Source organism: Acomys russatus, chromosome 8 (genome assembly GCF_903995435.1).
Source record: "Acomys russatus chromosome 8, mAcoRus1.1, whole genome shotgun sequence".
Taxonomy (NCBI): Eukaryota; Metazoa; Chordata; class Mammalia; order Rodentia; family Muridae; genus Acomys; species Acomys russatus.
In genome coordinates this window covers 55,321,691-55,465,869 of record NC_067144.1, presented here as the reverse complement: position 1 = coordinate 55,465,869, position 144,179 = coordinate 55,321,691, and the positions used below count along the sequence as shown (strand labels likewise).

The following is a 144,179-nucleotide window of genomic DNA, read 5'->3' as shown; positions in this document are numbered from 1 at the left end:
GTGACTAGTCAGGTAGCAAACTGTCTCTATCATCTTCTCATTTGGAAAGCTACTAACCCACACTCCTGGTATACTCAAGTGTCTGATGAGGTTGAAGACCAGATAGTTTAGTTTTACAATGAAGCTTAGTTGTTTAAGGGGTTGAGATGTTTTTAGGTCTAGATAGATGTTTTAAGTTGATAATGACAATATGTGATGGAGATTGATTTACATTCAGAAATTTAGATGCACCAAGATAGGAAAGATTCCTTCTTCAAGGCTGCCCAATACAAATAGCCAAAATACTAAGAATGTAACATTTATATAATTCCTGATTGTGTCATGGTTCTTTTTGCTATACTTACTATATATTACACATATATGGTATATATGTGTAATAATATAAATGTACATGTAAAAATAAATAAATATTTAATAAAAAGAAAACAATTTAAAAAAGAGTAATCAGGGCATCCCCTGATGTACAGATGGGGGCTCTACCATGCAGATTTTTTGGTTTTTTGTTTTGTTGTTTTTTCTTTTTTTAAATTTTTTATTATTAATTTATTCTTGTTACATCTCAATGGTTATCTCATCCCTTGTGTCCTCCCATTCTTCCCTCCCTCCCCTTTTCCCCTTGTTCCCCTCCCCTATGACTGTTCCTGAGGGGGATTACCTCCCCCTGTATAGGCTCATAGGGTATCAAGTCTCTTCTTGGTAACCTGCTGTCCTTCCTCTGAGTGCCACCAGGTCTCCTCCTCCAGGGGACATGGTCAAATGTGAGGCACTAGAGTACGTGAGAAAGTCATATCCCACTCTCCACTCAACTGTGGAGAATGTTCTGACCATTGGCTAGATCTGGGAAGGGGTTTAAAGTTTACCGCCTGTATTGACCTTGGCCGGTGCCTTAGTTTGAGCGGGACCCCTGGGCCCAAATCTGCCTATCATAATGTTCTACTTGTAGGTTTGTAGGACCCTCTGGATCCTTTTACTTTGCCATTCTTCCATGCTTCTCTCATCTAGAGTCTCAATAGGATGTCCTCCCCTCTGTCCCAGTTTCCTGGTAAGTGAAGGCTTTCGTGGGACATGCCCCTTGGGCTAGTATGCAGATATAAGTGAGTATATGCCATTTAAGTCTTTCTGCTTCTGGGTTAACTCACTCATTATGATCATTTCTAGCTTAATCCATTTATCCACAAATTTCGGGAATTCCTTGTTTTTAATAGCTGAGTAGTATTTCATAGTGTATATGTACCACAGTTTCTTTATTCATTCTTCCACTGAGGGACACTTAGGCTGTTTCCATGATCTGGCTATTATGAATAAGGCTGCTATGAACATGGTTGAGCAAATTTTCTTGTTGTGTGCTGGAGCATCTTCTGGGTATATTCCAAGGAGTGGAATAGCTGGGTCTTGAGGAAGCCCTATTCCCAGTTTTCTGAGATAATACCAGATAGATTTCCAAAGTGGGTGTACTAGTTTGCATTCCCACCAGCAATGAAAAGTGTTCCTCTTTCCCCACATCCTCGCCAGCATGTGGTGTCACTTGAATTTTTGATCTTAGCCATTCTGATGGGTGTAAGATGGAATCTCAGAGTTGTTTTGATTTGCATTTCCCTGATGACTAAGGAGGTTGAGCATTTCTTTAAGTGTTTCTCAGCCATTTGATACTCCTCTGTTGAGAATTCTCTGTTTAGTTCTAAGCCCCATTTCTCAATTGGGTTCTTTGGTTTGGTGGTGTTTAGCTTCTTGAGTTCTTTATATATTTTGGATATTAGACCTTTGTCAGATGTAGGGTTGGTGAAGATCTTTTCCCAGTCTGGTAGGCTGTCACTTTGTTCTCTTAACAGTGTCTCCAGCCTTACAGAAGCTTCTCAGCCTCATGAGGTCCCATTTATTAATTGTTGACATTAAGGCCTGGCGGTTGGTGTTCTGTTCAGGAAGTTGTTTCCTGTGCCAATATGTTCCAGGCTCTTCCCCACTTTTCTTCTAAGTGTGGCTTAGTGTCTCTGGTTTTATGTTGAGGTCTTTAATCCACTTGGATTTGAGTTTTGTGCAAAGTGACAAATATGGGTCCAGTCGCATTTCTTTACACATAGACCTCCAGTTAGACCAACACCATTTGTTGAAGATGCTATCCTTTTTCCTTTGAATGGATTTGGCTTCTTTGTCGAAAATCAAGTGACCATATGTGTGTGGATTCATATCTGGATCTTCAATTTGATTCCACTGATCAACCAGCCTGTTTCAGTGCCAGTACCATGCTGTTTTAATTACTATTGCTTTATAGTACAGTTTGAGATCAGGTATGGAGATTCCTCCGGAGCACCTTTTATTGTACAAGATTGTTTTAGCTATTCTGGATTTTTGGTTTTCCCATATGAAGTTCAGAATTGAACTTTCAATGTCTTTAAAAAATTGTGTAGGTATTTTGATAGGGATTGCATTGAATGATAGGATGGCCATTTTTACTATGTTAATTCTCCCAATTCATGAGCAAGGAAGGTCCTTCTATCTTCTCAGGTCATCTTCAATCTCTTTCTTCAGAGTTTTGAAATTTTTTTCAAACAAGTCCTTCACTTCCTTAGTTAGAGTGACTCCTAGATATTTTATATTGCTTGTGGCTAATGTGAAGGGTGTGGCTTTCCTAATTTCTTCCTCTGCAAGCTTGTCGTTTGTGTATAGGAAGGCTACAGACTTTTTTGAGTTAATTTTGTATCCAGCTAATTTGCTGAAGGTGTTTATCAGCTGTAGGAGTTCTCTGGTGGAATTGTGAGGGTCACTTATGTACACTATCATATCATCTGCAAATAGGGATAATTTGACTTCCTCCTTTCCCATTTGGATACCCTTGATCTCCTTTTGTTGTCTTATTGCTCTGGCTAGAACTTCGAGTACTATATTGAAGAGATATGGAGAGAGTGGGCAGCCTTGCCTTGTTCCCGATTTTAGAGGTATTTCCTTGAGTAGCTCACCATTTACTTTGATTTTGGCTATTGGCTTGCTGTATATAGCCTTTATTATGTTGAGGTTTGTGCCTTGTATCCCCAATCTCTCTAAAACTTTAAACATGAATGGGTGTTGGATTTTATCAAATGCTTTCTCTGCATCTAAAGAGATGGTCATGTGGTTTTTTTATTTTCAGTTTGTTTATATGGTGGATTACATTGATGGATTTCCGTATATTAAACCATCCCTGCATGCCTGGAATGAAGCCTACTTGGTCATGTTGAATGATATCTTTGATGTGTTCTTGTATTCGCTTTGCAAGTATTTTATTTAGTATTTTTGCATGGATGTTCATAAGAGAAATGGGTCTGAAATTCTCTTTCTTTGTTGAGTCTTTGTGACGTTTAGGTATCAATGTGACTATGGCCTCACAGAATGAATCTGGTAATATTCCATCCATTTCGATCTTTTGGAGTAGCTTGAAGAGTATTGATATTAGCTCACCCTTGAAGGTCTGGTAGAATTCTGCACTGAAACCATCTGGCCCTGGGCTTTTTTTCGTTGGGAGACTATCAATGATTGCTTCTATTTCTGTAGGGGAAATGGGACTGTTTAGCTTGTTTATCTGTTCTTTACTCAACTTTGGCAAATGAAATTGATCAAGAAAATCGTCCATTTCCCTTAGATTTTCAAATTTTGTGGCATGTATGCCTTCAAAGTAGGATCTTATGATTCTTTGTATTTCTTCAGTGTCTGTTGTTATGTCTCCCTTTTCGTTTCTGATTTTGTTGATTTCAATACTGTCTCTCTGCCTTTTAGTTAGTTTGGCTAATGGTCTGTCTATCTTGTTGATTTTCTCAAAGAACCAGCTCTTGGTTTTGTTGATTCTTTGGACTGTTTTCTTAGTTTCTAATTTGTTAATTTCAGCCCTGAGTTTGATTATTTCCAGACGTCTACTCCTGTTGGGTGTTTCTGCTTCTTTTTTTCCTAGGTCTTCCAGTTGTGTCGTTAAGATGCTTATGTGTGATGTGTCCAATTTCTTTTTAAAGGCACTTAGTGCTATGAATTTTCCTCTTAGCACTGCTTTCAATGTATCCCACAAATTTGGGTATGTTGTTCCTTCATTTTCATTGAATTTCAGGAAGTCCTTGATTTCTTTCTTTATTTCTTCCCTGACCCAGGTGTCATTTAGCAGAGAGTTGTTTAGTTTCCACGTCCGTGTAGGCTTTTTGTTATTTCTGTTGTTGTTGAATTGCAGCCTAAGAGCATGGTGATCTGATAGGATACAAGGTACTATTTCAATCCTCTTGTATCTATTGAGGCTTGCTTTGTGCCCTATGATGTGATCAATTTTGGAGAAGGTTCCATGGAGTGAAGAGAAGAAGGTATATTCTTTGTTGTTTGGGTGAAAGGTTCTATAGATGTTTGTTAGATCCATTTGACCCATGGCATTGGTTAATGATGTTATTTCTCGGCTTAGTTTCTGTTTCAATGACTTATCCTTCAGTGAGAGTGGGGTGTTGAAATTCCCCACTATTATTGTGTGGGGATCGATGTGTGGTTTAAGAGCTTTTTTAGCAGATCTTTTACAAATGTGGGTGTCCTTGTATTAGGAGCATAGATGTTCAGAATTGTGATGTCATCTTGGTTGACTTTATGTTTGATGAGTCTGAAGTGTCCTTCCTCATCCCTTTTGATTAATTTTGGTTGAAAGTCTATTTTGTTTGATACTAAAATGGCTACGCCTACTTGCTTCTTGTAACCATTTGCTTGGAATATTTTTTTCCAACCTTTTACCCTGAGGTAATGCTATCATTATGAGTGAGATGTGTTTCTTGAATGCAGAAGAATGTTGGATCTTGTTTATGCACCCATTCAGTTAGTCTGTGTCTTTTTATTGGAGAATTGAGACCATTGATGTTGAGAGATATTAATGACCAGTGACTATTCAGAGTCTTCATTTTGATGTTGGTTCCAGTTGAGCGTTTGTATAGTTGTGTTTTTGCCATGGGATAGTTATCTATTTCCTGAGTAGTTTTGGTTGTAGCTAGACCCTTTGGGATGGAGTTTTTCTTCTAGTACCTTATGTAAAGCTGGATTTGTGGATAGGTACTGTTTGAATTTGTTTTTGTCATGGAATATTTTGTTTTCTCCATCAATGGTTATTGATAATTTTGCTGGGTAAAGTAGTCTGGCTTGGCATCTGTGATCTCTTAGGATTTGCAGGATCTCTGTCCAGGCCCTTCTGGCTTTTATGGTCTCTGTTGAGAAGTCGGGTGTAATTCTGATAGGTTTGCCATTAAATGTTATTTGGCCCTTTTCCCTTGCAGTTTTTAATATTTTTCTTTGTTCTGTATGTTTTGTGTTTTGATTATTATGTGGCAGGCAGTTTTTCTTTTCTGTTCAATTCTATTTGGTGTTCTGTAGGCCTCTTGTATGTTTATAGGCATCTCTTTCTTTAGATTGGGGAAATTTTCTTCTATGATTTTATTGAGAATAGTTTCTGGGTCTTGGAGACTGATATCTTCTCTTTCTTCAATGCCTATTATCCTCAGATTTCTTCTTTTTATGGTGTCCTTAATTTCTTGAATGTTTTGTGTCAGGAGTTTTACAGATTTTGCATTTTCCTTAATGGCTGCTTCAAGATCTGTGATTGTATCTTTTAGACCTGAGATTCGTTCTTCCATCTCCTGGATTCTGTTAGAAAAGCTCACCTCTGTGTTGCTCGCCTTCTTCTCTGGGGTCTCATATTCTTGTTTTTCTTCTGTCTGTGTGTTTATCATTGAATCCATTTTCGTCTTCAGATCTTGAACTGATTTTTTGATTTCTTTCATCTGGTTGTTTGCATTTTCCTGAAAATTTTCCAGTTCCACTCTATGTGCTTCTTTTATGTCTCTCACCTGTTTGGCTGCGTCCTCCTGCATTTGATTACAAATTTTATTTGTTTCCTCCATTAATATCCTTATTACTAAGGATTTGAGGTCATTTTCTTGTATTTCCATTGTATTTGAGTTCTCTGGGTTGTTTTCTTTGGGATAGCTGGAAACTGGAGATGCCATGTTGTTTTGGGCATTTTTGCGTATGCTTTTACGCTGTCCTTTAGACATCTCGCTGTCTTTGTTTTTGTTGGGTAGCTTCCACAGTTGGATGGAGGGAGTCTGATGATAGATTCACTTGTTTTCTTACGATTTCCATAGTCTGGAAGCTCTGATACTTCACTGGTGTGGATGGCAGGAGGTTAGCCCTGTTGTTTTGGTCTCTCACAGTCAGTGATCCTCAGCTCCCCTGTGCTGTGGGTCCTGTAATCGTTCTGGGTCTCTGAATGAGCGTTGGGTCAGGCCAAGGTATCCACAGTCTTCTGAGTTCCCTGCCAAGTCCAGCCAGGGACACTGGGCCCAAACCACGCGCCAAGCTCAGCTAGATTCTCAGTGCCTGAACTGTCTGCCGAGCTCAGCTAGGGATTCTGGGCACAAAATGCACACAGGGTCCAGCCAGAATTTTGTGGGGCTGGGACTGCACACCAAGCTCAGCTAGGGGCTTTTGGCCCAAAGTGTGTGCTGTGGTCAGTTATTGACTCAGGGCCTGAACTATCTGCCTAGCTCAGCCAGGAATTCTGGATTCAAACTGCACACTGTGTCCAACCAGAGCCTTAGAGCTGGGACTGTGCCTAAAGGTCCGCTAGAGTCTCTGGGCCCAATCTGTCTGCTCAGGCCCCAAACTGCACTCCGGGCTCCACCCGAGTCTCCAGGACAGAATTGTGCACTGAGCTCAGCTAGGAACTCTGGACTGACACTGCACGCTGAATTTAGGCTGGGACTCCGGGTCTATACTGAGTGGGTAGTCCATCCAGAGTCTTGGAGCCGCCAAGCCTGTGCACACAGCTCAACTAGAGTCTCTGGGCCCTATCTGCCCGGCAAGTCCAGCTAGGGCCTCTGGGCTGAATTTGTGTGCTGATTTCAGCCTGTGTTAGTGCCCTAGAACTGCCCGCTGAGCTGTGCGAGTGTCTTGGGCAGAACTGCTCATTGATGTGAGCTAGTGCCTCTGGTGGAGCTGAGTGCTCTGCCCAGCCTGTGTCACAGCAGGAGAACTGCATCTGCGCTGAGCTGGTGGCTAGGGTGGAATTGAGCGCTCCGCCCAGCCTGTGTCACAGCAGGAGAACTGCGGCTACGCTGAGCTGGTGCCTAGGGTGGAATTGAACACTCCACCCAGCCTGCGTCACAGCAGGAGAAATGCGGCTGTGCTGAGCTGGCGCCTAGGGTGGAACTGAGCGCTCCGCCCAGCCTGTGTCACAGCAGGGGAGCTGTGGCTGAGTTGAGCTAGTGCCTAGGACAGAATTGCTTGCTGCGCTGAGACAGCATCTCCACGGCACTACACACTGAGCTGAACCCGGGACTCTGAGGCTGAACTGTCTGCCGAGTCCAGTTTGGGTCACAAGGCACCACGTGACCCAAATCCTGTCCAGAGTCCCCTCTCCCGCAGCAACTCCCACTGGCCGCCACACTAATCACCTCCACCGGAAGGCTCAGAGCTGCAAACCTCAGCCACTGCCACTGCTGATGCTGGTGCTGCTGGTGCCGCTGCTGTTGCCCCTGCCTCTGCCGCTGCTGCTCTGACCTGGGAAAATCCGCACTCCTCCCGTGTGCAGGGGCACGCAGGTCCTCCGCACCCTGGTCCCTCCGAACCGTGGAGCACTTCCGCCCATGCAGATTTTTTGAGGCACAACTCATCTCCCCATTTGCTGGAGTAGATGGTGAAAGAGAACCTTTAGTTACCAAGACTCTCCTAGAATTATTTCACCCTCAGAGAAGATAGCTTTTGGGTTGGTGGTGGCCTGCATTAAATGATTGTTAAAGCAAATTAAGGTATAAAGATTAACCAGTTTCAGTCTAAAGCAGGATAAATGCTTATGATGGGCAGTAGCCTCCACCAGATTCAAACCCTCAGCCCCATAACAGCACTATTACTGCACGTACCACCTTTTGTGCATATTGACCCTAAGGACACTTTCTACTGAATAGTACACATTGAGAACACAACATGTGATATGTCCAATAAAAATGCAGCAAGGACATCACTTAGCCTGGATAGTCCTGTCAAGAATCCCAGTGATCATATACGACAATTGTCCCTGTCCTTGCTTCTGTTGTATGGTATTGCTGATGCCACTTTGAGGAACAGTGAGGTCAGTATGTGTTTGGGGCTATGCACTTTTCTGTGATATTGGATTCTGTTTGGTTTACTTTTCTTCTGTTTTAGCACATGCAGTGCCTATTTTGCCTGTTGTGAACTTGTTAATTTTTGAAGTGTGTGTGGACACATGTGACTAGTCTAAATTTTTCTGTAATAGTCAATTTTTTCCTACCACTTAAAATAAATATTGGTCCAGCACCCAAATCTGTGTGCTATGAAAATTTAAGTGCCTAATCAAGATGTTTGGGAATGGTTAACACACTTGAGTCTACAGTCATTTATTTTTAAATTTTCCTTCCATTAAATTAGCAATAAATCAGCATTATCACAAAGGCTTTTATTTAATCAATGAAATAAAATTTCCTTAGTTTCTACACACACACACACACACACACACGCACACACACATGCATACACATATACTCACACACATACCTACACACACACGCACACACACACACAGGCACAAACACACACACATGCGTGCACACACACACGTACACACACCACTCACAGCAATGTTTTTACTGACACAGCTGTCTTCAAGGTTTTTCTGGACAGATGATGGTGACATTGCAGTAAAATATGTATGAAATAAAAAGTTAGACACAGTTCTGTACTGCCTTCTGCAAACAGAACTTCAGTATTGAGCTAAGCTCGTTAGTTGTTTTCTCCCTCACTTGTTCGTCTTCTCTTTCTTCAGTTTTTCCTTGTTCTCTTCTGTACTGTTCCATTCATGTCTATGAAGTTCTGTAGTCTCTAACTTTCCTACTGTCGCTGCTAATTACTGCCCCCTAGTGGCTCTAGGGAAACTTCATCACACAGCTTTAGAAAACATCAGATGTTAGCTTTTAATTCTTTCTCTTCCTACTTCCCTCCTTTTCTCCTTTCCCCTCCCTCCCTCCCTCCTTTCTTCTTTCCCCTTCCTCCTTTTTTTCAGTCTCTTTATCTCTCTTTCATTTCCCCCAATTTCTTTATTTTTCCTCTTAAAATATATCTCGTTAAAAACAAAAACAAAAATGACAACCCACCACCATGAAACAGTTTTTTGAGCACAGCTTTCAGGCAATTCTAATGTGACTTACTTAAATCCTCATGGAAAGTGTTAAATGTTTTTCTTACATCATTTGCCAAAACATGGATTTCTTTTTAAGAGTAAATGATCCCTCAATAGACAATCTTGACTAAAGCTATGTTCCAATAGATGGTTCAACATCAGAATTCCTTAATATTTATGGTTTTTAATGAGAGATATAGTTAAAATGAGAACGTTTAAAGAACTGTGATTTTTGTCATTTTGTTTAATAGTGTTAACAGTTAACTGAAATTTTATGATTAACCTATAAAACCCTGCAATCCAAAATCACCCATTTTTTAAAAAAAACTAATGACCAGATGTTTACCAAATATGCTTCCACATGAGAGTGTATGATTCAGACTGTTTTCTTAGGAGCTTCCCAGTGACATCCTGGATTACCTCTTAGGATTATTGCCTGCCTGAGTGGGAAGCTATAAAGTCTTCTCTAGGTTTTGAAACTAGGTGTAAACTTCTTCCTCTCGATTCTTGAAAAGAAACAACAGGAAACACATGCAGGTGATAAGGCACACTAAAGGGAGTGAGTTCCTGGCAGGTTCACAGACGATGACTGAGATGCTTTGGACCAAGAACACGGTAAGACAAGAGTAAATGTTACACATGTTCATCAATCTTCACATATATGTGGTGTCTTGAAAATGAGCTTTATATCAGACACAAAATATAGCACATGTAACTAAGATTAGCAGGGTGAAAATCTGATTTTTTTAAATACATGGTTAACTGGGCCTTCCACTTCACTGGATCTGATAATTCCATCAGGAGTGAATGAACAAACAAACAACAAGTATCTACACAAGAATTGGCTGGACAGATAGACAAAGGGTGTTTTTAAGGGAACCTTTTCCTAGAGAGCAATTGATATCTGGGACTCAGGATAGGGAGTCTATTCCCTGGAAGTGTTCAGTTTTGCTGTAGTGCTTTGGGGATGAATGGATTCCTGAGGTTTTGTTTGGCATTTGCTGGGCATTAATAGCTCTGTGTGATGAGCCTATAGTCATCATTAGCATTTGTTTTAACCGTGTAGAGTTAAGATGCTACAACTCTCAGGTGGATAGAAAGAGGCTTTCACTTTCCTTTCCCACTACTAAGACTAATGAAGAGATTCAAAATATTTTATGGTAGTCACAGTAGCAAAAAGGCTGATTAGTCAAAATATTAACCTTGCCTTTGTAGAGGGAAAAACTGAAAGGGTGAAGTTGGGTGTTCTGTTAGATGCTTGGGTGATGTTGTGTCTCCTCTGTTGTGTGCTCTAGGATATAAAAATATTGGTTTGTGTTTTGCTAAGGTGAGTCTTCAATCACCATTATTATTGTGAACACTGAAACAATTTATCCATCCCAGGCTTAATATAGTAGTTAGATAATGGATGAGTAATTATGGGGAATGGGGTACTTTTCTCTTCTAAGTGGATTTTCTATGCAGTGAAAAACATCAATTCATCCTTGTTCTGGTGACTCGAATTGGAGAACTTGATTCATTATCAGGTTCAGTGGAGAGACAAAGGCACAGAGTTATTGAGAGTTGAGCACAGTTACAGTGCATCCAAGTACTATTTTTTAACGCTGTTGACTGTGCTGGCATTTGCCTTTTCACTCTTCAGGAACAGATCTTTGCTCTTTAGTGTTTACACTGAGAGATTATTAGTCTTTTTCTATGTATCCACTAAGGACTGCAAACAGCCCTTGAAATAAATGTGACATTTTAAAATTCTTTTGTGGCCCAGAGGGAAAGTCATATTTACTAAGCATTTACCAGGTGTACAGGATAGTTTTAATTGCTTTTTTATTTTTTATTTGAGTATTTTAATTTTTGCATTAGGTTTGTACTAGTATTACAAAATGACTTAGTTATCTTTTTCTTTTAAAAATTTTTTTATTAATTCATTCTTGTTACATCTCAATGGTTATCCCATCCCTTGTATCCTCCCATTCTTCCCTCTCTCCCATTTTCCCCTTACTCCCCTCCCCTATGACTGTGCCTGAGGGGGACTTCCTCCCCCTTTATATGCTCATAGGGTATCAAGTCTCTTCTTGGTAGCCTGCTATCCTTTTCTGACTGCCACCAGGGCTCCCCCTCCAGGGGACATGGTCAAATATGAGGCACCAGAGTATGTGTTAATTTATTCATATTATATCTGAATTGTTATCCCATCCCTTGTATCCTTCCATTCCTTCCTCTCTCCCAATTTCCCCTTACTCCCTTTCTCTATGACTGTGCCTGAGGAGGACTTCCTCCCCCTTTATATGCTCATATAGTATCAAGTCTCTTCCAGGTAGCCTGCTATACTTCCTCTGAGTGCTGTCAGAACTCCCCATCCAGGGGGCATGGTCAAATAAGGGACACCAGAGTTTTTGTGAAAGTCAGTCCCCACTCTCCACTCAACTGTGGATAATATCCTGTCCATTGGCTAGATCTGGGTAAGGGTTTGAAGTTTACTGCATGTATTGTCCTTGGCTGGTGCCAAAGTTTGAGCAGGACCCCTGGGCCCAGATCTGCGCATCATAATGTTCTTCTTGTAGGTTTCTAGGACCTCTGGATCCTTGTATTTCCCCATTCTTCATTGCTTCTCTCACCTAGAGTCCCAATAGGAAGTCGTCCCCTCTGTCTCACTTTCCTTCTTTACAGACCTTGAAAGAGCAACTCTCAGTTTCATCTGGAAAAGCAAGCAAACAAACAAAGCCCAAATAGCTAAGACAATCCTGAACAATAAAAGATCTTCTGGAGGAATCTCCATTCCTGATCTCCAGTTGCACTATGGAGCAACAGTAATAAAAACTACATGGTAGTGGCATAGAAAGAGACTGGTGGATTAGGGAACACAAGTCGAAGACCCAGAAATGAACCCACAGACTTGATTTCTGACAAAGAAGCCAAAACCATCCAATAGAAAAAAAGAATCTTCAACAAATTGTGCTTTAACAAAAGTTCAAGTGGATAAAGGACCTTAACATAAAACAAGAAACATTAAATCTATTAGAAGAGTAAGTGGGGAATAGCCTTGAACTCATTGGCATAGTAGATGACACAGAACACCTTTGCTACTTCTTAATGCTAAGACTTTTATCAGAACAAGCCTGATGTATACTTCCCACATACATGTTAGTCATGTGAACATCTGGACTTTTCATTCACATTTCTCTCCATTGAATTAGAGATCACTAATATATCATTTCACTTTCCATAGTTGTAACCCATACCTGGCATCATTGATTTATACAGATAAGATGCTTATTTTATTCCATAGATTTTTCTGTTTCACTACTTGCTTCCATGCCTATGGTTATATAACATAGGGTCTCAAGGAATTTTCTGGATTAGAGGCTTGGATGGTTAGTTGTCAGTGACTGGAAGATGAATCCTCACTAAGCATATCTTTTAATATTTCCACTATTTCTCAGTATTCTAAAAGGGGAAACCAAGTTGTTAATACATATTTTTTAATACATGAGGAGAAAGTCTAGCATTGAAGTTCTTATCATAAAAATGAGATAATAGCAAGAGGCATGTGTAGAGAAAACAGTGGCATTAGCTTACCGTTCCTGATTTAAAATGCCAAATGAGTGTTAGATTCAGGCATGGGGCCAGGACAACTATAATCATAGAACAGAGTTGGGGGTTCTCAAGATTCATCTGTGTTGTCTGGACTGAATGTTAAAAGCCCAGGTGGTAAGAGAGAAAGAGTGCATCTTACCTTGGTAGGAACCAACTGAGGGGAAGCTTCTAGATTATGAAGAAGCCTGTGAAATCAGCAAGAGCTCTTGACAATGTTTCGATTCAAGAAAAGGCAGATCTGCATGCAGTGTGCATATTCATGGTCTACTCTTCATTATGTAATTTGGTTAATACAGATATTTGGATGTGTTCTCCTAGAGTGATTATCACTGTGGCAATTCAGAGAAGCAAAGATTCTAGAAATTAGTTAGGAAATGTAAGAGAGAGCATATTCATTATTGTCTTCAGGACACAGGTTATTTCTTTTTTTTATTAATACTTTTATTTTATTGCACATGTATAAAACAAACTACAAACAGCAGGGAGAACCATGTGACAATCATGAGAATAATGAGTTCTATACATGTTACATTCATAGTGAATTGGCCATCTACATTTGTCCCATTTGAAGTAAATGTCTTTCCTGTCTTGCTGGGTATACATAGAGGGCCACAGCAAGTCTCAGGATAGGATAAGAGTGATATGTAATAAAAGGCAGATGGATAGATGCAAGGGTGGTTTTACAAATCCCATAGATTAAGAAATGGAGTCAACTAGAAGGAAAGATGAAACATATTTTAGGTAAAATCAATAAGAAGAAATTCACTTCTTTAGTATTCTGCAATGAGTATACTCTGCAATTTACAATAGGATTTAAAAATTAGAATGATAAAAGAACCCCCAAAATATAAAAAATGAGTAACTAAATTGTCTGAGAGAACAAAAGGATATTTATACTGGATTCAGAAAATTTCTCTCCACTTATTCACCAGTAGTTTGTCTTTATGCCTCAAGTGACTCACTGGTGAACATGATTCACTATGCATTATGCATAGAAAAGACTTGAGTTATGTAACTGACTACTAAATATTGGTTTCTTATTTTAAAATTATAGCAATACTAAATAACAGCTTTTTTGTATTCCCTGTGTCTCATCTCAACTCAACTTTGAGAAAGTTAAAAACTTTAAATAATTTTTTTTCAGAATGTTAAAGGAGCTCACCTTTTAAAATCCATTAACCCTTTGAAAAGGCACACTATTATATCATCCAAACTTGTAGGAATTTGCACAAGATTTCTAACACAACATTACTGTAACTTTAGGACCTGCTTAAATTCTTAATAAAATTAGGAAGTAATATTATGAAATACATCTTTATCCTGCATTTTCTCAAAATTTAAACATGAAAGAATGAAATAAATATCATAGACAGAAGGCATTGCATGCAATATACTGCAATGACAGAAGGAATAAGAAGAATCTAGAAGGGCTGATATTGAACAAAGAGGCAACTACCTTCCTTTTGCTTGAGAGCCACAAAGATGATGAAAGCCATAAAAGCCACCATTTAAGAAGGATACAAGACAGCTATAGTCTGATGGAGAGTTTGGTTTCATTTAGAAAGAGGAGTCAAAGAAACCAGCTAAAGATGCCAGGGATATGATGTTTGGATGCTCTTTTATCTTTTCCTTTCCTTTTAAATTTCATTGTTTTATTTCAGTATTATTGGCACATAATGCTTTAAAATGACCTAAATACATCACAGTTCTGGATTGTCTACAAATATATTAGAAAAGTGCTTTGCTGCCCAGAGAGTCACTGTGGAACTGTGGTATTCAGCAATCAGGAAATGTCTACAGTGGAATTTTTATGTTTCAAAAGTTAGAAAATGAATTCAAAGTAAAATTGACACTTAAAGCATTTTTGAAGATTGTTATTAAGAAAATGATTGATAAGTGGCTATTGAATTTAAATACTTCATTACCAATAAAATACATTTTAATCTTAGTAAAATGTAAGTTTGGTTTATGAAGCTGCAAAAACGCAGTTTTATGAAATTGTCTATTATATTATAAGTAGAATAATTAAAATATTTTAGTATTTTTATAAATCCAGATGTTCAATGCTTGAGAATAAAAAGTACAGAAAACACAAGTAAGCATTTACTGTGTAGTAAATGGGTTACTTTAACTAACAGAGAATAAAACAATATGGATCCTTTAACTTGTATGTCATAACAACAATAATTGTTAGTATTTTACATATTCTATTATAAAGACAAAACACAAGAAGAACAGCTGAAACGTTATTTAATTAATAATGGAAATGTTGTTGGGGAATGTCCCACAAGGCTGCCATCAATACTGGTCAAAATGTCAGTGGACACAAGCTGCAAGTCTCCAGCTCAAAGAGACAGACAGTTGGAAAGTAAATTCCAGGAAAAGCATATCTGCAACAAGAGTAAGTGACAGTGGGTACTGCTTGTTACAAGTAAAAGACTCCTAAACAATTATCTGCAAAGGTCAACTGCGGGTGCATAAACACACAAGGGAGGCATTTATAGGTCATTACTTTCATGAAAAATCATCCTAGGTCTGTGCTTGGCCTGTTACCACCTCCAGCTTCTACCCACAGAATAGCCAGCCTAGACACAGGCTTCTTCCCCCTCTCAGACCACATCAAAGGAGAACTTGGAGCTTAGAAAATCACTTTGATCCATTGTTCTCCGGAACTAAATGGGGCTCATGAAAGAATTCATCAGGAAGCCTGAATGCACAGTTCTAAGGAACACTGCTGATAAATTCCCTGAACTTTTTCAAAGGAAAACAAAACTTTACTTTAAAAGTTTCACTTTTAATGATGTGTGTGTCGTGTGTATCTATATACATTTATGTGCAGGTGCTCATGGAAGCCTGAAGATGGTGTCAGATGCACTGGCAATTGAAATTGTAAGTGGTGGTGAATTGTCACATGAGTGCTGGGGAAGGGATCCTGGTCAGCTGCAAGAACAGCAAGTGTTCTTAACTATACTCCTGTTTTTACTGTGTGTGTGTTTGTGTGTGTGTGTGTGTATGTGTGTGTGTATGTGTGTGTGTATGTGTGTGTGTGTGTGTGACTGAGTTTAACTAGGGTTCTTTGCATGAGTTTTAATAGGGGGCTACTTATTAGATCATAAGCAACTTAGCCATGTACATTCAGCAAAATGATACCTTCCCCCCAGCAAACCACAGCAATTGTCAGTAGTTGCTCAGGGAGATGGGTGGCATCATCATCCTTTCATGTATTGTGAAATGATGTCAGGCCCAACATTGTGTTTATCTTTCACAGGCAATCACAGCTTCTCTAAATTCATGAGTGAAATGGCTGTGCATTTGTAAGAACTCATTCCATCCACTTTTGTAAGATGAGTCCTTCCAGAATCACCATCTACCTGTGCCACAACATGACACAAGATGAAGTCATTACTATGCTGTAGATGGCCTAAAGGACAGATTCTATTGGAGAACATTGAAGGGAGAGTACCTTCACTTACCAGGAGATTGGAATAGATGTGGGGATCTCCTATTGTGACTCTATGTGAGAGAAGTATGGGAGAATGGGGACATAGAATGATCCAGAAGAACATCATGATGAGTGGTTCTGCACCGAGGGGTGCCTGTTCAAGCTACTGCACCAACCAAAGACAACACATGCAGTAAATATTGAGCCCCTACTCATAACTAGCTAAGGGACAGAACATTATCCACAGTCATTTGGAGAGCAAGGACTGACTCTGACATGAACTCTGGTGCCCCATATTTGATCACTTCCTCTTGGTGGGGAGGCCTGGTAGCACTCAGAGAAAGAATAGGAAGGCCACCAAGATGAGACTTGATAGACTGTGACCATATGATGGGGTAGGAGGTCCCCTTCTGTTACAGACCTAGGGGAGGGGAATAAGGCAAAAGGAAGAAGGAGGGAGGAACGGGAGGAGACAAGCAAGGAGATACAAATTTAGATGTAATATGAAAAAAATTAATAATAATAAACAAAAAAGGAAAAAAAAAAAAAAACAACAACACTTATACCCCTCAGAGAAGCTTGTTAACATACCGCGCCAGGTAGCTCATGTGTGATTGCTCAAGGTATGCTGACTTTAAAGTTAAGTGTTTGATCATGAACATCTTCTTTTCTTAGGGGTGGAATTGAGGAAGTCATTTCCCCACAACACATCAAACTTAGGATTTAATTTTTAGGCTAGGAAAAGTGTGTGTGTGTGTGGTGTGTGTGTGTGTGTGTGTGTGTGTGTGTGTGTGTGTGTGTGTGTGTGTGTGTGTGTGTGTTGTGTATAAAACCCTTCATTTCAGCTAGGTCCTTTCCATGAATAGGGACATGGATCATTTTCAGAAAGTCATGCTTCCTGTATAACAGCTGGCTTACTTCACTTATTTGCTTTATTTGGGCATAATTATCATGTCAGAATACTTGAGAGAAGTAACTATGGGGAGGAAGACTTACTTGGCTCACACTTTAGAGCCTGAAAGCATATTGTTGCGGGGAATGCATTCTGGCTACATCAGATTTTGTGATTTGGGAGCTTGGGGCATGGTTTGCTGACATTTATTGAACCAGGGGTCAGCAAAGCTGAGCAACAAGTGGGCCTCAGGTATAACCTCCAAAGGCTTACTCAGGTGTCTAATGTCTGCCATGCTTCTTGGCTCCATCCCAAAAGGTTTTACAATATCCCCAAAACAGTTCCAGAGTTAGACACAAACTGTTCAGTCAAATGATCCAGTTAAGAACATGTTACCTCCAAACTCTCATATTGCAACCACGGCCACAGGCTGACTGCCATCCCACCGTGCAAAATGTACTCATTTCAAGTTAAGAGCACCCACCAAACAGCCCCCAAACTGCTCAGAAGGTAAAACACAAGGTCTCTTCTAAGATTCATGGTAGAGTCTTAGCTGTAGGTTTCTGTAACAGCAAAACTACAAGTTAGATACTTTCAAGGGGCACAAATTGAATAATATTATTTCAATGTGCAATGGCATTTGTTAAACACTCTTATTCTGGAATGGAGGTAAAGAGGATGGAAAGGATTTTTTGTTATAAGCTTGAAAACATGGATCATATTTCTTGAGAGTCCTCTGACTGAAATTTTGGTTGCTTTTTAAGCTTCAAAATACCCTTAAATCATGCCTTAAGTTTCCTAACTTTCTTTTTATGTATTTTGTTTTCCTACCATTAACTTGTTAATTTTGCTAGGATTTAACTCTCTCATCTTGGATATTTAAAATAAAACTTTTCTTCTGAAATGAAATTTAGTGTGGTCATCTTCATGCAACTTACTTTGTCATCTTGAAATCTATCCCACCTGATGTCCCTATTTGTGCATCAGGTACGTTCGTTTTGGTTTTTCTCCTGCCAGCTCACCCTACAGATCCAAATAAGATAATACAATCACCTTGAAATACATTTATCTGTATATTAGTTTGTGTGTGTGTGTGTGTGTGTGTGTGTGTGTGTGTGTGTGTGTGTTGTGTGACTGATCACATGTGTACCAGCGGACTATTTGCAATAGCCTTGCTTTCTCCTTCCACTCTGGGTCCTTGGGATCAAAGCCAGGTTTTCCGGCTCAGTGTTCAACGCTCTTACCCAGGGGCCACTATGTTAGCCCTTCTGATTTAATTTCTGACTCAGGTCGTCATTCTAGTGGGTGGGAAATACATCTAGTGAATTGAAACACTCATCCTTTCCTCTGGACTGAATGTCCCATAGGGTTGTCTAATCCCTAACATTGTTACAGTTTTGGTATTATAATGTTCAAAGGATATATTTGTAACAGCCTTCAAAAGTCTCCTTATATCCTAATATGTTTACACAAGAAGCTATATGTAAATTAAAGCTGCGAACATCTTAGGTGATGATGTATTTTTAAAAATAAACTGTTGGTTATCACAATTCTTTCCAATTATGACTTAAAACTCAGACACTCAAAAAAATGTTATGTTTGACTAAATACTAATGACAGTGATCAAACTCCTGTGTTCTGGGTAGAAAAAAAATTGGGCGCTGTCTTCAACACACATAAAGTTAAAAAACACATATAAGTTAAAAAATGTTACAAATTAGTACAATTGTTTCTTCTTTTACCAGTCATATTGTTTGAAAGACAGTTTTATAGTCTCATTTAAAAAACTGATTAAATAAGTATAAGTAACAGAAAAACAAAACAACAGGAAATCAGAAAACAAAACAAAACAAAACAACAGAACGTGGGGAAAGTAAGGACAGAAAGGCTTTCAACATTTAAGTATACTTAAGGGGATGGGTTGACAGAGACTTTTGCAGACATAAAACTTGCAGCCACTTCCCCAAATTGGGTGAACAGAACTGACAGTGTGGAGCAATTCAGATTTTATAGGGAAGCCGGCGAACACGCCTTACTGTGAGTAGTTTGACAATTTCTGCTCCTTTCAGGATTCACTTTTTCTCAAGGACTAGAACCTCCTATAAATTCCTATGGCATGTTCTGTTTACCTCTACCATGCTACACCATTGTCCTGAATTCTCCCACCACTTCTCCAGCTGCCCTCTGTCTGGAGATTACACAGGTCCTTGAATTGGGGGGGGGTCATATTTTTTCAGTGATGTAGCTTTCCATATCAAAATTAATGTTGTGAGGACACTTATTCATTGATGACTGATCCTCTTAATGATGACTATTCATGATAGAAAACACAGAATCTTTGTAATGCTAGTCCTGGGAGGCAGAGTCAGGCCATCTTGGAAGCTGCCTTGCAAGCTAATGCCAACTGGGTAAGTTCCAAGATCAGCAAGACACTCTGCATCAAAAAGTAATTTGTAAAGCAACTAAGGAAAATATATAATCTGGATCTAGGGCCTCCATATGTACACACGCATGCATGCAGAGGCACGCGCGCGCGCACACACACACACACACACACATGCGCATGTGCACACGTGAGTACAGGTCCATTTAAACATAATTGAATAGTGAGAACTTTCTATAACAGTTCCCAGGGTTATGTCTGGGTGGCACACAGTACACTAAACAATGTACTACAATGAATTTTGAAAATAAAAGTTAGAACACAGGTAAACATTGTCACCCTAGTGTATATTATTGTGGTAACTGTTATTTCAATCCATATAGATGTAAAATTCAAAACTTTATAACCCTAATAGTAAGTGGGTGATATTCACTAATATTGTTCAAATAAACACTATTTTATTAACCTTCCTAAGTGAGGGGGGGTTGGAGGGAGAAGATGTAGTAATATTTAATTGTGTGTGTGTGTGTGTGTGTGCACGCGCGCGTGTGCGTGTGTGTGAAAATTTCAAAAACAAAACAAAAAAGATGTTCTTTGGGCTATCTGTAGTAAAATAAAATTTCTAAAAGAGTTTGTATTTGAACCATCATTTTACCAAAATAAAGCCCAGGCTATTAATCCTCTTTTTAAATATGTAATAAATAAATGAACAAGATGCTCATTTCTGATGCTTTACTTAGTGTTTAGAAGCAGAGATAGACTTTGGGGGCATTCGGCAATTGAATTGAGCAATCCTCCAGCTTTTTTTTTTTCTTCGCAGGAATAGGCAGGAAAGGGAACTACTCAAGTTAAACATGAGAATAGCAGCTATGTAAACCATACCCTCGTACCCTCGATTTCGATATGATCATCTAATACATCTCCTATGAAAAAACTTTTTACCCCTCACACTGGCACTCTGCATGTGATATATCTCACTACCAATCTTCCTCTCAAGTATCCCCCCCTACACTTAGAAATATGTCTGACAAAAGAGTTACTTTGATAGAGTAAATAATAAAGGTCATAATCCTTTTATTTCTAGGACAACAGGAATCGAACCTGTACTTAAGAACTCAAAATTCTACGTGCTACCTATACACCCCATCCTAACAAAGTAAGGTCAGCTAACAAAGCTATCGGGCCCATATCCCGAAAATGTTGGTTTAAATCCCTCCCATACTAATAAATCCCCTAACTCTTCTAATAGTCTACCTAACTATCCTACTAGGACCAATCGTAACAATATTAAGCTCAAATCTCCTTCTCATATGGGTTGGATTAGAAATAAGCCTACTAGCCATGATCCCCCTTCTCATGTACAAAAAACTACCACGATCAACTGAAGCTGCCACAAAATATTTCCTAACACAAGCTACAGCTTCAATAATTATACTAATAGCCATCACTATAAACCTTATTCAACTAGGGTCTTGAAGCTTACACCCACAAACTAATAAATTTACCATAATTACAATCTTTATTGCACTAATAATAAAACTAGGTCTAGCACCCTTCCACACATGACTCCCAGAAGTAACCCAAGGGGCTCCATTAAACTCAGGCTTAATCCTACTAACATGACAAAAAATCGCTCCTCTATCCATCCTCTACCAAATTCATGAACTACTAGACCCCAACCTTATAACTCCCATCTCAATAATCTCAGTATTTATAGGGGCATGAGGAGGGCTAAATCAAACTCAAATATGAAAAATCATAGCATACTCATCAATCGCCCACATGGGATGAATAGTAGCCATCCTACCCTACAACCCCCTCCTTACCCTTATAAACCTCATTATCTATATCCTAATAACAACTTCAATATTCCTAATCCTAATACCATCCTCCCACACAATTAACTCCATATCCCTATCATGAAATAAATACCCTATAATAACACCACTAGTAGCCTCTATCCTACTATCCCTAGGAGGACTTCCTCCCCTCTCAGGATTTATACCTAAATGACTCATCATCAACGAACTACTAAAAAACAACAGCATCCCCATAGCTAGCCTAATTGCTCTAATAGCACTACTAAATCTGTTCTTCTACACACGCCTGATCTACTCAACCTCCCTCACCATCTTTCCAACTAACAATAACTCAAAACTTATTCCTCAACAACTAAAACCCAAAACCTCACCTTTACTACCCTCTCTAACAATCTTAAGCACCATAGCCATACCCATAACACCACTACTTACCATATAAGAAGTTTAGGATATTCTAGTCCAAGAGCCTTCAAAGCCCTAAGAAACCGCTAAGTTTAACTTCTGATAAGGATTGTAGGAGCCTCAGTGTGCTCATGTAAAAATATAACAGCCTATTTTTATTTTTGACACATATTTGGCATCAACATTATTTCAGTGCAATGGGAGCATGACCAGGGCCTAAGGTAAGTCCCTGAGGCAAGGTTCCCCGTGGAATCTTAAAAAACTATTCGATAGGAGTACATCAACCAAAACTGAGCAAAGGAGAAACCTTTGGAGAAAATTAAGAATAGAACGTTTGTGTTGCTAATGAGACAGCCAAGTGAATATGTTTAATAGATCAGGGGCAGGGGAGGGGGGAACCTAGGCACAATGTTGGAAATATTGCTGATAGAGATCAATAGGCATACAATAAAGAAACGGAGGCTATATTTGCATATAATATTTTTAGCCTGGGCAGGGCTGAAACAATGTGTAACAATTTTTAGTATTTTAAGCCATATACAATAAAAAATCAATTGCCACAGTATTTTTAATATTGTTACAAAATATTGCATATAATTGCATTCAATTGCATTCAATTTTGTAGGTGCCTTTTTCTAAACAGCTAAACCACAGCACAGCATGTGTCATTTCTGTCAAATTGAGGGCTTATTTGCCACTAATTTCTAGTGGCAGTTTTCCCTATTTGGACATTGCCTGGTATATTGAAAGTTAATTAAATAAGTTGAGTGTGAGAATATGTAAAGTGTCCAGTTTCATTTTTTAGATTAATAATTTCTCCTAGCATTTCAAGTGGATTCTGAGATTGGAAGATTAAAGTGGGAAGAGAAAACCTTGTGAGACAAACAAGATTAATAATTCTTCACCCACGAATTTAGCATTGGAAAATGCATGACAAAATTTTAGGGTTGGGTTAGATATTAGCAGGTTAAGGTAAGTTTTATAGTCCTTAACAAAGAATGACACCTCAGTGAAAGCGGCTTTCCGAGCATTCTTCTTAGCTGAATGGAGGACTAGTTAGGAGTTGATTCGGAGTTAGTTTTCTGTCTGTGATGGAGGAATCACAAGAACATTCTCCAGTTGTGACGTGTTAGATCATGTTCTACTTCAATCTGACTTCCTCACATGTGTCATTCTTAGTTCCTAAGAAGCATTCTTATGCACAGCTCTGCTGATTGCCCATCACATGGCCTAATTCATATCTATGGTAAGTTACCTAGCTAGAGGAAAACTGAAGATGATGTTAATGTGTTTAAAGATGTAACTACCTAATTATGAAAGAATGAATTTTAACTTGGCAATGATTTCAATTTGTCAAAATTAGAATTTAAAAGAAAAATTAATGCTTTTAAACTTAAATATTGAGCAATATAAAACCAAGTTGAAGTTCCATGCAGCTGGTATTAGGTTTTCATACCATGAGGATGGTATTTGTTATAACCATCATTATCTTGTATACCTATTATCAAGAGTGAAACTCATTTCCTTGTCTGGTTATACATATTTTTATTCTTTTAAATAAATAATATCTATGTAAGCGTAAGCAACATGCAAAAGTGACACCCATATGTGTTTTTCCCTATTGAACTGAGTAGATAACTACAAACGGGTTTGCCTGATTTCCCCCAATTAGCTTTAACAAACAACAAATTCATCAGTTTAGTTTACGTCAAGCTATTAAATTAACAAAAGTGTTGAGATACATCATCCATTTTACATGTTGTCCATTTATCTCCTACTAAGTGAGTTAGAAATATAGACTTGGACAGCAGGCATTAAATATACAGTGACGCAAAACCATTCTACACACTTGCTCATCACGGCAACTCACACACTTACTACTGTATCCTTCCCACCTTTGCTGGCAGAAGTAGAAAGTAGATACTGACACCATCAACCGATTTTCATTACAAGCAATAAATGCGAGGTATAGAGATGTTATACCAAATAAAATCATAGAAACGGTGACTAATCATATGGCATTCCCTTTAAGCATATGATACTGAGAACTTGACAGTTATTTTTCCTTTGGTATCACAGTCATGGTCACATGAAATCAACCTGGTAGCGGTGCTCAGGGATATCATCTTTAGATATAACAAGTAAAGTGTCAGATACAAACTGAAACCTCCTTGCTGCATATCCATTAGAACACACTGTTTTGAATTATTCTCATTAGTCCCCCCTGCAACCTACAGATGCACTTCTGAGGCCAGCCCACCCACCTTAGGGGATACTTTAAGGAGAGCATGAAGTTTAACTCTCAAGGTGAGAGTGTGGCCTTACTAGTGAAATTCCATCCTCAACACTAAAATAAGTTGATGCAAAGTGTATTCTACTTGATAATGAGACAAAGGTAACCTTGAAAATACAAAAGTAGTACATTATATTATTGTTCAAAGCCTTTTATAATTCAAGTGCATCAATAGCAAACTGAATAGCAAACCACAGAGTCATATTTCCATATATTTAAGAAAAGACAAGATGGAGAAGCAATTGGTCATTTGGTATAACAGATTCTTTTTTCTAGGGTGAACTGAGAGCAGTACAGATTTGGTTCACTAGTATCTTTTCTTCTTTTTACACTTCCGGCATTTTTGGCTACCTTCATTTCCTCTCTTGTCTTCTGAGCTACTGCCGCTGTCGCTGGCTTGCCTTTGCCTCTTTCGTTTATTCCTATGATACAGGTCAGGGTCACTCGGTTGTTGGTGAGTCCATTCATAGGAGCTGGGTCCAGCCTCTAGTTCTGGAGCAGGATTTAAGGAGCAAGACCCAGATGCACAGTTGGGAAGTAGAGGAGCTGTCATGTCATAGAAAGCAGGCGGCAGCACTGGAGCTTGTGTGTGCCAGTGCTGAGAAGAGAAGACATTCATGAACACACATGCAAAATGCTGAAAGACATTAGCCCCTCACAAGCACGTGCAGCCAGCCACTGGCTGAGCTGTACCTGGGTATAACACAGCAACTGTGCATTGTACAGGGGCTGCGGACATTTCTTTCTCTGGTTAACATGAGGCACAAAGACTAAAGGTGCCACGTAGCTTATACCAGTGTCTAGCAGCAATATCATGGAAAAGCACATAGGTGGCTTATTGACACAATATAAAAGGAAAAATAAACAGATAAAAGAGTGTATTTATTTATCCCAATAGACATCTAGGCCATTGTCATTTAAAACCTGTTATCACCAATCAGAATGGCTAAGATCAAAAATTCAAGCGACACCACATGCTGGAGAGGATGTGGGGAGAGAGGAACACTCCTTCATTGCTGGTGGGAATGCAAACTAGTACACCCACTTTGGAAATCTATCTGGCACTATCTTAGAAAAATGGGAATAAGGCTTCCTCAAGACCCAGCTATTCCACTCCTTGGAATATACCCAGAAGATTCTCCAGCACACAACAGGGACATATGCTCAACCATATTTATAGCAACCTTATTCATAATAGCCAGAACATGGAAACAGCCTAAGTGTCCCTCAGTAGAAGAATGGATAAAGAAACTGTGGTACATATACACTATGGAATACTACTCAGCTATTAAAAACAAGGAATTTCCAAAAATTGTGGACAAATAGATTGAACTAGAAATAATCATAATGAGTGAGTTAACCGAGAAGCAGAAAGACTCATATGGTATACACTCATTTATATTGGGACACTAGCCCAAGGGGCATGTCCCATGAATGTCTTCACTTACGAGGAAAGTAGGACAGAGGGGAGGACATCCTATTGGGACTTTAGGTGAGAGAGAATCATGGGAGAATGGGGAAATAGAAGGATCCAGAGGGTTCTAGAAACCTACAAGACGAACATTATGATGGGAGGATCTGGACCCAAGGTCCTGCTCAAACTATGGCACCAGCCAAGGACTGTACGTGCAGTAAACTTCGAACCCCAACCCAGATCTAGCCAATGGACAGGACATTCTTCACAGTTGAGTGGAGAGTGGGATCTGACCTTCACACGAACTCTGGTGCCCCATATTTGACCACGTCCTCTGGATGAGGAGGCCTGGTGGCACTCAGAGAAAGGATAGCAGGCTACCAAGAAGAGACTTGATACCCTATGAGCATATACAGGGGGAGGAGATCCCCCTCACACAGTCATAGGGGAAGGGAGTAAGGGGAAAATGGGAGGGAGGGAGGAATGGGAGGATACAAAGGATGGGGTAACTATTGAGATGTAATATGAATGAATTAATTAAAAAAGGAAAAAAAGAAAACCTGTTATCATTATAAATTATTAAATAAATTTTTTTCAGAGCTGGAATATTGATGGCATGACCTTTCTCTTGATAGGCAGGCACTCTACCACTAAGGTAAATAAATCTCCCTGGCATGCCACAGTTTATTCTATGTGGAAGGTAAATTGTCATTGTAATTACTTGACTATAATAATGTAGATTTTCATACAATTTTGTAACAGGTAAAAAGCGTACTACCATGCATTCTCCATTTGCTTCACATATGTATATATATATATAAACTTCCCAATATGTGATTCAAGTACTGTTTTTAAATTCTAATGATGATGAAAGTATTTTAGGTGCAGATGTAAAGAGCTGTCACTCTTCAGATGGACACAGGGATCCTGTGTTTTAACTAGTGAACTGAAATTTCTGGCGACTTTAATCAGATGATGGCGTAACATGAGAGTCTTCTGCTGCAAAGCCAGCTTGAACAAGACATAAAAGATTCTGGGGAGACTTTCTCCTAGCAGATAAGAATTCCTTGCTGATATACATCTAGCTATAATTTTAAAAAGTTTTCTCCAACAGCGACAGCATTATTTTACAGGAAATTTCCTGACTGCTTACTAATGAAAATGGATACTTAGTAAACGTCTAACGCTTACATATGTTAGGTATTCCCAAACATATCAGCCTCCGAATAAAATAAAAATAAATAAATAGCAGTCTCAGACATGTCAGTAGCAAACCTGTACTCTTGGGTTTGATAAACAATATCCACAGGACTTATCTTATTTTACTTATAAAATAGAGTTGTGAGGAAAGTATTCTAAAGTCAAATACCAGGAATTAGATTTCTAGGGTAAAGATGATGAGAGGTTTAAAAAAAATGAGGTGGTTCCTTCTAGTAATCGAGACCATTTCAAGTGCCTTCTAAGACAAAAATACTTAATTATGATAGACAACCTCAGACACAAATATTATAAATTGATTAAAAGTTGTTATTCTTAAGAACATCTTTAGAAATGGCCACTTTGATGAGCATTTGGCACTCAAATTTAGCCTGGTTACATCTGTCCTCTCTATCCTCAGTCCTTAACTGCAGAGCACAGGCATGTCATTGAAATCCCACCCATAACAGGATTTCTTGTGACCCGGTCTGAGCAGGTACTGGAGCACTGCCTGTATTGATACCAGGTTTATGTTTTAACACCAAATGTTAAGAATGGTGCTTTCCTTCCTATTTTCTGTAAATTATATATCAAACCACTTACCATTTCACACTTACCATTTTCTGAAAGAAAAAATACTCTTGAGGGAAGGCAGCATTCATAATTGGGAAAAACTGCATGGGAAAGGGAGCTCTTCCTACCATCTCATCGTTCCTTTGCAAAAGAGGAGAAGCAAGGAAATCTTAAAATTCCTAGGTACAAATGTCATTTACTCATTAGAAAAAACAAATGTGTAAATAAGTAGAAGAGAAGATCCTCTGGGAGCCTTTGACATGAACTACTTTGAACACACACAGATTATGAGCTACTTCTCTGATAATGTAATGACATAGTATTCCATTAATTATTTAACTATAAAATGTTGAAGCCACAATATATAGAACCATATTTGATTTCCTATACAGAATTCATTAGATCATGCTATAACTCAAGAAAGACTCAGATATGAATATTAAAAAAAAAGCAAGTGATTTGAAATCACTGCGAGAAGACTAGCTTAAAAGTAGATATTTTGTTATGTTAGTTTAAAAATGTCTTTACAGTTTAACTAAAACATTCTGTGTTTACATTGTTCCTTTAATGTACTTGCCATGTCTAATATATTAAGATAATAATAGTCAATACTTTATTCAAAAACATGCATTTGATTACCTGAAGCTGTGTGAATTTATCTTAGCACAGCTCTCAAAACTTTGGTTAGCTGGTTCAGAAGAGCGAGAACTCCCTTTAATGAGCCAATTAAAGAAAATAAAGAATAAGGAAATATTATTTCATGACATAGTTACTTGGAGTTTGAACATTTTAGCATTAAGTCATAGAGTCATTCAGAACCCTAAGTCTGGAGGTTCTGGCCTACATTTCAGCATTTCAGAGACTGATGAAAGATGCTCCAGGATTTCAGATCAGCTTGGGACACTTATAATGAGATGTTATTTAGTAAAAACCAAACCAAGACAAACATAAAAACCTTACTCTTCTAACATATAGTGTTGACTCAAAATTCTGCACTAGTGTTGCACACATATATAATTTATATCTAGAGCAATATTTACAAATTTTGTTCATGATTAAAATGACTATGAAAATTATACTTTTCCCAAAAGCCATGAACAGATATGAACATTACACAGGCTTGAGACTATGTAAGGTATACAATGTTTAATTCCATATTGCTGTAAACTAATAATGGCAAATCATCATTTTACTTGCTTGTAGAATATAAGATACAAGTTCCCTAAATATTATGGATAAGAACCAATTCAACATTATGCTGGATGCGTCAGAATCTAACACACCCAAGCCTATTCTACTAATTGACAGAGCTGGATGAGGTGGCAAGGAGAAAGGCAGATGCAACTTTCATTTTTCGAAAGTAAGACATGGGTTTTGTTATTGTTGACTGTAGTGATAAATAGTGAGTAATAAATAACAGCAATAATAACATTAATAAGCCAGCACCACCCTGGGAGTCCACGGGGCTATTTGGATGTCCTCTGTTGGTCCTGTGAGCTTGCAAACATTCTGTGGGATTCTCACTATAAATGACTAGCTCATGACATGTGTAACAAATGTCCTTTGGAGCTTAGCATTTTAAAATCACGCCCTAGCAATGTGCATAGGATGGTTTCCTAAGAAAAACTAACTGGGAAGGAGTTTCTCGCAGATAATAGGTCAACAAGTGTAAACAAGGTAAAACAATCTTGCAATATAAAGTTTAGAGTTATTTGTTTCTAATTCATATAGATTTTCAAGACACTGGCAGCCTTTATAGGTTGAAAAAGAATTGTAAAAGTTGTAATTAAGGAAAGATGCGTTTGGTTTGAAAATATGGTAGCAATGTGAATAGTTTATACATTAAACATTAGATATGTTCTCTGAAAAAAAAAAAGACAGTAATAACAAAGATACATTTTATTGCCCTAACGCAGTGGCTGTCAATCTGTGGGTCACATCTCTTTCGGGGTTGCATATCAGATATTTTACATTATGATTCATAACAGTAGCAAAATAACAGTTATAAAATAGCAGCAAAAATAATTTTATGCATGGGGGGTCACCAGAACGTGAAGAACTGTATTAAAGGCTCACATCATTATCCTGGCTGAGAACCACGGCCCTACACTACATAGAAGACAAGATGCTTAAGGCCCGAGAATTGGACCAGCAAAGCTCACTTTTGAAGGCTGATCAATGAGAGAACTTACCAAACCGATACTGCACGTTAATTGGTCTCCCATACAAACGAATTCCATTCAGCAGAGCTATGGCATAAGACACAGATTCAGGATGCTTGAAGCAGACGAAGCCAAACGACTTTGGCTTTCCATCTCTGTCTTTGCAAAGAGTCACTTTGGTTAGTGGCCCAGCCTGTAAGAAACTCAAAAAATTATTTTCTCATAAATCCAAAGACTTTGTTTTTGCACTAAATTAAACCAAATATATTCAGGTTTGACTAAAATAAAGGATAATCATCAATAGCTCCACAAATAACACATTTTCCTAAAGAACAACACAGCTATGCACCTTTCCCAACTTATCAAAAACAATTATGGAAAAGGAACTTATAGATTATAGTTCAAATATTAAAAAGAAAGACTATCCTTAGATTAGGCTTTACAAATCATCCCAGAGAATTTTTGAATCTTACACTAAAATACTACTACCTCTCCAGAAATATTATCAGGATTTAACTGAAAATTAAATTGTAATGAGAAAATAATATTGGTTAAGTTATGGTAAAAAAGGATGGCAACATGACATCATGGACTCATTTCTTCTGTTAAGAAAATGCTGAAAAAAATTTAACAGTGATGACAGAGACATTTTTTATTGTCCTAAGCTATAAAAAAGCCAAAATGCATAAGCTCACTTTACCAAGATTCACTTTGGTTAGTGACCTCTGAGGCAGTGGGTTAAAGTGGTGCCATGCAGATGTAAGGACTTGAGTTTGAATCATCAAAATGCAAATTGCTCGATGCTAGAGGTCCAGTGAGCCTGGGGTATGTGACAGAAAAAAATGCTTCACACACAGGGGACAGTCAAGAGACAACATTGGAAGTGTCTCTGACCTCCATAAGCATGTGGTAGGACTCACACATGCACATTCATGTACAGGAATGTATGTACATACGTGTGCATGCAAGCAAGCACACCTGTACATACCAGGCAGTGTTTAGAAGGGAAACTAAATCTATTATGCATTTTGTTCTAGTAGCACTGTTTCATAACCTTTCATAAAAGTGAACAATTTAAAAAGCAACAACTAAAAATAGTATTGCATGGTGAACTATTCAAACAGAATAAAGTACAACAAATTGTAGGCTTCAGAATGCGTAGCTACAAAAAAAAACAAAAACAAAAAAAAACAACAACAACAAAAAAAACAACTTGTAATAGGTAACACAAAGCAGAGAAGCAGAGCCAAAATATTATAGAACAAACAAACTAACAAACAAACAAACAAAAAACTCCAAAGTATTGGAGAACGTTGTTAATCACACCTGATGGAAAAACTGTATCAATTAGTGACCATGATTAGAGGATATATTCACAAAGACTGGAACTGACTTAGAGCTGCATACTTTAGTAGTTATTTTTCTCTGTGGAGCTGCATAAACATATTAGCATTTGATTTTCATCCATAAGAAAGTACTTCCATTATTACAGTGGTGCTGTACCTCGGACTTCAGTCTTTCCCCTCGGAATGCTCCTTTTTGTTTGAATAGGCTGAAGTTAGCAAGATCCCCATTGCTGCCTCTTCTATGAGGACAGCCTTTCGAGATGCTGTGTCATAGAACTCCACATTCAATACATTTGAAACCACAACCACCATCTTCCCTTCATAAGCCTCTGCTCTAGTACTTCTCGGTTAAAGGGAAAGACATATAAAAACATATTTGAATTTTAAAAAGATATTCAGAATTTTGAAATAAATTATTAAAAATGGCATAGTAATAAAAGAAAAATGACTTATTGTTTCCTTGTTATTTTCTTCTATTAACATTAAATAAATAGTAGCATACACAGACAAAATTTACTTATATACATATGCCAAAATTCCTATTTCCTGAGTGTTAGAAACTGACCCTAGAATCTTATGAATGTAAAGGAAATGCTAACCATAGAACTACATTTCTAGTTTTTCCAGAGCATTTTAAAAGGTAAAATTCAACAAACTTTTCTGATATCAACAAGTATGTTATTCAAACTTTTTTAAAAGTCAGAATGAGACATTTTCAGAACAGCTGTCAAATCGTTCAGGTTTTCCTTATGTTGCTGATGTTAAGTCTTTCAACAGTGTTTCTCTTGGCAAAATAAAAACTTAGGCTTATTGCCTGATTTGTTAAATGGGATTTAAATTTTAATTTAGTAGGAAAAGGAAATCATAAAAAGAGATAAGGCAATACTGTATATTGTCTTCTGTGTATGCACATGACTGAGGCAGACCTAGTACTTACTTACTAGAGAGCGCCTTCTTAGGGGATTTGTAATCCCACAAGCCATCTCTCCTCCTTTGCAGGAAGAAAGCTTCATGGAGGAGCTAAAATTACTCTACTTCTGAACAGTGAGTTTCAAGTCATATTAGGTCACAAAATAGATAATGGTGTTTTTAGAGGGAAAACTTTAAAATGGCAATGGATAAAGACAAACGTCTTAAAATCTTAATATTTTTAAATAATAAAAAATTTTATGTTTAGGAGGAGAGATCTGCAGAGAATCTTTGCTATGTACCAAGCCTCAGCATCCATGGGTAGCAAAGACGTTCTTAATACTTCAGTTTAGAAACAAATTTTAGTCCTTTAAACATTAAAAAAAAAAAAAAAAATTCCTTTCCCAGCTGGTACCCACATTTCACTCTAGAAAGGCATCTGTTATTGTGTTGCTGAGAATTTCTCCTTATTTTGATAGTGGAAGTCACTCTCCATTTCTTTTGATTATTTTATTAACAACAATTAACATGATTAGTAATAACAATTTTAGGCCCAACAGCGCAGGCCGTAGCTCCTTCACAAAGCTAAGCTTATTTCTGGCAATCACATTACATTTCAGACCCTATTACTCCCATCTGACATTTAAGGACGCCACACACTGAGACTCAAATGAAGACCCACATCCTCACTGTGTTCTCACTTTCAACTGTTCTTTTTCTTCTTATTTTTTTTTTTTACATGTCTGATTTGCAGATTAACGTAATTCATGGGAAACAGTTTTGATTTCTCCCTTTAGAGTCTGTTCTCTGCACTTTCATTTTGCTCCTTAATTCCCAGTCATTAGCCAATTAGGCGAGTGGCTAAAGACACCCCTCTCTGGCAAGTGGGACCTCGGCCTGTGTTTATCAGTCCTCAGAAAAGTCCTGAAGGTCCGAGTACGAAATACAGTGGCATGACCAGGCAATTTATTAGTTAGTCATGGTAAATTTACTGCCTAGCATTTCAGTAATCACTTGTATGATTCTAGAACTAAAAAACGCTCTGCCCACCACAAGACTTGGGAGGAAGGGTGGTGGCCTGGGAAGGGTTTTTCAAGAGACGGACCCTTCACTCAGGTACCATTTTTTTCAGGTTGGACACAAGGGTGCTTACTATTCCACGAGGACAGTGACCGGGTTGTTTTGTGTTCCCGCAACACGTCCAGGCCACTAGAGGCTCCGGGAGCCTCGCCTGGGGCTGGCAGGCTGGGGGTTGGGGCTGGGAGATCGTTGCCCACCCGGGGCTGCATAGGAAGGACGTGGGAGCCACTCATCCTTGGCGGCACACTCGGGTGCCCAGTGAAGGAAGGGAAATCGATGCTCCCGTGGGGCGGGGTCCCGGGGCTCCACAGCCGCCGCCCGGCCTTCCCCACGGACGGTACCTGAAGGAACAGCTCGTAAAGAATCTCTTCCCGCACTCGGGCCTCTAAATTGCCCACAAATACGGTCCTGTCAGCCTCCTCCTGAGCCGGGAACATCCCTGCGGTGCGCAGCTAGGGATGGAGGGGGTGCCGAGGCCCCGCCCCCTTGCTCCGCTTTTCTGCTTTACTGCCGGCTCCGCCAGGGCAGCGGAGCCCGAGGCTGGCAAGCGCCAGGGGCGGGGTACTTGGGGGGAGGTGTAAAGTGTGGGGGTATGAGGCCACGCCCATACGTCCCCGAGGGAACCGCCCACCAACCGCAGCCCCGCCCTCATTTGACCAGAAACCCTGTGCCTGACCTGAGGGCTTTAGCAGCACATTTGGCGTAGTGCCTCTGTCTGTCTCTTTCTGAACAAAATTAATTATTGATTTTAGGGTTTTTTTTTTTTCAAGCAGCATTTGAAAAACAATGACTAGGAAAGTGATTTAAAATCGACTGAATTCGCTATGGATGTGCCCAGGGTAATGCGAAAAGTTAATTTATCTCCAAAGAGAAAATGAGTAGATCAGTAACATTACAGAGAAGCTAAGTTATAAAATGTAAAGGAATGTCTACATTCGTCGATATTAATACAAGAGAAGACTAAAAATAAAGTTTATCTATCCTTTAAGTGATCCCAAGATAGGTCTTAGGAATTTTTCTGTGGGCTCTGAAAGGCCACTGAACTCAAGAAAACACCATGAATCAATGAGTTGTTGGAAAATGTCTCCGGAGGACCCTAAAATCATCCTGGAAAGATCATTCTGCAAAGGGAACACGATTTGGCCTTTGGTTGGTGGAGCGGTAGGAATTAATTTTGAATTCAGGAGATGTACTTCTGCTTGGTTGATTGATCAGAAAATTCCTTTCTAAAGAAAAGGAAATGGTTGAGAAATCTTAGAGGAATGTTCAACATCCTTAGCCATGAGGGAAACGCAATTTAAGACTATTTTGAAATTTCATCTTTACCACAAGCAGAATAGCCAAGATCAGTAAGACAAATGGTAGAACAGGCTGGCAAAGATGTGAGTAAAAGGGTGCACTTATCCATTGCCTGTGGGAGTAAAAACTGGTCCAGCCACTATGGAAATCATTGCAGCTGCCTCTTAGGAAGATCAACCTCAGCATCCAGCTATTCTACTCTCCATCATATACCAAAAGCATATGTCATCTACATCCCACTACAGAGCTGTCCATGGTCATTGCTGCTCTATTCATAATAGATAGAAATTAGTTTTACAATGACACTTAATTGTTTAGGGGTTAAGATGTTTTTAGGCCTAGATAGGTGTTCTAAGTTGATAATGACAATATGTGATGGAGACTGATTTACATTCTGAAATTTAGATGCACCAAGATAGGAAAGATGTCTTCTTCAAGGCTGTCAAATACAAATAACCTAAACACTAAGAATGTGACATTTATATAATTCCTGATTGTGTCATGATTCTTCTTGTCATAGGTAATCTAGTGCATATATGTGTGATAATATAAATGTATATGTACAAAAATAAAATAATTTAAAAAATTAAAATACGAGCCCTCCCCATTGCCCAAAGTTTATAAATAAAGCCTGGCTGACTGGCTTGAAAAAAAAAAAAAAAAGAAATTGCAAACAGTCTAAGTGTCCATCAACTGATGAATGGATAATGAAATGTGGCACATTTACACAATGGAATGTTATTCAGCTGTTAAAAATGAAATTAGTAAATTTTCAAGCAAACAGATGGAACTAGAAGCAATCATCCTGAGTAAGGTAACCCATACACAAAAAGACAAATTGTGTGTTTTCTCTTATATGTGTATGTTAGCTTTGAATGTGTGGTATAATTTGAAGAATCATAGAATCAGATATGTACTAAGGATCTTACAAGGAAAAGAAAATAGAATGTAGTGTTATCAAGGGATAAAGGGAAAATGAGAACAGAAGTGTTAAATAGGGGAGGTTGAGAGAGCAGAGTAAAGGAGGGACTATGAAAGGGGTAACTAACACCAAAGGCCATTTGAAAAGCCATATAGAAACCTACTACTATAAAAATTTACTAAATTGTATACATGTGTGAAATAAATACAAATTGTCACCAAATAACAGGGGAATAATGCTACAACTAGACACCAAGTAAAACCCTCAGGTCCAGGGATAGATTACAGCTTGCTGAGTCATTGAGCAAAAAGTTTCCATATGCCACACCCCTCCCCACCAAAATCATAGGCTTTTACTAAGGCTACTGGTTTTTCTCCACAACTTGATGGTAAGGTCCTATTGTTGAAGACAACATTTATATCATCAAACACAGAGGTATACTTGGTGCCCAGCTAGAAATTTCACCCTTTCTGAAGAGCATTCTTGGTACTGGAAGCTATTCTGTAGACTACCAGAGGAAAAAGGTAATTATCAGTATGCCACAGCTGCAAATCTTGTGTTCTACAATGGTGAGCTGCCCACAAGATATACTAGTTCAATAGTGCCACATATGTTGTGGGAGTAACCAAACACTTGGGTTTAAGGCCTACCTCATGAGATGAGACCTGAAACTGTTAAAGTAGCCAGGACTCTAACGCTGCATAGCTCACGGACCTAGGGAGAAACATACTACTTTTAATTTGTGAAAGTAACAGCAATAAAATGACTCCAAAATGATATATTGCTACACCCATAGTTCAGTGCCTTACTCTGCCCTCATCAGAGAAGCCCACCCCTTTTTTTGTAGTAGATGGGAATTAACACGGAGACCCACTACTGGACAATGAGCAAAGAGTGAGACACTTGACATTAGTTAGTCTTAAATTGCGTGTCTTCAAAGCCCTCGCCACTTGAGGCTCAGACATCTATTGGGAGAGGAGAAAGAATTGTAAGAGCCAAATATGATGAATAACTCAAAACAAACAAACAAAAAATGCAGAAAAAACCAAACCCCAAAACAGTATCATCTACATACAATAGGACTGAAACACATATGAAATCACAGAAACTGTACATGCCCAAACTAAATGGGGCCCAACAATGATAGGAGGATGTTTACATGGTTCCCACCTAAACAAGGAAGGTATTTGCAATAGATACCTGTTAGCAAAGGGAAATTCAGTTTTCTCTAATGGATTATCACTGGGTATAACAGCCACACTCTAAGGAAGGCCCTTTACCCAAGAGTAATTGTCCAAAACAAAACAGACTTCCATTTTGGGGGACTTTTTGTTATGTTTTTGCATTTTGGAATGTTTGCTTTTGTAAATTTTTTTCCATGTTTCATGACTTTAATTAGATGAATAGCATTCAAGAAAAACATGGATACATTTAGAGTCATATTTAAATACAAATCTATGTTTCAGTTCTATACTTTTTTGCTTTCTATACGTTTATAGTCTTTATTGTTTTTTAGAGCTCTTATTCATCATTCACAAACTAAGCTTATGCACTTGCATATCTACCCAGAATTTTTTCTCAACAAATAATTATTTTTTATGCAAGTACATTGTGTTTTCTTTCTTTCTTTAAAGTTTTAATTTTTTATTTTTAAAATACATTTTATTAATTTATTCATATTATGTCTCAATTGTTATCCCATTTCTTGTTTCCTCCCATTCCTTCCTCCCTCCTGCTTTCTCCTATGACTGTGACTGAGGGGGACCTCCTCCTCCTGTATATGCTCATAGGGTATCAAGTCTCTTCTTGGTAGCCTGCTATCCTTCCTTTGAGTGCCACCAGGCCTACCCATAAAGGGGACATGGTCAAATATGGGGCATTAGAGTTTATGTGAAAGGCAGACCCACTCTCCACTCAACTGTGAAGAATGTCCTTTCCATTGGCTAGATCTGGGTAGGGGTTCTAAGTTTACTGCCCGTATTGTCCTTGGGTGGTGTCATAGTTTGAGCGGGACCCCTGGGCCCTGACCCGCCCATCATAATGTTCTACTTGTAGGTTTCTATGACCCTCTGGATCCTTCTATTTCCCCATTCTCCCATGCTTCTCTCACCTAGAGTCCCAATAGGATGTCCTCTCCTTTATCCCACTTTCCTGGTCACTGAAGACTTTCATGTGACATGCCACTTGGGCTAGTGTCCAGATATAAGTGAGTATATACCATATGAGTCTTTCTGCTTCTGGGTTAACTCACTCATTATAATCATTCCTAGTTCAATCCATTTGTCCACAAATTTCAGAAATTCCTTGCTTTTAATATCTGAGTAGTATTCCACAGTTTCTTTATCCATTCTTCTAGTGAGGGACACTTAGACTGTTTCCATGTTCTGGCCATTATGAATAAGGTTGCTATGAACATGGTTGAGCAAATGTTTTTGTTGTGTGCTGGGGCATCTTCTAGGTATATTCCAAGGAGTGGAATAGCTGGATCTTGAGGAAGCCCTATTCCCATTTTTCTGAGATAGTGCCAGATAGATTTCCAAAGTGGCTGTACTAGTTTGCATTCCCACCAGCAATGAAGGAGTGTTCCACTCTCTCCACATCCTCACCAGCATGTAGTATCACTTGAATTTTTGATCTTTGCCATTCTGATGCGTGTAAGATGGAATCTCAGAGTTGTTTAGATTTGCATTTCCCTGATGACTAAGGATGTTGAGCATTTCTTTAAGTGTTTCTCAGTCTTTTGATATTCCTCTGTTAAGAATTCTCTGTTTAAGGAGTATTTAGTATGGTTGTAAGCAAAAAGCAGACCTTGAGCACATCTGGTACTGTAGCCCAGAATTTGACCTGAAAACAAGTAATAATGGAAGCCTGATGGATTACCAGTGTCCTGGAAAACCTTGGATGAGTTTCTTGACTAGAATTTTTTCCCACCAGATGATGATATTTTCAAGAGAAAATAAAAATAAAAATAGAAATTTTCAAAAAAAAAAAAAGAATTCTCTGTTTAGTTCTGAGCCCCATATCTCAATTGTGTTATTTGGTTTGGTGGTGTTTAATTTCTTGAGTTCCTTATATATTTTAGATATTAGACCTTTGTCAGATGTAGGGTTGGTGAAGATCTTTTCCCAGTCTATAGGCTGTTTCTTTGTTCTGTTGACAGTATCTCCTGCCTTACAGAGGCTTCTCAGTCTCCTGAGGTCCCATTTATTAATTGTTGACCTTAAGGCCTGGGCTGTTGGAGATCTGTTCAGGATGTTGTCTCCTGTGACAATGTGTTCCAGGCTCTTCCCCACTTTTTCTTCTAACTGATTTAGTGTCTCTGATTTCATGTTGAGTTCTTTGATCCACTTGGACTTGAGTTTTGTTCATGGTGACAAATTTGGGTCCAATTGCATTTTTTACAAGTAGAAATCCAGCTAGACCAACACCATTTGTTGAAGATGCTATCCCTTTTCCATTGAATAGATTTGGCTTCTTTGTCAAAATTCAAGTGACCATATGTGTGTGGATTCAATTCTGGGTCTTGAATTTGATTCCACAGACCAACCACCCTATTGCTGTGCCAATACCATGCTGTTTTAATTACTGTTGCTTTAGAGTACAGCTTGAGATCAGGTATGGAGATTTCTCCAGAGGATCTTTTATTGTACAAGATTGTTTTAGCTATTCTGGGTTTTTTGTTTTGCCATATGAAGTTGAGAATTGAAAAAAAAAAAAAAAAAAGAACTTTCCATGTTTTTAAAAACTGTGTAGGTATTTTGATAGGGATTGCATTGTTCTGTAAATTGCTTTTGGTACATTGGCCATTTTTACTGTTGATTCTCCCAATGCACAAGCAAGGAAGATCATTCTGTCTCATGTCATCTTCAATCTCTTTTTTCAGAGTTTTGAAATTTTTTTCAAACAAGTCCTCCATTTGCTTCGTTAGAGTAACTCCTAATTATTTTATATTGCTTTTGGCTAACATGAAGGGTGTAGTTTTCCTAATTTCTTCCTCCGCATGATTGTCATTTTTATATAGAAAGGCTACAGACTTTTTTGAGTTAATTTTCTATCCAGCCAATTTGCTGAAGGTGCTTATCAGCTGTAGGAGTTCTCTGGTGGAATTTTGGGGGTCACTTATGTATAGTAACATATCATCTGCAAATAGGGATAATTTGACTCCCTCCTTTTCCATTTGGATCCCCTTGATTTCCTTTTGTTGTCTTATTCCTCTGGCTAGAACTTCAAGTACTATATTGAAGAGATTTGGGGAGAGTGGGCAGCCTTGCTTTGTTCCTGATTTTAGAGGAATTTCCTTGAGTATCTCTCCATTTAATTTGATTTTGGCCATTGGCTAGATGTATTATAGCCTTTATTATGTTGAGGTTTGTGCCTTGTATCCCTGATCTCTCCAAAATTTTAGACATGAATTGGTGTTGGATTTTATCAAATGCTTTCTCTGCATCTAAGGAGATGATGATGTGGTTTTTTTTATTTACGGGTGTCATTAAGTAGACAGTTGTTTAGTTTCCATGAATGTGTAGGCTTTTTTTACTTCTGTTGTTGTTGAATTGCAGCCTAAGACCATGGTAATCTGATAGGATACAAGGTATTATTTCAATCCTCTTGTATCTGTTGAGGCTTGCTTTGTGACCTACTATGCGATCAATTTTTGAGAAAGTCCCATGGGATGCAGAGAAGAAGGTATATTCCTTTTTGTTTGGGTGAAAGGATCTGTATATATCAGTTAGATCCATTTGATTCATGGCATTTGTTAATGATGTTATTTCTCAGCTTAGTTTCTGTTTCAATGACCTATCTTTAAGTGACAGTGGGGTGTTGAAGTCTCCCACTATTATTGTGTGGGGATGGATGTGTGGTTTAAGCTTCATTAATAGATCTTCTACAAATGTGGGTGCCCTTGTATTGGGAGCACAGATGTTTAGAATTGTGATGCCATTTTGGTTGACTTTACCTTTGATGAGTATAAAGTGTCCTTCCTCATCTCTTTTTGATTAATTTTGGTTGAAAGTCTATTTTGTTAGATAAAAATGGCTACGTCTGCTTGCTTTTTGTGACAATTTGCTTGGAATATTTTCCCCAGTCCTTTACCCTGAGATAATGCCTATCGTTATGGGTGAGATGTGTTTCTTGAATGCAGAAGAATGTTGGATCTTGTTTATGCACCCATTCAGTTAGTCTGTGTCTTTTTATTGGAGAATGGAGACCATTGATGTTGAGAGATATTAATGACCAGTGACTGTTAAGAGTCTTAATTTTGATGTTGTTTCCAGTCGAGCGTTTGTGTGGTTGTGTTTTTGCGATGGTATAGTTATCTAATTCCTGAGTAGTTTTGGTTGTAGCTTGACCCTTTGGGGTGGAGTTTTCTTTCTAGTACCTTCTCCAAAGCTGCATTTGTGGATAGGTACCTGTTTGAATTTGTTTTTGTCATGGAATATTTTGTTTTCTCTGTCAATGGTTATCATAGTTTTTCTGGGTAGAGGAGTCTGGTCTGGCATCTGTGGTCTCTTAGAATTTGCAGGACCTCTGTCCAGGCCCCTCTGTCTTTTATGATCTCTGCTGAGACATCAGGTGTAATTCTGATAGGTTTGCCATTAAATGTTATTGGGCCTTTTCCCTTGCAGCTTTTAATATTTTTCTTTGTTCTGTATATTTTGTGTTTTGATTATTATGTGATGGGAAGTTTTTCTTTTCTGGTCTATTCTATTTGGTATTCTGTAGGCCTCTTGTATGTTTATAGGCATCTCTCTTTTTAGATTTGGGGACGTTTTCTTCCATGATTTTGTTGAGTTTGTTTTCTGGGCCTTTGAGTCTGGCCTCTTCTCTTTCCTCAATGCCTGTTATCCTCAGATTTCTTCTTTTCATGGCATTCTTGATTTCTTGGATGTTATGTGTCAGGATTTTTATAGATTTTCTTTAGTAGTTGCTTCAAGATCTATGATTGTCTCTTCGAGACCTGAGATTTGTTTGTCCATTTCTTGGATTCTGTTAGAAAAGCTAGCCTCTGTGTTGCTCGCCTTCCTCTCTGAGCTCTCACATTCCCGTTTTTCTTCTGTCTGTGTGTTTATCATTGAATCCATTTTCATCTTCAGATCTTGAACTGTTTTATTGAATTCCTTCATCTGGTTGTTTGTATTTTCCTGAAATTTTCCCAGTGCCTCTCTATAGGCCTCTTTTATATCTTCCACCTATTTGGCTGCATCTTCCTGCATTTGATTACAAATTTTATTTGTTTCCTCCATTATCATCCTCATTTCTAAGGATTTGAGGTAATTTTCTTGTATTTCCCTTGTGTTTGAATTCTCTGGGATGTTTTCTTTGGGTTAGCTGGGATCTGGAGAGGCCATATTATTTTGTTTTGTTTTGTTTTGTTTTTGCATATGATTTTATGTTGTCCTTTAGGCATCTTGCCATCTCTGGTTTTGGGAGGTAGCTTCCAGAGTTGGGTGGAGGGAGTCTGGGGACATATTCACCCATTTTTTCACGATTTCCCTAGGCTGGAAGCTCTGATGCTTCGCTGGTCTGGAAGGCAGGATGGTCTGGATGTGTTTTGGATCACTCACAGCCAGTGGTCCCCAGCTCCTCTGTATTCATCCTGGGTCTCAGAATGTGCAATGGGTGAGTCCAAGGTGTCCACAGACTTCTGGCTACCCTTGTAGCACTGGAGCTCTCCAGGGACTGAAGCAGGTTGGGCGGAGGGAGTCTGATGGCCACTCTGCTCCCTGTCTCTCCAAGATTTCCTTAGTTCTGGAGCTCTGATGCTCTGCTAGTCTGTGGTTCCCGGTAGCGCACACACTGAGTCCAATTAGCGTCTATGGACCCAACCTGAGCATTGAGTCCAGTTCACTTCTCTGGACCCAACCTGAGCATTGAGTCCAGTTCACTTCTCTGGACCCAAACCGGTCTCAGGGCCTAATCCATGCACTTAGTCCAGTTAGCATTTAGTCCAACCAGGGTCATGGGCCCAAACCACTCACTGAACTCACCGAGTTCAGCCAGAGTCTCAGGGCCTGGACCGCATGCCAAGTCCAGCAACAGTCTCAGGGCTGGGACCGAACGCCAGGCTTAGCTAGAGTCTCTGGGCCCAAACTGCCCAGCAAGTCCAGCTAGGGACTCTGGGTCCAAACTGTGCACCGAGTCCAGCCAGAGTATCAGGGTCAGGACTGCAGGCCAAGTTCAGCTGGTGATGCTGGGCCCAAACCGCACGCTGAGCTCAGCTAGGGTCTCAGGCGCCAATCCACACACCGAGTCCAGTTTGGTGTGAGCTGCGTACAGAGTTGAGCTTGCGTCTCAGGGCCCAAACCACATGCTTAGCTCAGCTAGGGTTGTGGAGCCCAAATATTGCACTGAATCTCCTCTCCTGCAGCAATTCCCACCGTTTACCATGCCAGTCGCCTCTGTTGGAGGCTTCCCAGCTGCAAACCTCAGCCACTGCTGCCACTATTGTCCAAGAACATCTGTGCTCCTCCCGTGTGCAGGGGTATGCATGTTTTCTGTATTTTGGTCCTTTTGAACTATGGAGTACTCCCGCTGTAGTGAGGTGGGGAGCTTGGTGTTCCTGGCCAAGAATTCCATGCAATTCCCTGAATCATTTACTGGAGTTTCTAAACACGGTCCACACTGCTTGCCACCACCTTTGATCTCTCTGTATTTTCCTTTTTAAATTTTTTCTTTTTTACATATCCATTTTTACTATTACACATATATTCAATAAACTACCTACAGCAAGAAGAGCCACACAACAATCAGGAATTATATAAATGTTGCATTCAGAGTGTTTTTTTTTTTTTTTTTTTTTTTTGGCTATTTGTATTTGGCAACCTTGAAAAAAACAGATTTCCTATCTTGGTGAATCTAAAATTCTGAATGTAAATTAATACCTATCATATTTCACCTCTATTAACTTAAAACATCTATCTAGACTTAAAAACATCTTTATCTCTAAACAATAAGCTTAATTGTAAAATTAAACTATCTGGTCTTAAACCCCATCAGAGGCTTGAGAAAGAATAAAATTTATTACCTGACTAGACAGGAAGTGCAGGTTATCAGCCTCGAAAATGAGAAAATCACAGAGATAGTTTGCTGCCTGATCAGTCACTCAAAACTCTTTATAACATGAGAGCATCATCTTTAGTCTTCTGGCCCAATACAGCTGGCAGACATATTTGTGAGGCACGAAGTGTTGAGGATTTGCTTGCTGTATCTTAGTGGAGTTTGGCTGTCGACTCTGACTGCCTCCAAGCTTCATTTTAAGGCAGAATTCTGTCTGTAACTAAAATGAGGACATTTACCCCAGTAGCTAGTTTGCCACATTTGAAACCATCTCCATAAGGAGGTTCACTGATGCTCATCATCTTCTAACTCATGTTCTTTTGGCTCTCAGTGTTGACTAGTCCATTAGTCACATATGAAGCTTTAATAAGAGCCCATGCAGTACTCTATAAAGAATTCAAATGCCTTTACCAGAAATTTCTATACTTCTGCTTGAGTGAGCATATCAAAGTGTAAAAATATACATCCACATGGATATGGATTTATGTGTATATACAAACCTAGAGACAACCAGATAGACAGCTAACTATCTAAGTAGATATGCAGATTTCTAATTTCACGTCTGTAGTACTGCACAAAATGTGTGTTCTGCTGGGGTTTCTTCCACTGTGCAATCTACAGTAGCTGGCTGCACTATATATGTAGTAGCATAATTCTCTAGTTATATTTTTCAAGCCTTCCTTTTTGTGAACTGCTGTTGTATAATTAAACCTAAGTACCCAGCACAGAACTTGATACGTCTGTAAACATATAATATCTGTTGAAATGGTACTTCTTGAAAACCAAGGACCTCTATGGTGTATCCCTAAAAATAAATCTGTGGATATCAGTAGGTGCGTAGAAAAAGTTTTATAAATAAATATACATATGAATGATCTAATAAATGGAAAAGCTTGGTTATAGAAGTTTTATACTACTACAAATAATGATACATATCTATTATTAATCTTCACAGTATACATAATTAGAGAAATTTTTTCTTGTTAGATATTTGTATTTTCCATTTTGGATTACTGTAATGACACTGGGATGAACACTTTGTTCTCATGATTTTGTACATTTCATTATGTGACTTTATTATGAAATGGAAGGAACTTGCAGTGCTGTAGCAGTGTCCTTTGCTTGTCTAACTGCTTACTTAGAAGCTCACAATTTTTAAAAAGATTTTTATGTTTTTAACAGCTTCTTGTCACTACCTGGCCTCAGACCTCCATTGTAGCCATGGTTAATCTTGACTGTTTTGTGTTCCTATCTCCTCTTTCTAGTTGCAAGGTTTACAGTGGACCATAGTCACCTCATTTATGTGCTATTAGGGATCGAATATAAAGTCTGGCACATACTATGTACATACTCTACTGACAGAACTATGTCTCCACCCTTATTAAGTAGTTTTTAAACCAGAATTAATATAAATTAAATAAAAGTTTATCTCAAAATACGTTCTGAAGATTGATCTACTAAGTGAATATTGCTTAGCTATTATTAAATAGTGTTCAAATGCTCCGAAGCATGGCTTCTGCACAGAGCTCCATCAACCCTACACGTTTGTCATTAAAATCATCAACATAATATTTTTTGGTGATATTTCCTACTTTGTACATATACCTGTAAGGGCCTTACTCTTTTAAAAAGTATTTATTTATTAATTATACAATGTTTTGCCTGCATGCCAGAATAGGGCACCAGATCTCATTATGGATGGTTGTGAGACACCATGTGGTTGCCGGGAATCGAACTCAGGACCTTTGGAAGAGCAGGCATTGCTCTTATCCTCGAAGCTATCTCTCCAGCTCCAAGTTTCTTATTCTTATATTCTATTTCTGAGTAGGAATAAAATAAATACTTAAGTATTACTAAAATTTATTGGTATTTCATATTATGGTATCTTTCATTGATATTTTACTAGGTTTTAAAACCAAATGTTCTCATGTTGAAAAGCAAGTAAAAGGTTTTGTTCTAGTCTATTAAGTATAATCTCATTAAAAGCCATGTCTTACATGTTTTATATTGTGTTTCTCCATTTTCAAATAAAATGGTTACTCACTTTTCATTTTAAGATGTACAGCTATTAACACCTGGGTGTGGTGGTGGTATCTACATTCTTTTATTGTCACAAAACAAAATATACTGGATTTATTCTTTAAAATATAGTCCCAATAAAACTCTAAAAGGTCAAACATTTCAAATGAATGAGGGCTTACCAACATCTATGTGTCCTGATTTAAAAATTATTATTTTATGTCTGAAGGGGTCCTAAACCATATCTCCAGGCTTCAGATTAGTGTCTGCCGATCTACGTTATAATAAAACACTCCAGTTTACCATGTCATTGAAACTTTCCCAAGACATGCATTTTCTAAACACAAATTTTGTTTTGAACTTGTGTTCTGTGTATTTAGAACAGCTATTACATTTCCTTACTTTCTCAAGTTTCTTGATGGAAAGAAAATAAGGAACAAACTAAGTAAGTACATTAAGAGACAAACAGTAATACTTTTTAAATTGTTGTTATACTAAAATAAAAAATATTTTTTCTTTTCAAATTTCAGCTCCAGTAGACAAGCCTGAATCTAACATTTTAAGAGAGCCACCACATTTTTGGATGCATAATGACAGTCACATAAAAGCCTAGACAGCTGCATGGGTGTGGATTTTGTTACTGAGGTTTTTTTTAGGCCTCTGAAGAACTTAGTTTGTAATCAAAATGGTCATAAACACAACTTTCCTTCACTCTTTCCATTTCTGGCATTTCTAGTAACATATTTTTTCTATGCTTTCCATAAATATACCCTCCCATGCCACTTCTGAAGTCCTGAGGTTAAGGAATAAAGACATCTACAATTAGGTTTCCCTTTCCCTTAACTCCTATTTGTGTAGCTGAACATTCGTGGGTTATTACAGAGTCTTCGGCTTAAACATGATGTACTAACACAAGCCAGTACAGACAGCACACTCCCTCACCTTTTCCAGTCAGGGGAGGAGCGAGAGTCATTTTACCGGAAAACTTGTCCCACGGAGACCGTCCTATCCAACAGGAACCTTAATGAATTACAGAATTTCTTTTTTTGGAGAATCTCAGAGTTTCTTTTGCAGTTTCTGATTCCAAATGAGAATATACGTTTTTCTGTGTTTGATGTGCTGGGTAAGAATTGGTAAGATGTTTATTAATAACTTATCATTTAAATGCCTGTAAATTAACTAATATGGTTTGTATCCTCTTATGACATCATAGTATGAAAATTTGCTATGGTTATGTTATTTATACCAAATGAATTTGCTATTGAGAAGGTATGTCTGAGCACACATATACCTGTGTGCATGTTTGCTAAATTGGAGCTCTGTGTTGTACTTATTTGTCAGAAGATTGGTAGCTAGAAAACAAATATTGAAAGAGGGAATAGGTAGAAACATTCAACATAAAAAGTAATAAAGTAAGAGGAGGGAGGGGCCTGGGATCTGGCTGTAAAGTGATTAAATAAATGTAAAATAACTGAGTAGTAAGGAATGAGTTCAATGTTAGAAAATCATGACTTACAATATATCTTGCTTCCATTTTAGTTGTCTGGGAAGTCTTACATTTGAAGAAAATTATTGAATATGTAATTTATTAGTTGCAAATCAAACCGATTATCAACAGAGTCAGACTTTTCTTTTTCTTGTTTTACATAATGCAGGTCCCAAATTATCTAATGATTGGCCATGTTAGTAATGTGAGTTTCTACTTTGTGGGTGAACTTCTTGTTCTAGCGTGAAGGAGAATGGCTTTTTGGTTATGGTTGAACAATCCGTTCTAATTTATGTAAACTAAAACAGCAAATTCACAAATCTAAGTGAAGAGCCCTCTGATGGAATTTTGTGAAAGATTATTTTCTTAATGTCCTAAATATCTTTTAAGAATTCATGACTATGCACCTTATAAGCTATAATATGTATCAAGTAAAAATTAATATTTTTGTATTTTGTATTTATTTTCATTTGGAAATTTGGATATTTGAACTACTCATAGTTTTTAGAAGTGTTTGAACTTCAAATAGATAATATATGCAATAGTGCATAGTTTATAATTGTACATTTTACTGCTTAGGATTTACAAAAAGACATTTTAGGTTTGTGATACATGGCATCTTGACTTGAAAGCTAAAGAAATTTGAACCCTATGCTACCAAACTTACTCTACTGCCATAGTCCAGTTCTGGTGCAGGCTTTCAGAGATTATGGTTTTGAGTAGGACTGGACAGTTTCCTAAGTTTAGAACTGGAAAAATGGAGCTATAATTGCTAAGTATGTTTTGTTACTGATGAAAGGTTGGCTAATTTATGAGTATTACTACAATGGAATGGCAAGTCTTTTATACAACAAATGGAAAATATAAAAATTAAAGATTTTTGTAATTTACAAGATTTTTTAAACAAACAGACTTAATTTTCTCTCATTAAAAAATCTCTAGGTGATTTGGGGATATTGTTGGATTTTCAGTAGATTATTTCTTTAAATCAGCTTTTATTCTGCTTGTATGTTTTGCTTTTCTTCTCTAGAGTATATATTGTATGCTATAGCTAGTCTCTCTTGTCAACACTGAAAATAATTGATAAGTCTGTTCTCTGCAAAAGGAAAAGCACCTTGGGAAACTAAAGTTAGTAAAATATTTAAAAAGTATTTATAGAATACAAGGCAAATAGAAAGGCAACTAAACAGATGATATAAATATATTTATATACATGTGTATTCAAATTATATGCATATACACCTATTGCAGTTATTTACTCCTAAATTGCAGTTTATTGCTGTTATTCTTGTAGCAAAGATAGGAAAATATTTCTATAAGGGGCTAGATAATAAATAGTTGAAGTTTTGTGAATCATAGAGTCAAGCTGTCTTTTCACTGTCTGACTGTGAATGCAGCCTTAGATTCAAAGAAAATAGGCCATCATGGGTCTGTTCACAAAACATTATTCATAGATTCTGTTGAATTAGTTTTAATTTTCAGATATCACAAAGATTGCCATTTCAATTTTTTTCATATATTTAAAAATATGAAAGCTCTTCTTAGGTCATTGACCAGCATTGACTTTCATGACATAATTTGCCAATTCCTGTGTTCTACTTCTGTGGTGGACATGTCACAGACTGGCTAATTCAGCTCTCCTTTTCTCTCTCATGGGTGTGAAACCTGAAGTAAAGAGAACTGGAGTCTTTTTATTCTAAAATTAGACACTTTGCCCAAAGCTGTATAGTTTGTCTAGGAATGTTGTTGAAGTGAAAACTCTTTTTTGTTACTTTAAAATTTTTGAAAATTGCATGCATGAGTACTGTATTTAAATAATTTCAACCCCTTTTTTCTCCTTTTACATCTCTCCTTCTGTACCTACTAGCTCACTTATTGAGGACTGCACTTCTGTATGTGGATAAAGCTCCTATCTCTTTCTTGCACTCTCAAGAGGTACTGTGTAAAGTCTAATTGGACTTCACTCTTTGCATGAGACAACTGAATATTAGTAGGAATCCAGGAGCACATTTTGTGTTAGACGTCAGAATGAGGAGGATACTTAAACTGTAACTTTTAGAAAGTTGTTCCACTAGCAATGTGATGATCATCACTTTGTCCATGGACAGAGTATATCAATCAGGCAGCTGCCCTGTAAACATTATAACTGTACTTTCAGCTGCCATTTTACTACAACACATTACTAGCTGCCAGCCAAGACTTATGAACTTGGATAACTATTTAACAAATATACATTTGTGTGTGTGTATGTATATATATATGTGTGTGTATATATATATATTCCTTATTTTTATTTGCTTTTGAGAAATTTATAGATGGATATGGGACCTGCATCACTTCTCCTTATCCCTCCCTGCCTCAGTTTTTTCCACACTCCTTTTTATATGACCTGGGGACATTTGATCTTGTGCAACTTCACTTTCTTCCCTTAAGAGCTGAAAGGATGGATAGTAAACACATGTAGGAGAAGGGTTTACATGCAGTAAGGAATCATGAGCACCACTGTAGTTGTGAGAAAATCCATTTTATTTTCTGAGCTGAAAGAAGAGAGGGAAGTTTTTCTTGAAGACTATTTAGATGGAAACTTATGCATAATTTTACTATCAGAATTTATAACCTGTTTCCAAATTACTGTGTTATTTTTCCAATTTCATCCACAGTATGTAAATACGCTTCAGTGGCTTTACATCCTCAATGACAGTTTTACCTTTAGCCTTGCAGATTTTTGACATTTTAGTGTGTGTGTGTGTGTGTGTGTGTGTGTGTGTGTGTGTAGTGATTTATTGTTTTGGTATGAATTTATGTATTTTATACAGCTAATGATGTTGCATATTATTTTTTTGGGGATCCTTAGCCACTATACTAGACTTCTATAAATTGTTTTTAATTCTTTTGCCAATTTGAAAAAGAAAATTATTTTCTCTTCTCCTTATATGCATAGTCCATATGTGCTCACACATTCATACAGTTTTTAAATATGGGTTTTTCAGGTGCACATATTGCTGTATGTTAATATTCTTGTTAATGCTATTTAAGAATCCATCCTATTTTATTAGATAAAGCACAAGTTATTTTCTTTGAATATGTCTGTAGCTATCCAACAGAAACTGTTGAGTCCATCAGTGGGTACTTAAATACTTGCCATTCTCCAGGAATCATTCAGTATGGACTGGTAGGTCCCTCTACCCCATGACTGGCTGTTGATGGCCCCATCTAGTACAGGCTCTTAGCAGGAAGAATCATCTGTGGTGATATAATGATTACATTGTCTGTGACAGTCTCAGAAGACAATATTTCACAGCTCTTCTCCATGTCTTCTGCTTTTAATTCTTTCCATCCCCCTTTTCTTAATGTTTCCTGAATATTAAGGAGATTATATAAATGTCCTGGTTAGAAACAAGAACTCAGCCATCACTTGTTCTAAGGATGGGGAGCAGCTACACATCATGGTTTTCACAATAATTCATTGTAAAAAAGAGTTTTCTTTTTTTTTTTTTTTATTGATGTTGGAAGTAGCATTAGCTTATAGACATAAGCACGCACGCGCGTGCGCGCGAGCGCCCCCCCCCCCCCCCCCCCACACACACACGGCAGCTTATCAATTCAGCCAAATAACAGTAGTAAGATCCCCTCTAGGGCCCAGTCTCCTTGCCCATGGATTTTCGGCAGGGTTTACATTACCAGGCATGAGCTCTTTCTTTCGGACTGGGCCTCATTCCCTCTCAGTGAGATCAGTCATTTACACTATAGTAGCCCTGCCACCATTGCACCAAGTGAGTGCATTCTCCTGGTGGCTTGGTCTTGTTCCGAGGGCTCACAGTGGGGTAAAGAATGTTGATAACCCTTCTTCACAAGCAGCTGCACAGCACCACTGCGGATTAAGAAAGCAAACCAGTAGGAAGGAAATTGGCATAGAACTAGATTAATTTTGCTATATATTCCACCCATGGACTATGATGTCTTTAACAGTAAAATCTTATCAAATGGTTCTGGTGGACAATGAAGAAAGGTGGCAAGAGCTTATGTTATTCTGCGATCCTCTGGGACGTCCTTGGTCAATAACTTACAAGGAACTATGTTGTATCTTGCATTGGGGTTTTTGGAGAAGCATAAAATAGGCTTACATAAACTCCTTTCTTCTCCTCTTCTTACCTCCCCCCATCCCCCACACATACCTTTAGTGATACTGATGTGTTTTCTATTTTTGTAGTTAAAACTAGAAATTGTGTGATACCTTCATTTGAGGATGTGTCTAAAATTCTGTATTCCTCATTTATATTGCTCCTATTAATAAAATTTAGATGTACAACAGTTCAAAAATGACCCATGCTGTTAACTTTCTGTGTTATTCAGTTTTATAACATTTAAAGCTATATAAGTTTCTATTTTTTATAATCACTCAGTATTTCAAATGAATTTCTATGAATTATGTCTCTATGAATCTCACATTTTTACTTAATAATGACACCAGTCCTGGGGAGATAGCTCAGTCCATCATAAGACTTTGAAACCATGAGGATCTGAGTTAGAATCCTCAGTACCCATGAAAAATGGTGGGTGCAACTGTGAGTGTCTATAACATCAGCATTAAGGGTCAGAGACAAGTGGATCTTTACAGTTCCCTTCACTGTCAAGGTAGTTAAAATTACTAGCTTTTGGGTTAATGAGGTCCCCTGTCCCAAACTGTCAAGTGCACAGTCACACAGGAAGACACCTGCTGTTTTGCTATGGTCTTCTCATGTATGGAAACAGGTGTATGCACCCATACACTGATGTGCATCACACACACATACACACAGCATGAGACAGACACATACACACACCACCACCACCACTATATAAATAACTGTAATACAGTCATTTGCAAGTAGTATCTTTCAGAAAGGCATAAGATTATTAGTTCCCAAGCATTTCCATGTAACGACTCATTCTCTACACTTTTGTCTCTCTGATGAATTGTTTCAAAAGAAAATCGAAGTTTCCACTACTCTGTTTGTAACCTGAATTTTATGTCTTTGTAATTTTAGGGTATTTAAATTATCCATCAGAAACCAATGGAGTTTCTAGAAACCTTGGTGAGTCCTATAGAGCAATTTTTCTCTCGTTGTGGTGAGTTTGTTGAGTTTGCAAACCTTGCCTTACATGGACGCCCTTAGTCAATGAAGCGACTCTCCTCTCTTCTTCCAACAGGTGACTCCACTCGCAGCAACAAGCTTTAATTTGAACCATTTTTCTCCACATTTTATCTTCACTCTTCATAATTTTAACACCCCCTTCTTTCATGTGTTCTTGCATGGAGAGAGTCCCATATTTTATATGATTTTATAATTTGAGTGTTCCTCATGCGATTGTAATTTTTCCTTAATTGCAGTGTTAATTATCCTCTTGTATGAATTTGTTTTTCATAACTTCTAAAATTTACCTCAATAGCTTCTTTTTCTTGATTTTGGAATGACATTGCTCTAAAAAATTAGCAACTATTGCTCTACCTGGTAATAGAGAGCACACTTTTCTGATGACTATTTGGATGTAAGCCTTTCCCCCCCTTATATGTATAGGAGGCATCTTGTTAGTTAATTTCCTATTACTGCATCTAGGACCAGGCAAAATCTATCTGTGCTTTTGAAACACAGCAGTTTGGATCATCTGGTTCTATTTCAACCTTGTCCAAACTTGGCCATATATGAGGTGGATGTGTATGACTCATAAAACTACCTCAGTATGGCAAGTTCAAAGCCGTCATGGATGTATCTGTTGCTCCTTGTTCCCTCCTTTTGTTTTTCCTGGTGCTTCTGTACATACGCAGGATCAAAGCTCTTCTAATTACACCTCCACAGTTAACCTGGGAATATCACAGGAGACTTAGAGCTCCTTCCTTGGATTCCTTCCTTGAGGTAGTATCAGTACTTTCAAAATTAGAATTACCATAAATATTGTATATTATGTACAATTTAATGTAAATTTTCCTGTGATTGAGTTTTAAGTTTTGAGTCAGTGAAATAAAGTTTACTAATGCTTTTGCAAGTATTTAAAAGTCACTGAAAATTTTATTTCCTAAATAGTATTACCAAATTAATGTTCTGGAAGCAATACAAACCTATGCTCTCATAAAAATCTGTTATACTTATTCAATAACTTATAATCCTGGAAAATTATGAAAAGCTAACTATGAAGCAGATATTATTTCACTGACTTATGATGACCACTGCTATTGAACATTTTTAGTTATTTCACTTTCTGGCCTTCATTCTTCTAGAATGGGTAGATGAATAGATGAATATAGAAATAGATGATAGATGATTATAGATATATAGATGATAATAGATTGACAAGGATATTTTACACTTTGTGCCATTTTACAAAACCCTGTGATTAATATCTTCAATATCAATGTAACTGCCTATTTTATTAATTCAAACTTTATAAAATTAAATGGTCATATTTGTATGTAATATATACATACAGTACACACACATATAAAACTCCAAAGCAGCGTTTTATCACTGTACTCTCTTAGTATTTTTTATAAGTACTTTGTATATATAAACCCATCAATCTTATTAGAATTATTTCTTTCCTCAATCTCTTTCTCTTCGTCTCAGATTCTTGTTATTTTCCAAGGCTAACTTCGTACTGTAGATATTTCTGCCTAACACTTTCAAGTGCTGTTATTATATGTCATAGAAGGAGTCATTTTACTACTTGAAGTTTGTAAGCAAATGGTACTATATTGTTCTGGTTTGTGTTAATAGGGGTAATGGAGAGATAAATGCTTTTTTTTTTTTTTTTTTTTTTTTTTTTTTTTTTTTTTTTAGTACGTAAGTACGCTTCTGTAAAGCTTTTGTGAGTGTTCACAATCAATGTATCTACCTTTACTGCTGTCCTACCCATCTGATTAACAATAAGAGTGATTTCAGCCTAACTCATTCTATTTTATTTTAAAAGAATGCTTATAATTTTTAACCTATAACATCTGTTGCTATTTATCATTCTTATTATTATTTTTTTTTTTACTTCTAGTTCAGAAAGTCTTTCTGCCTGATCCCTATAGAGCCTTAGCATCACAGTTGCTCAGTAAATCATGTTAAAGTACAAATGAAACGGGATTCTCCTGCTCAGTTGTATAATATTATACCAACAAAACTGCAATTTTATCCTACTGCTCAGATTGACTTTGTTTCTTTACAGAGACTAATAGAACATGCCGTGAATTCACAAAGTTAAATGCAATGGGCTCCTTAAGAGATTTGTTTTTTCCCAAAGTAAAGACAATTCTGTTGATGTACTCAAGGGATAATGTAAACTGTGCAGAGCCACTGTTTGAGCCTAATAACTCACTTAATAACCATTTCAACCTGTCAAAGAAAACGATCTGGATTGTTCATGGATACCGACCCCTGGGCTCTGTCCCAGTATGGCTTCATAAGCTTTCTAAGACAATTTTGAAGCAGGAAGACGTGAATCTCATTGTTGTAGACTGGAACCTGGGTGCCACAACTTTAATTTACAATAGAGCAGTTAAAAATACCAGGATAGTTGCCTACAGTTTGAGCAAATCCATTTTTATTCTTTTGGTAAGTGTGAAAAAAGTATACATGCTATGCAGTATATGGTTTGTTATGTGATATTGGGAAATTAATACTTTTACATAAACATTAGGAACTTTGACTTAGACATACTGATCTTTTTAGCCATATTTTGTCTACCCTAAGTAATAATTCTGTTTCTGTTTCATATGTTTTTTAAATCTGAAAAAAACATTTATTTTAAACTATTAAAAATTTAAAGGTCTTTCGAACCATATCTATCCTGAATTGGCAATGAATTGGTGATCTTATGTGGGAAGTGGAGATTACTATAATGCTATTACATTTTTGCAACCCTTTTAAAATGATTATTTATTCATTTATTTATTGTGTATATAAAAACTCTATCTACATGTACACTTGGTTGCCAGAAGAAGGCATCAGATCCTAGTATAGATAGTTGTGAGCCACCATGTGGTTGCTGGGAATTGAACTCGGGTCTTCTGGAAGAGCAGACAGTGCTTTTAAGTGCTGAGCCATCTCTCCAGTCCCTCATTTCATTGCTTTAGTAACTTTTTCTAAGATCTAACCAATATGTTGTTAGTCAAATGGGGAATTGGCAAATACAAGAGGAAAACGGTTTGGGACATAGTCTACTTTGATAACCTTAAATATAGCTCTCAGTTTCCTTCAGGTGTGCTCGGGGTTGTGATGGATAAGTTAAATCCAAGGCTGGTTCTGGGCCATCTGTTTTAAACACTTCTTTTTTTACTCTGCCAATATTTGTGGCATTTCATTTCTGTCCTGAGTATTGGTGGTGACAGTAAGTTTTTCAGGGAAAGAAAGGCCATATTTGATTTCTTGCGGTGTTCTTGGTTTTGAAGTCTGGGCTTTCCTTGCAACGAATTGGCAAGTCTATACTAAGTTGAACAAGCATGACCTAACAGCATCCACAGCAGGATCTGGACTAGGTCATGCTCAGGTCTGATGCTGAACAATTGCTTCACTTCTCTGCCAAATCTCTCTTTTTATACATCTGAAATAACAAAGTTCTACTATATTTTTCATGAATATTAAATTAATATAGAAATATATGGTACTGTATATATGTAAATGTATACATGCCTAATAAACATGACCTATACTATCAGTGAATAAAATAGCTTTTATTATTATTTTTAAATTTACAATTTAAAAATATTGTCGCCCAAGAGAGATGTGGAGGAGATAATTGACCAGGAGAATATTGACACTGTATAAAACTAAATAAATGACTTTTTCCCTGAATTATGATTATATCTAACTGATGAATAGGGACTTACTTTTGTGGAAAGTGTGAGTTTAAAAGAGAATTTTAGGATAAACCAGAGTACTTTGTTTGCAAAGGATTGATAGGAGCTGGGAGAGTCATAACCGTAGCTTTGTGGTTTGGAGAAATTCTCCTTCAGTTTTGAGACACTGCTTTGAGGAATTTAAAGAACAGAATTGCTTTGTGCTGAGAAAGTCTCCTTCTACCTCCTGAATAATGATGAAACTTCAACATTGTTTTATGAGCGTCCAGACATCACTGTGCAGTCTGGACCATCCCTAACTCCTATTAGATTCCCCCAAGAGTCTGCTGGATCAAATACACACCAAGTGAGCTCTCAAAGCTGCCTACCTGAGGCAAACCATATGTTCACAGCCTGGCCTTAGATTATTTTCCTGTACTATGCAACCTGTGATCCGAGAATCCACCTGAAATCCATATACCTCATTTTAGCACTCCAAAAGTAAAGGGACTTTTATACTTTTATGAGTTCTGCTAGGGGCTTTGGTATACCCAGAGGGGGAAAACAGAAAAGGGCTAGTACATATTCTGCAATCAGATGCAGGCTTGTATCTTAGTCTATCTGAGCCACTATAGCAAACACTGAAAACTGACCTTGTACACAAACATATTCATATTTTACAGTTCTGCATCCGCAGAGGCTAAAAACAAGAGCCTGGTAGAGTATGGGTCTGGTGAGGATCAGTTCCTGGTTTATAGTTGTAGTTTTTCAGTGTTTTCACATTATGGAAGAGCCAAGTAAGCTTTTTAGGTCTCCTTGATTAGGACATTAGCCCCATTCTTGAATGTCCCAACTTTGTGATGTCATCACTTTCCTTATGCCACACTCCCTACACAGGCCATAACATTAAGAGTTAGGATTTCAGCATATTAATTTTCAGAGGCACAAATATTCAAACTTCAGTGACTTAAAATACATCATCTTTATAACTTTGTTCATTATAAATTAACTTCTATTTCCTTAATAAAATGGAGACAACGGAATGTTATTTAGCTAATATTTAATAGTAACAGACATAATGTTAAGTAATAGGATGAATATGAATAACTCATATGGTAAACATGAATATTAAATATAAAACTTGTAAAATACATGGTAAAGTACTTAGCACAAATAAGCACCCAATGATGCTTATGATTACTATTTGATCATTAAATGTCTTGCAAATTAAATGCTATTTTACATATCTCACTCTATATTATAAATGATTAAAACTTTAAAAATTTGAAGTAAAATTTAATGATGTTACTGGAAATAAATAGAAAAAAATAATATATTTCATGACGCAATCTGAACAAAGGTATTTTTCAAAATTGTAGATCCTTTTCCCTATGTCCCAGAAATATATAAAGTCAGAATCAACAATGAATTTCAAAATGTCAATATATTAGAAATTAGTTGTGACTACCCAAAGTTAAAGTTATTATATTGTATTTTTAAATTACAGGACCATGGAGCATCTCTTGACAATTTTCATTTTATAGGCATGAGCTTAGGGGCTCATATTAGTGGCTTCGTAGGAAAGATATTTCGTGGTCAACTTGGAAGAATTACAGGTAAAACAAAACATTTTTTTTTTGCATTGTAAAATTACCTATTCAATGTTTCCCCCCTTAGAGCTTATTCTATTTTAAATCTAGCAGACACATCTACAAACTATATTCAGCTACTGCTTTTTACACTAGATTATGAATTCTTCCTTAGTGGTTATGATAGACATGAAAGCAAGTATCTAGTAGCTTTATCTCAATGTCCATGATGACATGGTGAAATTTGATCCACCCAGTTAAAACATCATTTATTCATTAGCTACAAAAATAGTTATGTAAGTCCATTTTCACGAGTGCTGTTGCATTCTCATTCTTTTAAACATTCATTTGAGTGTTATTCAAGTTTGAGACATTCTTCTCACGTTCACTCAGATTCACACTTTGACTTCACTGTAGTCACAGGCAGCAGCCACATGGTGCTCACATAAATGTCCACTCTTTGTCCATGCCAGGCTTGTTAAGGTATTAATCATATCCATATAAATTGGATGATTATGGTACTTCTACTTATTTTATAAAGGATACCATAATAAAATTCCACAAAAGAGGGAAAGGAGAGATGGAATTACTCACATAGATGCACGTGCTTCCTTATCTATTGCTCTGCTGCCACACAGCCACAAGGCTTGAAAGACCAGAACTACAGATTTCTTACATCTGGAAAAATCAGAGGGAGAGATAGGTGAGTCACTCAAACAGGCTAAATAAAATAGGGACAAGAGAAGGGTGTGAGGCGGACAATAGTTAAAATAACACTTATTTGTATATTGATGTGGATTAAAGAAAAATTTGTTGGAGTAATTTTTTTCCCTTCTGCCATGTGGGTCTGGGAAACTAACTAGTTGACTCTTCCTCAATGGACTGAATTTTATTTCCATCCCTTTCTATGCTTCATAAACTTGTGATCTTGGAATTTAAAGTTACAATTCATTTTATAGAATAACATTCATATTTCATGGAATTTGTAACATTTTTCTTAAGAATGTATAGGGCACTTGTGGGAGAGGTGAATGTTAAGGAAATAGAAAATTTGTTACATTTTGTAACCTAAATAGTATTGATATCTGAAAAGCGTGTTAGACCTACAGATGCATATAATATGAGGCTGGTAAGGCAAATAACTCAAGAGTGGTCCAGATGTCATTCATTACCTCTTTCCCTCCATCAGGAGTGTCACAATTAGTATTGAATACAAAGTTACATACCTTACCCCATCTGTTCCTTAGATAAGAATGCTAAAAATGTCTCAACAATATTTTGTTGAGACATTTTTTCTGTGATTGGAACACTTTTGAAGGGTGCCAATAAACAGTCAAATAATAAAGGCACTTGCTACTTGCCAAATTTAATTTAACTTCAGAGATGTTTCTACAGGCATAAACAAAAATGCAAATACTTATGTTTATAACTAACAATAGTGCAGTGTCAAATAGACAAAGTAGTAAAACATAATTAGATTGATATTTCCTATTCTGCATTTCAGGTCTTGACCCAGCTGGGCCAAAATTTTCTGGAAAACCATCAAATAGCAGATTAGATTTCACTGATGCAAAGTTTGTGGATGTTATCCATTCTGATGCCAGTGGTAAAATAATAAGTATCTCTGAGGGTTGTGTTTAAAATCAAGATGCGAAGTTTAGATCCTGAGAAAGTGGCTGTAAGATAAGGAAGAACTGTGGATAAAATGGGTTTATTGAGTTGTCTTTTTGTTTCGTTTTGTTTTTTGTTTTTGTTTTTGCATTAGCTTCTGATATTGTTTGCCTCGTGTTGATTTTCTTTAGGTTTTTAAGAAGTGTCTCATCATTGTAAACATTGAAATTTCATTTTAAAATCATCATCTTCATTCTATTGGCAGTCTCTGATGTTATAATATTTCTTTGGCATGCCCAATGTTGCTGTTAGGTTACTGGTCATCGACCTCCTGTGATGTATGCCAAGTAAATTTGAGCACAACATTAAAATCACAGATAATATCTGTTTTTTTTTTAATAAGGAAAGGACTATTCATCTATTGATTTTAATTGTCTTTTTCTTTTGACAAAGGGCTGCCATTTTCTTTATGATTTCCAGAACATAAAAGTAAAGACACTTTTAAATGAAAAAAAAAAATAGGTTGGATAGGTCACATTATGTTCTACAAGGCCATGAGTGAACATTACTTCTGTTCAAAAACTGGAGAGATATTAAATTAGAAAACATAGGCAGAAATTAAAAAGTTGAACATAAGACTATCAGTACTTTAAGGGTTAATGTAATTTTCTTTTAATAAAATTCTACATAGACTTGCATATCTATCCACAAGTCCAACAATGTAATGCAACTGTGATTCTAATTAGGCTTGGCCTTGCTGTGTCACTGGGGATTCCTTGGAACTTCTGCTCTGCATGCTTGTGTCTATGGAGAGTGGCAATGATGCTCTGCTGGATTTGAATCTGGTGCTCCCAACACTGGCTAAGCTCTTCATACACATCGATGAGTCACTTGAGCACTCACTAACTTGCCCCAGTGTTATTCCCTGCATGTGTTCTACCGCTTACGGTAATAGGGAAGTAGAAGCAAAGTAGATGTCCATGAGTGGATAAAAAACAAAACAAAACAAAACAAAACAAAACAAAAAAACCCAGAAATTTATATAGCCATAAAGAATAATGAAATCAAATACTTCTAGCCTCAACACACACCTGAGGTCATGTGCCCATGCCCCACTAGACACACCCATATACAAATCATCAAAAACGATAAGAAGTATTTAAAGTTATATTTTTATGTACATGTATATCTATTTCTATATGTGCCCTCAAACTACACAGGGGGTTATATAGGAGGGGATTGGGAAACATTAAGGAAGAGGGGAAGGGGTAACATATGAATACATATGAATACATATGACGGACACAGGACAACTATCTAGGAGAAGAAAGAGAACTATTTGGAGGGACCAGGCCACCAGGAAGATAGAAACAAACGAGAACAAATATAATGAGATAAAATGTATGAAAAGCTATAAAACACCATTACTTTATATGATAACCAAAATTATTACTAAGGGATGTCAATTTCAAAAACTTAAAAACCATGTCTGATATGCACACTTTCTAGAAACCAAGGAGTGAATGGTCTACGTAGAGGGTTTTTAATTAACCCAGCAACATGACAACTCTGGGTGGAATACAGACATGCCCTTAGCACACACCTTGAGTCCTTCTGGCTAGAATAGAAACAAGTCCTTAGTACATATCTTTAATCTCAAACAATGAAAGTAAAGTTAGTTTGTAGAAGGAAGCACCCAAGTTTGAAAGTGATACCTAATTGAAGGGCAGACAAAGTGACAAATCAGAGAAAGATTTGAGCAAATAAGTCATAATAGACTATGCTCAACTCTCCCAAGGAGAGAGAGAGGAAAAAGATGTGACTTAGGAGGAGAGTAGTGCAGAGGGCGAGGAGGTAGTTTTACCAGGAGAATTGTATAGAGACAGATTGAAAAGAAAACAAGCCAGATGGTAGTGAAGGCAGAACAAGCGAGAAAATGAGGAACCAGAATACTAGAAAAGCACGCTAGAGTTAGAGGCCAAGCAGAGCAAGTTATTCAGAAGCTGAAAGGAGCCAGTTTGAACCAGCAAGCCTGAATTCAGAAAGAGCTAACAAGAGTGAGCTTATTAGGCAGTAAGTCTCCGAGGCTGGAAACATTCTAGGCCTAGATTAGATTGTATGGAGGCTAGAAGTTTTCAGGACTACACTTAGGTTAGGAGACAGAGGTAATAAGCCTCCAAGAAGACAATTAAATCAGGCAAAGAAAAGTTACACTTACAGATAGAGGTAACCTTACAAACTGGTTTGCCTCCATCTGATAATGGCATGGCTGCCTCAAGAACCATTTGTGAGTTCATAATAAATGGCTACTGTTTCTCCCTGATGACTGAGTAGCACTGTTGTTTTAATCCTAATTCATTGGCAGATGGGCGATCTGTCTCAACTGGTGCTTCTTGCTGTTTAGCTTTCGTGTTGAACAAAGACACACAGAGATTTCAGCAGCTCCTCCAAACAGCTGGCTTCCTTCTACGGCAGTGGTTCTCACCCTTCATAATACTGTGACCCTTGAGTACAGTTCCTCACGTTGTGGTGATCCCCAAACATAAATTCATTTTCATTGCTACGTCATAACTTTAATTTTGCTACTCTCATTAATTGTAATGTACATATCTGTGTTTTCTGGTGGTATTAGGCAGCCCCTGTGAAAGTCATTTGACTCCCAGAGGGGTGGTGACCCACATGCTAAGGACCAATATTTTAGGGTCACATTTAAAATACTGGCACCCTTTCTTTAAATTCAACAAAGTGAATAAGTTGTGGTGATAAGTAAGGGATTCTTTGCTGCTACAGTGGCATCCCACTTGCTTCTGTGGAGTCTGAGGACTTGTAATGAAACAATGTGAGGTGGCTTTCATCTTTATACATTGGAATCCTGTTATCTTTTCTGTGTTGCGCATTTCCAGCATTGCCGTGGGTCTGTACCATATCATGGCACATTCATGGATTCTTTTGCACCCTCTACCTAAATCAAGTTGCTGCATCTTGATTTATACCCAGACACTAACAGCTATCTGATGAATGCACTAACATGAAGTTGCTGGTACCCTAAGCTAAAGTATTTCAATCTTACTTGGCAGCAAGATCTTTTATGTAAGTACAGTCCTAAGGTTGCATGTGGCCTTGCCATTCTTGGCCCTGCTTCCTCATCTAACAGCATGAGTACTTGTGATCACAACTTGTGGATCCTGGGATGGGGAGCAAGGCAGGAACACCCTGGAGGATGGAGAGCTCAGGCAGAGAGTGAGCACAGAGAAGAACAAACTCTCAGGAGTCACGCTTCCTTGAGACAGCTCATTTGCTTGAGAGAACAAAGGCTATTTAAGCCTTTTGGGGAGTGAGGGAGAGTGTCTGTACATCACTGGCCAGGGCCAGGCTCCTGAGGATGCCTCATATGCCTAGGTAGGGATTTTAGATATTGCTGGACATAATTTTATAAAGAGAGGAAGTCCACCCTGGATGCCAGGTTACATGAGCTCCTCCAAGGGGCAAGGATGGGGGCTGTGTGGGCTGGGGTATACCAGGCTCAGGGCATGAGGGGAGGGAGTAAAGGAGTGATACTGGTTCTGCTGATCTCATGACAAGAATTCATGGATTTGTACAAGTCTTGTCCCCACCCTTGTTCTGGACTGGCTCTCATTGGCTCCACATGACCTGATAATTTTTCCTCTTGTGGTGATTCTTATTCATTATATCTTAGTCAGTTTCTTTGTGGAGCCCAATCTGTGCCCAGATACCCCACTGACTCACTGTCTTCCACCCTTCACATATACATTTAAGTTGCCAAGCTTTTCAGTGAGACATTTTCTAGCCAAACTATATTAAATGTTTCCAGTTTTAGATTCCACTTTAAAAAGTCTGCAAGGATTATCCTTGCCAGGTGTTTTTCCCTCCATTGCATTTACTGTTGACAAATAGTTCTTCTAGTTTCTCTTATATTTTTCTCTACCACACAGCACTTTCAGTACAAATATTTTCCTCTTTTTCTCTCTCAAAGAAACATGACTGGCTTATAGTAAACAGACAAATGATAAATGTGCAAAAGTATTAACACATACTTTTCATGAGAATTAAATTTGAAGAAGCCGTACCAAAAAACCTGCTATTTTTGAAATGTTCCTGTGTATTGTAGCTTATATCTGTAATCGTATAATTTAGGAGCTGTAATAAAAAGGATTATTCTGAGTTTGGAGCCAGGCTTAGGTTACATGGTGGAGGGGAGAAGGAAAGAGGAAATATGGAGGGAAGGGTTGGTGGAGACAGAATAAACTGACAAACACAGAACATGGCATTTATCTTTGATTCAAACTTCCAAAGAGCAAGTTTAATGGATGTTAGCAAATTTTGTTACATAGAGTCGCTCAAACAAATTTAAAGGCTTCATTATTTCATGGGTGTTTTCTTCCTAGGGTTAGGCATTCTACAGCCATTGGGACATATTGACTTTTATCCAAACGGAGGAAAACAGCAGCCAGGTTGCCCTACATCCATTTTTTCAGGTATATTAAAAGTATTTTATTCTTTTTTTATTGAAAATAGATTTTTCATACAATATATTCTTATTATAGTTTCATATGATTTAATATGATATGAGAAATTAATTGACATTTTGTTTTCTTATTCTGTGGGCAAAATATTTTGAAATCGGAATTTCTGCTTATGACTTAGGGGAGTTATTGGCAAGAGATAATTTAAATGAGTACCACTCGATATACAAAGGTCACTAGCATATACAACATATGGTCATGGATGAAACCCGTTTTGTGTGTTTTAACAATTTAGTTCACCATCTTAATGATGAAGAGGAATTTAAGTCATATAGAAAAAGATATATAGCCAAAGCATTCTAGAATATGCTAAAACTCCAGTTTGATTCCAAGATTTAGCAGTTACGATTAACATAGCACAGATTTTTTTTCATCTCTGGCCTCTTGGTTGCCCCATACATAGAATGATGCATGGCTTCTGAGTGTGGAACCTGGCTCAGTAAGCACCATCACAGGTTAGTCCATGATTAAAAGCCACTGTGACTAGAGAAGTTTGAACCAGAGGAAGGATACAGGAAAGATTTGGGAAAGAGAAATGAGGTAAGTGAGTTTTGACACCACCAGCCTCCATAGCCATATTTGTCACAGGATCAAAAATTTAAAGGTATAGAATTAGAAGAGGGAAATGCTATAAATGTAAAGATTGTTGCAGTGTGTTTGTGTACCCTGTTAAACATAAACATCTATGCTTTATGGCTTTTTTATTTTATGAAAATGCTTTATGAATGCCATGAAAAATTCATATCCAATTTAAGATTTTAATGGGACTCTTTAATAGATTAAGATATAATTATATTGTGTTCAATGCTTTGTATGTATAAGAAACACATAATTTAATAAGACTTAATGACCAGTTCTCTAATTCACTTAAATTTGATTCTCTGTATTTACAATTGTTTCTGCTTGTTTTTCTCGTCCATAAGGAACAAGTTACATTAAATGTGACCACCAGAGAGCAATTTATTTGTTCCTTGCTGCCTTTGAAACAAACTGCAATTTTGTTTCATTTCCTTGTCGCTCCTACAAAGATTACCAGGGTGGTTTATGTGTGGACTGTGGGACCCTGTATAAAGACTCCTGCCCTAGACTTGGTGAGAGAAGTTGTTGTATTTATAACATTTCTTTTGCAGTAATATTTTAGGCTGGAAACAAAAGTGTGCTTCGTATTAATCTGCTAATATTTTATGCTGTGCAGAAAAATTATTAATGGTGGTAATGACAGAATCAGAGTATACATTCTTTGACATATTGGTTAAGGAACTTTCCCTCTTCTCTTCCTGTACTCAGAGGTGGAACTTCTGTGTTCCTTGTGCTTTGGGAGTTTGTTATGGTTTTTGTTGTTGTTGTTTTGTTTTTTTTTAATAAGAAGTTGTAGGCACAAATGAAGAGGTGTGGGCCTTAGCTAGCTTTCCATTTGCTCTCTGCAGGTTGTCAAGAATTACATGAGGTTCATGCCTTCCATTTCAGTAAAACATAGCAAGGGCAGTTGTATTGGCAGCTTTTGAAAGTGAAAACCTATGTATGTAGAACAAAGAAAATACATAGAACCCATGTGAAGATGGGGTTAAGGGGGGAGGAGATGCAGAGGAGAATGCAGGGTATAATGCAATGTATATTCTTTTAGTTAGGTTTTATTGTTGTGAAGAGACAACATGACCATGGCAACTATTATAAAGGAAAACATTCAATTAGGGCTTGCTTACAGTTCAGAGGGTTAGTGCATTATTGTCAAGGAGGGAAGCATGGTGGCATGCAGGCCATGGTGCTGGAGAAATAGCTGAGAGTTCTACACCTGCATCAGCAGGCAGCAGAAGGAGAGAGTGACACTGGGCCTGGCTTGAGCATTTGAATCCTCAAAGCCTCAGAAACACACTTCTAAAAATATCACACCTATTTCAACAAGGCTACACTTCCTAGCAGTGCCACTCACTATGAGCCTATGGGAGCCATTTTTATTCAAATCACCAAATTTGTATTATGTATTATGGATGAAATTGTGAAGGAATAAATAAGTATGCAAGCAAACAACAGTAAAAAAAAAAAAAAGGAAAAAGAAAAAGAAGACTTAAAAGAATTCCGTAGACAGTTCAGTATTTTGCAGAGAGAAATTCAGTTCTCAGGTATCATTATGTTACAAGCATAATGATATCGTGTTAGTATCATGGAAGGATTTTCCAGAAATGTTTGCAAAGCGAAGGTGCTCTAGGAATAGAAGTGGATTAAGACTGAGATGAATACAGTGCAACCAACTTTATTCAGTTTTACAAGCCACATACAGAGCATCTCTAATTTATCTCGGAGTTGTCAAACACACATTTGCATAGATTTCAACTGTGCACAAGACATAATTGGGGAATTTATTTACTTTAGATATCCAAAGGGTATTGCTTTTCTGGTGGTATTGTTTTTCCATCTGTGATTCAAGTCAACTATATAGATTGCTTAAGAACATGAGATTGAGCTAGAGTTAAAAATTCTAAAATTTAGCTGGGTGCGGTGCCACATGCCTGTAATGCCAGTGCTTGGGGAGGCAAAGGTAGGCAGATCTCTGTGAGTAAAACGTCCGTCTGTGAGTAAAGCGAGTCCAGGATAGCCAAACCTACACAGAGAAACACTGTCTCAAAAAAAAAACAAAAACCAAAACCAAGCAAACAAAAAATCTAAAATTTCAATTAAGTATTCTGTCTACCATATACAAATTTAAAAGTTTTTCATGTAGAAGTAAAAAGGCACCTAGATATATTTAATATATGACTGTTTAATATTTTGTATGTACATATGTCTATATAAGAAATATATTCAAAACAGGATTTATACGTATTTATTTTATGTATATGCTTATGTATATTATAGTATAACACAATATTATATATGTAGGCTTTATTCTTAGAGCTAAGTTATATGATCAAATTTTATGCAACGTATTTATTCTGGTGAATTTACTAAAAAGAGTTATACATAAAGTTCTGAATTTATAATATGGTATGAAAACAGACAAAAGTGGATCTCAGTCATTCAGATTACGTTAAGTTCTCATAAGACTTTTGCAGAGTAAAGTGATGCTTTATGACTCTTGAATATAAGAGTTACCTTGAAAATCAATGTAAAGTATCTTACATATTTTTATGTACCATTTAGTCTTTATTTGACCACGTACATTGATACTTAAGAACTTTAGTGACTTGAAAAGTTTGTGTGCTATCTGACAGCAATTTAATTGTGTTTTTCTTTCCCAACTCTTAGGTAATCAAGCAAAGCTATGGAGAGAAGGTTTGAATAAGAGGACTGAAGGATGGCCTCTTAGGACTATAGCATATTTGGATACGAGTAGCGAACATCCATTCTGTAGTAAGTTCCTCATATTTAAATAATGAACCATTATATACACTTGGATGTTATTTCAGAATAACTGAAACCATGGTTATAACTGATGTTTAAGTATGATCTTTTCATTGTTTTTAAACCTGTAAGTTGAAGAATCAAGTCACTTGCTCGCAGATACAATGGTTAGATAGGTTCAAGAAACCAGACAATGACAACCATGGGAGACAGGAACAGAAAGATGCGGAGTCAGCATTCCTGAGCAGCTTGTTTATCCACTCACACTAGCTCCATTTAGTTTTTGCTCTAGTTGTGTAGGCTTCTTGCACTTACGTCTCCATGTTTCTGATGTTCTTTTCCTCTTCATTACACTTTTCTTCAGCTCCTTGCTTCACCCTTCTCCTTCTTTTCCTTCTCGTAATAAATATTGACTTATATTTCAGAAGTTCAGCTTTCTACATATACATCTCAACTTCAATATCTTTCACTTCTTTTCATTGTTAATTTCCTCGTTGCTAAAACATATCCTACTGATGACTTTTCAGCAATGAATCCTTTGGGCCAATTATTTTTTAAACTTTATTTTTTTAAATTTAAGCTTATGTATTTTAAAATATGAGCCCTTTTTGTTTTGGATTAGCATATCTCTGCATGTATCTAGCTGAGGTGTACTAGCTCCAAAGAACTTACACTATGTACAGTTATTTAACCACACTGTAATTCCTCAACAGCCAATATAATTGATGATTAAAGTTATTAAGCAAATTTAGCTGTATATATTAACAGGTAATTAAGAGACCTTATATATATATACATATATATGTATATATATAATACTTATATACATTTCTGAGAAACAAAGTGCTGTTTAATTGGTTCATATTATGCTTCTCTTTTATTTTTAGATTTGCAGAGAAGTTAGAATTTAGTATTGATTTATGCAAATTATCACCACATCTAGATTGTCTGGCAGGCTATTGTTCTTCAAAACCTCACTCAGTTAAAAAAAATTTTTTTGATCATACTGAGTGAGTTAACCCAGAAGCAGAAAGACTCACGGGGTATATACTCACTTACAATTGGACAGTAGCCCAAGAGACATGTCCCATAAAAGTCTTCACCTACCAGGAGATTAAGATAGATGTGAGTACATCCTATTGGGACTCTAGATGATTGAAGTGTGGGAGAATGGAGAAATAGAAGGATCCAGGGGGTCCTAGACACCTACAGGAAGAGCATCAGGATGGGCGGAACTGGGCCCAGGGGTTCTGCTCAAACTACTGCACCAACCATGGACAGTACATGCAGCAAACAGTGAACCCCAACTCAGATCATGTCTATGGACAGGACATTCTCCACACTTGAGTGGAGAGCGAGAACTGACTCTGACACAAACTCTGGTGCCCCATATTTGACCACTTCCCCTTGGTGGGGAGGCCTGGGGCATTCAGAGAAAGGATAGGTAAACTACCAAGTTGAGACTTAATAGCCTATGATCATATAGTAGGGGAGGAGGTCCCCTAGGTCACTGACATAAAGGAGGGGAATAGGGTGGAAGCGGGAAGGAAGGAGGAATGGGCGAATACAAGGGATGGGATAACAATTGAGATGTAATCTGAATAAATTAATTAAATAAAAAAGAAAGAAAAAAAAAGAGTAAGAATCACAGAGTTGAATAGCTGGATTGCATCTTTCTACATCTCGGCAGCAGAGCTTAAGAATTTCAAATGTCTTACATCCTTCCAACACTGACTGGCTCTTGTAAACATTTCAAATTTTATCCTTTCCACACTGTGGTTTTAATGCATAATTCTCCAGGGACTAAAAAATAAAGACCCTTTGTTGAAATAAAATAAAATAAATTCTATAAAGACATGAACCCTAGTATGTTGACCGAACTTCAGGGCAGGCTCCACTCTGGAATATTTGGGCAACTTACTCTGTACCTAATGAGGAGAGAAAAAGTAGAGAACTGAAAAGTTGATTGGGTAAGGAAGTAAGGGTGGAGACGATGGATATGGGAGTTGGGGAATAAAAATGAAGATGATCAAAATAATGTCTATATTTCTCAAAGAATTAAGAATGTATTTTAGAAATAACCTGACATGAAGAAAAATGTAATATCCATTGGTAAAATTATTTTTATGTGAATATTTTTATTTGCATATAAAATATGAAACTCTGCTAATATACCATGATTGCTTGTGTGTATAATTGCATATGTAGCAAAACCATATAAAATTTGATATAAAATATGAATAACATTTTGCATTTTTATTTTGTAGCCTATTATTTTGTTATCAGTATAGTTGCTTTGAATGAAACTATGAGGAATGGCTCAATTTCATTTAGTTTATTAAATAGGCTTGGGGAATCTGAATACCCCAAGCTCTATATGTAAGTACCATTTATTATTTACTTCTTTGATAAATCAAATGTTTGCTTATTTGCATATCTATGAATGGTTCAGTAGAAAAATCAGAATGAATTTTTTAAATAAAGAGGATTTATATTGGCAGCATTTTATATACCATGTTCTATTCTTTAATCTATAGGATGATACTGAACATGAACTTGATAGCAAATATTTCACAGCTCATGGGTACAAATGGAGGAATGGGAGAAGTCATTTTGTCATATTTTTATTCTTAATTACATTGTTAATTAGTCCTTCTAACGATCTTGCTTGCTTACTTTCTCCAGTTTTTAGGCAATATAATTTTCACAATTTTGTCAATAAAAACCTAGTGCCATCAGTCAATGATAATGTGACACAAATTTAACATTTAGAGAACTTTGATTCACATAACCCACAAATATATGTTGCAGAATCTTTTTTCTCCATTCTTTCATTAAGAGAACTTTTCAGTTCCTTTTCAACAAAGCTTGGGCACTGATTATATAGTATATTTTGTAATATGAAATACTATTTAGTATATAGATCTGTTAAATTATATAATTTTCTATATTTATATACACACATACATCATCTGTCATTTATTTTTATCAGAAATACGCTGCTAGTTTTTGAATTAACTCAAGTACCCAGTACGTAATTTAAGACTAAACATATTCAGATGTTTTAAGCACATCTGGGCACTTAAACTCAAAAGGTGATATTGTTGAGAATGAAATCACAAACCACCGGTAGAAGCCAGTGCATAGATGAATCTGAGTGGTGAGTTTCATGATAGATTAGTGCTTAATATGCTGTGGGAAGGTGGAGAAGGAATAAACACATGTGAAAGTAATGCAATCCTGCAAGCAAACTAGGCGAAGCTGCATTCACAGCTAACCTCATAAACAGCACTCTGTTTTTTTCCAGTAGGTAAAGAGAGGTCTTCTGATTTATTTGCAAGCACTGTAAACAGTGACATATAGTTAAGCACTGTAAACAGTGACATATAGTTAAGCACTGTAAACAGTGACACATAGTTAAGCACTGTAAATGGTGACATATTTCACTCATGATGGATTTAGTAGTTAAAGGGATAACACAATGAGAACATATATATTTAATATAATAATTCCACCTAAGCTTGGCTGTTGCTTTTCTACTAAAGTTATTTGTCATTTGAACTTTTACTCAAATACTAGAAGAGTCAGAGGAAGCAGAAGTAGGCTGTGATCATGTGGTGGGGGAGGAGGTCCCTTTCTGTCACAGGTATAGGAGCGGTGAATAGGAAGAAAATGGGAGGGTGGGGACCTGGAAGATTCAAGCGAAGGAATAACAATTGGGATGCAATCTGAATAAATTAATTAAAAAAGAATATTAAGAGACCATGCATTTCAATTTCAAGAACTGAAACAGGAATACTTGCTCTTCATACAAAATGCACAATATTATACAGAGGAAAATTGGGATAACCTAAGACTATTATATTCGTCAATGATGAACTTATTGTTTGCATTATAACCAGTCTATCTCCCTCCTCTTCCTATAGCTCTTCCTCCTCCTCTTCTTCTCATCCAGCCCACCTCTGATTATACAAGGTGTATGAGCATTGTACTTTTTCAAAGTTTTTTCTTAGTAAATTAGGTCTGCACTGGAAATGCACTGGCTCTTGATTTTCATACTCATTTTTGTGGTATGGTCATTTTTTTCAATATTACTAAAAAACACTCAGTTGAATAGCAGGATGTGAAATGTAATGTGTTATCAATATAGGATTTTATTATTATATATTATGAATATGCATATGTATGATGGGAGGGAGCGTACACATGCTACATCATGCATGTGGGATCCGCATGTATGTCAGAGGACAATTCTTGGGTATTGAGTCTCTGTTTCTATTATGTGGGTTCTGTGATTAAAACTCAGGTTTGCAGGCCTTAGCCCACTAAGCTGTATCACCAGATCTCATAGTAGGCTTTTGAGTATTAGATTGTAGGGGATATGAGTATTAAGTATTCAGATAAAAGAAATCGCTCAGATGAGTGATAGTGAGATTAAAAGAAAATTGAGAGTCTTCAGAGACCGGTACTGTCATATCTGAGTAACAGACAAAGGGACCTAGACAAGCTCAGTGGAATAAAAACAAAGACCAAGAAGAGATCTTCTAGAGGTTTTAAGGCTTCCAAATCTAAGTGTGATTTGTTGAATGATTAATCCAAAGTGTGAAATTGAGAAAAGTAAACCAGTCTAGAATGAATTCAAATTTTGAACTATTGACCCTCTAAAATGTTTTAAAAATCCATTCTATGCCAAATCATCTTACATGGAGTAGAGTGATAAATAGACAGTATTCAATTTAATCATTCAATAACAGGCAAAACATGCTAAGCATTGAAGTTTATTTTTTTAAATAAATTAGATGACTGTCTTTAAATTTTTTTCAAACTAGTGCAGGAGATAGAATTTAAATGAATAATAAAGGCCAAATTGTGATATCCATCATTATTCCAGACAGATTTAATGATTGTTTAAGCTGAAGCAATCTGAACATAAGGGACATGAAAGGGTAGGGAGGAGAGAGAGAGAGAGAGAGAGAGAGAGAGAGAGAGAGAGAGAGAGAGAGAGAGAGAGAGAGAGAGAGAGAGAGGAGAAGAGAAGAGAAGAAGAGGAGGGGAGAGGAGAGGAGAGGAGAGGAGAGAAGAGAAGAGAAGAGAAGAGAAGAGAAAAGGGAAGAGATAAGAGAGCCTCTTGATATAAGAATCCAGGCCGTTGGAACCCGGGAAGATGGGAATTTGTAGGTGACATTCCTATTTGTGTTGCAGTAACTCTGAGAAATCTGCATACGGTCTTTGAAGCACACTTGAGATATGTCCAGTGAAGTCATATTCTTGGGGAAAGAGGGTAACCCTGCTAGGGAAAGAGCAGATGGGTGAAGTTTGCAAGGAACTGTGACATTCTTTACAGAGGCTAAGCTTTGTGAAGAATATAAGAGATAATAGTGCAAGGACAGGATATTGTTGTTGGAAATGGCAGTGGGTCCGAGTGCTGCTCCCTGCTCTAAATGGACCCTTTTTTGCTCCAGTGCTATTTCATGCAAACAGATTGTTCTTCCAGTGAAGATTTGCCCATCCTTGATTTTTTTCCTTCCTTCCTTTTCTCTTCCTCCCTATTTACTTCCTTCTTCCTCTTTCTTCTGACCCAATTCCTGTGATTCCTATAGCCTACTTCTCTTATAGCCTTAATTTTAGCCACAAAGAGATGGCAGTCAAAAACGGGCTCAGTTTTGCTTAGATTTTGTCATGACCATAATGATTGGAATTGTCTTGTACGTTCTTACTTCCTGTACAAAGAGATGTAGAATTGTGGGACATACCAATACACAGAATTTACAAATATGGTTTTACATAGCACAGCATTAACTAATAGCCGTGTGAATTCTAAAAGCCATTTGTATGTTTTTCTTACCTTTAAAATGGCCATTCTTCTACTAAAACGGAAGCTGCTGGTGAAATAAGGTTTGGTCCTGGTATATGCTTAGAGCTCTGTTATTCTCCTTGATACCCTGAGAGTGAGAATGAAATTATGCCTATAAAACATTACTTTACTTTTTATTTTAAATCTCAGTATTTTGTTGGTATTTTCTTTAAGGAAAAATCATTCTAAAAGTGCTAGAGAATAATAACATTTATCATTTCAACTCCTCGTCGATCGAAGGAACTCTAAGAATGATCTGCAAGGTCAAATACAGGATAAATAATCTTGGAGAAAGTATACTCTCCACATGTGTATATATCCTTGCTGTTATTTCCTTCTAACTTGTCTGACCTCTTCCACATTAAATTGTCTCCTGTTTTCTTCTAATTATTATTACACTGATTTAAATATATATTTAACTTATTAATATACTAAGCATATCAAGTTTTTCTGCTTAGGAAGAGCAAACCATTTGATAAACTTCGTGAAGTCAAGATTCTTGCCCAGTTTGCAAGTGATATTGAGAATGTTTCATGCATTTACATGACATATTTTCATTACTCAAATACTCGGTGTTCCACATGTCAGTACAGAGTCCAGAGTCTCAAGTTGAAGTCACTCACATATCCAGAAAGGTAGGAAATCTTAATTTTGAATACAATATTTTGTCATTGTATTAAAAATACTCGTTTAGTTTTGGTTAAGAATTTATGTGTTCATATATTGGTTAATTTTATTACACAAGGATCTTAAATGTTTAAAAATGTTATGAAATGCATTTTTGGGTATTGAGTGATACTTATGACAGCTTAAAGTCACATTATCTAAACAAGAGAAAAAACACAAATGCACATAATTTCATAAGGCATTACAAACGTGGGGAGTCCACACAATATATCCCTTAATGGCTTATCAATGGTTTCTTTTACCTTGAAGTTCAACGATAATTTTATTAGAGTTTAAGAGAAAAAGAACAGGGATGTAAACAATCTTGACAGTTTGAATGAAGATTGAGATGTAGAAGTGGAAAAGAAGAGAGAAACCATGCTTTTTGTGTTAAGGTAAATGACAAGGTTTAAGTAAGACTCCTGCACCACCGAAAAAGTTAGGTATTTTTCTGTGCAACTGTGATGCAAGTGCTTCAGGAAGGGACAAGGGGACTTGCTGTGGCATTCTGACCAGCTACAATAAACAGTGCAGTAATCTCCAACTTCCGTAAAGAAGGTATCTCAAAGAAATAAAATAGAAAATCATAGGGAAATATAACAACAGAGTCTCTGTCCTCTGCTCCCAATGTAATACTGAGACCTCTACAGAGATCTCTAGTCTATCTCTGGAGTTCCCACTAAGAGACAGAGTCCATTGTCGATGTAAATGCATAGGAATAGGAATTTATTGAGCCATCACGATGGGGTCTGTCCAGCTCTTTCAAGCTGCAGACTCCGAGAAACAGAGGCACAGGCCTTTTATAGGTTTTAGACAAAGAAATGAGTTTTACAGTATGTGATTGGTTGGCATTTGGGCAGAAAAGCTGCAAGCAGGGAGTTACAAGTCTTGGCGTTTGGTGGTTGGATAATGGGTGGAGGGGCAAGCTGACCTATGGGAAAGATTGGTTGAAGCAATCACAGGGGGCATTTAGGAACTTTTTTAGTTGGGGATGGGTAGTGGAAATTTTAAACACAGATGGTTGTCCTTGAGTCCAGCTGGACTCTGAGCACAGACTGAGACCTTGAGTCAAGTTGGACTCTTCAAGGTTTTTCCTGTCCCTGCCACACACATACAGTGATCTGATATCTGCCTGTCCTTGGTTCAAGCTAGACCCCCTAAAAATGTACATGCTTTGGCCTTAATGGGGGTCTTTAAGAGAAGACTAAGTAGGCTGACTTTTACATTTTCCCAGACTTTAGCTTTAATGGGGGTCCTTAAGGGGGCTGGTTCCTTCACACCAATTAATAAATTTATTAATTAATTGCAGATCTCTAGGAAAATTATTTCATATATAATGTTTCTACTAAGAGATAATTATTGATGTTTTCTGTTTTTGTACCACTATTTTATCAGCTGATGTTTATGTACATACTGTTGCGCCATACTCATTCATGAGTTAAGTAAGAAATAGGGCAAAGCCATTAAGTATGTGCTCCAGTGCATTAAATACAAATGCCTGTGATTTTCTTTTCCAAAACCTAAACTGTGGGTATGTCATGATAATTTACCAGATTTATAAAATGTGTTTGTAATCCTTTGGACTCAAAAAATGAAAATCTAAAATACATTTTGTGGATATTTAATGACACTTTTAACATCATCTTCTGGGCAGAAAGACAGCAATGCTAATCGGAGCTTGGATGAAAGTATGCTTTGCTTAATTTCCTAGAAAATTGCTGTAACCTTCCAGAAGCATTTGCTCTTTAGATCTGTGCACACAGAAAATACACACTCTCATGAGCACTCAGGGTGCCAAGCTGTGGCAGATTTGACTTAGAAAGGATATGATGCCTTATGAACCACCGCAATCTGCAAACCCTTGATAAGTAATTATAGCTCCAGATATGGTTTCTTAGAGACCACACAGAGCCTCCTCCCAGCAATGCCCAGTAAACAAGATCTTAGACTTGAGGGACTAAGAAATTTATACATGAGAGGAATGCCCTTGGATGACTCTTGGAAAAAAATCTTTGATTGAAGCTACTTTTAAAAGCTTAATACTAAGAATTGCTTTTCGGTGTATATTTGTATGGATATTTAGTAATATTTTAGTTACTACCTGAAACAAAATTTAGAATATGCCGCTGTAGTGGATGTAACATGTTTTCGTTTTGAACCCAAGTGTGGGATGGGGAATAGACTTGTGAGAGATCAGGTGATGTTTATCCACTAGAAGATGAACCACCTCGTGTGAGGGCTTGGTTTCTGCCAGCTGAAACATCTCTCAATACAGAGTCTGAGAGGATTCATATATATATATTTATATGTATACATGTATATATACATGTATATATGTATACATATATATACACATACATACACACACATACGCATGTTCAAAACAGGAGGTAGGGGCTTTTTGGGTCTTGGTATTGTTTGACTGTTCATTGCTCCACTTCAGGAGCTTCTAGAGAGAACCATTCCAGAATGCTTCAGAGTTCCGAGTTATCACTGCTGTTCCATGTTCCAGCAGCAACTTTGGTTATAATGCTGGTCTGCTGAAATCTTGCTGACTATGCCAGGGGGATTGCTCCCAGAAGTCCAAAAAGGTCTTCTTCTCCAGTTCCCATTAACCTTTTTTTTTTTTCCCCGTCTAGAGTAGGTGGGTTGGAAGGGAGGTGTAAGCATTAAAGAACCTCAAATAAAGTAGGTTTGGAAAGGTTGAAGCCTACAGGTGGCACCCAATGTGCTTTGGGCATAGGGTGGAGGAAGTTACAGGTTTTATAGATATAGAGATGGTGTTTCAGGGTGTTGCCAAAAATCACAGCTGCTGTTGCAAAGTTCTTTCTTGCTTTATACCCCGAGGGAATTTTTTGGTTTTTTCAGTCTTTTTTACATTTTTAAAAAGATTGGAAGAAAGACCGATAAGAAAGAAAAATGGGAAGGGTCGGTAAATTCTGTCATTCTGGAAAGGATTGCAGAATTGGCTGTACAACTAGGGAATTTCCAGGTGGAGGTTGAAGCATTTGGAAAGTAAAAAGCACCATAGGTAAAAGGAAAACACCTGGTAACCGAGAGCCAACATTTCCCACAACTGCTGTCCTACCCTGCTCTATGAGCCAGGTGTCCAGAGCACCAGCACATGGAAGGGGGCAGAGGAAAACGGGAAGCCAGAGATGCGGTAAAAAAGGAACGGGAAAGCAGACAGGCCAAAAGGCATCTCGAGACAAATACTCTGGTAGAGGAATTCTCTAGGGCTACACAGACACCATCAGCTTTTCCAGTCTTTGTGCAACATGCTGCTCACTAGTTTATTGGTACTGTTCTTTGGTTTTCAGCTCCATTTCCAATCCCCTGCTGCTGTGGCTGGCTCATACTTTTCCTGATATTATATGCATAGGATTATTGGTCATTATAAATGTGGCGTTTCACACTTAGCTATTGTCTATACAGTGAAGGTTATTGATAAAGAATATTTTTTTGTAAAAGTATTACATAACCTACTCAGCCACTCACCTCACCACTTAAAAGACATGTTGTAGTTTTAGTTTTTAGTAATGAACTTGTACTTACATATGGACTTTTAGGTGGCGTCATTTATATTGGATAGACACGTAAATGGTTGAATCATACGATGTGCCTTAAACATTAAGAAACAGCCCAACTGTTTTTCCTAAGCAGCTACATGTTTTGCATTTTGACCAGCAGTATATGCATATTGCTCTTCTGGCAAGTGGACCTTCACCATTGTCTTAGTTTCTTCAAATTACCATGATAGACCTCATGACTAAGGCCACTTATTTTTAAAAAAGTATTTATGTGGGGTTTGCACATCCAAAGGGATAGGAGTCTGCCAACACAGCGGGAGTGAGCACCCCTGCAGGCAGCCAGAGATGTTGCTAAGGCAGCATCCTAATCCACAAACAGGAAGCAGAGAACATACTGGGGAGGGAAGGAGGCTTCTGAAGCCTCATGCCTGCTCGTCTGACAATCTATCCCCATCAAGGCCACACCTGCTACTCCTTACCAAGCAACCACCTTGGGAACCAAGTATTCAAATGTCTGAGGCCTATGGGGACATCTCCTTCAAAGCACCACCACTAGGTTGGTTTTTGGTTTTGTTTTCTTATTGCTGCTTGACTAGTCTTTTGGTTTCCACTTCTAGTGTTTTTTTTTTTTTTTTTTTTTTTAACAGGTCTGCAAATATAGATTGTTCTTTATTTGCCTTTCCCAAGTGACAATGATGAGGTCATCTCTGATCTTGAATTTGGACATTTACACACTTAACTAAATAAGATAGTGTAGGTTAATTCTAGGTTTGGTGTTTTATTTTCTGTTTGCCCCATTGGTTCTGTGCTCAATTTTTCTCAGCAGTGTTTTTTATACTTAGAAGAGTTATGTAACTTCATTGCTTCTTTATGTATATTTATGAATGATTCATTTGGAATTTATATTTTAATATTTTGTTTATAGCAATCTTTCTTCAAGTGATTATTTAACACTTTATATTCTTCTGGCATACTTTTTGTGTACTTGTAGGCAAGCACTTTCTTTTCAAATGTTCTGCTTAAAGAGTTAATCTATAAAAGATATAAGAATGGTTACAATGTATATGTTTGTGTGTGCATGTAGTTTATGTGCATGTAGCATATATATGTGTGTGTATATATCTTCAAGGGTGAATGCATGTATTTGTTATGTGTGTGCATGTATCTTGTAAAGGCCACAGACATTTTCTTTAGTCAATTAAAACTTTTTTGAAACCTTGTTTTCCATTGTATGTCATGGATTCAGTTGCATAGATATAACAGCAAGTTCTAGAGATTAGCCATCTCTTCCCACCCCTACCCCAGCCAACCATCATGGATTACAAACTTGCACTTGGATTTTTCATGGGAGCTTGAGTTCAAAGTTAGTTCCTCATGCTTGCACAGAAAGATCGCCAAGTGGGGCTTCTTCTCAGCCCCATCTTTAGATGATTTTTGTTGATAGGGACAAGTTTTCACCTGGTTTACCTTTCTTTTTTTAATTAATTTATTCAGATTACATCTCAATTGTTATCCCCTTGCTTGTCTCCTCCCTCCCTCCCTCCCTCCCTCTTTCACCTTATTCCCCTCCCCAAGGTCTGTGACAGAAAGGGACCTCCTCCCCCATCATATGGTCACAGCCATCGTGGTAGCCTTCCTATTCTTTCTCTGAATGCCAGCAGGCCTCCCCACTAAGGGGAAGTGATCAAATATGGGGCACCAGAGTTCATGTCAGAATCAGTCCCCACTCTCAACACAACTGTGGAGAATGTCCTGTCCCCTTGCTAGATCTCAGTAGTGGTTCAATATTTACTGCATGTATAGGCCTTGGTTGGTGCAGTAGTGTGACCAGACTCCACTGGGTCCAGATCTGCCTGTCACGATGTTCCTTATATAGGTTTCTAGGATCCTCTGTGTCCTTTTTTTTCTCCATTCTCCCATACTTCTTTCACCTAGAGTCCCAATAGGAGGTCTCTGCATCAATCCCAAACTCCTGGTAAGTGAAGACTTTCAGGGGATATCCTTGTTGGACTAGTGTCCAATTATAAGTGAGTATATACCATATGAGTCTTTCTGAGTTTGTGTTAAACCACTCAGTATGATCATTTCCAGTTCTAGTCATTTGCCCACAAGTTTCAGAATTTCCTCTTTTTAGTGGTTTCGATACACATTTTTGTATTGTGGGAGAATTATTATTTGGAAAATTCTTTATCCTGAAAGATAATTTTTTTCTGGGTATAGAATTTCAGTGTGGCAAATTTTACTTTCAGTATTTTTTAAAGGTTAGTATGTTGTCTGTTGCTTGATTATGTTGATAAATCTATTGCTATACATTTTCTCTAAAAATGGCAACTTATTTTCTTTGTATAATCAAATTTTTTCTGACTTGCTATAATTAGAATATAATATGCCTAATAATTTTACTCACACATCTTATAATATTATTAGGAAGTATTAATGATAATATTATACAATAGTATATTTAAAGCATGAAAGCTAAAAAAATCATGCTGTTCTATGAAGTGATTACACAAATGAATTATGATCTTTGAAATCCATCACTGTTGGACCTGCAAAGTAATGGTTTATTCTTTTTGTTTTTTATGATTTCATTTAAAGCTACAAGTAAGTCTTGAATTTGTTTTTGCTTCTGTATCATTTTTCTATCCTCTTTTGGGATTCCTATTTCAGTTGGGATATCAACTGAACATGACAAGTGACAATAATGTTAGGCACGTACTCTCATACCAAACCTGGGTGGTACAACACAGTAGGAGGAAAAGAGTCCCGAGAACATGCAAAAGAGTCAAAGACAATCCCTCCTTCCATTCTTAAGTGCCCCACAAGAACACCAAGCTACACATCCATAACATATTTACACGAGCTAGATCAGACCTGTATAGGCTCCTTGATTCTCACTTCAGTCTCTGTGAGCCCCTATAAGCCCTCTTGGTTGATTCTCTGGGCTGAGTTCTTGTGGTGTCCTTGACCCCTCTTGCTTCTTCAGTTCTTTCTCCTCTTCTTCAGGGTTCTCCTGGCTCTGCCCAGTGTTTGGTGGTGGGGCTCTGCATCTTCTTTCATCCATTTCTGGATGAAGTCTCTCTGATGATAATCAGGCGTGGTACCTGGTTAGTGTGGCTTGCACTTGAACACGGCTTGTAAATGATTTTATATGTGCAAATTTTACATAAATATCTTTGAGGTTGGTTGTGGTTCTTCTCTTTCCTGGTAGGCCAAAGTCTCTGCTTCTCCTAGGCAGGGGAAGCAGAAGACAAGGTGTAGAGCATAGAAGGCCATAAGCACGATGGAGATCACACACTTTGGGGACCTCTTCAGGGAGCTAGTTCAACTTTAATCAGGGACAACAGAGGCTATATAGCCCTTAGGGGGAGGGTAGGGAGCTTCTAGGATAGGTTTACATAATTTGTTGAAACCAGGCACTTTAAGGATGCTTGTTTTGCTTTTGGCAGCAGGCTTCTATCATATGAGAGGAACACAGTGCCTAATTTTCCTATAGGTGAAGGGACGGTAGAGCTAGCTGTGTCAAGGGCCATATATCTTTTTTTTTTTCTTTTCAAAAATATATTTTATTAATTTATTCATATCACATCTCAATTGTTCTCATATCCCTTGTATCCTCCCATTCCTCCCTCCCTCCCATTTTCCCCTTACTCCTCTCCCCTATGACTATGACTGAGGGGGACCTCCTCCCCCTGTATATGCTCATAGAGGCAAGGGCCATATATCAAATGTGGTTAGAAGCATCTTTGTCTAAACATGCTCTCCAGATGGAGTCAGGCAGAGAGCTGGAGGCCCTGCTGGGAGGATTCCTACCCTAATGCTGAGCTCAGAATTACTATCAGGACAGGGAGGACTGCAACCTCAAATAGCAGGGTCCTTCCAACAGTTGGTTTTCAAGAAGCTATTAAATTATATTTGGACAGGTGTTCTTCAGAAGTCCTGATTCCATGGTATACTAGGCAGACCTGAAAAAGTATTTAACCTAGGTTTATTTGCTTGCACCCTTTAAGCATAATTTATCTAGCTAGTGATCCGTAGGTCATGAACTTCTTCTTTTCTAGTGGTTAGGTTTAGGTAAATTTCTGTCTCTGTATTAATGGTTAAAATCTTTCTTTCTCTAAGTCAATTTACAAAATAATATTAGAAAAGTGGATGTAATGTGTCATGCAAAAGTCTCAGGAATATTTTTAAAGAAAGAAAAATGTATTTCTTCTAATTTGTTATGTTATATATGCATTGTAGTTAAAAACTAGATTGGATTTAACTTTAGATATCTTAGAATTCCATTGTTATTAAAGATTATGTTATATCAATGTAATATTTTCATTATATTAATATGTAATAAGAAAAATATTAGAAATATGATTTTCAATGTGTATGCTGAAATTAAAAAAATATAAAGTGTTTCTTCTGGGACTTTTAATGAATAAACATTTTCTTTGAAATAGCAGTGTGTTCATCATAAATAAGGACCTATTAATTGTATACAATAAAATGCTTTAAAATTAGAGTCATGACAAAGAAAATAGATGACTATTCACAATGTAAAGTAAAAGGAAACCAAGCTTTCTTATGCATATTGTCAAAATTTAAGGTTGTCCTTACCTAACTACTTAATCTCTTCTTATAATGTTGTACATGCTTTATCAAGTAAGGGCTATTTAATATGACATATATTCTATATGTTAATAACATAAATCGATGGCGATTAGCTTGTGAGCTTCTTTCTATTCTAAATAATGAAATAAGACATCCTACCTTTGTTCATTTATTTGGGACATGGAGTATGGAAAAACACTTTGTAGGAAAGGTAACTTTCTCCTTTGTAGGTTTGGCATATTTTTAGAATAAAAAGGGTGTAAAATTGAGGCACAAGAATTTCAAGTATTGAAGGTATATTCATACATAAGTACAGCAGAAATGAGCAAGAATTGGTGTTTTTGAGAAACTAGATATCTTCCTTAAAATTTTTTTTAGTTTTTAATTTTAAAAATCCATTTCACATGTATATGTATTTTGTCTTCATGGGTAACCTGTACCTGCATTTTCCAGCAGCAGGAATCCAATGATCTGGAACTGTCTCTAACTGCAATGTGGTTGCTGAGAATCAACCCCCATGATCCTTTGGGAGAGTAGCGAGTGCTTTTGACTGCTGAGTCATCTCCAGTTCCTAGAGACCCAGATTATGATTTTCTATAACATAATGAAAGCTGCCTCTGCCAACATCTGAAACTTTTTATAGTATTTGGTGTAGTATCGTTTCACAACTTTAGAGCAACAATGTGAAAATGAAAGTTGTAAGCAGCCTTCATTATTTCAAATGGAAAGTACCCTCTATTAATTTTTATAATGATTATTGTTTATATTTTATATGAAAATATAAATTTATTTTTTTGTAAAACTCAAACAATTTAAATGAAATCTTCTTTTTTTATTTGAGATAGGAGTTTTCTGTGTAGCCATGGCTGTCTTGGACTCACTTTGTAGACCAGGCTTGCCTCAAGCTCACAGTGATCCTCCTGCCTCTGCTTTCTTGAGTCCTAGTCCCTGAACAGGCTAGAAGAGTCCCAGGATAGAACAGAATTTCTAAAGTGAATTCAAGACCAACTTGAGCTATATAATAAGACATGGTTAAACAAACAAACAAACAAAAAACACCCAATAGCATTTCCACCATGCTCAGAGGTAGGGAGCCATGTAACTCTGGAGCCTTTCAGATAAAAGTAAGATAAACTGTGTGGTTGACCAGATCTGTCTTGACTTAGCTACCATTGATGTTAAAAAAAAAAGAAAGAAGTTTATTTCTACCATGTGTTAATTATTCCCCTACCAACCTTTTGTTGTTTAAGTTGACTGCTTGCTTTGTTTGTTTGTTTTTGTTTTTGTCTGCTAGTTTCTTCCACAAATAACAGGAAAATATGCAACTGGACAAGATTCTTAATTAACTACTGTCATTTGATCTATTAGTCATCTCTAATACTGTATACACAGTCTCACTAAACTGTACAATGTTATATGGTGCTATTTCCATTTTAACAAAAGGTAAAGTAGGGTTCAATTATCTGTCACTCTCTCTCCTTGATAGTAGTCATAACAGAAGTAGTATTGTGGCTCCTTTAAAGTTGAATCCAGGAAGGAACTAATTTTAATAGAACCATTTATCCTATAAAAATGTGAATATCCTGTGTAGTGGCAGATAGATGAATGGAAACAAGAATTATTTTCTTTCCTATAAACATCATCTCCATGTTATCTCTACAAAGCTGGGACAAGTGGATTCAGTTCTATTGGAGTGTTCCAATGCTCTACTTTAGGGAAACTAGCTATTTTTTTTAAAAGATTAGAGTATTCTAATATTTACACTAAAAGAAAATAACATTGGCTACTTTCCTAATAACTGTTTTTCTCTTTTCTTCTCTCTCGAAGGCCACCATTTTGTAAGTATGATTTTGTGCTTAAAGAAAGAGCAAGGATAGAACTCCAACCAGATGCGTGTAAGGCACAAAAGGTGTGAATGCCTTCTTCCATCCAGCTGAAAACTATGAACTAAAGAATTTGTTAACAGCAGCAATGTAACCAGACATTGTTTTCAGATGCATTTTCAGACTGTAATTCAGGTATATCAATTTTAATACATTTTGAAGAATCAAAAAAATAGAAAACAAAACATGCATATGATAAAAAGCATTCTGAATTATTCTAAAGCTGTTTGTTTCTCCTTATCTGCTTCCTAAATAAATTTTAACATTGAATGTTTGCATTTGTTACTTAGCCTAATATGAAGTGAATATGTAAAAAGAAAACAAAACAAAGAACCAAGACAGTTTCTGAAGGGAGTTTAGTGCCTTGTAGTAGAGCAAAGTCAATATCACTATGCATCTGTATTGTTGTGGAACAAGAAATGATTTTTTAAATTTTAAAATGTGTTGTTTAGTGGAATAAGTTGGGTTAATGTGAACCTTGTGAATATGAACTATTTCTTATATACTACAAATAAAGGTGTTGTGCTATTGTAGTAAGTAAATTACTAATTTATGGACCTATGATGCTTAAAACGAAATCATAAATCCAAGACTTGATGATAGGATTTTGGAGTAGATTAATTTAGTTTGTTTCTAAGTCCTCTAAGAAATGTTTGTGAAATTTACTCAACAAACCTATGAATACTGTCCATTCACCAGTATGATAAATGTAAACACTATTATAGCTAACAGTTACATGTATCATTGTGTTGTCAGAAGACATTAACTATCTAATCTTATAAAGCTTCATGAAACTAGTCTTGATGCATAACTGATAAAGAGTCTCCAGCATAAAATGCTGAACACCTGATGTATAAATCACTTCAATTTGAGATGTCAATCGTCTTGTTAATGTCTTTCACCAACCCGTGTTTGTAATGAGAGGAGTTAGATTAATTGACGCTATCATTTGAAATACAATCTAAATTTTCTTGCCATTCACCAACTTAGCTATTCAATCAAGGCACTTCTGTGCCACTTCTTACTTGTCCCTCCATACCTCTTTAGCCTGTGTTATGTGTTTCTGAGGCAAAACGTCAAGTACAGTCAATACCTAGTGCTCTTCGTTGCTTTTTGTTCTTAGTGTTTTAGTGCTTGTAGGTGACTGTCATCTTGCTATATATTCATACGTTCTCCCATGTTTGTGAACACCTACTGCCCCTTTCTTTTTCCTAATGTCTGCGTAGTACAGTCTAAATTTACCTGAAGACCCACCCCCAAGTGTCTTGTTTTAACATAAAAACCTCTCTAAATAAAATTGTATGTAATTTAATTAATTGTAAAATTAAAACTTTCTATGCATGTGTATGTTTTCTTATGTATTTCATGAGTGCTGTACACATACCTCTTTGGAAATAGGACTTCTCATTGGTTTGGATTTTACCAGTTAGTCTAAGCAGACAGGTCAGTGCACTTCTGTAATCGCCCTTTCTTTGCCTCCCCAGAACCGAACTTATTAGCATGGAACACCGTGTTTGGAATTTTGTTAGAAGGATTAGTTAATTAGTTTAGTTACAGGTATGCATGCATGTCTATGAGGGAATATGTACAAATGAATGTAGTTGCCTATAAAGAAGAGGGTGTCCTGGTAGAGTTAAAAAAAAAATGGAGTGTCCCTGTAGAGTAAAAGAAAAGGGTGTCATCACCAAGACTGGAGTTACAGGTGGTTTTGTGCCTCACAGACATGTTACTGGGAACTGAAGTCAGTTCTTTACAAGAACAGTAACTACTCCTACCTGCTGAAACATCTCATTGTCTCCATTTCTGTCATTTTTACCAGGGTTTTGGGAAATGGACTACCAAAAAGGCATTCACTTTCTTCACAGGGCCATATCCTCAGCCACTGATTAATTTTATAGCCAAAAGTATTTATCTAACTGAATGTATTATTACATATAATATTCATGTGACTTTGGGAAGTTTTTGCATATATATTAGAATTATCAATAATCTTAGAAAGGCCTGGGTTTCCAATAAGCTTTTTCAATACTGACCCTCAAGTACCTATTTTCCTTTTATTTCACTACAAATTTTATAGAGTCCACAACCTTCCAATGTCATTACCAGCAGGGACCAGCAACATATAATTTTTCCTCCAGCTGATATTTAAGATGAAATTATAGCACTATTAAATCAATCCATGCATTAAAATTTATTTTTGAAACACCTCACGCACTTTTACAAATTCTCTATATGTATGCACTTTTAATATTCTCAGCGATGGGGTTAAAAATCAAAGGAATAAAAGTTGATTGATGAACAATATTGGAAAGACTTCTTGGGTGTAATTTGATTGTTATATAATGAGCAATTAGTGAGAATCATGTAAATCTGTGAATGAATAAGTGGATGAACGGATGAATGAGAAGTCAAGTGCTCTGCAGAAGCATAGATCAATAGGGGGAGCTTGGCTCCCTGAAAGTGTGATATGGCTGGTGAATACTGAGCCAACTGACACAGAATTTGCTGACTGTGACCATCTTGTCGGGCTCACAGAAACACATGCTGTTCCTCTGGAGTGTGTTTTTAGAATTTTCAGATGAAGACATTGCTAAACAATACTAAATAACCCCAAGACAAATAAATATAACTTGTTTTCTCCGGTGGCAAAAACAACAGTGAAGGGAAGCACTGGGGAATAGTTTTGAGATCTGGGACTTTAAAACACGAGAAGCATTTTCCTTAATATTTTATTGTCTTGTAAATATAGCATACTTGGAAAAATGAAAAAAAAAAACCCTCTAAAAGGTGAACAGCTGGTAATACAGATGGTGTTGATGAATTCAATTTGGATTTCTCTACCATGGCTTACATTTCTGGAATGCTGGGCTCTTGGCTCAGAGTAGAGATTTGTCTCATAGGGACATGAAAGATTGTTTCTGCATGCAGCCTAAAAATGCTTTTAAATGAACACAAGATTAGAGCAAGTGTTTGAGGATTAAATTCAAAGCTGCCATTCACCCAAACTCGCCCTGCACTGCCTTCTTGTCACAGGTTTCTCCCCCTGATCCTTAGCAACAGCAACCAGCACTTAGCACAGATTCACCCACTTTCCACTTGGGCCTTTTCTTAGCTGTTCCCACAGTTAGTTTATTTGTGCCAAGCACATTCCTACCTTTGCTTTTGTCTCCATTGTTAACCAGAAATGCTTTCTCATGCCTGAGGCATAGCATGGCTCTTCTGAATCCCTGCACACTTGTCTTCCATCAAGAGAATGTAATTGAAAATGTATGTATCAGTGGAGAGTGGGGTCTGACTTTCACATGAACTCTGGTGCCCCATATTTGACCATGTCCCCTGGATGGGAAGACCTGGTGGCACTCAGAGGAAGGATAGTAGGCTACCAAGAAGAGACTTGATAACCTATGAGCATATACAGGGGGAGGAGGTCCCCATCAGTCACAGTCATAGGGGAGGGGAGTAAGGGAAAATGGGAGGGAGGGAGAAATGGGAGGATACAAAGGATGGGATAAAAATTGAAAAAAAATTGAGATGTAATATGAATAAATTAATAAAATATATTAAAAAAGAAAATGTATATATCTTTATTTCAGAGTCTCAATGAACGCATGGATTATTCTGATTCTTCAGTGGCCTATGCTAAATTAAATAAATGAAGAAGTAACATTTTCAAGTTTCTTTCTTTTAAGTGGAGGAAGAGTAGGCAGCAGTCATTATCAGACTGTCTGTAACAAAATGTTACAGGTAGGTTTGTTTAAAGATCAGAGGCTTCGTAGAGATAAGTTGCAACTCCTTCTGTTTTAATAACTCTAATACAAGACTGCAGTAGGATAAGATTTTAACCAAGATGAATGGAATATTTAATAGTCAATTAGAAATGAGTTTAAAAACAATCTCCTAACTATATGAGTATTAAAAGAATCATTGACATCTGAACAGATAAAACAGTGATCATTTTATGCCTTTCATTAATAACATTTTATGAAAATTAAACATTGGCTGGCAAGCAAACCATGTCCACAGTAATACAGATGCTAAAATAACTACACTTTTCCAGACTAACGTGTCACTAAATTCAAGAGTGTTTTGACATAGAGATTTAAAAAATGCATAAATGTTACTTCACTTCAAATTTATTTCCCATAACTTTCATCAAAACTAGCAATTGATATTTGTTAGTTTAAATATATATATTCAGTTTTCACATGCAGTAGAGAAAAGTTATCATGGTTATGATGGTGTAATGTACAGGTGCTATATTCACCTTAACATCCATTTTGATTGAACAAGTCAAGAATATCCACAGAGGATAGGTTTCAAAGATATTTTATAATATAGAAAGTTAATCATAGCATTCCAAATTCTAAAAAGAAATGCTCATAATCAAAGATGACTCTACTTATATATTTTACATAGTAAATAACGATATGACAGATGTAAAGTTTTCTTCCCAAATCTGTAGACTGCCTTTTCCCTGCAAAGATGGTATCCATTCCTGTGGAGAAGCTTTCTTGTTTCATGAGGTCCTATTTACCTGTTGTTGCTCCTAACGATAGTTCTATAGGGATCCTGTTCAGAAAGTTATTTCTTGTTCCATTGAATTAAAATGTATTCTCCACATTTTTCTCTAACCAATTCATGACAACAGATCTTAGGTTGATTCCCTTAATGTTGTTGTGGGGTGAGTTTTGTGCAGGGTGAGAGATAAGGGTCTACTTTGTTTCTTCCTTGTGTAGTTATGCAGTTTGACCAGGACCATTTGCAGAAGAGTCTATCTTTTATATGGTGTGTATTTCCGAATTCCATGTTAGAAAATAGTTGGCTTGAAAAACATGGCTATTATCAGAGTCCTCAATACTATTCCATTGAAAACTGTGTTTATTTTTATGAGATTACCATGCTGATATTGTTATTTTAGCTCCTTATTTTAAATATTAATTAAGAATTTTATTGGATTGTTGGTGGGGATAGCATTAAATATGTAGGTTGATTTTGGTAGGATGGTTATTTTTCTGGATATTAATCCTTCTAATCCATGCACCTTGGAGGTCTTTCTATTGCTAACATTCTATTTCTATCTTCAGTACAAGACTCTCACCTCCTTCATTAGGTTTATTCAAGATGTTGCTTTGGAGTCTTTTGTGAGCAGGATTGCTTCCCTAGTCAATTTCTAATTATGTTGTCATCCTTAGCCACCAAATAAGTACAAATTCAAATTACATTGAGATTATATTTTCCCCAGTCATATTAGTCAAAGTAAAAAAGGAAGGAAGGGAGGAAGGAAGAGACCAGCAATGCCAGCATGAATGCAGAGAAAGAGAAACACTTATTCACTTTTAGTGGGCATGCAATCTGAGCAACAACTATGGAAATCAGTGTGGAGGTTCTTAAGAAATCTAGAAATAGGTATACCATATGATCAAATATATCACTCTTAGTCATACTCCCAAAGGACTGAATATACTCCTATAGAAATATTTGCTCATTCAGGTTCATTGCTGTTTTTCTTAGAATAGCCAGAAAATAAAAACAACCAGAATGTCTGTCAACTGATGAATAGACAGTGAAAATGTGATACATACCCACAATAAAATATTATTTAGCTGTAAATACAAATGAAATTATAAAATGCATAGGTAGATAAATGGATCATAAATTAATCATTTTAAGTGAGGTATCCTAGACCTAAAAAACAAGACAAAGACCAATACTACATATTCACTATTATATTTGGATGCTGGATTTGAAACTTAACCAGTGAGTATCTATAGGGGTGGATTTCAAGGGAATTGGGATATAATATAGTTAGTTTGAAGGGGAAAAGAGGAATTATAGTCTAGGAGGGGTTAAATGGGTGGAGATCAGGGTAGAGAAGGGATGTGTGGACAGATAATTAGCAATAGTGACCTTTGGAACTTTTATTTGGAATTCTACTACTGTTGAACATTTCTTAAATATTACATATACATACATAAAGAGAAGTTACATTGAGTTATTCTAAAATAGGAAAAACTGGCTCTCTGAAATACCACAGTCTGATAAGTAAAAACCTTAGTGCCAGGTACAGATTTAAAGTTGTTGGTTGGTAGGGTCTCATAGACACATAGACACTATGGGCTATTGTCATTGCTCTTGGTTATATTCTAGAAATTGACAGTAAGATCCTATAGCTGAAGAAGCCAAATTCTTGAGTCATAGGACATGGACAAATCAGGCTGGCACTGATGTGGAAGTTCATCCCTACAGGCTAGCTTTCTTAGTGCTAGAAAGTTCTGTTTAAGTGACAGAAGAACAGTTCTCAGTAATTCTGTCCAGCTATGAACAGTGTGATCTACAGAAATGTGGCTTGTTAAAGTTTACCCATTGGTGCAATAGTGGCATAGCTAGTACAGGAATAACCAATCCCTTTTTTTAGTTGGTATTTAAGATATGTTCGACAATCCTGCTCAAACTATGGCACCAGCCAAGAACAATACGTGCAGTAGACATCGAACCCATACCCAGATCTAGCTAATGGACAGGACATTATCCACAGTTGAGTGAAGACTGACTTTCACACGAACTCTGGTGTCCCATATTTGACCATGTCCCCTTGATGGGGAGGCCTGGTGGCACTCAGAGGAAAATAGCAGACTACCAAGAAGAGACTTGATACCCGGGGAGGAGGTCCCCCCCTCAGTCACAGTCATATGGGAGAGGAGTAGGGGGAAAGCAGGTTGGAGGGAGGAATAGGAGGATACAAGGGCTGGGAAAACAATTGAGATGTAATATGAACAAATTAATAAAAAAACGATGTGTTCCACAAGATGAAGTTCATGTCTAGTACCATTAATTGGGCCCCAAACGCATGACTGCTATGTCATAAGATTAAGCAGTGAACTTAATGTCATTATTCTGTTAACGTTTAAATAATATTAAAGTGTCTCATATGTTATTTTCTTTAAACTTATAGATTAGTGCATTTTTTCACTTCTCATCAGAGAAGCCCCTTTACATCTGGATTTCTATTTTAAGCTAACTTCCCCTTGTCCTAGCATAAAAGTTTACCCCTGTTTGTGTTCTATTGCCCATTTCTGGACTATGCCATAGGTACAAACATGTTACCATGAGTTTTCCTGAATCCAGGTCTAATGATTCATAGTGCGATATTCCAAACACCTGTATAGGAGTAAAGGCTTTAGGACAGCACAGAGCAAGAGGCTGCCTGAAATTACCTTAATGACCTCAGTCAACTCAACGGATATTTGTCTTTTATTCATTTACTCATGCATTTATATATTTATTATTTGTATATAGCATCTCATTTTGTAGCTTAGGCTGTATTTAAGTGTGTAAACCCCCTGCCTTAGCACATTAATAGCTAGGAATACAGATTTGAAGTCACTATACCCAGCTTACCTATGAGAATTTCGATGCGTACACAAAAAGCATCTTAAATTGAGATGAAGATACTATACCCTTTTCCTTCCGTATTGACCTGTAATGTCCCTGTAGATAGGCTGTTTATTTAAGGGAGAGGACATTCCTGAGGTGTAAGATTCATTGCCAGAGTCAGCAGCCAACGTATGTAGGAACTGGTGGCTGATACTTCAGTCACCAAGGGCACATCTAATGTCAGACCTTAATCCCTGAGCAGAGCCTGAACACAGACGGTTGACCACCTGGCCACCTGCTACTTGCCCTCCCCTTGTCCTTTTCTCCTTGGCCTATTTTAACAGGGGCTCCGATGTTCCCTTCTTCTGATCACTTCTCCTGATTCTGTTTCATGCCTTTATCTGTGATACATACACCTGTGCCATAACACAAGCAATTTTACTTTGTTTGCATATGCTGCCTCAGCCTTAGCCCAGAAGCTATTTAAAGCCAGGGGCTCTGCACTGTCTGCCATTTGATGAGAGAGATGGTTGATGTGCAGAGGCTGCTGTCCTGCAGTGACATTTCTATCTACAGTAATTTAAGCTGTGACCTCCTGTGAAGTGTGCCACTGACATTTCGATATGAAGCTATCTTTAATTTCTCTAAAGATGGAGATAGTTGTATACACAACCAAATCTAAGCATTAAGCTACCTAAATGATGAGGATTAAACATTAAGTTCCATAAAATAGCTACTGAAAATGAACTACTGAGCAAGAGAGATGTCACAAAAAGGACATCATGTATTTTACTTTTTAACTCTAAACTACACTAAGGTTTTGCTTGGTAAGGTGTGGCAAGTTGGATCCTGAAGGGAAGAGCAGATCTTTACTAGTAAATATAACACATTGTCACAAGAGGGCAGCCTTTTAACAGATATTTCTTCACAGTCCTAGAACTTGGAAAGTTGTGGGGGTTTTTTTGTTTTTTGTTTTGTTTTGTTTTTTTGTTACTGCTGTTTGTTTTGTGTTTGTGATTTTCAGACACTTAATCTAAAACTAAATGCTGATGTGATAATCCAAGGTTTTTGAGCAAGTACTTTGCTCACTGCAAGTTTTATTTTTATATTACTGCTAAACCTACATGATCAATACATAAGTCAAAGCAGGGATGGAAGACCTCGATTCTCTCTGTAGGTTGTATTTTTTTTAATTTAATTTTTTTATTAATTTATTCTTGTTACATCTCAATGGTTATCCCATCCCTTGTATCCTCCCATTCTTCCCTCCCTCCCATTTTCCCATTATTCCCCTCCCCTGTTCCTGAGGGGGATTACCTCCCCCTGTATATGTTCATAGGGTGTCAAGTCTCTTCTTGGCAACCTGCTGTCCTTCCTCTGAGTGCCACCAGGTCTCCCCCTCCAGGGGACATGGTCAAATGTGAGGCACCAGAGTATGTGAGAAAGTCATATCCCACTCTCTACTCAACTGTGGCGAATGTTCTGACCATTGGCTAGATCTGGGTAGTGGTTTAAAGTTTGTATTCTTTAAATGTCTTGGGAGAAAGTCATGTTCAGTACACAAAGTCATCTGGGAAGAAGAAATCCCAACTGAGAAACTGTTTCCATCAGATTGGCCTGTGAGCAAAATCTGTGGGGGGTACTCTCTTAATTGATGATTTATTAGGAGGGCCAGCCTACTGTGGGTGGTCTGGTCTCTGCACACGTGGTCCTGGGACCCTGAATGTGAGCCTGGAGAGCAAGCCAGTAAGCCTGTAAGGTGCATTCCTCCATGGCCTATGCTTCAGTTCCTGCCCTGATTTCTCTTCATGATGGACCAGGAGGTTTAAGTAGCAATAAGCCCTTTCCTCCCAAAGTCCCTTTTGGTCATGGTGTTTATGGCCAAAGATTCAAGCAAACTGGGCATCAATTGGTATCTAAAAACTGTCACCTCATGACAGTTCTGTCCTGAAACTAGAAGAGGAAAGTAGGCCTTGCCTTTATTAATGTATTGACTTATGAGAAACAAAAGAGCCATTGATCAAGAAATAAACATTTACCAGACTGTATTCCTTTTTGCTAAAACTGTTATCACAGAGGTGGATGTTCTCCATGTAAGATAGATTTGAACTCATTAAGCTAAGAGGGAGAACTGCATTGTACTTCCTGATGATAAAAATCATAGTACTGATAATTTCTATTTGGAAATACAAACATTTCCATGTATTCTTTGAGATTCATCAAGTTGAATTTATGCCAGGGGAGGAGCCTTTACGTGCCTCCTCACTGCAAGAGATAAAAGCACAAGGTTAAAGCATAAATTAGTAGTAGACTCTGGGTAGTTTGTCAGTCATCATGACAACATAAAATGGTACTGAAAAAAATTATTTAAAACTGGTCACTGCAGGCTATTTTGAATTCAAACTACAACAACAAAATGATTAAGGCTCTAAGGGCACAATAATGGCTGTTATCATTTTATATAGTATGTATATTCTATATAATAGTGTAAAGCATGCGTCACTAGCCACCACTTCAAGAATTGAAAATAATTATATATATTTTCAGTTTATGGCTGATGGATTTTTAAATAGACAAACTCTAAAAGAAGTATTTCGGAATTGAATAGTTTTGAAAGACATTCATGGTTTCTAGTAATTGAATAATGCTTATCTAAATATCAAACCATCTGTCTGTGACTAAGTATACTTATCCCTGAACCATAGTTTCATGACTTGGTTTTAAGGTGGTGGAAGGAAGTAGGTGGGAGTTTGTGGAATAATATGATCAAAGTGTTGGGTCTGCTGTTTCTTTTATGCCTGGATCAGTAAAACTCACCTTTTGCTTTTCAAAAAACAGGGAACAGCTGTATATGTTACTCAGTTTCAAGAGTGCTGGTCATTGCTGCTGTACTTCCATTTCTAGCCCATTAAAGAAAAGCGCAATCATTGTTGGTTAGGCAAATAGGCATCTTGTGTACACATAGTAATTATAGAGTAAGTCTGCAGGGAAAGTTTGGCTTTCCCATAGAAACAAATTAAATGTGAAGAAATTGAATATGGACTGCAATACTGAGAAATGTTTAAACTTAGAACCTTGACTCATACTTCTGAGAGTTTACAATAAGATGTCAGAAGCTTGAGTGTGGCCATGCATATGAGTGACATGCAACTGTGTGTTTTGATTACAAAGAAATCTGTGCTTTAGAAATAACTATGTTGAATAATGAAAAAGGCAAATGACTTGCAAAGGACCTGGATCTGATTCCCAGTAGCAACATGGTGGTGCAAAACTGCCTGAAGCTCAAGTCCCAGGAGACATGATGCTGACCCTCAAGGACATTGGGGCATGCCGGAGTACCTGCAGGAAATCCCTTGATTAATGTAAGATTGTAAAATAAATAAACATAAAAAATAAACAATAATATACGGGCCTTCATGAAACTATAAGTTTTGGTAAAGCAAAGGAAATCAACACTTGATTTGAGGCACCTAAAGAATGAGAAAACAAACAAACAAAAAACCAAAAACCAACCAGCTATAGAGTTTTTCCTTTAAAATTTTTAATTTTTTTATAATGTATTTTTCTTACTCTTTTCCCTTCTACTTCCGGCCATGTTTCTAACTCTCAAATTACTGCCTTCTTTTTCCCTAATTGTTATTACACACATGGAGAGAGAGAGAGAGAGAGAGAGAGAGAGAGAGAGAGAGAGAGAGAGAGAGAGAGAGAGAGAGAGAGAGAGAGAGAGGGAGAGAGAGAGAGAGGAGAGAGAGAGAGAGGAAAGGGGGTGGAGACAGAACAAGTACACATGAAAACAACTGACTGAGTCCATATCATGCTGCTTGATGAGTTTTTATGACTGACCACTTGGTATTAAGCACTAATTCCTGAGGAGGACTGGTTTTCCCTCCTGTTGGAGTCATTCATTAATGCTAGGACTTCATATACATATAAGGCTTTGTGGGATTTTTCCCCTCTACATTAGCATGTCTACTAGCATTGTTATCACTTGTTTAGGCAAGAGTTGTTGAGATTTCATAGTTAAAGTATTCTGATGATATATAAAAGAGATTATCTTTCAGCAGACATCCTGGTGTTTGGCTTTAATAGTCTTCTGCGCCCTATTTTACAATGTTCCCTGAGCCTTATGTGTAGGAATTGTATTATGAATGTATCAATTGGGCCTGGGTACCATGTAGTCAGTTGGCCTCTGTGTTTTGATCAGCTATGGTTTTCTGTGATCTCTGTTACAGTATAAAGTTTCTTTGATAAGCAACGAGGACAATATTTATCTATGGGTCTAAAAATGTACTGGTAATGCAGTTGAAGATTACACTTGTTTGGGAAAGTAACAGTAGTAGGTTCTCATCTGCTAGGTTTAGAGTACCAGGCATGAGTTAGTTACATCATATTGAATGGGCCTTAAGTCCAGTCAAACAGTTATTGGATACTGCCAAGATATAATGACCACTCTTCCACCCTTGAGGATATCTTGCTGCGCTGGTCTTCGTTTTGGTTTGTAGACATCACATCTGGGTAGGATAGTTAACGCTTTCCTCCCTTGGCAGTTTGCACAGCAACTTCCACTACTGTGAGAGCTAGTTCTCAAGGAGGAGGCTCTCAGGTCGTGCCCAACAGGCACCCTTCAAGTCCCACATCCGAAGTGTGTGGTGTCTTCTAAGATAGGGACTTACCTTAAAATCCTGCAAGGTGACCGAAGGCAAAACCAATAGCCTATATTGTTTGGGGAGCTGACTAGACTCCCAAACATTTGTTTTTGAATCATCCTAAGCACACTCATTTATAATATTTCTTGTATAGTATCTGTGTTACAAAGACTAAGTTATAACTATATTTTGGGTACTCTCATCATCATTTGTATTTAACAAACATTATCACAGAAGTTTTCCTTTATTCACATCAAATACAGAGATTTATTAACTCATTTTGTCTTCAGACATTGCTGATATTTGCTTTGAATATCTAAGATAGACATGTTGTCATTAGTATTTAGAGTTGTGTTCCTCTGTGGCGGAAACTTGACTCGAGTTTTTAGCCGATACAATACAAACTATAAAACTAAAAGCACTCCCCAAAACATTGGCTCCTATTGGTCTCTAATTGCGGGCCTCTCCTTGTCATTAACCTAATTCATCCGACAGTAATACATCCTCAGCAGTAGAGTAAGAGCAACAATTTAGGGAAATGAGTGCTGAACAAAGAGGAATCTCCTCCCTTGAAACTCCTCCCTGGGGACTTTGCTCCACATCCTGGGCTCCCCATGCAGAGAACCTAGAAGCCCTATCCAGATCAGGCCACTGGACAGCGCATTCTCCACAGCTGTGTGGAGAGCAGGGACTGACTCTGACATGAACTCTGGTGCCCCCTATTTGACCACTTCCCCTTGGTGGGGAGGCCTGGGGGCACTCAGAGGAAGAGTAAGCAGGCTACCAGAATGAGTCCTGGTAGGCTGTGATCAAATGGTGGGGGAGGAGGGTCCCTTCTGTCACAGACCTAGGGGAGGGGAATAGGGTGAAAAAGGGAGAAAGAGGGGAATGGGAAGATACAAGTGAGGGTTTAACAATTGAGATGTAAGCTGAATAAATCACTTAAAAAAAAAAAAAGGCAAAAAGAAACTCCTCCCTGAGACATTCGTGAGGATTCATTTTAATTTTTTCAGAATGTAAACATGACAGTTTGTTAAACTAGCAAGTAAAAGTCGTAGTTAATGGAATGTAGGATGCACATTGCAAGGTTGAGAGTCTAGAGAGAGTCCTACAGTCGTTTGCTTACTAAACTCATTATTAATATATTGCTTTGATTATAATCATAACAAGAGTGTTTCAAAATACTTTTATGTCTGTGCTGTGAAAATGTCACAGTAGGGATCAGAGTGTAACTTGTAGGAGGACTTAGGTCTCTCTTTTTGGGTCTTGGGGATTGAAATCAGATCATAGTATTTGGTAGCAAGTGTCCTTACTCACCGATTTTTAATACTAGATGTGTTCATATTCCATGAAAAATGTCAAGATATTGAAAGCAACTCAACATTAAGTTTAAAAAGTACACAGTTAAAGTTATCAAATGAGTGTGAAATAAAAAGTAATTCCAAATGGTGGCAATGTTCTCACAGAAGCAAGTGCTCTGATTTCTACTTGCATATGTGCAATCTCTTATACAGGTGCATTTTAGAAACTTCTCATACTTCCAGATGGCATTCACTTTCAGATATTTGCTCTTTACTCTGAGTCACTGCCCCTCGGTTATGCACTTGTATTGGATTCCCTCCCATTTCTGTCCATCCCTTGGGTTTCTAGTTCCATCTATGGGATGCCTACTCTAAGTTCTTAAGCTGCTAAGATGCTCCGTCCTACCTGAAGTGTTCTCATTTCACCTGGAATGGAGCGTTATCAGGTATAAATCTGTATCCAGGACAACTAAATCAAGTACAGACTTTCCTTGCTGGAAAGAAATATTCCACCATGCTCAGACACCTTGACTTTTCTGCCTTCTCACTGTAGTCAGTACTGTTGAATGTGGTTTTTACTTTTTATGAGCTCCTATTTTTTGCATTTGAAAAAATAAATGTGAATTACTATCCCAATTTATGATTGAAGCTCTGTTTATAAAATTTAGGAAAAAAAAATCTCTCTCCATTTGGAGACTTCCAAATTCTGGATCTGTCTGCAAAATCTAGGATCAATGGACGCCTTCTTAATTTCCTACATAGCTAAGTAGGCATGTGAGACCAAGGCTTGGCCAATCAGATGCACCTAAATATTTGAAAGAATGAAATGATGAGACACCATTGTAGCTGATGGAAGTGGGAGAGGTATGCCAAGGTTGGCTGGTGATTTCTCTTTTTCATGGATTTTCTCTGAGTAGGCAGTTAAGTTTATAGTGGAAATGATTGCTATTCCAGTTTTAGCTCTTTTCTTTTAAATGTGAACTACATTCATTTTTAGTAGTATTGCTACCCTTAAAATATTTACTGTCATACATGAGTTTGTTCTTTTTAAACATCCACCTTAACTTGAATTCCAATGATTAAAATTCTCACTTTTCTTGTAAAAAATGTTTGCTAAAACATGACAACAAAGAGAAAGGCAAGGCAATTTATCTGTCATCTTATAGCAAGCTGCATATTAACATTTTGAAATTTTAAAATTATCTTTTCCAAAAACTAGTCTGTTCAACTATTTCTCAGTATTTGTAAGGCTGTGGGACTAGATGCCACCTTTGCTATTGAAGTATTTCTAAATGTATGTACTACTTTATAACATACAGGCCACGACTCAGACACAGAAAACAGAGAAAACGAGGCAAGTGCTATGTGACAATCCATATAGAACACAGAAGCACAGGGAGCTCTGTGCTGTATAGCATGGCATTTATAAAATGATGACCGGGGTCCCAGGAACTTGCTAATTAATATGGCTTTCATAGGCATTTCATTAACCTAAATGGCTTGGGTGTCCTGTAGACAGACTGCATGTGTTCTCGTCTTTAACCTTTCCATAATGTTCCCCAATTGCAAATTTCATTGATTGTTGATAGCAAAAGAAGAGAGATAGTGTATAAAATTATTTTTCAATTTGTTTTTCACTAACAGCTAAAGTGATTTTTTTTTAATTTCACCTCTTGAGCTAACTATGTATTCTGGGTCAACAAACAACCCCAATCATGTTGACATTGGCTTAAACTTTATCGTGACCTCTTTATTGTCATCTATAATTAGCTATATTGAGGCACCACATAGCTAATGGAATCTTCAAATACTCCTTGGGAGGTCACAGAGTACCTCCAGTAAATGCTAAGACTAATTTGTTTATCTGTAGTTTCAGAAAAATGTTTCATCTTACCCTCCAAGAAGGACTAATGAAACTAAGGAGAAATAATGACCTGGTTAATGAAATTGCAAAGGTTCAAGTATGTTATTAAAATTTTCTACTTATATTTATCATCCAATTCTATCATTTAATAGTAGCACGTTTATTCTGTTTCCATCAGAGAAATGAAAGCCTTGGTTCATCTACTGTATCTAGTGTATTTCTGTACACTCTCTGAACAGTTTAGGTGTCTATGTTTAACAGTGTAGATGAAATAGTCTTTTAAACAGTCAGTAGGGTGTGAAGCAAGACTGTTTTTAAATAATAATTTGAAATTTTGGTCTTATTTTGCTAAATAACATGCCATGTTCTCAGCAACAGCTTTTCGCTACTTTTTCATTATACAAACGTTGCAGAGTATGTACCCCAAACTCCCATAGCCTAGCATTGCCCATGTCTCATGCATTAGAAAACACATATAACATTCCTTTTGAAAACTGTAGCCCACCACTTAACAAAAAGTAACCATCTGTGTACCTAATCATATTCCAATACAGAAATGCTGAAGGAAAATAATCTGTCTAAAGTGGAAATGGCATGTGCTTGTATAGTTCATACCTACAACAAAGCTTGTAGGATGAAAGGTTGCCCTGGGAAAGCCAGATAGGAGTGCAGAGTGAATATATAAGGGCCAGGAATATTAGAGTCCCTGAATATTCCTTATAAATATCATGTGCCTATGACATTGCCAACCCTGACTCTACACTTCATAAATATGATTTCCTTAGGCCATTTTACATTTTTAACCAATATTTTCCCCTTAATAATATTTTTCCCTTAGGTTACCCTGAAGTTTTTATGTAATACACTTTAAAAGCAATGTGAGGATTTATTTTTGTTTGTTTAAAACTGTGGAAAGTATAATACCTGCAAACAGAAGGTAAACATCCATCAAAAATCAGTATTGACTTCAAATCTAATTTGGGTTTAGAATGTTAGCCAGTTTTGCTTTTTTTCCTAAAAAAAACCTTAAGATCTTGATGATTAAGGCAATACAGACATGTAACATCCTGCGTTATAGTTATTACAATGCAGCCATGCCACTTGACGTGGATAATTAATCATTTTTCTCATGACTGTTACAAATGCTTTATTGCTGTACAGTTAATAGAAGAGTGTGAGGATGTCATGTGCACAGCTTGCTGAAACACGTGAAATATAACACAGCATGCCCCCAGTACCTACTGTGACTTTTAATTAAGAAAAACTTGTTTTTCCTCTCCAAGTTCCAAAAGGCAGAATAACATTTTTTATGTAAAGTATATTTTGGAACTATTTATTCTAAGAACCAAACCATAGAATAGGCTAATATATCATCTTAGAACTGCTGACTCCTGTCACAACATTCAACAGACGATACACATGCTCCGTAGCATAGTTTTTTCTTGGTACCTAATTCTATTAGCTTTTTATTCTATGTTTTAAATGCTGAATCCATTTCAGGTGTCAGCCTAGGCCCCCACACAGTCACAAGCAGTAAGAGATTCCAATTTTTTTGCCTCCACTTTGTCCCGTGGAAAGTCTGTAGTAGAACAAAATGAGCAAGGCACCACCTTCCATGGCAGCAACATGCTCCGAGCAGATCTGCTGAGGGAGCGGACTGATGCTGCTTTGCAGTAGCTTTTAGAAAACTGACATAAGTGGAATAAGCACATGTACAAAGAATCAGTTTGCCATAATAAATGTAAACTAGGAAATAGTCATTCATTCTCATTATCAAGTAATAGACACTGCTCATAATTGTGTGCGCTGTGTTTCACACAGCACAGCTTGGTACACTTGTTTACACAAGAGCCACAGTCGTGTAGCAACTTGAGTAGAATATTGTGCGTGCTGTGATGCCATTAGGCAAGAAGAAATAAGGCTCTTTTCTAACCTCACAGCCCATTAGCATGGAGGGAGCCCATTTCTGGCTGAAGCGCAGCTGCAGGGTGCCTCGTGTCTTCTCAGCCCTGCACAACTGGATTCAGTGCTTTATAATGTGTGGAGCATCAGCGGAAATGATCTCAATAGCATGATTAAGTTTAAAATAGCTTTTAAGAAGATAACTGTAAGTTAATAACATAGAGAACCTATAAGTATTGTCTAGTAGATGGCTTTGGCAGAAATGCATGACAGAACTGGAATGTGGTAGAAACATATTTTTCCTATATGGGCTATTGTCATAGTGAAGAATTTATAGAAATATGTGGCGCTACAGGACCTGGTGTATAATATCAGTGCAGGATACAAAAGATGAAAATAACTAACAGAGCCAGGACCTTCAGGAGAAATGGTTTTGTAAGAAAACTCTCTAATTGCCTTTTCAAAACAACTTTGCTAGGCAGCGTTTTCTGAATGTGCCACAGGAAAAAATGATTACAGATGTATATACGTTATAACAATGAAAGAAGCAACTTTATAATATGTTAAAGGGCTAGTTAGTTGAGAGCAGAAAAATTATTTGTATTTGTGGTGAATAAACAAACGAGGTTCACAGACTTTCTAAAAATAATGAGGTGCTTTTTGGATGGGAAATTGTTCAAAATACAGCTCCAAACTGATGTTTCCAGTTGTTGATATCTACGTGTTTTCACTTTCTGCATGTTTTACATTATATTATTCTTGAAAATTTGTAAAATAAGTGCATACTATATCAAAATTTCAGGGAATGGAATGAATTGGATTGTACAGGTGAAAATGGAGGACTGAAAAACTCATCATTTTTCGTGTGTGTGAATGATTTTTTTTACATTTCCTCATTCATGTCCTTATTCATAGAGTGGTACACTGGGGACCTTTCTGGAGACTCTCACCTATCAATGTAACTGTGACGCACAATTAATTAGCCCACTCACAGAGTAGATGGTGAAATTAGAACTAATTTCCTACGTGCATACCCTAGAATAAAAATAACCTCTTAATTAAGCTATTTCTTTTAAGAGAGAGTATAATTTAAAGTAAAATAGCTTTTTTAAATTTTATAAAGGATGAACAATTAACCTCACAGTAATATGAAGCTCCTGGTTATGAAACATGATATTGTGTAAATTGCATAGCTAATGTGCTAAAAAAATTGGAAGTTTAAATGTCTTTTCCTAAATCCCATTATATACTTTAAATGCATCTGTGTAAACTATTCTCTTATTTCTCCTGGCTTGAAAATTTGTTCCTGGTATGCTAAAAATAAATTTTCTTCATTTTCTTCCACACATAAGTTTGACACAGGCCTACTGACATATGTATTGTAGCATTGCAATTCACATGGTCCATAAAGTATTTGAATAGACGCAAATTTGATAAATTGAAGAGAAAGTGATGTGAAATTGCTTACTGGTGAAAAACAATGGATGCATAGATGACACAGAATATATGTAAATTCTGGGAGGTGTGCCTGGTAGTTAGCATGTGGATCTTATAAAAGTTTAATGATGAAGAATGGCTGAGTGAAATTAGGGATAATATTAGAGATATAGCTGGTGACAGGACCAAGTATTCAGGACTAATGCTTCCAGGGCCTGTAGGAAGCTGTCATGAAGAAGGGGAGGTGATAAAGAGAAAATGTGATCAAATGAACTTAGTAAGCCAGACTCAAAGAGACAAAGCTAGATGTCTCACACTTCCAAAAAAGATTTTTTTTTTCAATAATAAGTGTGGAGTGCCATAGAAAGTAAATGGGCAGTTACATCTTAAAGTGGTCTGAGAACTAAAAAAAAAAGACAAAAAGGCATGTGCGCTAATGCTAACATGTTCACTATGCTCACAACAATTTAAGTACTTAATATCTTCAACTTTACATTTAACACCTCATAATTCCACTGTATGAGATGCTTTGTCATGGGGACAGGAAGTAGGAAAGACACCAAGAGTAAAGACTGAAAGTCATTGTTTAAGGGTTTTCTTAAGGCAAAAATAATTATGGACCTGAATTGCAGATACAGTTGTACAATATTATGAATATTTTATAATGTTGAATAGCATATTTAAATGATTAAGATGGAGTATTTCATATTTGAATAACTTGACGCAAAAATCAAACAATTGTACCATAATAGATAGCCAACATGCAAGATAGCTCAGCTGTGGACAGACACTTCTGCTATCACGGACTGGAGTTAATGGTATTCAGTGGCTGCGAGCACGGATTTCAATGGCCACTTCATATGGATGTACATCAGTCAGGCAATTATGATGCTATAGTCATCTTTGTGATTTACACTTTACACACCTTGTATTTATAATCCCCATGGAACCACTTAAAGACATTATTAGTTAATACCATATTCCTCTTACCACATTTGTCTCTCTTGTCTCTGCTGACTACAGAAAATGTCTCTCCCACAGCACTCTTCAATCATCTTCACCCCACAGTCAAAACTTTTCTTAAGTCTTAGAGTCTCCGAGATAATAACCCAGACAAGCCTCATCAGTTTCCAGTCACTGATTTGCCACGCCCTTGGGGACCTTCTTTTCCCCTTCTCAATTTAACATAGCTTTCAAATACCTTTCCAGTAAAATGAAGCTGTTTACATGGTTTTATATTTCCTCCCGTTGCCTTGTGAGCATTTATCTGTATTGACATTGATTTCCATCTGGCCGTAAACTCATCAAGATGAAGAAAATGGTACATGATGGGCACTTTTGAGTAAGAGTCAGGTATTTGTTTCCTACAAGTAGAAGCTAGTGCAATTGTCACTAGTCCAAGAGAGGAAAAATTAGGTCAAACTAAGGCACAGGGATGAAAGTGAACTTTTGCCAGATCACACAGCTTCTAGATTTAAGTACTGACAATTTACCTCTGCTGATTTCATCTCTGTTGATATAATTAAAACATTGTGGGAAAAAGGAAATTAGAAGAGGAAAGGGCTTATTTCAACTTTCAGGCTATAGTTCATCATTGAAAGAAGTGAGCTCAGCATTTTAAGGCAGGCTTCCTTGGTGTTTCATACATCATTACATCCAACAAGTGAATTTACTCTTAAGAAGTGTAGGAGAACCATGGAGGATGCTGCTCACTACCAAGTCTGAGACTCATGCTTAGCTACCTTTCTAACTCAATTCAAGTTGACCTCCCAATGGAAGGTTGGCTCTTACAGTGGGCAGGGCTCATCTATTAACAGTGAAGCCCACACAGACATGCCCATGGGGCACTCTCATCTGAAAATTCATCTAGATTCCCTTCTCAGGTGGTGATTCCAGGCTGCATTAACTTGACACCTAAAGCTAAGCAAGTAATCACTCAAGAGGCAATCCTTTCAAGTAATATTTTAGTGTTTCCCTACATCTAGCTTATGATGATGTGAGTAACGAAGGTCAAATCTAATCCTGCTTATCCTGAATATAGTGCCCCCTAGTGTCTATATAACAGTTTCTTTTTCTGTACTGCAATAAAGTTCATATATCTTACAGATTTGTTGTAATATGATTAAAAATAAGTGGTGTGAATGCTTAAAACACAACTCTTGAAATTATTATCCAAATAATTTATCATGGTTTTATTGATAGTTTATCAATGTTTTGCATGATTTATGTTAAATGAAGTTGACTCAAAAAGTAAGAATGAGGCTGGAGAGATAGCTTAGAGGTTAAGATCACTAACTGCCTCTCCAGAGGATCAGAATTTAAATCCCAGCACCCACATGGCATTTCACAACTGTCTGTAACTCCAAGAGCTGACACCCTCACATAGACGTACATGCAAACTAAATACTATGGCACATAAAATAAACAAAATTTTAAACGGAGGAAAAAATTAAGACTATTTGATATACTGTTAACCCAATGTTAATAAGTGTAGCCATTTAATGGTTATCTAATATTCATTTCACTTTATCTTTTCTTTTCCCCTTTATGCACCAGAGATATTGAAGCCTACTCAACCATGTACACTTTCTTAAGCTTTGCAGGAGGGTTTTGAGCACCACCGCATGAAACCCTACTTAGTGAGTGCTAATACTGTGATTGGCTGTTATTAGCCCAGTGATTTTACTCTTTCTGTTGTTCCCTGTGTAGTAATTCTGGCCTTATTAGCTAGAATCAGACTTGCTACTAATTGTTATAATTAGAAACCTTTTATTTTAATGACTTCCACACACATAGTATTCTTTTATTTCCTTTTTTTACTGTTTCATAATCAATGCATTTGACTATTAGAAAAAATGTTCTATGGGGGCTCTCTGGAATGCAATCTATATGAAAATATCTTAAACAGCCTAATGGACAGAGGAATTCAGAGCTGAGTAACCCACAACGTCTAGAATTTATATTCATAGTTGCCATGACTTTGCTCCCAAAACTCAGTTAGTGACACAACATTATGACCCCATAGACAATAAACTCCTCTTCAAATTAGTGTAGAAATATTTTAAAGATTTATTTACTTATTCAGTATACAATGCCTGTATGTGTGTCTGTGAGCCAGAAAAGGGCACCAGATCTCATTATAGATGGTTATGATCCACCATGTGGTTGCTGGGAATTGAACTCAGGACCTTTGGAAGAACAACCAATACTCTTAACCTCTGAGCCATCTCCCTAGCCCAGTGTGGAAATATTTTTAGCAAAACAAAAATCTGTAAATCTTATACTCAAATTAGTTTTAAAAGTTGTGTTAACTGTAACCATAATTATATTCTAAATATTTATCTTCACACCCATAGAAACAGCAGTTCTCACCCCTAGCCAAAGAAACGTTTCTTTTTAAAAGAGAGAAACCGTTACAGAAAACCACAACTGATCAAATGCAGGAAACAAAATATTGTATTGTGCCTAGTTCCAACTAATTTACTTAAAGCATAACTCTCTCTTTTAAGTTTGAGGGATCATCAAGTAAGAGGGAGCAAAATGATGATAGAGCCAAGAATAGTAAATTTACTTTGAGATTGTGTTTTTAGATGTGTCAGAAAACCTATACCCATGAAGACTCACCAACATGGCTTCCTAATCAAGGCCTAAATAATGAAGACACCAATTGGCATGCTATTGTGGAAGGTGGAAGGTTTGTGGGAACTTAACGTAAACACCCCCCAATAGAAAAAACAAACAAACAAACAAGCAAACTAAAAAACCAAAAAAAAAAAAAAATCCTTACATGCAACTGGAAATGCTGCAAACAGTCACATGCCAATTTTTTTTTTAAAGAAGGGGACATGCATTTGAGAGAGAGGGAAAAAGGGGTACCTGGGAGGGTTTAGAGAGAGAAAGACAGATGAAAGAAATGATGTACTTATTTTATGATTTCACACTTAAAAATCACTGTCAAATGGTATTAACCATTTTTTATTGCACAGACTAATAATCCTAATGCAAAAGAATGGTGTTTGTGACACATCTTTAGAATGCTCTGTCACCTATCCAACATCATGTTGAGAACCCATTGGGGAATAACTCTGGGTGGGTACATTGGATGGCTATTTATAACACAGGATTTGAAAAGGAGGTTGCCAAGGATATGCTAAGCTTAAGTCAGAAAAATACCACTCAAGGACTACTGCATTCAGCAGTTCATGATAACATATGCCTGGCATTCAATAATAGAAAGCTGTTGCAGGAACTGAAGACAGCAAGGCTGTGATTCCTTATTCCAATCAATAATATCAGGCCTATCAAGATTGCTTAGTGGGCAAAGTCCCATTCTGACAAATCTAATGTTTTGAATTTGATCCATAGGACATACTTGGTAATGACACAGTAAATGAGCTTCCCAAGTCTCTACATTTCCCACTTGGGAATTTTTACATTGATCATCAGGTTGGTAAGAATCACTAAGAAAATAAGCCATGCCTATGTGTGTGAGAAATTATCTATGTATGGATAGCTGAGGTGGAAAGATCTACCTTAAGTTTTGACAATACCATTCTGTGGGCTGGGCCCTGGACTGAAGAGAAACATGGAAAGGCATTGTCAGGAATTATATAAATGTTATGTCCATAGTGTTTTGGCTATTTGTATATGGCAACCTTGATTTATAGAATGCAAACAATAACAGCAGTCCAGAGCTGGCCATACCCACAATGGACTGGGCCATCCACATCAAGCACTAATTAAAAAACCCCATCAGGCTTGCCTACAGCCTGACCTTAGGATTTTATGGAAGCATTTTCTCAACTGATGCTCCCTCCTGTCCAATGACTGTAGCTTGTGTTAAGTTGACATAAAATAGACTGTACATTAGGAAGTGAAAAATCACATTCTAAGTTTCAAGTTAAGACAATTAGAATTTTGGCAGATTGCAGCCTGCAACATATTATCAAATCTGTTGATTAAGTATAACAAGTTAAAAAAAAAGAATTTCATCTAAGTTTAGACAAAATTTAATAGAAATTGTTTTTAAGAATAAGCTATGTAGAACAGTTAGCTCTCTGATATTAAGAATAAGTACTTCAAAGGTGACTTGAGATATATACTTTTAATTTAATTGTGTGTGGGGGGAACAGCAGTAGATTGTAATTGTATAAATAACCCCACGTGTCAGATTAATGTATTCCGCTGGAAAGTCTTCTCAGAATGTCGCAGGAAGACTGTGATTTTAAGAGAGATGGAAATGTCAGAGCTCTGAAGTTGGGCGACCATCCCATGTTTAATGAAGCAGCAAATGGCACATCCCAAGAATGCTCTGGCAATGTGCCTCACATTGATCCTGAGCATAATGTCAGGAAGGCCTGTTAGATGGGTGCTTTGAGAGCACTTAGGAGGAGGAGCTGGAAGCAGATATGCACAAAGTTGTGCCAACCTTGCTGCTTTGACATTGACACCTGCTCTTTAGAGATGTGCAGGATTCAGGGTTCAGCATCACAGACATTTTTATTGGAAATTTTCAGGTAAATGTTATTGGAGAACTACAGGATTTCTGGCATTCATCCACAGCCTATCTTTCCTTAGACTAGCCTTTCATCCAGGCTTATATTGATAGCAAAAACAAACTAATATATAAATGGCTCTTGAGACTGGTGTCTTCTTCATTAGGTCTCAGGTTGTAACAATGTGCCCTAAATGGAAAACATGGAAGAAGATTGAAGACAATGTTGGGAGGAAAACTTGAAACATTTTAGCATCCTCTGTTGCTTATCACCCTACAGCAGAATGGTTTTTTGATCTTATTAGTTAAGACTGTTGGTCGCCACAGCTGTCTTTCAATGCAGGATGCATTCTGTTCCACTTCACAACCTTCCAGTCTAATAGTTTTAATCATTCCAAACACATGGATGTAGAGGTTCTTAACTGTGAGCCCCTACACCATGAAAAACAGTTACATACATTCATCATACAGTGGCATAAAGGAAACATTCATATTATAAAATGGAGAAAGGGGGATGTTCTGGGTAGTAATTTTTTTTCCATGTGACAAGCTAGAGTGCTTTGTAAGGAAGGAATTTCAAATACTCCATCAGTCTGGTCTATAGGCAAGCCTATGGGGCATTTTGTTGACTCATGGTTGATGTGGGAGTGGGAGGATGTTGCCCATTGTGTGTGGTGCGAGCCCTGAGCAGGTGGTTCTGGGTTGTCTGAGCTAGAGAAAGCCAGCCACAAGTGGCCTTCCTCTATTGCCTTTCCCTCAGTTCCTTGAATTCCGTTGCTGACTTCCTTCATGGTGTAAGCGGAAATAAAACCTTTCCTCCAAAAACTGCTTTTGGTTGCGATATTTTATCATAACAGTAGAAATTCAAGTAGGACAGATTGGCACCAGGGTTGTGGGGTGTTTCTGAACTGAGCATGTTGTTTTGGGGAAGAACGTGGAAGGAGTTTATGGTGGAAAAGCCACTTAGTGCTCAGAAGTCCATGAGCTGTTCTGTGGGAGATTGGAAGGTAAAAATATATACATATAAACAACACCAAATGTACTCAGCAAGTTGTATTTGTTTATTTATACACGCATATATGTAAAGTAAGGAAAAGAAACTATGGAGGCCATGACTTTGCAAGGGAGCAGAGGCAGGCATGGTAGGACATGGCATGGCTTGGAGGTAGGAGACACAGGGAAATGACATCATTATATTTTACTTAAAAATAAAAACATTCCTGAAATTCTTTTTATTATTGTTTATTGTTAACTATGTCTATATTTTTTTCTATGTGTGTATATGTGTATAGGTGCCCGAGGAGAACAGAAGGCATCCAGGAGCTGGAGTCACAGGTAGTTGTGGGCCACCTGTGTGGGTACTGGGGACTGAACTCAGGACCTCTGCAAGGGAGATAGGCCTCCTAACTGTTCAACTCTCCTGCCCCATGAAATGTAATTTATAATGAAACGGACACACATAATTATCACATTTAGAGTATAATATATGTGTGTAGATTTTTTAAAACCTGCCACAATCTTGTCCATTTTAATAATAATTATAGAAAATGACATCTCCCAAATATATTCTAAATGTGTCATTAGTTGGAGGATAACTTGTACTAAATATTTTCAGAATGGATTAAAAATTTTCAAGTATTTTTGATATATTCATCGAAATGAATATGCTCAATAAACGTAAAGACAACCTTCTATTCTAGCTAAGATGTACTTTTTCTACAACTTGCTCTGCAGGGTTGTGTGAGTTTGAAAAGAAACAATTTGCTTTTATCATATGTTAATGTATTTTAAGGTCAGGATGCATTGGTAAAAGGCCTGTGCTCGACATCACACACATTCAGCATTCCATTATAGCATTATAGCAATGCAAAGTGTATAGTTATGATGCTGCTCTATGGTGACCTTGATGCAAAAGACAATGTTCTGCAATGCTCCTGTGGAAAGGCACAGTTTACCTCCTCATTTACAATTCTAAGTGTAATGGCTATCAGATCCCGAGAGGGTAATGACTGCCTCTTTCTGTCCCAGAAGCATGCTTGAACTCCTTTGCCACATGTGTGCGAATGTCCCTTCATATTAGAAGTACATAATTTGATGATCACTGTTGATGGCCCAGGTAGACGTTCTATAGTGCTTTCAGTAATTATTAATGACATTCACATAGGCGTTTCTTTTCAGCTTTTCTTTACTCATACTATTATTTAATGTCTGCTAAAAGCCAGGCATGGCGGCGCACACCTGTAAGTCTAGAATCAGAAGTTTAAAGCACCCCTGATACACACACACACACACACACACATACACACACACACACTTATATACATACATATGTATAAGCAGGTAATAATTAAACAAATGATTAAACAGTCAACACATATATTGATTTTATATTGATATATATTTTATGTTGATATATATCAATTTATCTATCATATACATATCTTTATCTACCTATGTCATCTCTCTCTCTCTCTTTCTGTATATATATATATATATATGTATATATATACATATATATATATACATATATGTGTGTGTGTGTGTGTGTGTGTGTGTGTGTGTGTATGCTGGAAAAAAATGGAATCTAATTAACAAATTCACTAGCTCCCCTTTCTCTTAAGTTTTATGGAAAAAGCTCTTCTTTTTATTTATTTTAAGCTGTATTTTCCTTTTGCCCACAAAACTAGCTTTTCTTCTATTTGTTTTTTCTACTCTTTTAAAGAGACACAGACAATAAAGAAAAATATGTAACTATGTAATGTTCAATGCAGCTGTAAGTTCTGCATTGCTTCATAAAAAGTTTTGCCTGCTACAGAGAAAAAAGAAAACAATAAAAGGACGAACCAAGAAAGCACAGAAGGTAGTAACCACATTTAGATGTTTATCATGGAGTCATCTTTATAATCCATCTGTTACAGTTCTCCAGAGAAAAATAAGAGTAATTGGAACATTTTTCTTCATTTATATATCTGGGATTCCAAGGCACATAGTACAAATTAGGTAGTATTTTGTGTTTTTTATTTGTATTACTGCTTGATTTGGTTATGTGGCTGCAAAGTAGGTGGAGACCTCTCATGGGACACAAAGACAGTATTCCTAGTTTTTATGATACAACTCTAATAGCATATTTCTATCCTTGTGTTATTTTAAAAGCACGTTTCACTAAAAGCATTATATCAACAAATCATAAAATTGAAAGGAAATAAGAAAAACAATGTTTTCAAAGGTTATTTTCCCATTTATTTATCTATTTATTTACTTATTTAATCACTTTACAGCCTAATCCCAGCCTCCTCCTTCCTCTCCTCCCAGTCCCACCCTCATGTCCACTTTCCTTCATAGACTCTCTACTGTCCATATTCTCCTTCTTCCCTGAGAAGAGGAGGCCCCCAAGGGGTAATAAACCACCCTGGTGCCTGAAGTCACAGCTGGGCTAAGCACATCCTCTCTTTCTGAAGCCTGAAAGACAACCCAGCTAGGGAAAAGGGATCCAAAGTCAGGCAACAGAGTCAGAGACCCCACTTATTTCCATTGTTAGGGGACCCACATGAAGACCAAGCTACACATCGGCTAGCTATGGGGGGCCTAGGTCCAGCCAGTGCATGCTTTTTGGTTGTTGTTTCAGCCTCTTTGAGCTCCCATGGTCTCAGGTTAGTTTACTCTGTAGGTCTTCTTAAGATGTACTTGACCCTTCCCACTCTGTCAATCCATCACTGTTCCACAAGATTCCCTGAGCTCATGCTCAGCCTATTGTTTGTCCGTGGGTCTCTGCATTTGTTTCCCTTAGCTCCTGTCTGAAGCCTATCAGAACACAGATCTGAGTGTGTATATTTGCACATATAGCAGCATATCATTAATAGTGTAAGGGGTTGGCTCTCTCCAGGAGGTCGGATCTCAAGTTGGGTCAGTCCTTGGTTTGCTATTGCTTCAATCTTTACCTTTATTCCTATACATCTTGTAGGCAAGACAAATTTTGGGTCTAAAGTATTATGGATGGGTTGATGACCTATTTCCTCCACTGGAAGTCCCACCTGACTATGGGTGGTGGCAGCTTCAAGCTCCATATCTCCTGCTGCTAGGAGTCTCAGCTAGGGTCACCGCAGTAGACCCCATGGAGCCTCGCTGTCCTGGAGATGGCCCCTCCCGCCAATTTTGATTCTTTCTGCAGGTCATTTCCATCACACTCTCTCTGTACCTGATCCCCACCATTTTTTTTAACCAGTCCTTAAAAAGTATTTTCTCCTTCAAGAATAAATCCAGTTTAATTTCATATCTAAAGAAAAATTATCTCTATTGGGCATCCCCTACATGTTAGTTACTGTAGATGCCAACACCTTGTTTCAGTAACCAGGATGTCGGTGCTTTGGAGCTTGAGCAACTACAGCCTCTGGTGGGTTTAGGCATGAGTCAATTTGCCCTGATGAGTATGCATTTTAAATGTATCTGTGGCTGGCTGGGTTCTACCCAGACCCTGATTTGAGGCATATTTAGGCAAAAAGAAAGAACGTTACCCGAAGTATAAACATTTTTGAACTGTGGGTTGTTTTGAACAGGGGCTTCTGACAATACCAGCCATGCTGAGATGAATGGATTGTTTAATCTGTTCCATTTGGTGTCTAGGTTAGGTAAGTGTTTGAGGTAAGAATCAGCTATAGACCTCAAGACAAATATGGAACATGTGATTGATGACAAAGAGTGTCTAGGCAAATTAGAAATAGCCATCCTGGACAGAGTAAGCAGTGATTCTAACCAAGAAGTGTTTCTTTCCCATTGGAAATCTAGGCCCTCCTTTCTATATGGGTAGAAATTGTGAATGGCTGTTTGGCAAGGGACACATATGGTCACATATGAGAATGGACAAAAAAATCCCAGAGGAACTGCAAAATGAAAGCCACAAGAGTCTTTTGTGGACCAAGACAAAGGACTTGAGAAAATAAGTCAGGAAAAGCTGAGCGGCGAAATAACCTTTCTGCTTCTTCACCTTAGTGAAAGTGAAGTTGTGAGCAACACATATCAATAATTAATGAGAGGCTTTTTGGAGAGCAAGACCTCTAAGAGTTCCCTCCTGATAGATAAAGCCCTGCTTACTTGTACTGTTCATGGCCTACTCAGAGTTTAGTCATGCTTAATTATTCATTTATCCACCAATTTTGATATTAAATTCAAAGCATAGCCCTAAATTATGCAGGCGATTACAACAAAGAAAAGGTATTCTTCCTCCTGGATTATAAAATGCTGCTGGCTCAAAGAGACACAAGAGATAACTTTCACATTCCTGAACTGGAGCTATTAGGCTGGTCTGTGCTATAGGCCTGTCTGTGCTGATGATATACCCCCTTGTTCAACTTGACCTCACTCTCTTATTCTATTCAGTCTCTACACTGGCTGTGATCGGCTTCCATGAATGAATCTCTCACCCAACCCCCCGCAATACTTGTCTAGTCTTTGACATTTGTTTTTAATGGACATGTACACTATGATGTGTGACATTTGACTTTGAAGAAAAACATATTTAGGTAGTAGATCAATTCTGTGTCAAGTTAGCTAGACAACAGGATTAAATATACCCTCTGGCCAATGACTTCCATTGCCAGTCTTTTTGAGTAGCAATATGAAATGGAGTGGGCCTCGAATCCAACCAGAGAGCCATTGTTTACTCTATAACTTCTGGCACTATTGAACAAGTGAGCATATCTTGCCTGACAGGTTAGGATTTGTGTTACATAATCTCTCTTGTGTTTATAAACTACCATTGCAAAAGCAACTTAAGATTTTATTTTGTCTTAATTGTTCAAAAAATGTAAGAATCTATTGTGATGAGTACACATGCAGGCAAGCAATAGGCATGGATGTAAGCACTAGCCAAGGAAAGTAGCCAAGCGAGATCACATCTAAACCATAAGCACAAAGCAGAGATGTAAATTGCAGTTAGCAAAGCTGGAAGGACAGAGACATCTACGGCATTTGATACCACATAGGGAACTTCTGTGGTTGGTGTTTCTTTCTCACAGCAACAGTAAAAATAAGTAATTCACAAGTTGGTACACAAAAGTATACTGTTGTTATGAACAATATCACCATAGCTTATTGTTGTTTTGTTTTGTTGAATGTGGGAGACTTGGGAAGTTTGAACCAAGTTATAATAGTAGCTAAATGCTGTAAGGAAAGGGTAAAGGGATGTTCCAGTAGGAGACTGGGAGAGGGTAGAATTGAAAGCAGAGTGTGGAGACCTAGCCCAAGAGGTTTCAGAGGAGAACAATGTTAGCATCTCTGCTAAAATCCATTCCTAAGGTGTTTTGCAAGGTATCTAGCTGCCCTCTGTCCATCCCCTATGAACTCGCCTGGACCTAAGAAACTTAGTAATTCATTTGGCAAAATAAATGTCAAAACTGCATTATGTTGAGTTGTGAATTGGGTATTGTTGGTAACATTTAGGCAGGCCTACAATTCAAAAGAACAAGTTGGGCAGAAGAAAAGGGCGTATTATGAAGAGAAAAAGAACACTCGAAAACTTAATGTTAGAGGAGAGACTGTGCTTATAGAGAAGTTACAGATTAGTGCAATCAAGGAGAGCCCTGCTCTGTACTGGAATAAAAACGTGGCGTCCTTAGGGCAAGATTCTATCTAGATAAGCTTCTAATTTGTGTAAGATAACCCAGGATGTTTTCTGTTCCTAGAAAGTAAGTGAATAAAGGCATTATTGCTAAAGCAATTCAAGGGAGCCAGGGTTCCTCTCAAGCTAGCTGCAGAACTTGGCAGTGTTGGACATGTGGTTTTAGAGGCATGGGGTAAAAGAGTAAGGAGATACATTGTAGATTCTTTCTATGTGGTTTCAGAGACACTGAGTCCAGGCAGCAGGTGGCAATGGAGTCCCTGCATGAAGGCACCTAGAGGCCATTGCAAGATACTGGAAAAGTAGAGCCAAGACTTTGGAGATGCTAGCTAGGGATATCTACCACAGAAAGCTATATATAGGGAGTGAGTGGAACCAGAACAGCAGAAAGTTGCAGGTAGGAGAGTTGGAGAGGAGGTACCATTGAAGTCCTTTAATGCCAGGCATGGAGTTCGAAGAGTTTGGTGTTTTATCACAGCAACAGAAAAGCATCTAAGTCAGTATTATAACTCACAGGGTTCAGAGCATGGTAAGTCCACTGATGCCTTTCTTTCCTCTCCTTTATCCCTGGTCAATGCCTTCCTTCACTGTGAAGGCAACTGTGAAGGAACTGTTGACCTTTCTCTGTATCTTACAACTAAAGTGTGATCTCCTCAGCAATAAATCTTCTATTTTTGGTGGGCAATGGAGAGCAACGGCAAGACACTGTTTCTGACCACTATAGTTAATCCAAGTCAAACACACAACACTGGAGATTCAAGGCTATCAGGGAGAATGTGCGGTGATCTTTCTGTGACTTTTTATGTCAATATGACTTTTCCCATTTCATCCATTTATCTGTATACGTCATAATTTCAACTTTCGTAACAGTTGAATGAATTTCTATTACATAAGAGTTTTATATTTCATTATTAGTTCATCAGTGCCTAGGCATTTGGGATGATTACACTTCCTAGCTATTGTGAATAGAACTGCAACAGCGTGGATGAGCAAGCATGTCTGTGGTAAGGTTAAAGAGTCTTTTGAATATAATAGACTAGGTTGGCAATGTGATGGTTCATTCTCTCTCCCCCTCTCCCTCGCCCATTCCGCCTCCCTCTCCCACTCCCACTTCCTCTCCCTCTCTCTCTCCCTCTCCCTTTCCCTATTCCTGTCTCTCTCCCCCACTCTCTCTACCTCCACTCTCTCTCTTTCTTCCTTCATTTATTTTTTATTGAGGAATCTCCACACTGATTTCTAAATGTTTCACCAGTTTCCACTCACCAATTGATAAGGTCCTTCATTACACATATCCTAACTAACAGTTGTTTTCATTTGCTCTCTTTAGCAATTCTGACTGGCATGAGATGGAATATCAAAGTGTTTTAATGTGAATTTCTCAGATGGCTAACAATGTTGAGCACCATTTAAAAATATGTATTAATCATTCATATGATGTTAAATATTTTTATTATTCTTGAGCATTTCAAACATTGTATTTTGATCATGTTCAATCTACCTTACCCATCTCCACACAGATCCACCTTGCTCATTCCCAACAATATGTCCTTTTGTTTTTTGTTTCATTAAATTCCCCTGCATTTCATTATTTTATCTATTACTCCCAGGTGCATTGCCATCCTCTGGAGCAAATGAGACCAATAGGGTCTATACCTTTAAAGAATGTGAAAACTCCCTCTCCTGGTAGCTATCAATTACCAGTAGCTCCTTATTATTAGGTTATCAGTGTTTCCAATGCACCAATTGAAAACATTTATTTCTTTTTTTCTTTTAATTTTAAACTTAGAAAGTTCATGCCTTAGTTGACAAAAATGTTACAAGATTATTAGTAATTATGCCTTTGCATATTTTCCTTGATAGATTGATAATCAAGAAATGAATGCATTTTAACTATAAAATGGATCAAGAAATCCCTAATGTATATTTTTGTAATCCTTGAAAAATTTCTCAATTGACATTTGCATATACCCCCAGGTAGCAGAAAATAGCTTCAACGATTATCCTTATTAGCTCAAAATATTTTGGAGGTAAGAGCTCCTGAAATACATTGTTAATGAAAATAGATTTCAGCAGTAATGCTTTTTAAAAAAAATATTTTCCTAATTAGAATTGCTTATTTTTCTAAGTATTGAAGGTCCCTAAATCTGTCTTTCTCTTTCAATTTCCGTTCACAGAAACATCCCATTATAAAGAGTCAAAGGCCTATTTGATCATTAATGAGGTCACTTTCACACTTCCAAATAATTGCACATGACATAGCTGATTTTAATAAGATTTGAGGTGCAAATTACATACCTCTGTTTAAGTCATTAGAGTAAAATATGGACTCTATTAATTCACACTCTACAAAACCAACTAATTCCACTTTGTCCTTATAATGAAGGTTTAAATTTTCAGGTCTCATGTACAAAATGAGGTGTTAATAAGCTGCATGCTTATTTTCACTTTTAAGTCCTTTCATTTTAATTTTGGTAGAGTGCTACTGCATTTTGTATAGAAATAAAAACCATATCTCACATAGAGAAAGTGTACTTCAACGATATCATTATAACTTCAATTGTATTCAAGAAATTTGTGCTTTTAAAGTAGGGACAGAAATTCACACTCACCTATTAAATTGTGCTGCCCTCCTTGTAGATGTCTTCATGGTACATGTCCCTTGTTACACAGCAGTTTTCTTGCATATATTGTAAAATGAAACAGAATTATTATAAATTTGTAATTATTGACAATAAAACATAGAATATGCATAATGTTGAAGACATAAATTGTCTAGTTTGGGAAGAATATGCACAGTAAGCTATCACAGTGACTTTATTGGTTCTCAGATTTACCATAGAATCAATAAAATGATATTAGGAGAACTGCCCAGAACAAAACCCATTTAAGATTTGTTTTACAAGCCCATAAGTTCTTCAAATGTTAAAAATCAGAAAAAAAGAGTACTTGATACCCAAGCCATTCTCCTTTTGTTCTCTCCTTCTCGTATGTGCCCTGAGCATTCCCTCCAGCCCTGTTGAACACTCTCTGTCCCATAGACAAGTAGCTGCACAACAGTAGAGGGAGAAGTTTATTCTCATTGTCTGCACTCTAAGGTCTCAAAAATGGAAGTTCATTCAGTAGACTTTTCACTTAGTGTTTTATTCTTTTTCTTTTTGGACAGAGGTTGGGAGCGGGGCAGAACCATAGAGTCTTGCTTTATAGCCTAGCCTAGGCTGAATGTCACTATGTGGACCAGGCTATACTGGAGCTTATGTTGCTCCTTCTGCCTGAGATTTCCAAGTGCTGAAATTACAGGCTTGAGCAAACATGCCTTACTTTTCATTTATCTTGATACTATTGTCTTATAGTTGAAAGTTTACATCTATGCAGATTTTTATATAGTATAGAGAACCTTGTATGTTAGCTGTAACTATATTAGAAATACAGGCCATCAACATGTCTCTTAACCACTATTTTTCAAGTGTTATTTTTCATATTTTCAAAACAAGACCACGAGGCTATTTGGCCCAGCACAAGCTTGCTATAGATTTCCTAGCTTTCAAGTGGAAAAAACCACAGTAAAACACAGATTGGTGTGATTCTCAACTCATGTACTTCCAACTTTCAAGTTCAATAAAAAAAGAGGGATACGAGAGAGAGAGAGAGAGAGAGAGAGAGAGAGAGAGAGAGAGAGAGAGAGAGAGAGAGAGAGAGAGAATTGGATATAACTCAGTTTTCCATGCATCTTGAATTTTCTGTGAATTTTGAAGATAAAGTAAATAGTAATATGTCAAGATCAAAAGTTTAAGTAATAGCATGGGTGTAAAGGATTTGTGTCTACTAGTATGATAAAATGGAATCTGAACAAAAGCCACGCACATCATTCTCAAGTCAGATGTATAGCTGCATTTGATAATGGGCCGATGAATCATCAAAGTCAGGCTCTGAAAACACAATTTTCAGAGTATGTTTAAGATATTTTAACAAGGACCATCATGTATAAATAGCAAGAATATGCTATTAAACACAAGACTACATTCCCCAAGGTAGTCTGGTTAACAGTTCAGTTTATTCAGTATTATAAAATATGACAACTAAAATTATATGAAAGTTCTTTTAGCTTTGTGCTTAACTGACCATTTTTCCTTTCAGGAATCAAAAGGGAGATTGTTAATCAAAACATTTTTTCTTTTATGTCTTAATTTTTGTTTCTAGAGAGTTCTGGGCTAGGCACATTTTAGGTAAGGTAGCATTTTTTTAAATTTAAAATTTAAAGTTAAATATAGATATTGCAGATATAAGTGAGTATATACCATTTGAGTCTTTCTGCTTCTGGGTTAACTCACTCATTATGATCATTTCTAGCTCAATCCATTTATCCACAAATTTCAGGAATTCCTTGTTTTTAATAGCTGAGTAGTATTCCATAGTGTATATGTACCACAGTTTCTTTATCCACTCTTCTACTGAGGGACACTTAGGCTGTTTCCATGTTCTGGCTATTATGAATAAGGCTGCTATGAACATGGTTGAGCAAATTTTCTTGTTGTGTGCTGGAGCATCTTCTGGGTATATTCCAAGGAGTGGAATAGCTGGGTCTTGAGGAAGCCCTATTCCCATTTTTCTGAGATAGCACCAGATAGATTTCCAAAGTGGCTGTACTAGTTTGCATTCCCACCAGCAATGAAGGAGTGTTCCTCTCTCCCCACATCCTCGCCAGCATGTGGTGTCGCTTGAATTTTTGATCTTAGCCATTCTGATGGGTGTAAGATGGAATCTCAGAGTTGTTTTGATTTGCATTTCCCTGATGACTAAGGAGGTTGAGCATTTCTTTAAGTGTTTCTCAGCCATTTGATACTCCTCTGTTGAGAATTCTCTGTTTAGTTTCAAGCCCCATTTCTCAATTGGGTTATTCGGTTTGGTGGTGTTTAATTTCTTGAGTTCTTTATATATTTTGGATATTAGACCTTTGTCAGATGTAGGGTTGGTGAAGATTTTTTCCCAGTCTGTAGGCTGTATATACTCACTTATATCTGCATACTAGCCCAAGGGGCATGTCCCACGAAAGCCTTCACTTACCAGGAAACTGGGACAGAGGGGAAGGCATCCTATTGGGATTCTAAATGAGAGATGCATGGGAGAATAGCAAAATAAAAGGATACAGAGGGTCCTAGAAATCTACAAGTAGAACAATATGATAGGCAGATTTGGGCCCAGGGGTCCCGCTCGAACTAAGGCACCAGCCAAGGACAATACAGGAGGTAAACTTTAAACCCCTTCCCAGATCTAGCCAATGGTCAGAATATTCTCCACAGTTGAGTGGAGAGTGTGATACGACTTTCTCACGTACTCTGGTGCCTCACATTTGACCATGTCCCCTGGAGGGGGAGACCTGGTGGCACTCAGAGGAAGGACAGCAAGTAGCCAAGAAGAGACTTGATACCCTATGAGAATATACAGGGGGACGTAATCCCCCTCAGGAACAGTCATAGGGGAGGGGAATAATGGGAAAATGGGGGGGGAGGAATGGGAGGATACAAGGGATGGGATAAACATTGAGATGTAACAAGAATAAATTAATAAAATAAATAAATAAATAAATAAATAAATATAGATATTGCAATTTCTTAAGATAAATGTGAAACATTCTTTACTGAATTCCTGTGGTGGAACCTGGGAGAATAGAGAATATTAATAGGAGAACTAAAGTCTGGTGCAGTAGCCAATTTTATTCAGAATATCAAACAATTTATACTCTGAGGGATAAGAAGAGTCACCTGAGTAAAGTTTCCAATCACAAAGATAATCCACATGTGGCAAAACATGTTTTTTCTATATAAAACATATAAACAAATAATAGCCAGTGGCTACTTGAAGGTGTAGCTCAGATTTAGGGTGGGTCTTCTGACCTGAAAGGATCTAATCAAGGAAGTCCTTCAGAGGTGTGCACATCTGCTTGGATAGTCAAATTGACATGATTCATCATCACAAGTTCACTCCTTCTCACCTTGACACACAGTCTCTCTCTCTCTCTCTCTCTCTCTCTCGATATATTTATTTATATATATATAATATTTAATTTTAAAACAGTGACAGGGTTATAATATATCAAATATGATTTAACCCTCCCACATACAAGCACAAATTAAACTATCTCCTATATAACCACAAACAGATTATATATATTAAAATAGATGACAATGCCCAGTGAACACCATTCTTTTAGTGTCCTATAACTTAAATATAATATTATCTCAAGTGATGTCAAATTACATAATAAACAGAGGAATGAAAACAAATGTTTGCCTGGTAAGTGTGCACATGTGCACAAACACACTTGTTACAAGTTATGACAGAAACACTTATGTCAATTATAAGCTACATTTCTGCAAGCTAGTCACATGGCCTAAGCTGGTATCTATAACTGCCATACTCTGTTACCCATTCTGTATTTCTTCTGTTCTCAACAGCACCTCAGCAGGTCTTGGTCCTTTTTGTGTAGGAGTGACTCATACCTTCATTGCTGAAGCTCCTGGGACCTTTGCCATCCTCCCTGAGTAACAGGACTGGGTGGCACCAAGGTTTTTCTGCACTCCAGACGATCTTCCTAATTTCATTGTAGAAAAGCAATCCAATTTACAACATTAGCTTGGATGGATCAATCACCTCGCCTAACAATGTTAATATTTTCTTAGCCTGTTGGCTGAAGGGCATCAGAAATCCAAAGTGGCTAGCGGAAGTCTGAGCTTCTAGTTCAATGGAAGATATGTTATGTCTGCTGGCAGGAGTACTCCCTCATTTGGAACTTGAAGCACTAAGGCTCTGGGAGCAAGAAGCAAAGATTTCCTGGGTGGGAACAGGAGATATAAGGGAGTGGAAACATTCCCATTTTTCCTCTTGATACATGGGTTCCTCGCTCCTGGGTATGGTAGAAACTATTCTTTATAGTGGACACTGAGTCAAAGCATCTATCTGGAAAACCCTGTCCCAGCCTCTCAGGCTACTATCATCTAATTGGTGGTGTAACTGTGTCTTTAAAAAACTATGTCACTATTCTATCTGCTGCTCCAGGATTGTGAGGAAACAGTGAAACAAGTAGATTCTATAACCACGAGCCTACTGTCACACTTCTCTGGTTATGAAGTGAGGTCAGAAGCAATGCTGTCTGGAATACCATGACAGTGGATAGAATATTCTGTAAGTCCACAAGATGGTAGTTTTATCAGAAGCCTTAAATTAACAAAACCAAAAAGAGAAATCCATAATGAAAGTGAGTATCTATTCAAATAAGAACAAGGTGTTGCCATTTCCAGAAAGAAAGTGTTCCAGTGAAGTCAACCTACCACCAGGCTGGTCACCCCTGAGGATGGTGAATAGAGGGTGCTGGGCGTGGGTGGCAGCTGATCCTTCAGAAACCAAAATAATGAGATTTTTGTTTTCATGGCAGGCTTGGATTGCTGTCTTTCAAGTTAATCATTTCTGACACAGACTTCTTGCTGCTAACATTACGTCTCACAAGTTAAGTAAGGATGTACCTCACAGGATAGCTTCCTATTTTCTTGCTCCTTTACTTTAACCACAGGCTATAAGACAGTAGTTCCCAGGTCCCCCTTTCCACTTTATGATATGCTACTTGAGTCTCAGAGCTAGAGACAAAAGTTTGTTTTTTCTATTTATTAGTTTATTATAAAAATAGCACCCAGGAATAGACAGGTGAAAGAGATGAATATAATATTTTCTGGGAAATTTTGCATAGGATTTCTATCCTCACTTGAAGCCTTTAATCATCCCAAGTGCCAGGGTTCAAAATGTTTTCTAAGTGGGAGAGACAAAGGGAACAAGGCTGGGAGATGCTAGACAGAGTGTTGGTTGAATCAGATGAATATTTTTATTAGTGAATTAGTGTCATCTCAGTCTCTATAGTGAATTGAACAGGTATTAGGATTTTAAGAACCCATAAATAAATATCTCCATTCAGCAGTTGCAGGTAAATGCTTAGCATGTATATGATTGTAAAGAATTTTATCTTCAAATACCTGCACTTATCAAGTACAGCTGTAGTGTTTGTCTTCTGTCATTTACCGTGCATGTGTACAATTAGGAAGAATGGAGAAAACTCAGAACTTTTCTAGAATCACAAACCATTCAGGCCATTTGTGTAATTATTACAAACTATTTGATAAAACAGGTTGTTGTTTAATGTAGAAATTGCATGTATTTTCCTTGGCTGGTGCCATAGTTTGAGCAGGAGCCCTGGGCACAGATCCGCCCATTCTAATGTTCTTGTAGGTTGCTAGGATCCTCTGGATCCTTCTATTTCCCCATTCTCCCTTGCTTCTCTCACATAGAGTCCCAATAGGATGTCTTCCCCTCTGTGCCACTTTCTGGGTAAGTGAAGACTTTCATGGGACATGTCCTTTGGGCTAGTGTCCATATATAAGTGAGTATATACCATTTGACTCTTTCTGCTTCTGGGTTAACTCACTCATTATGATCATTTCTAGTTCAATCCATTTGTCCACAAATTTTGGGAATTCCTTGTTTTTAATAGCTGAGTAGTATTCCATAGTGTAACTGTACCACAGTTTCTTTATCCATTCTTCTACTGAGGGGCACTTAGGCTGTTTCCATGCTCTGGCCATTATGAATAAGGCTGCTATGAACATGGTTGAGCAAATGTTCTTGTTGTGTGCGGCAGCATTTCTGGGTATATTCCAAGGAGTGGAATAGCTGGGTCTTGAGGAACCATTATTCCCAGTTTTCTGAGATCTAGCTAATGGACAGGACATTCTCCACAGCTGAGTGGAGAATGGGAACTGACTTTCACATGAACTCTGGTGCCCCATATTTGACCATGTCCCCTGCATGGAGAGGCCTGGCGGCACTCAGAGGAAGCATAGCAGGCTACCAAGAAGAGACTTGATACCCTATGAGTGTATATAGGGGGAGAGTTCCCCCTCAGCCACAGTCATAAGTGAGGGGAGTAAGAGGAAAATGGGAGGGAAGGAGGAATGGGTGGATGGGATAACAATTGAGATTTAATATGAATAAATTAGTAAAATATATTATAAAAAATGTATAAATTGTATTTGTTAAATTTTACCTTGTTTGTTAACGCCTTCAAAAGTACATTATATCTCAGGCTTTTTATCTTTGGTCTCTGCTGCTGTAGATAACCAGCCCAAAGAAGGAAAACACTCAGAAAAAGAATTGTGAGGATGATATGTATAAAACAAAACAAAACAAAACAAAAACAAAAAACTTCTGTGGTGGTAACTTTTTTAGGAGTGGGTAGCTACTTCCAAATACAAGAACAAATTATCACATATAAAGAGCTTGCTCATTCATACCTGTCAAGACATGCAACAACATTTGATTTCATTTTTAAGGATCTGACAAAATAGTTGGTAAAAAAAAGTTATCAATACATCTAATATATCTATAATTGCTAACATTATCAAAGCAAACAATTTCACACATAGATAAGTCCGTGAGAAGGTGTAAGTTTCAAATCAACAACAACAACAACAACAACACACAGACACACATTTTGGTTTTATTTTATTTATTCATTCTATGACAAATCTGGTAAATGTACAGACTCTGGACTGAGTCTCAGAATAAGTATCTCAGTGACATTATTTTCATCTATTTATCTATCTATTAACATCTATCTATCATTATCTGTCTATCTATCTATCTATCTATCATTATCTATCTATCTATCTATCTATCTGTCTATCTATCTATCTATCTATCTATCTATCATTATCTATCTATCTATCTATCTATCTATCTATCTATCTATCCTATCATCTCTATATCACCTATATCTATCTATATGACATCTATCATCTCTGTGTGTATATATATGTGTGTGTGTGTGTGTACACATATACTCTACACACATATATACATATGTACACATACACATGCATATATATGGAGTATGTTTGTGAACTAAATCTATTCTTTAATTGGTTCTTAAGGGCAATCACAAGGTCTACTTTGTTTATGCTCAGAAACATACCTAGATTTATGTTCACCTACGACAGTATAGAGCCTCAGAATGTTTGTTCTTAATGCACTATTGTATAATTGCTACAAATTATTTTATTAAATTAAGTTTTCATTAAATTAGAAATTAAACTGTATTCATTAAATATTACATTGTCACATCTTGCAAACATGCATTATATTTCCAGCTTTCTATTTATAGGTACAGAATCCCCTGTGATTTTAGTTATTTTATTCATTTAGTTGAACAGTGTCACCTTTCTGCCTCTGGCAATTCAGTTTCCCCAGCATATGCTTTTTCATAATTGATCTTTTTGATTGGTCTTAATTTTTCTTCTCATTTTCTGACTACCGTCCAGTAATTTTTTGTGTTATCAGAAATTTTCACTTTATTGTTTGTCATGTCTCTTTTTTCTTTTCTTGATTTTTGTCATTTACTGTAGTTATATATGCCTAGGCTTAGAGACTTTACAGATTTGTTTTTAAGACTTCAAACCTTTCCATTTTATTTTTAGCTCATGGTACTTGCAGAAGTCTGCACCTTTTTGATTTCTACTTGCTTCATATTCACATTCGTATGTTTTGTTTTTATTTCAAAATACCAGAAACTAAATGTCTCAGCCGCTTGGAGAATGCAATGGTTTATTTATAATTCAAAAAAAAAAAATCTTACTGCAAGCTCACAAGTGTAATTCACAAGTTACACATTCATGCATAAATTACTGAAATATATTAAATTACTGGAGATTTGGTATTTGTCCGTTACTCCATAAAGCTATTATTGATGTAACTTTGTATTTATCTACTTATAAAAATGATTAACAAATAATTCTTATTAACATCACTTAATAAGCAATGTTTTTTATGCATCATTATGTCACATTTCACTTTAATTTAATGTAGACAGGCATAGGTCTTTTTAAAGTATATAATTTTCCTTTATTCATTTCAGAATTTTTTTTTCTAATGAAAATAAGGATTAAGCTTAGAAATACAGACAAAGTGTGTAGAGGGTGCAAAAGTCACCCACACCTATTTAGTATAAATTGTCCCCTGACAGATAATTTTGAGTCTTTATGTTTCATTATCACCACACAGAAATCTTGAAAATTTGGCAGTCTGTTAGCTCTCACAAGCTGGGTCAGGCCACTTCAAGCCAACACCATGACAAAACTGAAAACAATTATTTCCCTTTACAGGTCTAGAAATCTTTGAACATGTACTAAAATCTAAAAACAAATAATACTTGTGTACAGAATTTTACTTAAAAACAAACAAACAAACAAATGAAAAACAATGAATCTCCAGACCTACTAACAGATCTCCTTCATAAGTCCATTGTAATTGCAAGAGTTCATCCCAGGATTCAGTTTGCCATTTAATTGCAGCTCTGTGACTTTCATAATTTCCGAGCTGCCAGAGTTGCCACTGATGGCATGAGAGTGTATCTTAGTTGATAGCGTGCCTTGCCAACATGACTTGGGCCTATCAGTAGACCCACAACAGCCAGGTGTTATCACATGTTATAATTCCAGCTGTGAGGAGGTAGGAACAGCTGGTTCAGAAGTTCAAGGTCATCCTTGGCACATAGAACATTCCAGGAAAGCCTGGGACCTTCAAAACTCTGTTTCAGAAAACAAAAACAAAAACAAACAAACAAATGAAAAACAACAAAACCCAAAACACAACTAAATCTTAACAAAACCCAAAGGCTAATTAATGAGATGTTTGTTATGGCATTATCCATGGTATCTCAGAGGTCTTATGAGGGTCTATACAAGGAAACCTGCCTTGATGGCCAGTGTACCTCTTCATGCCAAACTACTGTAGTAGCAGACTGTTTCTGTTTCAGGGTTGTCTGTGACTTTATATTTAGAATTACTACCTGTGTTCATTTCAAACTGTAGGGAGGGAATACTTTCCTTCTAGTCTCTGAGGGTTCCATGACCCAGCCCACATGATAAGACAAGAGGAGGCACAACACATGAAAGAAAAGAGCCACAAGCTATGATGGTGACAAACGCTATTGGTGTCTCAACTTTCCAAGAATGATAAAGGGCCTTGATAGAAGATTGATAACATGTAAAAATATGCTTTAGGCAGATAATAGGGCTTCCAAGAAAGCTTCTGCCAGAAGGCTCATTTAAAAATGTTTTCAGGTGGAAGTAATTTGTTTACCATAGTACCGTACTTTGGGTTGACACTTCCTGGACTCCCTTAGAACTGTTATGATCATCTTACAGCTATGTGATATTTGAATGAAGAAGAACTTACTATTTCCTTGTATTTTGAAAAATGAAGTTTTTCTTTGCATGATTTTTCTATCTTTTCCAGAATATAAATACAAAGATTAGATATACCTATTGAATTGTGTGCTTTACTTTTATTAAAATAAATTCCTTCAGGTTTTAGTAGTGACAGAAAGAAGGAAAAAAAAAAAAAACAAAACTCTGGTTGTTACTTCAATAATATTTACACATAATGCATACAATTTAAAAACAAAATTTACTATTTCAATTTTAAACAGAGCAATTGCCTGGTGATAAGGCAGATTCTCCAGATCATATAGTCTTGTGTTAATAAACTTGTGACAATTGCTCTAATTTTACTGCTGATGAGTCTGTGAATCTAAATCGCAGCCTAGTGCGATGACTTTACCCACGTTGTGCTGACAATAAACTTGTGAAAATTACTCTAATTTTACTGCTGATGAGTCTGTGAATCTAAATCCCAGCCTAGTGTGATGACTTTATCCACGTTGTGCTGACAAGACAGTATTTTAGAGCTTTGTATTCCAATTCCATCCTCAATCTGTGGATTATCAAAGTCTAGCTATTATGCGTTGGGGGTTAGAGTAGATAAATGGTCTCCTCACAAAGATACATTCATTCTGCTATTGAAAATGCCTACTTAAAATTCAGCAGGAATAGTTTTCCTGAAAAAGTATGTAGACAAGCCATTAATTATACACAGTGACTTGGAACAAATTCCTATAAGAAGCATGGCGTGCCTTCCATTAAATGTATACATTTTATACCAAGTTACTGAAAGTCTTCCTGAGGTTAAGCCATAAATCTTAGAAATGTAACTGCTATGCCTCAAAGAAGTAATTTTTCTCCCCTATGACATACACAAAAGGCAAGCGTTGGTCTTAGCACATCTTTAAAAATTTAAGGAGTATTTTAAACGCATTGTGTTAAAAAAAATTTTGTTGCTGTGGATAAGTTGTGCAATTATCTTGTTTAATTTCACTTTGTAATTTTTACTTAGTTTTATTTATTCTTTAGAATTATAAAATATCTTAAGTCAGAGAAGGAAGAAAATAAGTAAGGGAAGAATTCATACAACCCTGGACATTGTTTTATTATAGGTTATAGCTTAATTTGAAGCACGATTTTATTCAAAGCATATGAAACAGTTATAGCTCATTTTTTTTTAGATCAGTGTAGTATTTATTTTCCTTTTGTCTGAAAATGGATGCAGCAGATGGATGATAAACATTTTTGTGGTTTGACCTTGACTTTTTTTTTTAAACCGGAGGATATTTTGTTTTATTGAAAATAGATTCTGTTGTCATTCAATACATCCCAGCTACAGTTTCCTTTCCTTTCACTCTTCCAAGCACCCCCCCCCCCACAGCCCTCTCCCTACCCATCCCTTATCCATTTACATTCAGAGAAGAACAGGCCTCTAAGAGACCATAAGCCAACTGAACAAAACAAGATACAATAAGACAAGGCCAAAGTCCTCATACTGAGACTGGACAAGCAATCCAGAGGGAGGGGAAGAGTCAGAGATAGACTTGCTCCCACTGTTTGGAGTCCCAAAAACCACCAAGCTAACAGCCATAACAAGTAGACTTGTTACTTTATAATGCATGAATGAAGACTCTTTGCATATAAAATACAAAACCTTTAGAAGAAATTTACTAATAGAATATATAAAAATAGCAACATCCCACCCGAGATAAAGAAAGAGAACTAAAAAATTCTAGTGACTTGGCAAATAAAAATCACCCAAACATGAATTTAAGATTTTAGTGTTTGACCAATATTCATTGAAAACAAGAATCTCTGGAGAAAAATATTTTTCAAATACCCCTAAAATGTAATGCAAATATATTACTAATTGTGATCAGATACAGAGCAAACATGTATTTTCAGTAAGTGCCACATATTTTTCTGAAAACTATATTATTTGGGTGATAGAATTTGGACAGTGGAGCTCCTTCTACAAATATTATTTTTCTCCTGGCTGGTATCAGGAAAATTATCATTTTTATGTATTAATGGATTCAAAGGAAAAATAAAGATGTACTAAATTCCTTCTCATAAGCAGGGGCCATATTTAAAAAATTGTGAGCTATAATTCTGATTCAAAGTTTCATTAGAGACTTGATACCCTATGAGCATATACAGGGGGAGGAAATCCCCCTCAGGAACAGTCATAGAGGAGGTGAATAAGGGAAAAATGGGAGGGAGGGAAGAATGGGAGGATACAAGGGATGGGATAACCATTGAGATGTAACAAGAATAAATTAATAAAAAATAAAATTAAAAAAAGGTATATTTTATCTTCTATGTTAAAAAATGTACATGGATTGTAATCCCTTGACCAATGAACCTTGTTATTTATATACCTAAGACCCAGAATATAACATTATTTTATCACCAATCAATTTTTCTAGGACAAAATAATAGCTGATTTCACAGAGATAGACAATGACTATCTGTGGCAGGGTTCAAAAATGACTCATAGAAATACAGATGAAATAGCATACATTGGCAGATACTTAGGACAAAGAAGTCTAGAACTCTAATTTACAAATGGAGACTATAGTGAATAACGTTGCATTTGCATTTTGGTAAAAGAGTAGTTTTCAGATAAACTTGCTACAAAAGTGGATGGCTCTGTGAGGTAATGAATACTAATCTGCTTGACAAAATTGACCATTTTATGTGTTAATACCAATGATAGTTATTGTTGATTGTTAACTTGTCAGAAACTAGAGTTACCTTTAAGATGGGTTGTGGGACTGAGGTGGGCTATTTTCCCTGCTGTTGATGATGCCATGTCCTGGCTGGGACACTGGTTTGTGTAAGTGAAAAAGAGCTTAGAAGTAGCGTGCAGTTGTAGTTCTTTTCCTCATGATTATGGATGCTCTTATGTGACCAGATGCTTCAAGTTCCTACAGCTTTGATTTCCCTGCGAGTCAGAAGAAACCCCCTTTCCAATATGCTGCCTTTATCTCAGTAACAAAACGAAGCTAAGACACTATCTTAAAAGTGTGCAAAAAGAAAAATAGCATTAATTGTCATTGACCTGGCACTGTGTGTCTATTTGGCAGTTTTCTCTCATAACACATTGATAGAAAGGCATAGAGAGGCCTTACATCTCATTACATTCAAGACATTGTGACATATACTGGAAAAGTTACTGAGGGGGAAAAAACTTGGTTGTTAATCTTGGGTTGCTTATGATTGATCTTATGAGCTTTGGTTTTAAACTTCTTGTCATTTAGAGGCTGGTCCCAACTGGTTCAGCCATTATTTCTTCCAAGATGCCAAAAGTGAAAGCCACGAAGTTTTGGCCTACTTATTTTTCCTTTTTAGAATTCATTTAAAAGCTAAAATTTCGGTTTTATCCTTTAAGTGACTCTATGAATTGACAACTCAGTGCTTAAATTCTGCTCTTGGGGCATCACAAATGCGTAGTGTCTTTTCAATTCATAGCATTACTTGCTGGAGATGCATCTTCTTTCATCTGTTTTTGAGTTCTGGTGCCCCTAAGGAGCTGGCCATCAATCTCTACTCTTTCATGATTTTATTGACGATCATGTCTTTGAGTATAAGTTATGATTCTTTCATTTGTGTTTGGGTTTTCAAAGTGTTTTTCAGCCTGACATCTACGTGTGTGTCTCTTTCCAGGGTCTCTGGTATGTAACAGAATGCTCACACATTCATCTGCTTTTGAGATCTATATCTTATACAATTTATTCTTCTTGCTGTGCAGATTCTGCTTGTCGAGTTATAACATATTTGATCACCATAACCTGACACTGTAGCTTCATCTTTGCATCCTGTCTGTTCAGCTCTCTTCATCCTTATTTGCCCCAGGTGTTTCCAAAACTTTATGATATTTCATTTGTAATCTATATCCATTTCTTCTCTTCCATTTTTGATTCCCATAAAACCCATCTTTTCAACCTTGTTAATACTCCTAATCATGTATAGGATTGTCTTAGCTATTCTAGTTTTCTTTACTTTTTCATATGAAGTTGAGGCCTGTTATTTCAAAGTCTGTAAAGAATTGTGTTGGCATTTTGATGGGACTTGCATTGAATCTGTGGATTGCTTTTGGTAGGGTGCCCATTTTTTACTATATTGACCCTACTGAGAATTCTCAACAAAGGAGTATCACATGCTTGGAGGGAGTCATATAGATGACTCACTTCGGGCTACATACGCCTCAGACACTTATTCTCTCAACACTCTGAGTACTTACAAGTCTCTGTTAAACACCATCCATTCCAAAAAGCAGCTTTTGCAGAACGTTGAAGCATTATTAATTTCATAATACAAAGATTAGTGTTTAGAAGGCATTTTGGAACTAGAAGATGGCTTAGTGTGTACAGGTGTTTATTGCCAAGTTTATATCCTCTTCAGTCACAGACTCTTGACTGGTTTACAGAGCCTCCTCTAAAATAGACATCGAGTCAAATTTAAAAAGCACGTGGTTTACTTCCATAATATTAATGTCACTAGTGCACCTATGGAAATATCTTGCAGGCGGATGATTATCGTAGGTCATTGTAGTCAAAGACGAGTGGAACAATTGATAAGTTTTCTTACCACAGCAGCCTGCATAGAACCTCTCAGCAATGTGGTATACCAAGAGGAAGGAATCTTCCAGCTCAGTCCCAGATCAATGTACTTATGTCTTGTAACCCATCAACTTCTGGGGGTCAATCAAAAGCAATGGCAATAGCCTGTGTTACTTTGAAAGCTTTTTGGACCTTCCTGAGAGTACCACAGTGTAGCGCAGATTTGCCTGAATTAGATAGCCAGATGGGCCTCAGCCACCTGCTAAACTCCTAGCCATGCCTTCTGAATGCAGGCATAGTCATCACACCTGCCTTGAGTTTGTGTTATTTTGTATTCTTGCTTCAGTGAACCCTGTTTTCCGTGTCATCATATACAGTAAATCTTCCTGTGATTGACTATCACACAATATTTGATACACTTCCTCAGATGATGGCTCTTGCTTACTAAGCTGTAGACACAGCAGTCTGTGGACTTTCTTTACACATGCTGTGGACAACATGCTGCTCTCATGTCCTCATTCCTTTCCCATGTGCTGCACAAGTCTCCTCTAATCTGCCTGCTGTACCTTACAATGTAACATCTGGACTCTTGAGTGTGGTTTTTGCCTTGAGTTCAGCAACTAAAAGGAATGAATCAGAAGAAGCCTGGAATGCATATAGTCCCACAACTCCTCAGTGCAATTCTGCCATATACTGTTGCTATATAGCAGCAGCTCTTATATATAGCTCTTTTAAACACTTAGTGCTATTCAAGACCCATCGACACTGTTTACGTTTCTGTTATATTTAACTTGGAAGGTGTCCAGTGTTTCTTCCTGCTTTCAGTCTCCCATAATCCTCCAGGAGTACTTGTTCATTCCTTGAACATTGCTCACATTTTTCCAGAGCAGCCATTGTAGGATAATTCCTTAAGCTTATTTTTTTCTATATGCCGCTTACCTTGTGACAACCTGTTGCTTTACCCAACAAGCATATGTGTACTTGAGCTAATGGCTTCCTCAAGGTGATAATCTTAAATATGTGAATACTTTCCTCACTCACACTTTATTCAGGCTTCAGAGAAGACATTTCTCATTTTACTAAAAATAATGTCTCAGCCACAATCTGTAGGCTCGGTTTCTTAACCAATATATTTTATTGCAAACTTATTAACCAAGCATGTGTCACTTATAACCCGACTAACCAAAATAACAGGAAAGTAGGATTAAAGAACACAATAACAACACCATAAGGATATCAGTTCTGAGGAATGATTCTCCTGGCATAATCAGCAGGATTTCTTCTGCTGGCACCTGGAGTAACCAGAACCCAGAACCTCAGCAGGAGCCGGAGCCCCAAAACCTTCCTTCAAGTGGCTCTCTCTAGGAGCATCTCGAATTGGAAGAATGAAGAGACAAAACTATCTGAAGTCTCCAAAAGGCCCCGCCTCCAGTTTTCACCTCATTTATGTATCTCCTCTCAGAGTCTGTTCACAGGATCTTTTCAGCTGGCAACAATCAAGCTCTCACAAGGGGTGGTTGGTCTTCTAGTGGATTAACCTTGCCTGTTCTCTCACAAGACCATTCCTCATGCCACACTTGGGAAACAGATTTATCTCTCTTTCAATAATCCTTTCCATTTTACCTACATCTTTGCTTTCTTTTCTACAATATCCTACAAAATTATCGTATTTTGTTTCCATCTCTACTCATTTACTCAATAATTTACTTATTGCCTTCCACTCTAGAAATCAAGTTCATTAAGAATAACTTTCACCTCAAATTAGTGTCTAAATAGTTTTTCCAAACAATTACTTTTATTGAATAAATAAATATTGTCATTGAAGTTCCTGAAGCTGAACTCTCTAGAACATATGACAATGTGTGCTAGTTTTTTGTATTATGATCGTCAAAAATTAATTGCCTCATTGTAAATGATTTTTTAAAAACTTTGATTTAAGGAATGTTCATGTAAATATCAATTATACACAATTCTATTTGTTTAATATCCCTAGATATTAAAATGCATTTCATGGTACTTCACAATGGTTTCAATGCTTTTAGCTTCTGTAGTATGTCTTTGGGGAAAGGGCAGCATCACTTTAGCAGAATTAAAAAAAAATTAGGCAGGTAAAAATAAAATGACTTATGTTATGTATTTTTATATCCCTAAGCATTCTCTTTCCCAGAAATCTTTAACTTCTTCCTTATCCTTACCTTTTCTTTGTCCCCACTATGTATAGTCTTATTGTCACAACCAACACTCAACCATCTTGCTTTGTTTTCTTCCCATATTTATACTACTATTTTTTTTAAATAAAACTCTGCCCTCAGCTTTAGCATAACAAAAGTGTCAATCACTCTTGGACAATTTCAGCAATATTTAGCTGACTTCTCCAAATGTGCTTTCAGTCTTACCCTCTTGTCAGTTTCCTTGGCTCTGACTGTTTTCTCTATGTACTGGAGCCCAGGACTCCTACCACTGAGTAAGTCAGTCACAACTATCCCTTACCAATTTGCCCACAAACAACATTTCAATGTTGCCATTTAGTTATTTAGACTGTATGTCCTTGTTTTAGTTTTTTCAGTATATTGTTAAAAGAATTCCATGTACAAGCATTGCATCTACATCACTTTCGCCCTTTGTCCCTTCCCCCTCCAACACTTCTTTCCCCTTTCTCAGATTCATGATTTTACACACACACACACACACACACACACAGACACACACACACACGCATGTACACACATTCACATATGTGTATAACCCACTGAGTTCATTTAGTTTTGCCTATATGTATATGTGTCCTGGACTGATCACTAGGGGCCGATTCTCCTCTCTTCAGTCATTGATCTGAGTCGTTCTTCACTCAGGCATTGTGACCATGTAGAATTTTCCTTATCCCTGTTTTTATGACAATTGGGGCTTTCTTGCTGACCTTGCTCAGGCAACAATATTGTTGAGAGTTCATGGTTACATTTTTCCTATCAAGGCAATGGACATGATCTGTCTACAAAAGACCTTCGATCTTTCTATCCATTGTTTTATTGTTTTCAGCATCTTCTCTGCTTCTTGAACTTTAATATTTAATCACTTTTATTGTATGTTCTTAGAAATACTGTCTGTTCTAGTCTTTTATTTCTCCCTCCTCACTTGTCACACCTAAAACTGGGTTGCAAGCCTTCTTCGCTACTAACGTGAAGGTAGAGAGGGCAGTCACTTTGATGAGTATTCCTACTCACCATTGTGGATTCAAAGCAACTGGCATACAATTTCAGTCACTACTGGTAAAAATATACTCAGAAATTCTGATCATCTTCACTTGAAATAGTTTATTGGCCATATCTGGCCTTTTAAATATGTTGGCTAAGGACTGGAGCAATGGCTCAGTGGTAAAAGCACTGGCTACTCTTCCAGAGTTTGTAGGATCAGTTCCCTACCATCTCGTAACCAAGAACCATCTGAAATTCCAGTTCAAGGTAATCTAATGCCCTCTTACAATTTTCTTGGAGACTTCACACATGTGGTGCACAATCATACTTGTATTCAAATACTCATAAACATAAGAATAAATAAGTCATTAAAAACATGAGGTAAACTGACTAACTAAATGACTTCAATGATGAAAGCAATGACATACGTCAGACATGTTGGTGAGACTTTACAGGTATAGTTTCTGATGTTACTTGGAGACAAAACATGACTGCCCAACTGTGAAGTGCCAAAAATGCCAAAGTGGGTGGAAAAAAACTCAAAGGTCCTCAACCCTAAGCAAGTAACTACTGGCAAATGAGTAAAGCTGGGAGCTTGAGAGGTGGTTCTAACCAGGACAGAGAACACTGATTGGTTTTCTGGTACCAAACACTCAATTCTGAAAACAAACATTTAAGTGACATTTTCTCAATTCATCAGGTTACATTTAAGAAGATATATGTATGTACATATACATATATGCATGTAATAACAGTTAATGAAAAACAAGCCATGGGTTTGAAAGAGATGGGGAGGGAGGGATTGAGGGTTTGAAGGGTGGAAAGGGAGGGGAGAAATATTGCAATTAAATTAAAATCTCAACAAACAAACAAACAAACAAAAGCAGTAAAAATAAATGCAACTTGATGAGATGGAGGTATATTGATAGGGGGTGAAGGGAGTGGAAAGGCGGTAGCCGGGGGGGGGGGAGGTATGACCAATATACATTTTATACACATAAAATGTTTTCAAAGAATAATATGTAAAAATAAATTAAAAACCTAATCACCAAATCATGAAGTTTGAGGTCATAATTATTTTTGTGACCTCATTTGAGATTCAATGATCTTGTACTTAAGTCAGAATAAATTTTCTTACGTACTGCAAAGGTAGCATAGTTCGATATTTAAAATATCTAGTCAAACAGTTACGCACTGCTTAATGCTTTGCATTTACACCCTGGCCATTCAGTTAGTAAAGTAGTTTTATCACTGTCTTAGGAAAACAGCACTTCAAAATTTTAACTTGTTTTTTTTTTCAAGTGAAACATTTTCATGTTTTTAAAATCCATCTAAATTGGATAATCATAATGTATGCATATATGTATGTATATATATATATATATAATCGTATATGCTTATATTATTCCATACTCAAAACCTTGTATGATTTTTATGTCTAGATAACTACAGAAAACTTTGGCCAATTGTGTTATGTCAATGGTGAGAGATGTGTTTGTGTGATTATATCACGTTCCAACAGAGAGTACTTAAGGAATGTGGAAAATTGATTTAATGTATTTATTTTTCAGTACTGAGGTGTCAGCTTAGGACCTTCAATCTTTAACATGATATGCAAGCTATCCATTCTGAGCTATATTCTCATTAACATGTACATGCATGCACACACGCACACACACACACGCGTGCGCGCGCGCGCGCGCGCACACACACACACACACACACACACACACACACACACACACGAGACAGTCTCACTAGGCTTTCTAGACATGTATAAAAATCATTATCCTCTTGCTTCAGTCTCCACAGTAGAAAGGATTACAGTTTGTTTTTCTAAAGTACTAAAATTCTACACATTTCTAAATTACAAAATAGTGTTCTGAAATATCAATACCTTGATGAATGGCTGAAACACAGCTGATAGTGTGTTAGTTCACATAAATAATTTAGCAAGGACATTTGAAATCATCTCTGTGAACAACAATGGAGAATATTATATGTGATTATTGATCACAGTCCCCGGGTTGCACAATAGGGTACTTGAAAATTTTTTTCCTGTCTTAAGGAAATTTTAACTCTAACCTGGGAACTGTTTTTCAACAAATATTTAGGTCTCAGATCATCATTTGGATGCGCATGCTATAATCCTTGCCTATGAGTTCCCTTTCCCTAAGAAGTTCTACCACAACAGATTATATTTTTCTTTTATTAATATGAATTAGTTGCCCATATGAATGTGGTACAGTGTGAGCTGCTGAGAGTCGTACACAACATGGACTGTTCAAGTGAGTCTAACCACTATTCTCACTCATTGTCTCTTTATGTTCAGAGCCATCGAGCTCCACTTTCTAGATCTTTTTAACCCTATGCTCTTGCTGTTCTCAACTGTGTATTGTGGCTTCACCTCACGTCATTTACATGCCACAATTAGCCAGAAGCTATCGAGCAAATTCATCAGGATTTCTACATTTATCCAGACATAAAATTATATAAGCTTTTGAATATGGATTTTGGAGACTTCAGGGGAGTGATTTGGCATTAGCTAGGATTCTATGTTTGACCTTTCTGAAAGGCTGTCTGTTTAAATGATGCCTACCAAGGGCACCCAGGCTTGCGAAGTAGTAAAGGAAGTCACTCGTAGCCTTCTTAATGAGGCAGACGCCCTGAAATCTGCAGTTCTCTGGAAAAAACTGTTCAAGTTCTAATTTCTATCACACCTTTTATATATGTAAGGAGCAATTTCTTGTCTATTTTGTTTAACTAAACATAGACTATCCTAAAATTGCTCACATATCTCATGAATTTGAAATGTCTATTTTGAAGCACTTTATTGCCTCTTTCCTGAAGTCATAAGCCTGAAAAATCCTCATAATATCCTGTCTGTGGTCTGTCACTATATTAATGTAAAAACCCATCTTATAAAATAATAAATTATTACTTTACAGTTGTAGCTTATTTATGTACTGTTAACAGAAACTTAAGATCACTATGAAATGGTTGACTATGAAATGTGACTGCCTCACAAATATGTCTGTCAGATACATTGCGCCAGAAGGCTTAAGATGATGCTCCAAGATTATAGAGAGTTTTGGGTGACTGTTCAGGTAGCAAACTGTCTCTGTCATCTTCTCATTTGGAAAGCTACTAACCTACACTCCAGGCATACTCAGGTAATCAAGTTTATTCCTTCTCAAGTAAGGGTTGAAGACCAGATAGTTTAATTTCACAATTAAACTTAGTTTGAAGGCTTAGAAATGGGCTCGAGAGATGTCATTGTAGTTAGGAGCACTGGCTGCTCTTACAGAGGACAGAGGTTCAGACTGTATCTCCCACATGGAAACACACAACCTACTGTAAATACAGTTACAGCAGATCAAATGTCCTGCTCTGGCTTCTCCAGCACCGCACACGTTATGCACTGACATATATGAATTCAAAGTCATGTACAGAAGGTAAAATAAATAAAATCTTAAAGGTGAATAAATAAACTAAAAGCTATAGGAGTTACTCAGCCTTCAATGCCTCATATTGGTACTAGTATTGGCCTCTGGGTCTTGCTGAAATCAAAATGAGCATGCAGAATCTAAATGCTTAGTATTTAATAAAAAAAAAAAAAACTGATAACAGTGGCTACTACTATTGTTTTGAGGATGAGGTCCTGAAACAAAATCTATGTTCTCAAGATCTACCTCCAAATTCAGAGCTATGACTATTAGAAATGACTTGAAGCTGCCTGTCAATAAGGTTTGTTCAGTCTACACCTTTGAACCTTTGAAAACTCATCGGAGCAAAGTAATTTCTCTTTGAGAAGATACCTGTGCTTGGGTTTCAGACAATCTAGGTTCGCATACGTTCCTTGAGTTTTGAGATGTTTATCATCACATTTAGTCTTTCCTGAGGGTTAGCAATAGCCTATTTCTGTTCTTCAGAGTACAATGGTGAGGCTACACACTTTCTGACATTGCTGTATGTATCAACCATGGCAACAGTCTTGGTCTTGTGTTGCTCAATCAGGAGTTCACTCCAGAAGTCAAGCACTGTGATCAAGTGAAAACTTATTTCTACAGGCCAGTAAGTAAAGCAAAGTACGCTCACTGGAGTGAGAGGCACACCACGCAAAGCAGCATCTGGGAACAGCTGCCTCCAGTATCTGGATGTAGAAGTTTGGTTTACTAGTTCTCCTGCTCCAGCCCAGCTCTGTGGACCTACAGTGGAGTGTTCTTCTGGCAATAGATGATCGCAGAGAAGCCATCCTCTTCTACCATGCGCTCTGTTTCAATTTAGTTGCATTAGAAGTGCGAGTGCATGCAAAGGTGTAACTATCTATAGATTTGAGACTTCTGGGAGGGGAGAGAGCAAGTGGCCTTTGTATTTCCTTTTCCAGTAGGGAGTTTATGGGGGTTGTCAACAGCCTTTGCGGACTAGTTTGTAGTTTGTGCTAGACTTCCTTTCTTCTTCCTTTTCTAGGTAGCTTGACAATGTTATACCTGGTTTCTTGCCTTCTTATTTATCTTCTCCACTGTCCCTTTCCCCAATGTTTTAATGCTAATATGCCATTTAACTCCAACATTTGTTTTCACTGTAACACTATTAAAAGCAATGTCTTGAAATGCAATTAAATGTCTTTCATAATTGCTCAAAAATTAATCCTCATCTGCAAAGGATTAGTAATTATGTATTTGGTTCTTTGCTTGCTGTTCTTTCCCTTTTACTATTGACACTAAAATTCAAATTGGATCATACATAATCAATCAAATAGGCTAAAAAGCATTTGAAGTAATATTCTGTCAGTAAGTTGCCTTTGGGGAACTGTATAATTGGTCTGCTTCACTAGACAGTCGACTGCATGCAAATGTGTTTAGTGCTTATGAATTTCTCCAAGGTAATCCCCAGAGCTCACACTGCCAATTCTGTGTGCTGTCATAGGTAGATGACTTTATATATTTTAAAGCTTTCACCACATAGTAAAAATGCTGAGAAAAATGTTCACCAAGAAGTTAGAAATAACTGATAGGCCATTTTAAATGATATCCAGTACACTACTGCTTGGGGATACATAGGAAATGTGAATAATTCACTTTGCATCTAGAAAGGAATACAAAGTACGTTTTTCTTTTTAAGTTTCAGTTAAAATATATTTTGCATTCTCTCTGATCTTAGGATTTTGATGTTATGGGCAATGAACTGAAACATTGCAGGACAAAAAGAAATCTTTATACACTTGACAGCTTGAAAATCTTTGGGGAATCTATTCAATTAGTGCCATGTCATAGCTCCTCATAGTATCTAAACTCATATAGAATTACTGATATCTTAGAGATTACACTTAATAAACTGGAAAAATGTTACAAAATTCTGTTCTTAAAGCATACAATAAAACAAATATATATATATATATATATATATATATATGTATAAGCAGATGTATTTAAACTTAGTATTTAGCTGATCTCATATAAAATGTCCTATCTGGATCTTTTATGATCATATAGCTGCATATTTATTCAGATTTATCAAAAGCTACTACATATATGACTTCAACCTGCTGGTTTTACAAAGGGAGCTAGGTTAATTCCCACCTCCTCTTAGAGAGATGGGCCCTGAGTTAGATATTCATAGTGTAACGTTAGAGATTAACAAGGTAAAAGTACTGAACTCATGTAGGATGGAGTAGATCCCTACTTAATAGCAGTAGATTTCCCAGTGTGTGTGTCAAGTTAGCTGCGTAGAAGGTTAGATGATCAGAGGTTACATCTTTTATGGGGAACAATTAAAAAATAATGACAAAGTGCTTTGAGGTCAAAATATTACCAAGATAACACAGTGTATAGTTGAATATAGAAATAAAGGGTGTGCGGAAAAAGAATAAAATTCACGACAGAAAGTTGTTTGGTGCACTCTGACTCTGTTAGAACTTTGGTCTCCCTATACCTAGCACTTTTGTAAATTGACCCAACTGGCTTCACACCATTGCCTTGGCATCAATTTGTAGTATAAGCTTGATGATAAGTTATTGATATTCATTTCTACTCTGGAAGTTGGTCCTGACTGCAATTTTGCAGTTGGTCGGTTTATCTACTTCCATTATAGCCTGATGTGTCTCTATATATGACCCACAGTAGGATAGTAACTCATTTAATGGTTCTCACATGCTCTTAATTCCTTTTATCCTATCTTACCACTAGGGAGTAAATAATTAAGCACTGAGCAAGAATTGTTCTGCCTCTCTTCAATGGAGTTTGATCCTTTGGAGAGAAAACGTCCCAATCAAAAACCTAGTTAACATACTAAAAACAGCTTCATAGAAAAAAAAATGGCTGGCTTTTATTTTGGGGATACTTTTGGTAAGAGAGATCTAAATGTGCATAATTGTCAAAAACTGCATTCATGGACCATGACTATTTGAATGATTAATGACTATATTAAATACAGTACTATATTCTCTGTGCATGATGTGAAGGTTATATGTTCTGGAGACACAGGGTACATTCCAATGTAAGAAAAGGCCTACAGAATTGTAGTAGTCATCTCAGATGTTTCTCTGTCTTTTTTCCCTGATCAGTTGGATCATTGAAAACATTGAGATTGGGGAGATTGGTCAATTAGCAAAACGTTTGTACCACAAGCATGAAGACTCAAAATTGAATATCTAGCACCTACATGGAAAGTTGGGTATTGTGATGTTCATCTGTACTACCAGTAAGTATTGGCAGAGGCGGGAGGAGCCCGGGGCCTTGCTGGCCAGCCAGGCTAGCTAAATCAATGAGTTTCCTGTTAACTGGGAAGTAGAAGACTGGGAGGAAGAATTCTAGAAACCAGAGGGGCATTTGCATAGATGTTATGTTTGTAGTGCTTGGTGTTTTTGTGGGACCCCTAGTAGTGTGAAGGGGAGCTATCTCTTGTAGTGAGAATTTTTGCTTTCTTTGAAAACACAGAAATGTTACTGGAATAGATTTGTGTTTTTAATCCCACATGTGGGGCATTGGGATGCTTCATATTGTCCACAGAAGCTGAGTATGATTTGCCTCATTTTCTAGCAGAAGTGTACAAGTGTACAAGATAGATCCTGCAAATGCATGACATTTGGAATTCTAGGGGCTCTTGGGAGGGTATATAAATGCTAGAGTCCAGAGAGGGGATGTGACTCCTGCTGCTGCAGCTTGCTGGTTGGTGTTTTTATGGTTTGTTTCTGCTTGTCAAGTGGTTGTGTGTAAATACACAAGATGAAGAAATTGAATATCTTGAAGGCAAAGAGCAAATTTGCCCCAAGGAACTTGACATCCTTAATCAGCAGGAAGTAGTCTAAGGATAACCATGCCTTTCCACTCTATCCTTTCTCTCCTACCTAGTGTTGGGGAGTTGGAAGCATGGAATAAGGGTGAAGGACAAAAGAGTAAGGAACCCCAAAAGTAGAAAAAAAGCTTTTTGGGTTTTGCCTTTTCTTAGGACCTTTTCCTCCTACTGGGTTGCCTCAACCAGCCTTGATATGAGGGTTTGTGCCTAGTCTTATTGTTATTTGTTATGTTCAGTTGATATCCATGGGATGACTCCTCTCTCTCTCTCTCTCTCTCTCTCTCTCTCTCTCTCTCTCTCTCCTCTCTTTCTTTTTAAATGGAAACAGAGGGTGAATCTGAGGCAGAAGGAAAGTGGTGGGGGACTGGAAATAGGAAAAATAATTAGGATGGAGAGTGATCTTGTGAGTCCTGCATATCTAACCACCTAACCATCTAACCACATGAACACACACATACACAAATTATTAATAAAACTTGGAAAAAGACAATTCTCTGATTCCTATGAGAGTAAATATTCAATCAAATATTTTAATTATTCCACTCAACCAATATCTTTGGCTATCATTTATCTATGTATATATTTGCAAGAATTAAGGCGTTCAACTGCTAAAGGAGTGAAACCATTTCATTAGAAAGTTTATTTACAAGAAAACATATGACTATGGATGTATAAAAAAACCTGATTTGAAGGACATTTTTATTATTTAAAATTGTCTACTTTTAATTTGTAACTTCTGTTCTTTCATCACTATCCATTGAGAAAAAATTTTTTCTAACATACTTTGTAAAAATGTATTTCCTTATTGTATAAAGCTGGAAAATTGTTTTATTAAAAACTGTATTTACTATAATTGTATAATATAACCTATGATAAACATTTTAATATTTTATGTGGTGTGTGTGTATGTGTGTGTGTGTGTGTGTGTGTGTGTGTGTGTACAGGCACATGTAGGTGCTTGGGTGTGACTATCTTGGTCAATTGTTTTCCACCCTAATATTTGATCAAGTGTCACTCACTGTATCCGTAGCTCACTGATTTGACTAAAGTACCTGGACAGCCAGGTCCAAGAATCTACATGTCACTGTGCCTGCCCAGTACTGAGGTCACAGATACATGCCGCCATGTACCTGTTTCTCCACCCTCTATGATCACTGAGGTTACAGATGCATAGAACCTTGGTTAACATTTTATGTGGGTGCCAGAGATTGAAAACCATATTTTCATACTTGAACAGTAAACACTTTACTGCACGAGCCATATACCAAGACCCTTAATGACCTTAACATAAAGGAAATTAAATGTGTTGTTATTAATAACTATTGAATATGTTCTCAATATTATGGCTGAGTTTGTCTTCACATGGGATGGAATGGATTCAGGAAAAATTTGATGGTATTTCTTAGACCATATTCAACAAATGAGAGATTTGGTGAACTCAAAATTCAAACTCAAAACTCTCTAATGCTGTTCCCATGATCTCTTTTTTATAAAACAGAACACCAATGGATATATACTATTTTCATATTTCATTCACTTAGCATGGAGATGCCTTGCTTTGGATTTTCAACAATGATTATATACTTTGTAATGATTGGTAGTAATTAGTTTTTCAAATTTTAGTCTAAATGTGGAGACAATTGATTGTGTTTAACCCTTTGTATTTTAAGTATGAATCAACATATGATTCTACTTAATAAAATATTATTAATTTCAGCATGCTTATTATATATTCCATTTATGTTATGAATTTAATTGTGATTACTAATTTATATGGCTATATATCCTTGAAAATATATTAACATGTATTTGCTTTAATTTTATTTTTAATGAGAAAATAATGACCTTGATTAAAATTACAGGAGTTATGAGGATGTCATTTAATAGAGTTTTAAGTTTAGACCTAGTAAAGAGAATTTGATCAACACTTGGAACTCATTGTTTTCTTTTTCCTCATTAGAAAGGATGACACATGGAAAAAATGTAGTGGAACATTTCTATTCCGTACGTTTTGCAATAAAACATAAGAAATTATATTCGGCAGGGTCAGAATATGCAGGTATTTCATTGTTATGGTAGGTTTGTGGCAGTGTAATGAAAGACTTACCTTACAATACCTTCCTCAATTTTTCAAAGGTATTTGCTACTTAGTATTTCTTACAGCCTCACTAGTTCTGTGTCCTCAGTTGAAAATGAAATTCAAATAATGAGAGGCAGTCACTTAATATGCATGCTATTGGACCTCTTGCCAGCTCTTCTTGATTTATCTACAGGGAGCTAGAAAACATAAGCTTTATTCTTTGGATAAAAAAAAACTAAGGCACAAATTGCTTTCTCAGGGTGACTATAGAGGGTATAAGGTAAAAAAAAAAAAAAACATGATGGGGAAGAAGTAAGGCAAGAAGGAAGGACAGGAAGATTTCTTGGAACTTGACTTTGATATTAAAGTGATAACTAAGAACCATTTTTAGAGTTATCATGAAAAGTAATGACACCTTTCTTTTGGCACTTTCAGGTGCACTTGCACACACACACACACACACACACACACACACACACACACACAGACAGACACATAGAGATATAGAAATAAAGATACATTGTAAATTAATAGTCTACATGTGAGAAACAACACCAAAAACAAAACACTGTGATTTTGTTGCGAGCCTGGTTGATTACGTTTAACAGAATGAAATCTACTTACAAAATTATCCAAAAAACTTCAATAATTTCAATTTTTCTTTATACTTGAATAAAACCCTATTTTGTGCATTCACTGCATTTCTTTATCCAATCACCTACTGATGGGTGTCTAGGCCAGTCAAATTTCTTAGATACTTTAAAGAGTGCACCAACAAAAATGGATCTACAAGAATCATTCTGCTAGGTTGGTTGAGAGTCCTTTAGATACAAAAGTACAATAGCTCATGGTAGCTCTATTTTAATATTTTATAGAGCTGTCATACTGATTTGCATATTGGTTATACCAATTTACTTTCCCACTGAGCCTAGTAAACATTTTTTTCTTTCTCCACATTCTTAAAGTATTTATTGTCAGCTGTTTTCTTGATGATAACAGTTTTGGTTAAGGTAAAATAGAAACTCAGGGTAGGTTTTACACCAATCTTTAAAAAATAGTGAAAAATTAAAAAGTATTTATTGGTTATTTATATTTTTAATTTGAGAACTGTCTATTTAGTTTATTAACATAGGCATTGGTCAGCTCACTTGGGGAATTTTAATGTTTTTCAGTTCTTAATACATTACATGTAGAACATGATGACATGAAGGTAGTTGACAATGGTTTATTTATTTCTCTTCTATATGCTGACTCTAGTGCAGTGGTGATTTTCTTTGTTAT

At 37.1% G+C, this 144,179-nt stretch overlaps 2 protein-coding genes across 2 annotated transcripts; one reads left to right on the top strand and one right to left on the bottom strand.

The window, feature by feature from the left end:
• Positions 1-24,013: 24,013 nt before the first annotated feature.
• On the bottom strand, positions 24,014-33,221 carry Rbm11 (RNA binding motif protein 11). Its single transcript, XM_051150472.1, has 5 exons — positions 33,024-33,221; positions 29,378-29,540; positions 27,825-27,897; positions 27,230-27,326; positions 24,014-24,599 (listed from the first exon to the last, which is right to left on the bottom strand). The coding sequence occupies exons 1-5, from the start codon at positions 33,117-33,119 to the stop codon at positions 24,309-24,311; spliced, it is 720 nt and encodes a 239-aa protein (XP_051006429.1). The 5' UTR covers positions 33,120-33,221; the 3' UTR covers positions 24,014-24,308.
• Positions 33,222-46,067: 12,846 nt separating this feature from the next.
• Lipi (lipase I) lies at positions 46,068-82,910 on the top strand. Its single transcript, XM_051150368.1, has 11 exons — positions 46,068-46,113; positions 51,494-51,541; positions 53,655-54,040; positions 56,771-56,879; positions 58,357-58,458; positions 62,870-62,959; positions 63,931-64,098; positions 66,251-66,355; positions 68,614-68,725; positions 72,659-72,835; positions 82,823-82,910. Exons 1-11 carry the CDS (start codon positions 46,068-46,070, stop codon positions 82,908-82,910), a joined length of 1,431 nt encoding a protein of 476 aa, XP_051006325.1.
• Positions 82,911-144,179: the final 61,269 nt, after the last annotated feature.

Coding starts and splice junctions, on each gene's coding strand:
- Lipi (XM_051150368.1), top strand. CDS start 46,068: ATGAGAATATACGTTTTTCTGTGTTTGATGTGCTGGGTAAGAATTG. Junction 56,880..58,356: donor TCAACTTGGAAGAATTACAG/GTAAAACAAAAC, acceptor TCTGCATTTCAG/GTCTTGACCCAGCTGGGCCA. Junction 64,099..66,250: donor AGACTCCTGCCCTAGACTTG/GTGAGAGAAGTT, acceptor CCCAACTCTTAG/GTAATCAAGCAAAGCTATGG.
- Rbm11 (XM_051150472.1), bottom strand. CDS start 33,119: ATGTTCCCGGCTCAGGAGGAGGCTGACAGGACCGTATTTGTGGGCAAT. Junction 27,898..29,377: donor TAACGTGCAGTATCGGTTTG/GTAAGTTCTCTC, acceptor GGCTCATTAAAG/GGAGTTCTCGCTCTTCTGAA. Junction 27,327..27,824: donor ATAAATTCACACAGCTTCAG/GTAATCAAATGC, acceptor TCTTTTGCAAAG/GAACGATGAGATGGTAGGAA.